This window comes from Apium graveolens, chromosome 9 (genome assembly GCF_009905375.1).
Source record: "Apium graveolens cultivar Ventura chromosome 9, ASM990537v1, whole genome shotgun sequence".
NCBI lineage: Eukaryota > Viridiplantae > Streptophyta > Magnoliopsida > Apiales > Apiaceae > Apium > Apium graveolens.
In genome coordinates, this window is record NC_133655.1 from 49310997 (window position 1) to 49455175 (window position 144179).

The following is a 144179-nucleotide window of genomic DNA, read 5'->3' on the forward strand; positions in this document are numbered from 1 at the left end:
ATTGTTTTAATGATTTGATTATAATCGCGTTCTCACAAATTTATAATTACTGCTTCCGAGTTCATCCATGCCGTGCAAATTAACCATCGATCACGCAACGCCCCAATTTCGTTGATGGAAACACGATTCTTCTCCAATCATCTGGAAGATTCTTTACTTTTTTTTCAATCACCCTCTAACCGCTCGAATCACGAATTTCGTTAAATTTTTAACAATTTCTATGAATAATGTTTTAACATGTTGATGCAATTATTGATATTATTAAACAAAGTTTACTTTCATCTTTCACGAAAAACTTTTCTTCCTGCTGGCGGGTCTACTTGGTCCTTCGAACTAACAATACTGAGTCTATATCCATCCTTCTTTTTAGGTCATTTTCTATTTATAATAATAAGAACATAAATAGTAATTCGACAACCAAATTGTAAAACTCATTTCATGCAAAAATCCTCTGAAAGTTGATTAGGAAAATCTTTTCCGAAATCTCATTTTAAATTATGGAAATCAAATATTTGGTCGTCATTACTATATAAGTTACTTGCTATTTTTATGATTTACCAATGAAATGTATAATTAAAAGAATGCCGATATAAGGGTCTCTTCACTTTGGTACCTCTTCCACTTTTCCTTGGATTCAGCTCGCACTTATTGGTTGACGAAACTTCATTTACCGTAGTATATCATTTTATTCGCAATTCTACCACAACGCTGACATTTAGCACTTCCTTTGACATTCCTGTCATCGTCCTCGATGTTATGCTTTCAACCACGCATGCGATTCAACGTTCGGTCCATAGATAGGGTCGCATCTTCTTGCTAGTCTTACCTATACCTAGTAAGGTAGATATCATTTCTTGTGCGGCTCCCGATAAGTGATAAGAATTTTCTCGCAACGGTGGTACCTTCGAAACATGCAACTTTAGTTCTTCATTAGCTTCCATCAACAGGTTGCCTCCGACGTAGGACTCGTCCTAATACCTAACTCTAAGTTAAATCGTAGCTTCTCTTACACAAATTCTCACAAGAATCGATCGCATTTTCTTCAAAACCACGTGAAAAGTAGGGTATCATACCCAGTTTTTGTCGATCCGTCAATTCCTAATTATTATAGGATCAATAATGTTGCGATATTTTCCTAACACTTCCCTCAACGATCCTGGTTTACCAATTCCATATCGGACCCGCTAACCCTAATTCATACTCAACTCAACTTAACATGAGTATGTCTAGGATCTTTCCTATCCTGTACGACCTATCATCCCTATCTTACTCTCACCTATTCTTATTTCAGTGACCAATAACCTGCAGCTCTGATAACAACTTGTAACAACCCAAATCCGACGTCAAGATTTGGTGTTACGAAACAATCTTTACATAAAATAAAATAATATTCAATTAACCCCTTGAATCCGGATCGTTTACAGGTTATGGTATGAAACAAGAATCTGACCTTCTACAACTTATAATAACTAGAATACAAGTAAAAATATCTTTGTCCTAATGCTTTTGTCATATTCTTCTAACTTCTTCACCCTCTCGCGGCGGACATTTCTCTAAATTCTGTTGTCTATCAAAGCTATTCACTTTTATCCTTAATTGTTTCTGGCAGAAATAAGAATTTACAAAGCAAGAGTGAGCCAAAAATGACTTGCAAGTATATAATTTGAGTTTCAAGCATTAATACCCAAAAGAAAAACTTCTGGACAAAATCTCAAAACAATTTGAAACAATTTTATTTATTTGGGTGAGTGGAGCGAATAAACGTTGGTTGTTACCCAGCCTTCAACTATAAGTCGAAAAGTGACAAGCGTTTCCCAAATTCTTCTCAAGAATCAGGGTTTTGTCCGGTTTTGGAATCATAAAACCTTTCGAGAGAGAATGCCGTTAATGACGATTAACAACAAATTAGACTGGACACTAGTTCGTATCTATATCCTGCTAATCAGTCAGGATACAGTGCAGATCTATACCCACATGTATAGATCCAGTCGGGTCCCCAGGCTCTACGGCCCATCTCAAGGCACCGGTCATGTCCCGGTCCTTAGGATTAAGTAAAATTCAATCCCCAAAATATCACTATCTAGCCCGTGGAGTATTTTGATATAAAATCATTTTGAATTCAAAACATCCCAATTTAGGGTTCGCAAATAACCCGAAAGAATGGGTATTTGCTCAAGAGAGCAATCGAACTATAGGAACAATAATGAAAAGAACATGCATAATAAGAGTAATTGCAGTGAAATATAAAATATTTAACTATTCAGAACTTAGAATAGGAACGAAGAAATAATTGCAGCATTTTAAAAGAAAGTTCAGGAATACTTGCCTCGATAAGCTTTAATCGCTATTATCGGTTGACTTTTGAATTGCCTTGAACATTTCGCTTTATCGTCAAACCACTATCCTATTATGGCTACGATCTCAACACTCAGGTCCTTCGATTTGAAACTTCGCTGAGGTCAACGACTGATCACTATATCATTCTTAGTCCAACGTCACTCCTCGGGTCTTCTGACTGGGACCTACATGGTTGAAATACCGTAATTCAGATAATCGCTTTGCTTAATATCACATCACTATCATATTCTTCCCATACGATTTCATAATCCAACTTATATTTATATGTATTATTAAAATACACATAACAATTAGGGTTCACATCTTCAAAACTCGGTTCGGTATTTATTTTCGGAAAATACGTATACTCGTCATTTTGAAAAACAGGGTAATCGATCATTTATAAATTATTTTGTTTCAATCAAAATTAAGTTTATATAATATAATCGTATATGGTTATTTGACGTCTCCAATAAATATAGGTTACGCTCCCGTATTTTCAGAATTATTTTCCTGAAAATCGGGCAGCGTCTCCCTTGTTTATCGGCCTACCCGTCGAAATCAAATCTGACGTCAATCACAATCAACAACCCAGTCACAACAACAACTAACCAACCACGATTCGAAATCCCAATCAATGAAACAAATCAATTATTAATTATTATTATTATCCGTAGTTTTATGTTTTTATTCGAATTTTTCGTTTCCCAATTAATTTTTACTGAACTAATTTTATTTGATTAATAAATGTAGGACTCAGATAAAAATTAACCCCGTAATACCGAGCCTCCTACATAAATTTCACCGATTAACTATCATTTTTCTCGCACAAAATTTATTATTATCACGAAAATTCATCAAATAATTCCCTGCAGAAAAGAATTAAAATTAATAAAAACACTAAACCAGACAACAACAGGCGAACCAAGCACACCACAGTCGGAGCAAAATGGAACCCGACCGGGTAACCGGCCGGAAACATATAGCACAGAACGAAATCAACAGTTACTATTGCTGCTACCCCCACACGCACACACGCACACACACGCACACGATACACACACACACGAAACATGCACACAAAACACACACACGCACATAAGACATATAGACACCTATGCATATATATATCAGGGAAGGAAACAAGACCGGTGATTGGCCGGAAAAATAGGAAATTAGGCGGCGTTGGAAGCAGAACAGCGGCGGCGGCACAGGGAAAGAAGTCATGGAAGGGGAAAAACAGGGGAATAGAAGGGAGAAGAGAGAAAATTAAAAAGGGAGTCATATCGAGAGAGAGAGAGAGAGAGAGAGAGAGAGAGAGAGAGAGAGAGAGAGAGAGAGAGAGAGAGAGAGAGAGAAGGAATTGATCGGAAAGAGACAGACGAGATCGACGAGAGAGGTGAGGAGGACAAGGCGCGTGAAAGAGACACATGGGAGAGATAAAAGTTATAAAACTGATAAACATAATCGTGTATATCTGATTTATTACGTATCTTACCCAAATCTGACTCTGCACTCGTAATTTAAATGATACGGTTTACGAATAAAATAAATTGAAATAGATTCCAATTAAATCTCAAAATTCCCAAAAATAGTTAGAACTACTATTATACAAAAAATTTATGATTTTTAAATCATTTTTAGACCACACAATTGTCCCGTATTTTGCCCATTAATGAACAGACGTGCGGATGTATTTAATCCGAAATATTTCCGAACTAATTTTAAAATTTTCGAAATATTTCAAACTTAATAAAATATAAGTTTCCTAATTTTTGAAGCATTCCTGAAATTAAATACTGATTTTACAATTAATGGAAATCAGAAAATCATTTAATGATAAATAATAAATAAAATATTGATTTCTACATTTATAAATTCCTAAAAATAATAAATAAAATTATAAATAAATAAAAATAATTTTAGAAACAATTTTAGCATTTGTAAGAATAAATATTCAATAAAAATCACTTTAAAATGAATTAAATTTATACAGCTCGATAATTAATTATAAAAGTAATCTTCGCGTTCAATAAATCACAACCACTTAATAATACAGCAATACATTGCTGACAGAACCATCACATATTTTATTTATTTAATAATTCGATAATTATATTAACATATCAGATCCGAACATAGGTTACTTAGCAGCTAAGTAACTACTTAACGATACAATTTTAATACCCGATTTGGATAATTATCAAAACAGAGCCTCTTATAAAACACTTTATACAAAAATAAGATAATAATGTCTTGCCTTTTGAGAATATGGATTTTTATCGATATATAAAATGATTAGCGTATCGAAATTTTCATGCCGAGACTTGTACAGGTCAAACCGTACCCCGGATCGAAAAAGTCAAAACATGAAAAATGTTCAGAATTATCATATTAGGTTATTAGTAAGGAGTTTTCGGAAGAGTTTTGGGTTGTAAAAACGCAAAAACGGTTGAGGTGGGACGATTTCGGATTCTAAAAAGTAATTTTATAATCATGTAAAATAATCATTATTGATTCTATAAATCCTTATAAAATCACATAACACTCCAAAAATTACCAGAAAATACCAAAACTATCTATATTTTATTCTGGATAATTAAAGATTAAAATATCCTAATTTTATCATAAATAAACACCCAAATATTAATATCAATCATCAGATAATTCACCAAAAATTCACATAAAAATCACATAATAATTATTTATTGATAAAAATAATTACATAATATTTCCCGGACGTTACAATATGTATTTACTTTTTAAGAATTATGCCACATCCTTCAATGAATCACACAAATCCTCAATCATTGACAATATACATTCATTTTCATTAATTAACTTGTTTAGCTTCTGATAACCAATACAAGTCTCAACCAAAATTATCACAATCTGGTGAAGGATCAATTGGTTTTAAAACATTACTTCTTAAAAGATTTCACGGTTGGATTATCATTTCTTTATCTCTTCCCATGACTTTCCATACAGAGCCTCCGTCACTAGATCAGTTTTGAGCGTCAATTTTACAATAACTCATTAACTTGAGTTAGAAAGTCTAACAATTCCTTGAAAAACACACTCGAAATCTGTTTGTAATTAAAAAAATTCGATTCTCATACCTTCGTCACAAGCATTTTCCACATGATTAAGGTATGCTCCATCTTCTCACTTACCAACCGATGGTCCGAGTTATTATTAAGAATTCCTTAGTCTCCTATTGTTGTCCATTTGCCTTGTCTGGTGTATGCAACATTAATTTTTCTTATTTTTATGGTCAATTTACCTAGTCCGGTTTGCTAACAAATCCATTCCACATCAAAATCTTGTAACTTAAAGGGTATCGCATTAATATAATATGGCGTACTGATGAAATCCTCATATCAAGAACAACCATCTGATTTGATATCTTTGTAACAACCATGTTATCTGTGTATAAATTCTCCCTTGCAATCATATCTAAATCCGACATGCAATTCCATATGCTACAGTGACTATTCCACTTCTTTTAAAATCTTCAAAGAATGGACCTTACACGAGAAGATAATTTATGTATACAATTTTGATTAGAAAGTGTTGTAAAGAATAACAGAGCAAAAAAACAAATGGAAGAATTCATAAGTTAATAAATCATAATTGAAGAAGGAAGAATGATAAATGATTTAGATATGAATGAGACAACCATATTTGTAATCAAGATGACCAGTCTTTCGCACTACATGGCAAACAACACATGATTTGGTGGCGTCATACTAGACTCTCATCATTTCAACAAAGCGTCACACCATAACATTGCTCGTCTCAGTTAGAAGAATGTCTTAAAGGAAGAATTATTTTAAAAGGGATTCAACAATTGCTTCTGCATTATTGCCTCGTTAAATGGGTTAACGAAAAAGTTTATACTTATTCAAGGATTAAGAAGAATATATGCTATCGCATTATAGAAAAGAGTGATACCGTTGCTCGCCATCCACGTTTATCATTCCAATAGTTTGACCATGATCGCGTTCTTACAAAATCTATAGTCATAGCTTCTAACTTCATCTATGCCGTGTAGAATAATCATTGATCATGCAATATTTCAACTTCGTCGGTAGAAATGTTATTCTTCTCCAATCATCTGGAAGATCCCTCTGTTTTCTTCAATCATCCTCGGCTTCCTTTGGGTCTACGATCCTTTTTAAATTTTAATAATTTTATAAATTAGATAATAATGTTTCCGCACGTTGATTTAATTATTGACACTATTAAACAAGGTGTGCACTCTTTTTCTAAGAAAATTTCAAACTCCTCAGTATTAACAAATCTATTTGGCCTTTTGAACTAACAATACAAAATCTAGGTCCAATATTCTTGCAGGAAATTTTTTGCTTATAATAACAAAAACTCAAGTAGTAATTTGAAAACCAAATTTTGAAACTCACTTCGTGTGAAAATCCTCTAGAAATCTATTAAGAAAACTCTTTTTTTTAAAAAAAACTTGTTTTAAAATTTTGAAAATCGCACACATGGTTGTCATTACTATATGAGTTGTTTGTTTTTCTCATGATCCACTAATAGGGTACCTAATTAAAGAAATTATTGCATAAGGGTCCCTCCACTTTGGTATATCTTCTATTTCTCCTTTGGTTCTTTTTGCATTTACTACTCAAGAATTCCAGCCATAATCCTAACTCCAATGCCGACATTTAATACTATCTTTAATGTTCTCATGTCATTCTTGATGTCATAATTATCACCAATTAACACAATTAAACGTTCTATCCGTAAATAGGGTCGTGTCTTCTTGTTAATCTTACCTGTACCTAATAAGGCAGATGTCATTCCTTGCACGGCATCCGAAAAGTGATAAGAAACTTCTCGCAACGATGGTTCCTTTGAAACTTGCAACGTTGGCTCTTCATCAGCTTCAATCAACACATTACCTCCAGCCTGGAGCTCGTCCTACTACATAATTATGAGTTATATCATACTGAAACTCACCTATCTTTCCTTATACGAAGTTTTCATGAGAATCAAATACGTTTTCTTTAAAACCATATGAAAAATATGGTAAGTTACCCAGTCTTCGCCGAGCTATCGACTCTTCACAACTATAGGATATGTGAGCTCGATATATCTATAACGCTAATATATTCGACTTACACTTATCTTAACAACATCATATCTTATCAATCCCTATCGGATCCGTTAATCCTAATTTGCACTCGATTCGAACTCAAAATGAGTATACTTAGGGTCTTTCATATGACCTATCACTCCTATCTTACTTCCACCTATTCTTATTTCAGGGACCAATAACTGTAGCTCTGATACCAACTTGTAACATCCCAAATCTGGGGTCAAGATTGGGTGTCACTAAACAATCTTTACATGATATAAAATAATATACAAATGACCCCTAAAATTTCGGATCGTTTACAAGTTATGGTATAAAACAAGAATCTAACCTTCTAAAATCTACAATAACTAAAGTACAAGTTTATTACCTTTGTACTAACTCCCTTGTCTTATTAATTTTAACATCTCCATCCTCTTGCAGCTGAGATCTCTCTAATTTCTGCTGTCTATTAAGAGCTATTCACTTTTATCCTAATTTATTCTGAAAGAAATAAGAATTTACAAAGAAAGAGTGAGCCAAAAATGCCCAGCAAGTACCATAACTAATTTCCAGGTATCAATATCAAAAGAAATCTCCGGACACAATCTTTAAATAATTTATAAACACTTTGATTTATTTGAAGTAGTTGAGCGAATAAAATGTAGGCCTTTATTAGCCCTCAATCATAAATAAAAAGCAACGAGTAATTTTTTGATTCATCTTATTAAATCTAATCTTGGTCCGGTTTTGTGATCATAGAACTTTTCAAGAAGGAATGCCGTTAATGGCGATCAACAATAAATTAGACTGGACACTAGTTCGCACCTATATCCTGCTGATCAGTCAGGATACAGTGCAGATCTATACCTCTATGTATAGATCCAGTCGGGTACCCAGGCTCTATGACCCAATAATCCAAGGGCCCGGTCCATTCCTGGCCCATAGGGTCCAGTCTATCACTGGCCCTCATCGTAACCATCCAGTCCGTAGAGTATTTTGATATCAAATCATTTTGATTTCAAAACATCCTGATTCGGGGTTTGCAAATAACCCAGAATAATAGGTATTTGCTCAAGAGATCAATCGATAATAAAGGAACAATAATGAAGGGTACTTGCATAATTAGTAGTAATTGCAGCAAAATATAAAACATTTAACTATTATGAACTTAAAATATGAAAGAGATATTTGCAGTATATGTAATAACCCCAATTTTTGAGAAATTTTTGAAACCCTTATGAATAGTGTTTTTGCTGAATGAGAAAACTTTTCACGCCACACTATGTAGGGGTTCTGTTATGGATATTCTGGGATATTATTAGTACTCTATGAAGTATATAAGTTTATGTAAATATCGTCAGAATCCAATTCCGAACACTTTGATTTTTCCCGGAAATCCACAAGATACGGAGAGAATTGAGTATAAGGTAACAGGATAAAAAGGATTTAAATTAAAGGATTATGATAGAGGATCATAAAAAGGAATATAATGTATTGAGAAAGGTTAAGGGAACCTAAGTAATAAGATCCCGGGTATGATCCTTCAAACGATAAACGAAAACGAAAGTTAAGCGAACCGTATAACAGATCAGCGGTCATTAGGCAAACAATTAGGAAGTTAAGCAAAGGGATTAGAGGAAGTGATGTCACCCAACCAATGAGAAGAGGACAAGGAAGGGAGGATGACATAGCAATGTGATGTAAGCATGACATAGGGAAGGAGGAGGTGTGGTTGGTTTATAACCACACAAATATAAGGTTATTAAGGTAATTAACCAAAAACAAAACAAAAAACAACCAAGCTAAGCCAAACAAATCAAAAAACACAAAATCATTTCATTCTCATCATCTTGCTCTCGGCTTTTCATCTTTTTCAAGGGCAAGAATTTCAAAAATCAAGTTCCAAGCATTGTTAAATCACAAGGTAATTATCTAAGCTTCCTTGTACATAGATATGGATATGCTATAAGTTTAAGCTCCTAATTCCTTCACAATCTCTTCCAATAAATCAAGGAAGAAGATGGTGAATAGTAACCTTCAAGAAATAACTTTAGTTTTCTTGAATTTTTATGAAAGATTAAGGTTATACAAGCAAGGATCAAGGTTCTTTTAGGCATTCAAAGCTCTTGGGTTGTGTTAGGAAGCTTCAAGGAGGTATAAACAACTTTCACCTTTAACTTATAGTTTGAACTTTGAGTTTTGATGAGTTTATGGATGGATTAATGTATATATAGAAATATCCATGTATGTATAGCAAGATCCATGTATGTTAGATAGTTTGGTTGGATTTGTGGTGATTTTGGATATGAATCTTGGTTAATGGTTAATGAATCTTAAGTTATGGTTAGTAGATCATGTTTGCGGTTGAATAAGTTGGAAAACCTTGAGATTATGGACTGACTTTGCCTTGATATAAGTTGTGTTTGATGTATTGATGATGGTTGGGTGGTTTGTAGTGAATTGGTAAAGAATTGGAGTGGTATAAATATTGGTAATCGCGTAAACATAGCCGTCGTAACGTCCGATTTTCTTTAGACTGTTTTGTGCATAACATTAGGACCCGAGGACCCCCTGCTAGATTATGACCACTTCCATGTTTAGATAGCTCATGTTACGAGCTTCGTTTTGATATGTAGTTCGTTCGATTCCGATGCACGATTTAGGAGAAACGACCGTTTTAAGTAACGGCGTTTCGCGAACGAAACTTTTCCCCTCGCCTTACTTTGAAACATAGGTTAAAGACCAAAAAGGGTTAATTAATGTATGAAACATTTATGGTAAGTGTGTTAGGCAGTTGGTAAGACACTCGCGAAGGAATCGCTTTAAAACTCGTAAAGGTTAAATTATTAAAAATGGTGGAGCCGCGGGTACCCGAGTGACTTAAGCAAATCAGTGAGCGCAAAACAAGCGTTAGAGTCTAAGTTAGTTAAAGTATAGATTTACAAGTGATTTTGGTTTAATTCCAACTTACTTGTTGTTTATAGGTTACCAGACTCGTCCCGAGCCATTCGTAACCCCCAGTCGCTCAGGCAAGTATTCTATCCGTTATACTGTTGTTGTGATGTATATATGTATATGCATTATCTTGCGATAGATGCATGATGTTTATATTAGCAAATGTTGCAATATATTGAAGCATGCTGTTATGGTATATATATGCATGCCTGTTTCATATTCTTGGATTATATATTTGTTGGTTAAAATGCTTATAGTTGCATAATACCTATGCTAGAGGATAGCGGTATCTTGCATATACCCTTAGTATAGGGACTCAAAGGTGAAAATATTTTCTAAACCGGGAGTCGAGGATCCCGAGTATAATATATATATTTATATAAATATATGGTTATAGTTTTCCAAACTATTAATCGAATAAGGTTTATTCGATAACTTTAACTTTATTTATTTATTTGAATATTATTTCGAATATTATTCGAGGGCTTATGACTCTTTTATATTATTATTGAATATTATTTGAATATTCATTCGAGGGCTTATGACTCCTTTTATTTATTTATCTGAATATTAATTGAATATTCATTCGAGGGCTTATGACTCAGTTTATATTATTTAATGAATGTTATTTGAATATTCATTTGAGGATCTATGACTTCGATTATTTGCTGAAATATATTCTTTATTTTATTAAAGAATAAGGTGTTAATAATCAAACTTATTTTCGATTATTCAAATAAAGATAATACTTTCATATAAGTATATCTTTGGTTATTTAATGTTTATTTCAAGTATAAGTTTTAATACTTCTACTTCAATTATTTTTATAAAGATTATTCTTTATGGGAATATTATTTAAATAATAATATTCAGTCATTTTTTAAATATTCTGGGGACTGATTTACTTCATTAAATCAGCTTTACTCCAAACACTCTTTAAAGTGTTTTCGAGTCTTCAAAATGATTTTTAAAGTCAGAGCGGATCCCAAAACTCATTTTTATATTTAAGATCTTCCTTTTTAAGGGGATTTAAATACTCGCTCAAAACCTGGGGAATCCGGCTCTGTGGTGTATTTTATATTCGCAACGAGGTTGCAGTTTTGGTAAATGAATTGATTACTTGCCCAACGTTCGGGAAGTAAGCCCATCTCATTGAGTCGGCATAAGCGACAGGCCGGGGTACGGTCTATTATTGTGTAAGTGGCTGGGTGGCAGTCCATCAACGCGTGAGGGGCCGGGGTACGGTCTAGCGCGAGGTCCTAATGCGGCCAGGGTGATGACCGGTGAGGAATTCATCCATCTACAGTAGAAAAGGTTACTTATTGGTATCTTTGCCTGATCAGCGAGATATCGGGTTTATGCCAAAATTCTTTTCCTTTCCAAAATTCATTGGATGTTTCAAACTCTGTTCATACTTTACATAACAGAGGTTCCAGGAAATGTTTAAAGGGGTATATATATGTGGTTATATATATACCGGGACTAAATAAAGTATCTCGTAACTTTATTTCATTCAATAATATTTCAAAGATTGAATCTATTCAAATCTTGTCTTGTAGTCTCATCTATGTGATGAACTTTTGAAGCTGGTTATAACTTGAACGGTGGTAGTTCAAGTAGTATTGGGAAAGATATAAGTATATTGGGGTATCTTGTAACTTCATCTTTTAAACTTATATCTAGTTAATAATTGTCTTATGAATGACAAAGATTTTCAGAAAAACGTTGAGACAAGGTTAGATATATGAGATCACCTTGCAACGATATTTTTTTTATATATACAGTTATACACTGGGATTTTGTGTATATTATGCATGGAAGAGGACTTCCAATATTTTGAAAAGTATATATGTATATATACTGAATATTTTGCGACTTCATCGCATTAAGATATCAAACTTGGTTCATTTCTTTTGACCAAGACTTTCATGAGTACTATGAGAAGGCTCATATACTAGTAAGTATATACTAGTAATTATCTTACACACGATAAAAGATTCTAGTAAGTATCCATTTAGATACTTATATTATTGTTATCACTATATATTATCTTGCGAGCTGTAAGGCTCACTCTTGCTTTATTTCTTCATCACACAACAACAGTTAGGAAAGATGGCCAGACTCCAGCAGACCCAGCGCAAGCGCGTGGGAAGCGTCCCGCATCTTCCAGATGATGTTGTGGCTGCTATAGCTGCAGAGGTAGATCTATTGGTAGATCAGGCATTCTATTTTTGAGAATCAATTATGTATAATTATAACTTGTGGCAGATAATGGCAATTAACTGTAAATTTATCAAGTAATCATTTTGGGTTGTAATAATTTTAAATTGTGGATTCAAAGACTTGTACTTATTTAAATTTCATCTCTGAGACTATAACGGGTTGTGGTGTGTGTTAGTGTGAGGTCACAGCATAAGGTTATTTATTAATTAAGTGAAGTGATATTGTGGAAAGAAAGACCGTGACGACCCGGATCCCCGACCCCGGATCTGGGGGTGTTACAGAAATGGTATCAGAGCTAAGCGTTATAAACCTCAGAGATGATGGGACGTTAAGATAATAAGTTCACTAAGATAATAAGAACTCTTGCCAAGTTCATAGTCGGGCTACCTAACGTAGTACTGACAGTTAAAACCCTTATGGGAACCCTTATAAATATCGTGATAGGAGCGTAGTTCGTTATCGTATATGGTAGCGGGACTCCGAACCCTGAGGTTGAGGAGCAACATCGCGATGATGTTTTATTAGTTATTGGAGATCAGATTGTGGATCCGATAGAGTGTCCTAATGCAGGACCGGATGATGTTGATATTGAGTATGTTGTCCTAGTAGGGATAGTTGTTGAGAAGGACCCCATGGAGGATCCTGACAGGATTGGATAAAGGACCACTGATGAATTGATGACCATGGTTTGGTCGACTACCAGAGGTAGGATTGGCCGGTCACTACCGGAGGTTCGTTCAAGTTGTAAAGATAGTAGCCCCTTTAACGCGGCTTACTCGTAAGACTGAGAAGTTCGAATGGACAGAGAAATGCGAGAACAGCTTTCAAGAACTGAAGCAGAGGTTGGTGATGGCCCCTATGCTGGCATTGCCGGATGGAAAAAGGAGATTTTGTGATTTGTAAGTGACGCTTCGCGTAAGGAATTAGGGTGCTTCTTAGCACAGCAAGATAATCGCGTCTTGCGTCAAGACAATTAAGGTAATATGAAATTTGATATCACCGCCCATGAGCTTAGGCTCGTGGCAATAGTTTTACCCTAAAGATTGGAGGCACTACTTGTATGGAGAGAAGTGCGAGAATTACCTAAGCCATAAGTGCTCTAGTACATTCTTACGTAGAAAGAGCTCAACATACGCCAGAGGAGGCGGTTAGAGCTAATCAAGAATTATGATTGGCAGATTCTTTATCATTCGGGGTAAGCCAATATGGTGGCTGATGCCCTTAGTAAAAAGGAGAGACTCAAGATGATAATGTCTTTTGGAGAGTTTATAAGAGATTTTGAGAAAATGGAAATAGTAGTGAAGGTAACCGGAGCCGGTACCGAAAAGCTGTTTGAGATAGCAATACAGCCCGAATTATTGGAAAAGATCATATTGTGCCAGAAAAAGTTATGAATGAAGGCAGAGAGCCAACAAATAGATAAGAGGTTAATATCGAGAAAGATGATAAGGGAATAATGAGATATTCCTATAGAATTTGGGTTCCGAAAGTTCAAGAGCGCAAGGATGAGATCTTAGATGAAAGCTAGTTTGAGGAATAAGATTTAGAGCAAACCCTGAATGTGATAGTCAGGGAGGTCGCCATCAAGATAGAAGGAACCCATGACATAATGGAGTGGAAAATGAGGATTTTAAATTAAAAGATGACCCCAATTATGGGGAGTAGGATGAAACATTTCATACTAAGGAAATAGAAAGGCGAGTAAGGAAAGGAGACCCGAGACGGTACTCCTATATGGCAATTCATGGACCTGTCTAAAAAGAACTTAGACTATTATCCCCAACCACCACCTTGAGGAAACAATGCGGTGAGAAATTCTTTCAAGACCTGTAAGTCTCTAAGCTCTCAGAGTTCCAAGGAACAGGTTGACCCAGTCGCGGCAAGAGCCTGGCTAAAGGAAATAGAGGAATCATTTGAGATTCTGAATGATTGACGAATCACAAAAGACTGTTTTTGTCACTTACCCTCCTAAGAGAGAGACCACCCACCGGTGAAAGGCCAAGGAAGGCACGGAGCAAGAGATTATAATAAACTGATTTAAGTTCAGTCAATTGTTTTCGGGAAAGTAATTCCCAAAGATAAGGAGATAGTGTAAAAGCTTTAGAGCCAGAACAAAGGCATACGAGTATGATAAATTATGAATCTAAGTTGTAAAAGTTATCAAGATTCGTTCTGAGGACACGAATCCAGAATGACGGGATGTTTGAAATCAATGCTTATGTTGTGTTGGTTCATGAAATAATGATAAGAGAAAGGAAAATAAAAAGAAATTGAAGTGGAAAGGAATATAACGGCAATAGAGTTTGAGGTATGATAAGGGAGTTGGGTATGAGGAAACCTTAACGACTCGTAGCAATAGAAATAGAAAAGTATGCATTCGTCAGGATGAGGGTGATTCACCATAAGTTAAAATTGATGGTTGAGGGCATAAGAGATACATATAGTTTATCCCCTGTAAGTTGGGAGGATTCGAGGAAACCTTGAGATAATTCGAAGGATAAATAATGAGACGCGGATAGACTAAGGGGATAAGGAAGTAAGAAATTAGGAAAAATTGGATGAAGGAAGTGACCTTCAATAATGTGAAATGTAAGACCGGTGGCTCGATACCCAGAAAGGGAGACGCCAGGTATGAGAGATATCCCAACATTGAGATGACTGTTGAGATAAACAACAAAAGTAAATAAGGAATTATTAAGAAGAAGTTCACGTTGAACATGACCAATATCTTCCAGAACATCCATGTTATCATTACCAAATCAGGAAAGAAAAGCGGATAACAGTTGTTATCTTTTGGAGGCCATATTGATTGACCTCATTTTGAATACAAATGTTATTGTGAAAATTAGGCATATACTATCGAGGTGGGAACGATTGAATAAGACACCCCTATCAGGGATGTATGACTTTATTTATCCATGGAAGGATGCTTGTACCTTTTTAAAGGTGGAATTAAGGATAGAACATCGGTAACTTAAAACGAATCCTAGGGGAATGCATAAAGGTTGGCATTTCACCCTTAATAGGGATAGTATGAGTTTTGACAGTATGAATTGGAAAGGATTAAGGTAATAATAACCTTTAAGGATCAGTGGAGAAATTTTTCAGAAGTAAATAGACAATGGTTCTAGTATCAGTAAATGGTATTTTGATATGCCCTGTATATAGGGAATACAGGAGGAACGATTGAAGGATAACCTTAGAGGTTTTACAAGGAGAAAGGAAATATTCGAAATTCTCAAGAATAAAAATGTTGATAAAGGAAATATGACGTAATTATATTGATGCCAAGTGAGGCACGTGTTAAACCACGAGAAGGTATGGATCGAACCAGTAATGGTCGAAATTGTTCAGGGCAATTAGGACTTAAGATAGAAGATGTTCTAAGTATGATCGAAAGTCAGTCTTGACAGTGATTAACCTCTAAAGACTGAGGCAATAACTTATGGAAAAATGGTGATTTTTTTTTACTCATCAGATTTTAAGGAAAGCATTTTCACATAAGCTGTGATTGAAATAAGGTAGAAATTTATTGGAGGTGGTTAATGTGACATTGACTGTAAGGAAATTTTACTATCAGGAAAGGCCAAAGAGGTGGCCAACACTTTAAAGGTAAGAGGATAATTATAGGCGCTCGTGCGAGAGGAATACAGTGATGATGGTTAAAGCTATGAAGGTTGTATTATGGTTTGGAAGATTGACATTCCTTCTGATGACTGTGCAATACCCGACCGTAATAGTAGTTGGTAAAGGTTTAATTCGCGTAATCGCCATGAACGGGCTATCTATCTTAGGAGGTCCTCTAAACGAACCTTTGAGTTAAGTCTTCAATTGAAGGCATATGATTAAGAATGGTATTAACCTGCTATCGTTGCTTTGAGCGAAACTCTTTTGCAATTTTATCTGCTTCATGTCATGTATGTATGTCAGGATCACGAGTGTTCTTCATGAATCAGGAGTGGTGATTATGTTACCTCCTTAGAATGATTTGATACGACATGTATGGACTCCGTATGGTTAGCTATTAAGACTTCATGGAAAATGAATGACGACAGTAGGTCAGTGGTGGACCATAGTAAGGCAGCAATAATTCTGCGAGTATTGAGCTGATTACAACCGTGAGAGTTGTATTGGAATGGGTGTTGAGATTGAGTACCACTAATCGGGTCGTGGTAGTGTATAAGTTATCATTGATAGACTAATTAAGTAGAGTATCTACCTAGTGAATTATTATTCTTTCTTATCAATAGAGAGTCGTATTATTATACGAGGAAGGTTGCGGTGCAAGCATAGAATTCTAGTAACGATGATGTCTAGAATGAGATCCCAGGTTCGATTTTCGAAATCGAGGGAGTTTCAAAGGTAATTGTGTATAAGCTCGAGGAAGAGCATGGGTCCATAGAATGATGGACGGGATAGCGAGAATATTTAGGCACGTGAAATGCGATGCTATAATACTTGATGCTGATATAAATACGTTTATGTTTTGTTCTCCTATGACAAACCTCTATAATTCAGAGGTAGGTTCCAAGCCAGATATTTTGTGGCAGTATATATATTTTTTTTATATATACAATTCTCTTCAGTTCGTTCTTTTCTCTTCTTTTCATTTCATGTAATCTGAGAAGAACAACCCTTCCAGAAGGGGAGGTATTGCCGAATGACTATCTATCTGTGTGATAAAAGCCTAGTAGGATACCATCTATTGTTTAATTGCTTGTCAAGTACTAAAGGCTGGCCACCTTCTGTACTAACTATGCGATATAACAAGTGTTCATGATCATAGTGATCTCTCAACAAATTCCTTTACTTCTATTTGATTGATCAAATTTTGGAAAATAGAAACAACTGAAAAAGGAGTAATAAAGTGGTGGTAGTATGCGGAATGGGAACACATTCGTGATACTAAGGTTGACGTGGTTATTAAAAGGTTATAGAACGCTAACAAGCAAAAGTATAACCAGTATAATATTAGGAACGGAAGGTAGTAGCGATTACGAACTGGAAAAGAATGGGTACTGAGAAGCAGAAGCTCTAATGTTAAAAGCAATAATGAGAGTCTGTGCAATAGACTTGAAAGAATTTGGAATGATCACTTAATTCGGATTGAGTTATCTTACGACAATAGATCATATGTCATTATCGAGATGTCGCCTTATGAGATCATTGAGGGAAGACAATGTCGATCTCCCTTATGTTAGGATGAAGTTGTAGAGCGCAAGATGCTCGGACCCGCAGTAGTCCAAAGGACCAAGGATATGATAGATCTAATCAGAGGACGGCTGATAGTAGCCCAAGATGGACATGATAAGTTTGTTGATTTGACACGAAAGGATAAAGAGTATGAAATAGGGGACCTAGTAATGTTATAGGTATCCCTTGGAAAGGATTGATGAGGTTCGGAAAGAAAGGAAAGCTAAGTCTACAATTTGTTGGACCCTTGGATATATTAAGACGTTTGGGAAGTTAGCATATGAGCTAGCCCTAACCCCGAACATGTAGCAGGTCGTAACGTGTTTCACGTATCAATGTTAAGAAAATGTAATTCGGATGCCAGATAAATAGGGGCATATGAGCACATAGGCATGCGACCAGGCATACCCTATAGGGAGCAACCAGAAAGGGTTATAGATCGAAAAGGGACAAGTGCTTAGGGGAAGGGTTATTAAACTAGTCAGAGTTTGATGGTAGAACCACAATGTGGGAAAATTGACTTGAGAGTTAGAAAGTGCAATACTAAGAAAGTATCCCTATTTATTTCTATCTGATTCCGAGACGGAATCCTTTTAAGGAGGGGAGACTGTAATAACCCCAATTTTTGAGAAATTTTTGAAACCCTTATGAATAGTGTTTTTGCTGAATGAGAAAACTTTTCACGCCACACTATGTAGGGGTTCTGTTATGGATATTCTGGGATATTATTAGTACTCTATGAAGTATATAAGTGTATGTAAATATCGTCAGAATCCAATTCCGAACACTTTGATTTTTCCCGGAAATCCACAAGATACGGAGAGAATTGAGTATAAGGTAACAGGATAAAAAGGATTTAAATTAAAGGATTATGATAGAGGATCATAAAAAGGAATATAATGTATTGAGAAAGGTTAAGGGAACCTAAGTAATAAGATCCCGGGTATGATCCTTCAAATGATAAACGAAAACGAAAGTTAAGCGAACCGTATAACAGATCAGCGGTCATTAGGCAAACAATTAGGAAGTTAAGCAAAGGGATTAGAGGAAGTGATGTCACCCAACCAATGAGAAGAGGACAAGGAAGGGAGGATGACATAGCAATGTGATGTAAGCATGACATAGGGAAGGAGGAGGTGTGGTTAGTTTATAACCACACAAATATAAGGTTATTAAGGTAATTAACCAAAAATAAAACAAAAAACAACCAAGCTAAGCCAAACAAATCAAAAAACACAAAATCATTTCATTCTCATCATCTTGCTCTCGGCTTTTCATCTTTTTCAAGGGCAAGAATTTCAAAAATCAAGTTCCAAGCATTGTTAAATCACAAGGTAATTATCTAAGCTTCCTTGTACATAGATATGGATATGCTATAAGTTTAAGCTCCTAATTCCTTCACAATCTTTTCCAATAAATCAAGGAAGAAGATGGTGAATAGTAACCTTCAAGAAATAACTTTAGTTTTCTTGAATTTTTATGAAAGATTAAGGTTATACAAGCAAGGATCAAGGTTCTTTTAGGCATTCAAAGCTCTTGGGTTGTGTTAGGAAGCTTCAAGGAGGTATAAACAACTTTCACCTTTAACTTATAGTTTGAACTTTGAGTTTTGATGAGTTTATGGATGGATTAATGTATATATAGAAATATCCATGTATGTATAGCAAGATCCATGTATGTTAGATAGTTTGGTTGGATTTGTGGTGATTTTGGATATGAATCTTGGTTAATGGTTAATGAATCTTAAGTTATGGTTAGTAGATCATGTTTGCGGTTGAATAAGTTGGAAAACCTTGAGATTATGGACTGACTTTGCCTTGATATAAGTTGTGTTTGATGTATTGATGATGGTTGGGTGGTTTGTAGTGAATTGGTAAAGAATTGGAGTGGTATAAATATTGGTAATCGCGTAAACATAGCCGTCGTAACGTCCGATTTTCTTTAGACTGTTTTGTGCATAACATTAGGACCCGAGGACCCCCTGCTAGATTATGACCACTGCCATGTTTAGATAGCTCATGTTACGAGCTTCGTTTTGATATGTAGTTCGTTCGATTCTGATGCACGATTTAGGAGAAACGACCGTTTTAAGTAACGGCGTTTCGCGAACGAAACTTTTCCCCTCGCCTTACTTTGAAACATAGGTTAAAGACCAAAAAGGGTTAATTAATGTATGAAACATTTATGGTAAGTGTGTTAGGCAGTTGGTAAGACACTCGTGAAGGAATCGCTTTAAAACTCGTAAAGGTTAAATTATTAAAAATGGTGGAGCCGCGGGTACCCGAGTGACTTAAGCAAATCAGTGAGCGCAAAACAAGCGTTAGAGTCTAAGTTAGTTAAAGTATAGATTTACAAGTGATTTTGGTTTAATTCCAACTTACTTGTTGTTTATAGGTTACCAGACTCGTCCCGAGCCATTCGTAACCCCCAGTCGCTCAGGCAAGTATTCTATCCGTTATACTGTTGTTGTGATGTATATATGTATATGCATTATCTTGCGATAGATGCATGATGTTTATATTAGCAAATGTTGCAATATATTGAAGCATGCTGTTATGGTATATATATGCATGCCTGTTTCATATTCTTGGATTATATATTTGTTGGTTAAAATGCTTATAGTTGCATAATACCTATGCTAGAGGATAGCGGTATCTTGCATATACCCTTAGTATAGGGACTCAAAGGTGAAAATATTTTCTAAACCGGGAGTCGAGGATCCCGAGTATAATATATATATTTATATAAATATATGATTATAGTTTTCCAAACTATTAATCGAATAAGGTTTATTCGATAACTTTAACTTTATTTATTTATTTGAATATTATTTCGAATATTATTCGAGGGCTTATGACTCTTTTATATTATTATTGAATATTATTTGAATATTCATTCGAGGGCTTATGACTCCTTTTATTTATTTATCTGAATATTAATTGAATATTCATTCGAGGGCTTATGACTCAGTTTATATTATTTAATGAATGTTATTTGAATATTCATTTGAGGATCTATGACTCCGATTATTTGCTGAAATATATTCTTTATTTTATTAAAGAATAAGGTGTTAATAATCAAACTTATTTTCGATTATTCAAATAAAGATAATACTTTCATATAAGTATATCTTTGGTTATTTAATGTTTATTTCAAGTATAAGTTTTAATACTTCTACTTCAATTATTTTTATAAAGATTATTCTTTATGGGAATATTATTTAAATAATAATATTCAGTCATTTTCTAAATATTCTGGGGACTGATTTACTTCATTAAATCAGCTTTACTCCAAACACTCTTTAAAGTGTTTTCGAGTCTTCAAAATGATTTTTAAAGTCAGAGCGGATCCCAAAACTCATTTTTATATTTAAGATCTTCCTTTTTAAGGGGATTTAAATACTCGCTCAAAACCTGGGGAATCCGGCTCTGTGGTGTATTTTATATTCGCAACGAGGTTGCAGTTTTGGTAAATGAATTGATTACTTGCCCAACGTTCGGGAAGTAAGCCCATCTCATTGAGTCGGCATAAGCGACAGGCCGGGGTACGGTCTATTATTGTGTAAGTGGCTGGGTGGCAGTCCATCAACGCGTGAGGGGCCGGGGTACGGTCTAGCGCGAGGTCCTAATGCGGCCAGGGTGATGACCGGTGAGGAATTCATCCATCTACAGTAGAAAAGGTTACTTATTGGTATCTTTGCCTGATCAGCGAGATATCGGGTTTATGCCAAAATTCTTTTCCTTTCCAAAATTCATTGGATGTTTCAAACTCTGTTCATACTTTACATAACAGAGGTTTCAGGAAATGTTTAAAGGGGTATATATATGTGGTTATATATATACCGGGACTAAATAAAGTATCTCGTAACTTTATTTCATTCAATAATATTTCAAAGATTGAATCTATTCAAATCTTGTCTTGTAGTCTCATCTATGTGATGAACTTTTGAAGCTGGTTATAACTTGAACGGTGGTAGTTCAAGTAGTATTAGGAAAGATATAAGTATATTGGGGTATCTTGTAACTTCATCTTTTAAACTTATATCTAGTTAATAATTGTCTTATGAATGACAAAGATTTTCAGAAAAACGTTGAGACAAGGTTAGATATATGAGATCACCTTGCAACGATATTTTTTTTATATATACAGTTATACACTGGGATTTTGTGTATATTATGCATGGAAGAGGACTTCCAATATTTTGAAAAGTATATATGTATATATACTGAATATTTTGTGACTTCATCGCATTAAGATATCAAACTTGGTTCATTTCTTTTGACCAAGACTTTCATGAGTACTATGAGAAGGCTCATATACTAGTACGTATATACTAGTAATTATCTTACACACGATAAAAGATTCTAGTAAGTATCCATTTAGATACTTATATCATTGTTATCACTATATATTATCTTGCGAGCTGTAAGGCTCACTCTTGCTTTATTTCTTCATCACACAACAACAGTTAGGAAAGATGGCCAGACTCCAGCGGACCCAGCGCAAGCGCGTGGGAAGCGTCCCGCGTCTACCAGATGATGTTGTGGCTGCTATAGCTGCAGAGGTAGATCTATTGGTAGATCAGGCATTCTATTTTTGAGAATCAATTATGTATAATTATAACTTGTGGCAGATAATGGCAATTAACTGTAAATTTATCAAGTAATCATTTTGGGTTGTAATAATTTTAAATTGTGGATTCAAAGACTTGTACTTATTTAAATTTCATCTCTGAGACTATAACGGGTTGTGGTGTGTGTTAGTGTGGGGTCACAGCATAAGGTTATTTATTAATTAAGTGAAGTGATATTGTGGAAAGAAAGACCGTGACGACCCGGATCCCCGACCCCGGATCTGGGGTGTTACAGTATATCACAAGAAAGTTCAGGAATACTTGCCTTGATAAGCTTTAATTTCTATTATTGGTTGACTTTAGACCGACTTGGACGTTCGTCTTTATCGTCTAACCACTAACTTATCCTAGATACGATTCCAACACTCAGGTCCTTCGATTGGAACCTAGCTGAGCTTGACGACTAACCACTAGGCTATTCTTAGTCCGATGTCAAACGTCGGGTCTTCCGACTAGAACCTACAGAGTCGAAATACCCTAATTTAGATAATCGTTTATGCTTAACACATCCTTGCTGTCAAATCTACCCATTCGATATGAAATCCTGACTCGTATTTATATGTATTATTGAAATACACATTACAATTAAGGTTCATGTTTTCGAAACTCAGATCGGTATTTATTTTCAGAAAATACGTACAATTATCGCTTCAGAAAATAGGGTTATCGAACATATGTAAAATATTTCATCATGACACACAACCAAATTTTGTATAATGTAATTATATATTCTCGTTCGATGTTTCCGATAATTATAGGTTATGTTCCCGTATTTTCGGAACGATCCTGTATTTTCGGAATTAATTTCCCGGAATTCGGGCTGCGTCTCCTTTGTTTATCGGCCAACCCGTCAAAACATTATCGATGTCAATATCCCAAACCTAATTCAAAATCAATTCAATCACAATCAAATTAAATCTGCAACCCGTACCTCAATACGACTTTTAACTTAATCAATTATTCTATTCTCCGTTTAGAAATTAATTTTACAAAATAATTTTATTTATTTATAATTTATGACTCAGAATTAATCATCATCGTCCACCGTCGGCTCGCTGAGACTCATCGCTGACGGTGGCAAAATTCGCGGGCACCCGATAAATTCAGGTTTCCGACAGGAGTTTTACCGATTAAAATATCCTCGTAAATAATTAATTCCAATAATTTCAGGGATTCACTCGAATTTTACTAAAATAATTGAAATAAATACAATAAGTATTCATTCGAAAATTTCAGAAAAATATTCGAATAATCCAATCAAAAACCCATTCGAACAAAGATAACTAAATTTAGAAAATTCAGAACCAAAACAACATAGCAAAATAACATAAGCCACGCAAAGGACACGCGCTCGGTCACCCTGCCGGGAAATAACCAGGCGGCAACCGAAACAAAAACAAAGTTGGAAAGCAAGCCGGAAACACAGAATACAGCAAAAAGGCAACTCCAATAATACTGCCACCACTGAACCACCTACTACACTCACATATATACGTATATATAGCAGAAAAGAGCAAGTCAGGGTGGAAATTTACCGGAACAAAATAACGGGCGGCACTCGAACAAGGATAGCCGAGAAAAAAACGAGAACACGGAGGGAGAAAGCGGGGAGGAAAACGGAGAGGAGGGAGAAATATTGATAGAGAGAGAAAGGAGGATCGAGAGGGAGAGAAAGAGAGACGACAGAGAGAGATGGGAGAGATAACCCGAGAGAGATTGAGAGGATGAGAGAGATGAGGGTTGTAATTATCTCTCTAGTTGTTTTGTTTTTATTTTCATTTATCTATGTTTTTTATTTATAATTTCTGATTTATTTTCTCATAATTTAACGAAACTGTTGCACGCAAGAATTTGTCGAAAAGTTATAATTTACATAACACAATTCTCAGAATATTCAAAAGTTAGTAAAATAAAATTTTCATGATTTTGAATCATTTTTGGAACACACAATATACCCGCATTTAACGAATTAACGAACAAACGCGCGGGTGGATAAAAGCCTGAAAATTTTCGGAATAATTTTAAAATCCTCGAAATATCCTAAACATAAGAAATATGAGTTTCATAATTATTGACGCATTTTGGAATTTAATATTGAATTTACACTTTAATACCCTCAAAAAATCATTTTGGAATAAATAATTGATAACATATTGTTTTCTAAATTTTATAAACTCTCATAAATAATTATTGAAGTTATAAATCCATAAAAAATAATTTTTAGAAATAATTTCAATATTTATGAAATTAATCTTCAATAAAATCACTTTTAAAAGTGAAAACAAAACAATACAACTCAGCATTTAATAATACAATCGATCCTCGACCATCGCAGAGTCATACCCAGCTAATAATAAATACAACACTCTGCTCACAGAACCATAACATATTTTATTTATTTAATAATTTCATAATTACACTTATACATCGGATCCGAAAAAAATTACTTAGCCGTTAAGTAACTATAAAAACGATACAATTTGATACTAGATTTGGATAATTATCAGAACCGGGCTTCTTATAAACACTTAATACGAAAATAAGGTAATAATATCCCGTCTTTGGAGAAAACAGGTTTTATCGATCTATAAAAATGATTATCGTATCGATAATTTTACGCCGGGACACGTACGAGTCAAACCGTAAACCAGATCAAAAAAGTCAAAACATGGAAAATGTCCGGAATGGTCAGCTTAGGTTAGGAAGGAGTTTTCTGAAGAGTTTCAGGTTGTAAAAACGCAAAAACGGTTGAAGTTAGACGATTTCCGGTTTTATAAAGTAATTTTATAATTACCTAAAAATAATAAATATTAATTCTATAAATCCTTATAAAGTAATATAACAATCCAAAAATTACCAGAAAATTCCAAAATTATCTATATTTTATTCTGGATAATTAAAAATTAAAGTACCCTAATTATATCACGTATAAACATCCAAACATCAATTCAATCCTCAAATAATTCTCCAAAAATTCACATAAAATCACATAATAATTATTTATTAATAAAAAATAATTACACGATATTTATCGGATATTACAACCATCTTTTTAATGTTTGCATATTTACGGACAATGGGAAGAAAAATGTTTCTGGAGAAGGTTAGTTGTAATTTATATAAACTCAAAATTTTCTTTTTAACCAACATTATGTTATTAGGTACTGATGTCCGTAAGACTAAACATTAACCTAATTATAGTGAACGGAACTCAAAATTTAATTATTTTAATAGATCAAATAACATAGAATATAATTTGTATCATAGATTATTCTCACTCGCATAATCTGATGGAAGAATATAATGTTCTATTACTTATATTTTGTACTCTAGCTCCATGAATAACAATATTAGTTGAAAGTGGACAATAATCTCAAGTTATGTATATATGTATATTCAATCTATATGTTAAATAAACTTTATATAATTCTATTTCCTAATAATGCTGAGAGTTTTCATAGGACAAATGCTTTTGCCAAGAACTTTCTACAAAATTTATATTCCGCCTTCTTTGAACTCTAGAATGATTGTAAGTCATATACATATTTGATTAGGAAATCAAATAATTTTACAAATATCATTCAATAGTTTCTCAATTTCTGAATCAAATAATTTTTTTTTGAATTAGAGGTTAGCAATAGAATACTAACTTACAATAATCAAGTTAGTATACAATAATGCTTTCACATAATTTATATGACTTTAGGGTAAACAAATATTGATTTATTATTAAATTTTAATTTTATGATATTAAAATTAAGAAATATTTATATTATTTTTAGAGAAATTGATGCGGGATTCCATCTAAAATCAGTAAATATTCAATTTTCTAGAATGTTTCATACCATTAATGTAAGCAATAAAATATACTAAACTGCAAGAGCATAGTTTTTAATATCTGATTCAGAAAGATGCAGATTGTTGTTTTGCGTGGCACGCCTTCTACTACTCAGAATATCATCTGACATACATACCCAATTGGCATTCCATAAAGGAAGTGGATTTAATACGGAACAATAGGCTAATATGTTGATGAACATTTTACGTAATTGAATGCGAATTCTATACTAATGCTTCATGCCATTGACTGTCAGACTGCAACAGACCGAGTGTTACACATGTTTCTTTAAAACTCTCATAAACATGACCATTAACATTTTCAATATCATCAAATGACAGACAACCCTTCTTCCGTATTAGTAACATACGCAAATATAAAAAATCTCCTGTCCGTGCATGTACCTCAGAAAGCCTTCCAACAACATCACCTCTCTGCCTCTCCTTCCATCAACATTCTTTTGAAAGCCAAGTGAAATGAGTTGGGAATTCAGAATAAGTGTATTGTCTGGCAGAAGGTATATTCTTGTTCGCTAAGAACCAAGCCTCCAACTTAGTCCGCTTTGAAGTAGCACGATCACAGACTTGTTGTAAAGATTTTCCAGTTGTAAAGCTGACATATTTTTGACCCGGCAAATGTACTGGTAATCGGTCAATGGATGGCCAACGTGAATGAAATCTGAAAATTTGCCATGTTGCTTCTGATGCGCATACGTAGCAGCCATCCAGATAGTGCATCACCTCATCGACAGGTTTTTCAGTCATATTTGACATAACTTTGGACGCAGATCCTTTCTTTTTTAGCATTATAGTTGTGTTATCGTGTCCTTTCAAGCAATACTTGATAAGTATTTCAGAGATCTTGAATTGTTGCATATTTCCAGATTTATGTGACATTGAAAGGGAACCAATAAATATCTATTATAAGGTACAACATACTGGTTGTCCAATATAGAACCCTTAATATTAACACGTGCATTAGTCCCGCGTCTTCTATAAACCAGGAATCCAAAATAATCAAAGCAGGTATTGTATTGTACCTATTAAAAGCAATTAAAAGAATAAAAACCAATCGAGGAAAATGTTCTTGGATGTTCTCAACATGGTTGTTATATTAAATATTTAACTTTAATTTTCATTTATTTTGTACTAAAAAAATCTGTAGCTATAAAAGAAGACTATGCACCAAAATAAAACTGATTTTTTATACTACGTTGAGATTAGATTAATGAAGCACTAATATCCATTGGCATCTATAAGAATTTAGGTCTTAGATTATACATTTTTGGCATTAATTGATGTTAATAGAAGAGTTTGAATTATGAATATTTATTGAGTATGTATGGAATAATCATAAGCCCTTATGTGAAAGAGATTTTATTAGGTTTTAAATTTGATTTTATAACCATGTGATTGCAAGATGTTATCACAGTACAAAATAAACAAATGAGTGTTAATACCTCTTCGGGAAATGGTGCATATATTTTCTCTTCACCATGCACGGAGAATAGTTAAAAACTTCGCCACATGGTCCATGTATCATGTAGTTCTTAACAGTAGCATATCCTACAGGATCAGGTGATTTTGGCCGAGACCAAGGCATCTATTTGATCAACATTTTGTTGCCTTTCATTTGGATATAACCATATCAACATGTGACAATGTGGTAGACCTCTCTTTTGAAACTCAATTACGTGTATAACTGCTCAAAAAAAATAGTTACTATAAAATAAGGGAGAGATTTTAATTATACATGTGAGGTCACCAGATTAAAATCATATGGTGAGTCACAGTGTGAGATAAATACGCGTATAATGTGTAGACATAATGAAAAAGTGGAAGTAAGCATAGTCACTTCCAATACATTTCCTAAAATATTTTTTTTCTTTATCAAATCAATCAGTTATTCCAGATTGAGTTTAAACACCCTCGTCAAAATGTCAGGTGCATCACAAACATCAACACCAGGGAGGTGCTTCATCATTTATTTTATTTCATGCCACATGGAATTACATGTCTTGTCAAAAAGGGTTGAATGTACAATAACACGACACAAAGCCAATGAATTTTTAAAATACTGGGACATGTAGCGTTTTGATCCAGTGAAAGATGCTGGTAGAATTATACATTTTCCTAAATGTGAAAAATCATTATCTCCCTTTCGTACTGCATCAGGAACTGAAGTATATAGATCAGACCTAATGGTAGTCTGGTTTTTACTAATCCAATCTAGTATGTATTATTCTACAACACAAAATACATCAACCACATATTGTTGCCACAACCTTTCGCCCAGATGTGGAGTTAGCGCTGCAAAAAGACATTTGAACATATTATCATTAACCAAAAGTGTTGTAACACGTGATGCAGTTAGATATATTTTTGTATTTTAAAAATTTGGGATAGCTGAGTGTCATTATGCTACTATTTAATATATAAAAATTTACCTTCATTAAGACGTATCATTAGCTTAGAGCAATAATATTCCTTCATCGACATAAATTCTCTATGCTTAACTCCTTCGTCATCGTTGTCGTGCTCCACCACAGGCCTTCCTCATTTGCTGACCTTCTCTAATGGTGTTTTGGTAGGAAAACCATCATCTCCTTAGGGAAATAGTAGTGGATACTGAAGTTGCATAAAGAAAAAATCGGTTTCCCGGACTCATTTTAATGATCTCTGACGTGTCTCAATGATTGGATCCCTCAAACCTGGGTTTTCTAAATTTTTGTTCACTAACAAACCACCTACTTCATCTAATAGTCCAATGATATTTGGTCGCTTATTGGCTGCCTTGAAAAAAATTAGAACCAACCTAAATTCATCCAATTCATCATCTTTAGAACGCTCACGTGCTATAAGAAACTGCGCGACTACTTTGTTATGTTCATGAAGCATCTGCATTAGTGCATCCACTATATTTTCATCAGTCTGATCCTTAACTTCACCTATTGCATTCAGCCTATTAGAAAGTTCATTATGCGTTTCATAGATGTAAAGTTGACAAAACTTTGGATTCTCGCCTTCCTGTGGAAGCATGCTTTTGATAAAATGCAAATTCTGACCCTGAATTTTAAAATAATAAGATGCTCTTCCGCTGTTAATCATATGGTCAATTCTTCCACCACTGGAGCACATTGAAAATAGGCAATTATACACCCTAATATTCAGTTGAAAATAAAGAGAATTATGGAGTAGAGATGCTAAAGGCTCTGGACATGGTTGTTCTTTCGGAAGCTCGACTGCTCTATGTTTACAACAAATAGAGAATGTCAGATGACGATTCTTGTTAGACATGTTATTCCGTTCCATATTTCACATGATTGCACCATAAAGGGAACATTGTGCATCAGGAGGTCCTAAATTTAAATAAACTTCCCAAGTATCAATTTCTGACTCCTCTGCAAATTTCATGTGACCTGAAGATAACAATAGTGTTTAGTTAAGTTTTTTTCTTTCCCTCCAAGTTATGGTTCTTTAATTACTAAATGGAGAGGATAAATAGTGAATATTTGCAATCACCTACTTTGATCAAAGTATTCATCTTTGTATTGTTCAGGTTCATCAGCTTCGTTGAAGCTATCAAATAAATTACGCGCTCTAGAAGACGAACCTTCATTGCATCTTTTGTTATTTAAAGTGTTATGTATATATCTATTTTCACCTGTTGTAAAATGACTTGTGGTAAATATTAGGAACTACCTATTTAATCAAAAATGTTCTCATATAAATTTCACAAAAATATATTTACCTGATATGTCAATGTTTGATTGCACGAAAGAGGATATAGGTACATATCTGCTGTTTTCGCTTCCTGTATTAGTTACATAAAAATTAAAATTCACATAATCATATCAAGGGTGTGTTGCAAATATCTTCCACAAACATTATAAATATGATGTACCTTTTTTCTAATATCTGTAGGAATATCATCTAAGATAACTTTATTTATTTATTTATAATCTGGTGACTTTGTTTTGCCATCAGTAGGTATTAGGTGCTTTCCTAGAAAATGTAAGATGAGTGGAATAAATTTTTATCAGGTAATCATCAACTATATAGGGAATCAATATGTTACCAGTTACCTTTATTATCAGAAGTAGAGCGTATGAATTTTGCAATTTCAATATTTGTTCCAATAGTCTGTAAATATGTTCTACCAGGCACTAAAATGACAAATTTATAGTGAGGCAAAATGGTACTTGCTAATTATTGGATCTCTATAAAGTCAAGAAACAAACGAAATAACTTATACCAAAAATTACAATTGAAATTGGATGAAATTGTACTATTTTGGGATCTAAGTACATTGCATTGAGTTGTAACTGCTGAGTCGAGTTATGTTCCAAGCGGCGATCTAAATGTGCCTGAAAAAATGTGTGTGGATATAAGGAAATGCAATAACTATTTATGTATAAATCTAATAAGAAAAATATTTAGTTTACATGTAATTTAATTGGATACCTTTATATTCTGAAATGTTTTCTATATTCCTTTGCAGAATTGTCATAATACTTGGTCCATGACCTCGACGTTTAACATTTGTTTTTCCAGAACCACTCGTTGTATTGTCATCCAGGTATTTTTTTTATGTCTATCCTTAAGACTCCAAGGAGTATTGCTGGTCAAAACACTCACTCCTAGGTAAAAATCATCAAGCCATTTTGTAAAAAATGCAACAATTAGTATTGGTAAAATATTGTATTACTAATAGAGAAAATGCAAAATATAGCGAAAGCATGCTGAGTGATTTATCTTTTTCTCTACCCTTGCTCCTACACGATGATGAAACAGTTGAAGTGGAATATAGTTTATGAATGTTATCCTGAAATCCGAGTATAGTAACACTTCTTGAAACTGGGAACATGAGAATCACTATAGGCATAGACTTGGAGCTATCTGAGATGATATTAATAGCTCTGTAAAATTTTATGTTTGTATATTCCATAACACGACAGTAATATACAGAGGAATATAAAAACTAAAAAGAATAATGTAACCAAAATATGGCATACTGATATATGGCGGACAATTTTCTTTATTTCTTTGCAGGATTGTATTAATACTCAGGCCACGACCTCGACGCGTATTCTTTTTTTGGATAGGAGAAGTGGAATATAACACATTTTTCTCTGCTTACATACAATCAAAAGGTACAAAAAAATAAAGATTAAAACTACAGAAATCATTGTTGTTTATATAGCAATTTGATGAGATTTCTGCTTCGAGTAAACTAAAATGTATATAAAATATACTATATAAAATTCACAATCTGAAAGATTAAAGATAAGTAAAAGTGTGTACACCAATATTTGGTGGGAAATTTTAAAAGTTCTTTCAAGGATTGTATTAATACTCAAACCACGACCTCGCCATTTAACAGATGTTTATAGCGGAGACTGATTTATTTTAATGATCTTTATCTCCTTGCACATTCACCATCCTATTATGCAAGTAAGCATCAAGTGATGGCCCATGTCCACGATGCTTAACCACTATAAGACAGATGTATTAAATTAATAATATTAATCAGGGATAAGAAAAAGAATATTGTGAAACGGGCCAAGCAACAGAATATCTCATTTGCGACCTAACTTTGAATCAGGCATGGAGGATAAACAATCTGCATTATCCATCCTCGCTAGTGATTGATAAAGCTCTATTTTGAAGTTGAACACATGAACATTGTGTTAGTAATGATTGATACTGATAACCTGACACTATGGGCCTTATACAATTTAGTTTTTGAAATTTCTAGGTTCGTATTGTCGATAAGGAATGTAGCAGACAAATTATTAAAGAGGGAATCAAATTGTATAAAAATGTCAAACAACTTACCATATATGGCCTGTTACAACGTATGAAAATAAAATCTCCACCATGTGCCATAAATAAAAATGGGTAAAAGTGTGCGGGTTAACGGGTTGTAGTTGGTTATTTCTTGGTTATTTTTGCTTAAATGGGTCAAAGATGGTTATTTTGAGGACCCTTCACTAGCATTCTTTAAGAATATAAAGATATAGATTTGCAAGATTTCATGTTTGGATCATTAGTGCCTTGATTGAAGGCTTTCATTTGTACCTTTAATTGGTTTATTAGTGCCTTAATTGAAGGTTTTATTTGTACGTTTTATGGATGGCCTTTTGGTGGCATAGTTTTTGGCCTTTTAGAGGAAATTGTGTGCCAATTTGTTTTGGCTTCTTTGTTTCTAACTAAAGTTTTTTCTTTGGTTAATTTTTTTATTTTTTCTTTCTTTTTTTTAATAATTTATCGAATATGATTTGTTAATATTTTTTTCTTTAATTTCACTAATTTTTATTTCAGGATGCTAGAAAGAGTTTTAATGACTATTTATGCTTATCAAACGTTTAAAGCACAATCTTTTATCCAGGAATCACAGATCCGAAGAATTTTCATATTATACTAGTATTTTTCTTAGTGTATGAATAAAATGTAATTTTTATTGGGCACTATTTTTCCCCTTGAGTTTTTTCCCATAGGATTTTACTCTTGCAGGGTTTTAACGAGGCCTTTTGTGGGTTATCTTTTCAGACATTTAAAGGTGATGTTATCTAAGTTTCCTGGAGTACTTGCTTACTCTTCGGTTAGATGATATACTTTTGACGAATCAAATGTGACGCGCCCAAATCTACCCTTTCATAGATTCAGCTCGCCATGATATCAAGCTTCGCACACCTGTATTATTATTATAAACATATCCAAATATATCATTTCTAGTGAACACCATTCCACATTTTTAGGATCGAGTCTCCTTTATAACCTGATTATTACATAAGCCACATGAACCTACTATAAGTCTAGATAGCAACTTAACATTATTATATAATATATAACTATATAGCAATCCCCTAGTGGTTGTCGCCACGAACATCTTCCTTTCCCTTCCTCTACCTTGAATGATCAGATGCTCTGTCCACTTCATTCTTCACTATTTTGATGAATACAAGTACAACAAGAGTGAGCAACCGAGTGCTCAACAAGTAGAAATAACTTAACAAAATTAAGTTGATGGTAATAATAGGTGCCAAGAGTAATAATATTTTAAAGCAAGAAGAGATAATAATACATCATGATATTATCAAAGGATCTCTTATCTGGCACAGTGCCATCGAACTCAAGATTAACTGGTCATTTTTCATAACCGGTACATCGATGATGTGATCAACTATCAAAGTATACCGTCCTCCTGCGAATCTTATGCTCATCCGATCACGGTTCGTCATAAGAACGCCCAACACACACTTACTAACATAAAAGAAGGGTTAACGTCTTAACCCTCGGTTACACTCGAGCCGAATAACATGTCTAGACATCAGACTTGTCACATTACAGATACTATGGTTATTAAATTCCACGTTGAACAGTATAGATGTACACCTCCTGATTTTTACATCGTTTCACATCACATTGTTCAGAATTTCATCACTTAATTTGGTTCGAATAATAAACCAGTTTCACACTTGTAATAATACTTGTCATATCGATATGAATGGTATATCGACGTCTGTATAGTATAAGGGTTATCTTCATTAATGAGACTAACCATGTCAATCGAAGTTCTCGAATGTATTCATCAAGTGAATAGTTCTGAAGAAATAAGTATGTGAACAGAGAGAATAATTAATAATTGATTCACAAGTGTGAGTTTTGGGAAGGGTTCAATGAATTGATAAAAGATGATTCAGATTTAAAGAAAATTTATTAACCAATCTGACTGTCAATCGATGCGGATTCAAGAATAATTTTGACGATTATAAAAATTTTAAGTTTGTTTGAAATGGAAAAGTTAACTGTTCTGAACCATAGAAACAGTAGGGAATCCAGGTAAGGAATTCGTCAATGAAGTTAAGATTTGGAATTATCGGCGAAAGGACATAATCGTAAATGAGGTCTTAAAAGTCAAAATCCACAATATTCAATATTAATGAATAAAAAATATAAGTCATAAATAAAAATAGAGCAGAGAAAACTTGCCTCATATTCGACAATTCGCGTTCAGCAGCAATACCTCCTTCCCGGCTAAAAAAATAATCTCACTTTGGATAATAATTCACATCAGAATTAATTTAGAAACAATATTCGAAAAAATATCTATTCTCGCAAATCATAGCTCGTTTTATTTACTTCTAGGAGTTATTCAAAATAGAATATAACCTAGAGGTTACTATGAGGCAATTAATAATCAATAAAATAATAAAATAATCCTTCTTTTGAGGAAAATACTCCAAATGATCAAATAATATCCACTCATCAAAAATTTAAATCTAATACAACACTATTATAAATAAGCGCAAAAGGGGTAAGAATATTAATTCTCCGATGTACAATCAATTTTTTTATATATTTTTAAATAGCTACTTGCTATTAAGAGACAATATCACGAATTATATATATATATGTATATGTTTCTTTTAATGGATTGTCACTCAAAGTTGGCGTAAACCCACAATTATGCTCTGGTTAAAGTTAGACGTATTATTATTAATCTAAAGTTATTATCTCCTCTTTTATTCCAAAAAGAAGTAAATAGATATGCACCCTTTTTATTCTCTCCCATTTATAAATTTATTAATTCCTTAAATAAATTAGAACCCACAATTTCACTATCTTTTATATTTCTATCCACCATTTTAAGTCAATTAACTTAATCAATATTATTCCATCTATCCTTTTTATTCTATTATTAACCCATTAATCTATTAATACCCTTTTATTTATTACAAAAAATTAATCAATTAATGAATTACCAAACTACATCCCCTTCTTCTTCCTTACCATCACCACTGCCATGGCGAAACCGGTGGTGGCTGCCGCCCGGTAGTTCCAGTGAGTGCCAAAAATTATTTTTTTCCTCCTTCGTATTAATCCTTTTCTCCGGATCTATAATTCTACCCAAACAGTTTTGCAATAATCATCCCGGAGTTGGATTTCCGGCCAAACTCTGATGGTTCTCTCTCTCTCCCTCTCCATTTTTCTCCCTCTCTCTCGGTCTCTCTTCTCTCTCTCACTCTCTTTTTTACTCTCTCTCTTGGCCTCTCTTTCTCTCCCTCCCTCTCGGCTTCTCTCTTTCTCTCCCTCTCTCTCGGCGGCTTCTGCCGACCACCACCACCACCTCCGGTGGTGGTTCCGTCCCCTCACCCTCATAATACAAACTTAATTCCCATATGTTTACTCCATAATTCCAATCCAAACAACAACAGTCAAATCCCAAACTTCGTACTTCTACACAGTTCAATCAAACTCACAATATAATTTACTAACTTTTATTTTGTTAATCTAATTATATATATGAATTTGGTTGTACCCTTTATTAGGCCAACCATCCAAGCCCAAATACCACAAATTTCATAAATCAATTACTAATTATCAATAAATAGATTAAGAAAATTATTAAAAACAATTAATTAGCAAAATCAAAAATATCCAAGATAATCATATTTTCATGGATTCCTAATTCTTTCAATAACATTTAATATACATAGCAATAATTAGGAATACTAATACAAACTCAATTAATCATACAATTTAATTATGAATAAATAAACACCCAAAATAAATAAATAAAAAAATAAGGGTAATAGAATTTCCTTAGTATAAAGAGGGGTTGATCAAGAACTTTTAGAAATCACTTCTTCCCCAAATCAATTCGCTAGATCTTCACTCAATTACTCCTCTTTTACCAAAACTTACACTCTACTTAATAATTAGAATGACAATAATTTAGGGATTTATTTTAGAAGGAGTAGATTGGGTGCAAAGTCTCATATTTATACACAAATTTAACCGTGGTTAACATTAATTAACTACTAACCATAGGGGGGTTAGTAATCTCTAGAATCACCTACTAGATTCTAGAGTTCACTAAAATATTTATATTTTAGAAACTAGTTTCCTAATTACTCATTTAATAGAATAGGAAATTATAAATTAAGAAATTATTAAACCCTCCTTAACAATTTACTTGAGTCCCAAATATTTAAGAAATATTATATGCTAAAATACTTTATTTATAAATTTTGAAAATAAGAATTTTTTTATAAAATTTTGATTAATTCGAATATAAAAAGATAATAAAAAAATTAAAATAATTTAAAAGAAAATTGTTATGGATTAATAACTAAGGTATATTAATCACTATACTTACTACCAGGGTTCGTGAGCTTCGAGGCTCGATTTGACTGCCCTTGTGTCTCGTGAATCGATCTGCCTTAACAAAATGCCTACGTTACATTGCTGATTGTCAAGGATCAAGTCAAAAAATGTAGTTCAGATGGGTGGGGGTGAGACCCCTTATATAGATATTGAAAGTCCTTGAATTGGACTAGTTCTAGGAGACTTGGTGGGCAAGTCTCAGAATTATAGTGGACATTGGAGTCCTAGGAGACAGGAAAACTGATTCCTTATCCCATGAGGTTCCTTGGAGGCCAACCTACAAGAATTTATATCCCCGCTAGGACTCTTCTCAACAGCTCATTTATGCCTTATTGATTAATTACGAAATTAATTAATATTCAGGGTTTTGGCCCTTTCAAATTGGCCTAGATGTCAGCCCAAATCTGATATAATTAATGTGACATTAATTACGCAATCAGGGTTTATTTTATTCCCTTTCATTTGCCCCACAACTTCTGGGAAACCGTAAAAAGATTTCGCAGAAGTTAAGTTCATTCGTTCCCTTACAGGGTTTTTTTTTTGCGTAAAATGTGGAGCGACCTACATATGTACAATGATTTGCTTTTATTCCTATTATTTAGGAGTTATCTTAATTTCAAGGAATTTTCTCGTAATTTATGGTATCACACCCCAACTTTAACAAAAGAAAACTATATGAATAATTACATTAGTTAACAAATGGAAATATATACACCGAAACCAAGATCTTACAGTTTAGGGTTCGGAACAGCCCAATATTATTAACTATTACAACCGGATTTCAATATCGAGTCCTCACACAAAATGATCACTAATCTACCTGAGCTCGAACATACGAATCGGCATCACAAGTCTTACGCGCAGTCTGCTTGAATCTAACGATATCTGCTAGCTGAAATATAAGGGTGAAAGCAAGTAGTGAACCAAATGCTCAACAAGTGCTATAATATACATAAACAAAATAAAATAACAATGGAAATGAAAGATTCAACCATATAGTGACAAGAGATAAACTTTCAGGGTGATGGCATCTTTTATTTGTAACAAAATAGTTAGAAACCATTTCTTTATCAAAACCATTTTATGACGCTACGGATTACAGCCGGTGATCAGCCGCGAAGTAATCCCGAACCTCGCTGGATTCTAGAACATTAATGGGATCCCTAGGCAACCTTTAAGCCTATAATTTAAAAGCGGAAAGGACTTGCGTCTCAGTCCAGATCCACTAACTAAAGAAAACATGTGTCCCCCTTTGGAATTGAAAATCCACTTTTAACTTTTTATTTTAAAAACCGATGCCAAGTGATAGTTAATTTCTTAAACAGTGAACCTCTTTATCAAGGGTTCTAGATCAACTTCGAAGCACATGAAATAGGTTCAATAAATTTTAAGGCCATGATCAATTAGACTGATAACTTATCGAATGAAATTGCAAGGTTTCTATTCACAAGGGATTTGGTATTGCAGTTTAACAGGGTTATTGGATAGTATAAAGGAACTAAGTCAAACTAGGTTCAATGTAGTGGTTCCAGATAAGACATAGATATTTAAAATATAAAGAAGGTGAGTATCAATTCAAAGTATAATAGGGTCTCATGGTTTAAGGATAAGAATGGAGTTATCAAGCATATATGAACAACTTTGAGGAATAACTGACTATTAGGTGTCAAGATAAGGTTACTAAATACAGCTTATACAGGGTTAAACATCACAATTATTTTGGTATACTAGCATGGTATGACTTTTGAATTACTTGCATAGCAATCTCCAAGTAAAGTTAAACTACTTGCAATAGATACTTGAGGGTTCATGGCATTTGCATGCAATACGAAAGATAGATTTGAAACCACTTGGGTCATGTATGCATGTATATCAAGGTGAATTAGAATACTCACATTATATATAAAAGCTAGGTTAACATACACCTGCAGTGTAAACACAAAAGGATAGGTTGAAACACTTGCCTTGAGAAAGGCTTGACTTGACTGAAAGGTGGGAGCAACTGGGAGCTTTACTCGACTTTAATGGAAACTTTACCCTCGTCTCGAGAGCCTAGACAAAATAATAATAACCTCATTATAATATATTCTCACCAACTCAACTATTTATAAACCGAAAGTAAGCACATTGACACTTAGGCCTATATACACATACATGCTTACAATTATCTTATAAGCATACTAGATCACATAGCCACATATGCTCAAATAACACATTTAAATATATAATAATACATCAACACACTATATTGCATTACTAAGATTGGATGATCTCACTCCACTGACTAAAGTCACTTAGTTATGCTAAACTAGTCAAAACTCCTAATATTGACCTCGAAACTGGAAGTGCCTTTTCTAAACCATCAAGTTCCTATTGACGCTGACCTAGGCGCTACACTCTACTGACCTTATAATATCTTAGAACTAAGATTGTCAACCTATGCCTCACTCATAAGTGCTCTAAAACTAAATGTTAAGTGAATGTGCTCATTATAGTGATTACAGAATGACACCAATGGGTTTATGAGAACAATTGACACTCTTACTCCTCAAGTTTACCTCCCAAACTTCTACACTAGAATCTTCTGATCATAAGGTAACTCCCAAACTTGGTGTGACTCAAAGGCCTAGCTTGGGCCTACCTAGGCCTAAGCTTAAAGTCCAATGTTCCCCTATTTTTTGGAAAGAAAAGTGTCCTGATTTGCACTAACTTGTGACACATGATCCTAACTCAATTACTATAAACTATGGCTGGAAAAACACCTCAGACACTACCTCTAACTAGGGACAACCAAGCCCTCGTGAGGGCCTACCCATGACATGGTCAAAACTCCCCACTTCTAGGTTGCGGTAAAACTGTCCCCTGCTGGGCAAATTTAGTGTTTTCACTCGTGCACCTAACCAAACAACCTACAAAACTCTAACAAACACCTAAAATCTGAAGTACCCCTAGTACTAGCTTCTGGTGACTTGGGCCTCAATGTGCATTACAATGACAAGGTCAAATCTCACTCTAAACCTCATGAAACCAAACTGAAATTCTGCAGAATTGAAAGGCATATGTCATAGCCTATTTGTTTATTCGAGGATTTAACTCAACTCAAATAAGAATGTAACAAGAAATAGTGGTTCTATCGTCAAAGAGATCTCTCAAAGTAACATATGTCAAAGGATTGAGTAACATTGTTCATCTACAGACTTGAGGAATTACTTCACTAGAAGAAGTTCAAGAAATTGATCAAGCCTCAGTGATATAAATCAAGATTGTGGATTTAATCAAGTGACAGAGATCTTGTCAGGGTATCAGATAATTACAGGGATTTAATCTGAAGAAAATCATGTTATCAAAGTCAAGACGTGAAGAAATGTCATGGAAGTTAGTAACTCATAAACCAGACAGTACATCGAGTGTCAACATTGAAGTGGTGGAATTGATTCATAATTTTCAGTGATTCTCAGAAGATTGTCTAAAGGGTGGTTGTTGTTCAAGAATCGTATTAATTCTCTATTAATTAATTAAGTCATATAATTTAATTAAGAAAATAAATTATATCTGCAAAGATTAATTTATTGATTAATTGAATTAATTGGTTAATTAATTCTGAATTAATATTATGTTTTTATCAGAATTTATTTTGAATTAATATTCAATATTAATTCAACAAGACAATCATTTGAACTGGTATGACAATCAATTGTCATACTGAAAGTCTTTCTAGTTCATTTAAATTATCATACCGAAAGTCTTTGCAGTTCATTTCATTGTCATACCGAAAGTCTTTGCTGTTCATTCAATAGTCATTCCGATTGTCTTGCTAGATCAATGGATTGTCTCGCCGATTGTTTTGCTAGTACAATCCAATTCTATTGATTGAATTAAATGTCAACAGCAGCATATCATTCAAGATGATCATCACTTATTCAATTAACTCAAGAACATACAGAAGCAGCAGCAGCCAAAGTTTAACTCCCAACTACATTTCAGTTCATTTATTTCTAGTTATTAAAGTTAAATCTAAACCACTAGAAATCATTCTCTTGTTCTTGTGTAATTATCTAGCGGATCAAAATTCCTAGAACTTAATCTCAAATTGCTTTTAGCATTTGATCTTTTTATTGCAAAAATAGAAAAAGTTCATGTCGAATTTATTCTAGATTTGTAATAATTTATTTGAGATTAATTCCTTGTAAACGATACCGTTGTTGTAACACCTTTCAAGTTTAATAAGAGTTTTATTTAACTTGAATTTTGTTTCACTTTTTATTCCACATTAAATTCGATTAAACGGTATAGTTTGTATTCAACCCCCCTTCTACAAACATATTGGGACCTAACAATTGGTATCAAAGCCTTCTGATTAACGAACAAATCAGGATCCTAGACTTTTGTGATTCTTCCACTCCTTGAATTTTTATTTATTCAAAAATTCATAATGACTTCATAAAAAGTTGGAACCGTTAAAATTTCACTGTTCGATAAAGAAAATTATATTATGTGGGAGAAGAAGATGCTCTTGTTCTTACAAGTTGCAAATCCCAAATATCTGGATGTGTTAAAGAAGGGTCCAAAAATTCTGATGGTTATTGAACCAGAGGTTATAGAAAATGATGTTGTAATTACCAAAGCTAGAACCTATGCAAAAGAGCTTGAAGATTTTACTCCTGCTGAAATGGAAGAAGCCTCCTTGGATGCCAGCCTTCAATTAATTTTAGTTGATTCCCTTGATTCCTTGATGAACAGACATGTGATGAAATGTAAAAATTCCAAACACATATGGGAAACTATTGAGGTGATCAATGAAGGCACATAGGAAGTTAGGGAGAATAAGTTAGAGATCCTAACCTCTGAATATGAACATTTCAAATCCAATCCAGGAGAAGGAATTACTGAAATGTTCGAGAGGTACAATACTTTGATCAACAACCTGAACATAAATGGAAAATACTATTCAATCAGGGAGGTCAACAAAAAGTTCCTTTTAACAGTGCCAACTCATCTTGAACACAGAATCACTTCCATAAGAGAAGCAAGAGATCTGAGTGAGATTTCTTTGGAAAGGCTCTATGGTGTGTTAAAAACCTATGACTTGGAGTAGATTTAGCAGAAGAAAGTCTAAGGGAATGGCAGAGTGGTCAGCACGTCTTCTGCTCTAGTAGCTGAAGAACAACAACAACAATAACAATCTCAACAGTCAGAGAGAATGGTACAGTCTTCCAAGGCTGAGGAAAATGTGATAGTAGCAGAATTTGATCCTCCTACTACAAATCAATCAGGAGATGAGTTTTACTCCTTGGAAGAATTGGAGTAATTGGAAGATGAGTCAATGACCCTGATTATCGAGAGATTCTCCAATTTCAGATTCAAGAGGAATCCTAAGTTCAAGTACAAGTCCAACTACAAAAGATTCCAGAAAGGTGGATCTTCATCCTCTAACACCAGCAGTGGTGGATACAAAACAGGGATGGTTGATCGAAGCACCATTCGATGCTTTAACTGTAATGAGTTGGGACACTTTGCCACATAATGCAGGAAGCCAAAGCAAGTAAGGAAGAACTTTTATGATTCTAATCAGAAGAGTAAATCTGAAAGGGCTTACCTGGCAAAGGGAAGAAGCTGGGATGATACTGACAGTGAAGACGAAGAAGTTGGGAATCTTGCTCTTATGGTTATTGATGGAAACACTTCATTGTCAAGAAAAGAGGTAAAATTTACTGATGCTGAATTAGTTTATCATCTAGGAGGCTCCTTAGATTGTGCTCGCCGTGATAATGAAATATTAACTCAACAAATCAAAGACCTTGAGAAAGAGGTCAATGAATTAAGACTTGTGCACATTAATCAAGACAAATTAAAAGAACAAGTATCTTTTCTAGAGAAGAGAGTTGACTGTCATAGACAACTCGAAACTATTCTCAAAGACAAGATCACCGGTCTTGAGACTAAGGTTAAAGCTTACTTTAATTCTTGCTCTAAGGCTAAAGAGTTCTACAATAAGCAAGCTATTAATCAAACATCCGGAGTAGGTTATGATTACAATGTTGCTATTGGAGAATTAGGCATAAACTCCCCTCCTCATGTCTGTGCTAAAGGTAGGGAAGTACCACATGTGCTTAAGGGTGTTGATAAACCCCTCTATAAAGAATCAATTGTTGAACCATTTGATGAGACCTCCTTTATTATTCAAGAAGAAATACGTGCTAAAGATCTTGCTAATGAGAAGGTTGTTTCCAAGCCAAGTGTGTCGAAAGTTCCATTCAAAGTTGTGAAAGAAACTAAGACTAACTCAGACACACCTGAGTTGGATAACAAAAATATCATGCCTACAATATATAATTTGCCTGTTGTTACTTCCTCTCATAAAGTATGTGGAGTTCCTAATTGCATGTCTTATGCTTTTAATTTGATGTATGCTTATTTTAATGGTAAGCATGTTTCTAGTGATAAGACTACTCCTCGTCAGCATGTGAATAATATGAAGCATAATAGGTCTAAGACTGCTAGTCCTCCTAAAGCTAGAAAGGAGACATTTGTGCCTAAGCCTAAACAGAAATTTGTCAAGGCTGTTTACATGGTCAAATGTCCAGTCGTTGAGAAAGTTGAGAACATAAAAGTTAAGAATGTTGTTTTGCCTGATAAAGGCCAATTCTACAAGTATGCCGGACCCAACCAAGTTTAGGTTCCGAAGAAGGTCTAATCCATTTGTATTGCAGGGCATTAAACAGGTGGAACCGGTAGTGTGGATTCTTGACAGCGGATCGTCAAGACATATGACCGCAGATAGAGCCCTGCTATCAAATGTGGTTGAGAAAGCTAGCCCAGTGGTTACCTTTGGAGATAACAGAAAGGTTTAACTGAGGGATATGGCTGTTTGCAAGATGGAAATGTTATCATTGAAAATGTGTATATTGTGCAAGGACTTGAACACAATCTGCTTAGTATCAGTCAGTTCTGTGACAAGGGCTACTATGTTTTATTCGACAAGCTAAAGTGTTAGATCCTGCACAAGAAAAGTGAAAAACCCTCCTTGATGGGAATCCGGAAAGGTAATCTGTTCGTAGCTGACATGAACTCTGAAAGTAGTCCTGAAGTCAACTGTTTCTATGCAAAGGCATCGTCAAATGAGAGTTGGCTATGGCACAAGAGACTTTCCCATCTCAAGTTGAAGGCAATGAATTCTCTTGTTAAGAGAGAATTGGTCAGAGGTCTGCCTCAACTGGAATTCTCCCCAGAAGGACTGTGTGAGGCATGCCAGAAAGGAAAGTCAAAGAAAGCAAGTCACAAAGGCACTGACACATCCTCCATAACTGGTATTCTTCAATTATTGCACATGGATTTGTTTGGACCAGTGAATGTTCTTTCGATGTCAAAGAAGTGTTACTGTCTTGTGATAGTTGATGATTATTCCAAGTATACGTGGGTTTTATTCCTTCACTCTAAGGATAAAACACCACAAGTTGTGATTGATCATATCAAATTGATCGAGTTAGATTCTAATGTCCCTGTTAGAGCAATAAGGTTAGATAATGGAACAGAATTCAAGAATTCACTTCTCAATGGATTTTGTACAGATAAAGGGATTACCAGACAATATTCAGCTCCTAGAACCCCTCAGCAGAATGGAGTGGTAGAAAGGAAGAATCGTACATTGATTGAAGCTGTAAGAACTATGTTAAGTGAATCAAGTCTTCCAATGTACTTTTGGGCTGAAGCTGTCAATACTGCATGTTATACTCAGACTCGAACTCTAATCAACAAGGACCTCATAAAGACTCCTTATGAGATTATAAATGAATAGAAACCTTCTATCAAATACTTTCATGTATTTGATGCCAGATGCTTCGTGCTCAAGGATGGAGATGATCGTCGTGGTAAATTCGAGGCAAAGGCATATGAGGGTATTTTTGTTGGTTATGGAAGAAGATCATACAGGGTGTATATTATTGATCAACACAAAGTGTCAATGTTACATTTGATGACACTAAACTCCCTAGTATCCAAACTGAATATCCTTCTGAGAAACTGAAGTTTGATGATATTTCAGATTCAGAATCAGAAAATGATCAAGAACCTGAGGTTGCTACTGGTGAAGAACCTGTTAATCATAATGATACTCAAGGTAATGGTGATGGAAATATTGGAAACAATGGAGATACCACTGCTACTGACGGAGAATCATCAAGTCAACCTGGCAACAACTCAGGGGGAGATGCTGAAGGATCAACTAGTAGGACAGAACATCCCAATGTATTTCAAGGCGAATCATCAAGATCAAATATTCCAAGATAGACTGTCTGGAATAAAGCTCATCCTTTTGAGTTGATTATTGGTGATCCAGATGTTGGAGTCAAAACTAGACGTGCTACTCAAAATGAATATCTGTTCTCAGGATTTCTTTCAGAGATGGAACCTAAGAAGATTGAGGAAGCACTGACTGATCCAGATTGGGTGATTGCTATGCAAGATGAACTCAATCAGTTTGAACATAAACAAGTCTGGAAATTGGTACCTAGACCTACACACAAGAAAGCTGTTGGTACTCGGTGGGTATTTAGGAATAAACTAGATGAAGATGCTGTGGTTACAAGAAACAAAGCCAGACTGGTAGCTAAAGGGTATTCTCAAGCTTAAGGCATTGATTATGATGAAACATATGCTCCAGTGGCTAGACTTGAGGCCATCAGGATATTTCTGCCATTCATAGCATTCTGGAACTTTAAAGTTTATCAAATGGATGTCAAGAGTGCCTTTTTGAATGGAAGGTTGGATGAAGAGGTATATGTAGAGCAACCTCCTGGCTTTGAAGATCCCGATCATTTGGATTTTGTCTACTTTCTTTTCAAGGCTATCTATGGTCTCAAACAGTCTCCGAGAAAATGGTATGACACTCTTTCTGAATTTCTAATTTAAAATGGCTTTACTAGAGGTGTCATAGACAAAACTCTCTTTTCTAAAAAGCATAAGAATGATACTTTATTAGTCCAAGTCTATATGGATGATATAATATTTGGGTCTACTAATGATAGTCTATGTAAGAGATTTGCTAAGTTAATGCACACAAAATTTGAAATGAGCATGATGGGAGAGCTGAAGTTCTTTCTCGGATTACAAGTAAATCAAAGGTTAGATGGAATATTTATTTGTCAATCCAAGTATCTCAAGGAACTCCTCAAAAAGTACAATCTAGAGGATTCTGCATCAGCAAGGACTCCGTCATCTACAGCTGTCAAGCTTGGACCATGTGAAAACTCCATTAAGGTAGATGTCACAAGCTACAGAGGTATGATTGGCTTATTACTTTATCTTACCGCAAGTAGACCAGATATTATGTATGCTATATGCTTATGTACAAGGTTCCAAGCGGATCCTAGAGATATTCATCTCGTTGTTGTTAAACGAATCTTGAGATATCTTAAGGGAACACCAAATATAGCTATTTGGTACCCTAAAGAATCTGGTTTTAACCTTGTTGGATATAAAGATTCAGATTACGCAGGAAGAGTTGTTGATAGGAAAAGCACCTCAGGGAGTTGTCAATTCCTAGGTAGCAGGCTAGTCTCATGGTACAGCAAGAAACAGCAAACAGTTTCCAACTCAATGGCCGAGGATGAATATATTGTTGCTGGAAGCTGTTGTGCTCAGATCTTGCGGATTAGGAACTAGCTACGGGACTATGGCTCTGTATTGAACAAAATCCCTATTCTATGTGACAATACAAGTGCAATAGCCATCACCAACAACCCTGTGCAGCACACAAGGACCAAGCACATTGACATGAGGTATGATTTTATTAGAGAGCACGTCATGAATGGTACTGTTGAACTATTTTTTGTTCCAACAGAAGAACAAATAGCAGATATTTTCACTAAACCACTTGATGAATCCACATTTACCAGATTAGTTGGTAAATTGGGTATGTTGAATAGTTTTAGTGATTAAACTAGTTAATATCTGAGATCTGTTCTTGAATGAATTTACAAATGAATTTTTCATGAATGAAAAATTGATTTGCAAATTTATTTTATCATGTTTACCATATTTCTTGCTTATTTCTATGTAATTTTTATTATCTTATCTTCTTTATTTATTCAACTTGTTAATTTTAATATCTCAGAATATTTTATTTTTCTCTAAAAATATTTTTCTATGAATTTTATTTGCTAAAATTCAAAAGAAATCTATTTTTGGACTAAATTATAATTATTTCTGAATATTTCAATTTTGTAAATATTTTCTGCACTTTTGCCATATTTATATTAGTCTGTATTTGTCTATTCTGTAATTGTATATATTAGTTAAGTTATTTTTGTTTTTAAAAATCATTTTTATGTTTTTATAAATATATATATAACTGCAATGACAATCAGCAAGACTATTGAAATTGTCCTACTAAAATTCATTCCAGTTTAACTATTTTTTTCATATTATTATTTATTTTATTTATTTTCAGTATAGTTTTATACTAGCAAGACAATCAATTGTCTTGCCAGTTATAAAACTTAAATTTTTTTATTTCTATTGTCAGTTTGTACTAGAATGACAATCAGTATGACTATCGATTGTCTTTCCAGTTTATTCGTTTTAAATTTTCTTTTTCTCATGGTATGACAATCGGTATGACAATCGGTAAGAAAATCCCGATTTGTCAAACCAATTGTACTACATAGGCAGTTGTGTTGTTTTTTTTGTTTTATTGTCTGTTTTTCTCTATTTTCCTCATTTCAATCATCATGTTCGTCTTCTCAAAACCAACCAGATCGTCATTTTCTCTCTCTGCTTTGCTCGAGTTTTTACTCAGCACACTCTCTTAATCGTTATTCCTATTATATACATACACTTGTATACATACAGGAGTGCTGCCCAATTTTTATTTTCTTATTTTCAATCTGATTTTGTTTTTGTGTCCTGTGTTTTTTGAACTTCAAAATTATTTTGTGTCATGTGTTTGCATATCTGAGTTTGTGGGTTAAAAATCAACAAGATACATTTCTTTCTAATTTTTTTGGATATAATTGAAGTAATTCAAATTATTATTTTTTTTAATTTTAATTCGAATTTTCTTAATTTAATTATTAAAATTCTGAAAGTGTGTGTTTTATTGAATTTTTTTATGGCTCTCAATTTCCAGATTGTCTCGCATAATCAGGTTGGTTATTTTAATCCGGAAAATTGTAGTGTCGAAAAATTTAAGCCGTGGATTATATTTTTAAATGTTCATTCGATTGTTAGCTCTGCTATTAAATCAAATGTTCTATTAAATGTCGACTTGCTTCGACTGATTTGCACAACTTCTACTGTGGCCGCTGATTCAAAATCTTTTTCATTCACCGTGGCAAACACATAGTATGTAGTTGATGAAACAGTCATCAATAGAGCTTTAAATTTTCTAATGGGCAATTTCTGTAATTTACCTTCTAATAATGAGATTTCAAACTTTTTCCATGCCATTCACTATCAGGGAGTGATTAATTTGACTAAGCTGTCTAAATCCAATTTGGTTTCTGAATGGGATATTTTCTTCGATACACTTTCCAAAGTGTTTGCCAACTACACTAAATCTAATTTTCATAACATCACTTCCACTCTGCAGTATATTGGTCTTGCGGTTGTTTTCAATCAAAGGATCAATTTTGGCAAATTACTTTTACCCATTCTTCTGAGACGTCTCACTGCAGCTTTGCGTGATCATTCTACGAATCGTAGGGTTTCTTGCTACTACGCTCATTTTCTTATGCTTATAGCAGAACATCTTCTCACACCTGAGCATAAGGCTCTTTTTACTAACTCATCAGTAGCTGTACCACCTTCGGTAAGCAAAAAGATCTACACACGCCAAGACACAACCTTTAAATTCATGCAAGTTCCAGTACTTGTATCTGCTTTTATGGCCACCTTCATTCCTTTACCAATTTTTAATCTTCCCGGTCATGAACAGCAAACTCAACCTCCAATGGTTCAAGCCACCAAGGCACAAACATCAGATGCTCTTCCACTGCAGGTAATAATTCCTCACTCTCAACCTATTTCTACTTCTGTTGTAAGACCCCCAGTGGTTGATAGGGCTGACCATGAAGTTGTAGAACCACAACTTCAATCCCAGGTCATAGAGCCATGGCATCTTGTACTGAGTCAAGCACACTTCTATTACTCACAATGGAAGCATACATACCAATAGATGACACTCAGGACACAGAGAGAGAAGTGCACATTGAGTCGGTTACAGTGCCTGCCATAGTTACGGCAGAAGAGCAGTCACATGCTTCAGAGGGAAAATCTGACTCTCAGCCACCTCTAATAGAGTCATTTTCTCCCCTCCCAGATCCAAGACCTCTAGCTCCCTCATGGGATTCTCCACTCGCAGATTTATCTGGAGAAAGTGGAGGGCAACTCGGTCAATCTATCCCTGAAGTAATTCAGACATCTATTTCACATGAAAAGATAGATTTGACTGAGGATCGGGACTCGTGAATTCCCATTGCACCACCATTGACCTCTTTTGAAGAGGCTAGGGTGATTTCAATTGCAGGTACAGAAGACCACCAATAGGATGGCTCCTCACGAGCAATTATATTGAGAGAAACACATGCACGTGAGATTAGTGAACCAGAAACGAGAGTTATTCAGGTGAGCGCACACACAGACACAAACACTGAAAACCTGTTAGCTCAAATTGCTACTCTGAAAGAACAACTGGCTAAAAGTCAAGCTGAGGCTCAAACATTCGAAGCACAAGTGGTTGAACGGTCTTCTTCTTCCACCTCTATCAACAATCAGCTGGCATTCATCAGGAATGATATCTCAGATTTGAAGACCACTGTGATACCGAAGCTTAACTCCATTCAGGAATCTCCAACTTTATCAGCCGAAGACATTTCAAACCTCTACTCTATCCATACAAGAATGAACTCTCTTGAAGATCTGATTGAATTAAACCATTCACTGGACTCCTCCAGATTCCTAAAGATAGAAAAGGGCATGGAACATCTCAATGAAGGGATGAAGCACTTGTATTTTATGATTAAAAATTCTCATTGCCCTAATGACGAGCAAATGACCTTCTTTGAAGGGCCGTCTCGTGGAGGCTCAGGCTCTAGAGGTAATGGAGGTCATGAAGGGTCTAAAGAGAAATCTGTAGAGGATTACTCAACTAAGGGGGAGAAGCAGGGGATAAGTATGAAAGGAAAAGAAAAAGATTCTTCTGCTGGAGAGACAAGGAAGGCTGATGATGTCTACTATAGTGGAGAACAAGATGATTTCGATATTCTTGATGTTCCCACTGAACCAGTCTTGGAAGATAAAGCTGGTTTCTTTGAAGCTGAGGAGAAAAGTAATTTTGAAGAATGAGAATAGGAAGCTCAAGTGGATCCTGTTATTGAGAAAGAGTTCCATCAGCAGTCAGAGTTGAAGAGAAAAGAAGTTGAACTTAAAAAGATATCTCAGATCATTGATATGAGGAAAGAAATCCAAAGAACAGAAAGTCTTGAAAAGCAACATCTTCATGACATTAAAGCTGAAGCAAGAAGAAGAGATGTCAATCTGAAGATTGGTGTAAAATGGGATGAAGCAAGAAGAGTTATTGATATACCTCAACTGAGTACAAACAATGATAGGGAGTTTCTTCATCTTCTCGACAGGCTGGAAATTTCTAATCCAAACAATGACGTGTACATGAATGCTATCAAGACTGAAATCTCAAGGATCTCAGCTGCTTTTGATAGATCATTAAATGAAATGAGCATATTTGTATATTGTCAGAGTGAAGGATCTTTCAAGGTATCACTTCATCTGTTTGAGAATCATTCTTTATCAGAGATTTGGGTTCTTCTCAACAAAGTCAAAAGAAGCTCAGAATTGAATGAAGTCCTTCGTGAAAGGCTAAAAGAGTTTGCTAATAGGGCTAGTCCTCAAGTGGTCAACTTATCCTTTCAAGTAAGATTCTTTAAGTCTGACTGTCTTCAAATCTACCATCTCGATTCACAATCTCTTAAAGACTACTCTGCTAAGCATCTTGTCTGGATGGAACATCACATAAGAACTGCTCCATACTCTTCTGAGTTGAAAACTAAAGCTGCTGATCTGATTCAAGCTTATTGCGAAAAGAACATTAAAAGGTACAATCAGTTGAAGAATAAGCTAAAGTCAGTTGGAGTTCAACCAGTTAGACCAGTCAGTTTCACTTCAGAAAAGGATCGTGTCTATGACAAGGAGTTGCTGCAAGATTTGGAAGAAGCTGAATTCTGAAGAGAAGACAACTGAATTCAAATAGCTCAACACTTAATGTAATATGCTTAGAGCTTAATGAATCAAGATAGACAAATGTATTCATATGTTCAGACTATAGGAACATCTATCTTGTATTCACTTGTAAATTTCTTTTGGAATCTGGAAAATGTTAAATATAATCCAGAACATTCCTGCTATTTACTTTGCATTACTGTTTATATCTTTTTCTTATTTGTTAGTTGAGTTATCTTCTAGGTATTTGTTGTTATTGTCTAACAAACAAATAGGGGAAGATTGAAAGGCATATGTCATAGTCTATTTGTTTATTCGAGGATTTAACTCAACTCAAATAAGAATGTAACAAGTAAATAGTGGTTCTATCGTCAAAAAGATCTCTCAAAGTAACATATGTCAAAGCATTGAGTAACATTGTTCATCTACAGACTTGAGGAATTACTTCACTGGAAGAAGTTCAAGAAATTGATCAAGCCTCAGTGATATAAATCAAGATTGTGGATTTAATCAAGTGACAAAGATCTTGTCAGGGTATCAGATAATTACAGGGATTTAATCTGAAGAAAATCATGTTATCAAAGTCAAGACATGAAGAAACGTCATGGAAGTTAGTCACTCATGAACCAAACAGTACATCGAGTGTCAACATTGAAGTGGTGGAATTGATTCATAATTTTCAGTGATTCTCAGAAGATTGTCAGAAGAGTGGTTCCTGTTCAAGAATAGTATTAATTCTCTATTAATTAATTAAGCCATATAATTTAATTAAGAAAATAAATTATATCTGCAAAGATTAATTTATTGATTAATTGAATTAATTGGTTAATTAATTCTGAATTAATATTATGTTTTTATCAGAATTTATTTTGAATTAATATTCAATATTAATTCAGCAAGACAATCATTTGAACTGGTATGATAATCAGTTGTCATACCGAAAGTCTTTCCAGTTCATTTAAATTATCATACCGAAAGTCTTTGCAGTTCATTTCATTGTCATACCGAAAGTCTTTGCAGTACATTCAATAGTCATGCCGATTGTCTTGCTAGATTAACGGATTGTCTCACCGATTGTCTTGCCAATACAATCCAATTCTATTGATTGAATTAAATGTCAACAGCAGTAGATCATTCTAGACGATCATCCCTTATTCAATTAACTCAAGAACAGACAGAAGCAGCAGCAGCCAAAGTTTAACTCTCAACTGTATTTCAGTTCATTTATTTCTAGTTATTAAAGTTAAATCTAAACCACTAGAAATCATTCTCTTGTTCCTGTGTAATTATCTAGCGGATCAAAATCCCTAGAACTTAATCTCAAATTGCTTTTAGCATTTGATCTTTTTATTGCAAAAATAGAAAAAGTTCATGTCGAATTTATTCTAGATTTGTAATAATTTATTTGAGATTAATTCCTTGTAAACGATACCATTGTTGTAACACCTTTCAAGTTTAATAAGAGTTTTATTTAACTTAAATTTTTTTCACTTTTTATTCCACATTAAATTCGATTAAACGGTATAGTTTGTATTCAACCCCCCATTCTACAAACATATTGGGACCTAACAAGAATCTAATGTATCCCTTTACACCATGTTTCCCACTTGACAAGCCAAACCAAACATCAATCAAAACCCAACCCAAACCTTAACCAAGGAAACCTACTGAACTAACACTCCCACACACAATATTGGCTTAGTGGAGATCATCCTTACCTAGAGTGCAATATAGAAAAATAAGAGTCTTGGCTGAATGGATTAGGGTGAAAACAACATTTGCATGAGTGTGACACGCTCATGTCTAGCCATTATCAAACCTATGATAATATATCTCATGGTGAAAGCCTTAGATTCACAAGAATCAAGGGTGTTCACTTTGAGTTTAACAAAACACTACCATGCAAGATCAAAACATAGATTTTTCTCCCTAAACTCTTTGGATTATTAAAGAACAAGATATGGGAAGTAAGATTACTTTAATGGAAGATGGATTTTTGAATGAGAAATGAAGAAAATAAGGGGGTGGGGGCTTCGGCCGAGAGTGAAGGCCGAGAGAGAGAGAGGGCCGAGAGAGGGAGAGGGAGAAGAGAGGTGAGGGTGGAGTGGAGTGAAGTGAGTGTGATTATGCCAACTTGTACTTGATTTTTATGGTTTTGATTTCACTAGAAAGTGAGTGGAAGTGAGAGTTGACAAGAGTAACCCTCAAGCAAGCTTGTGTTATTTTGCATGCAAGGATAAAGTAGTAATTTGGCTAGTAAAATAGTATTTAGTGGGGTTGGAATTTCCAAGTTTGCCCTTAACTTGTGTTTGGGAGCAAAATGCATGCATGGGCAACTAAGTAAATTGCAAATTAAAAATCAACTAATTTATATAAAACAATTGCTATAAAAATAAATACACTTCCATAAATCATAAAATAAATATTATAAAATAGCTTATGATTTTAGAAATTTAATGATATAAAATTTGAAAATTTGTTGTTAAAAGATTTTAAAAATCGATTTTTCATATAGAATGAAATACTTTTGATTATCATTTAAAAATACTAAATAATAAGATTTTCCTTTCAAATTTTTTTATATAAACTAATACAATAAACACTTAATTTATAGGCACTCAACATATAGATCATCCATATTTATAATTCAACATAATTTAAATCTCAATTATAAACACGTAATTATATATAGATAAGTTTTAGAACTACCGGTCGTAACATCCTCTCCCCTTTAAAGGATTTTGTGCTCACAATCTAGGAGAATAAATGAGGATACCGGTTACGCATATCTGACTCTAGTTCCCACGTTGACTCTTCAATATTGGGATTTCTCCAAAGTACTCTTACCAACTTGACCAACTTATTTCTAAGACTCTTCTCTTGCCAGTCAAGTATTTTGACAGGTTGCTCCACAAATGACAGGTCTGTCTAAATCTCTATAGGTTCATACTCTATCACATGGTTGGCATTAGGATTATACTTCTTAAGCAATGACACATGAAACACATTATGCACATGTTGATACTGAGGTGGCAAAGCTAATTCATAGGCCACCTTCCCTACTTGACTCAAAATTTCAAAAGGACCAATATATCTAGGTGTTAACTTCCCTTTATTGCCAAATCTAGACAATCCTTTCCTCGGTGATACCTTCAGTATTACGGCTTCACCTACTTGGAATCTGATGTCCTTATGAGCAGGGTCTGCATACTTTCTTTGCCTATCTTGAGCAGCAAGTAATCTCTTCTGAATCAATTTGACTGTCTCATGCATTTGTTGTACTAATTTCGGGCCTAGAATCTTTCCTTCTCCCACTTCATCCCAATTGGTTGGTGATCTGCACTTCCATCTGTATAAGGCTTCGTATGGTGGCATGCCAATACTGGAGTGATAGTTGTTGTTATAGGAGAACTCTACCAATGGCAAGTGGTCATCCCCTGTAACACCCCCAAATCCGGGGTCGGGGATCCGGGTTGTCACGAGTTCCATTTCCCTTAATAACACTCAATCTTAATAAATAATCAACTACTCTGTACTGTGACCCCACAATAAACACACACACGACGAGTTATAGTCTCAGAGATGAACACTCAAAAAAATAACACAAGTCCTTATATTCCACAATTATAAACCGTTACACCTTAAAAAGGTTCTGAATAAATTTACATATTCCTTGCCATTATTACAATTCATATTATACATAAGTCTGGTTCATCAATAGTTGAAAACCTAGCCTATTGGTAGCTCCTACCTCAGCTACGGCGGCATCAACGCTTCCAGAAGACTGCGGAACATTTTCTACCCGCTTGCGAATCGGGAGCTTGGTCCCGTTCATCTTTTCTATCTGTTGTTGTGTGATGAAAGAAGAAAGCAAGGGTGAGCAGCAAGCCCACCAAAATAATATGTATAATGATTTACAATATGCGAGCCTTCTCATAGTACTCATGAAAGTCTTGGTCAAAAGAAATGAACCAAGTTGATATCTTAATGCGATGAAGTCGCAAAATATTCAGTATATATATACATATATACTTTTCACAATCCTTGAAATCCTCTGACATGTATAATATACACAGAGTTCCAGTTTATAACTGTATAAAAATATCGTTGCAAGGTGATCTCATATATCTAACCTTGTCTCAACGTTTTTCTGAAAGTCTTTGACATGCACCAGATAATCATTTAATAGATATAAGTTTAAAAGATGAAGTTACAAGATACTCCAATATACTTATATCTTTTCCAAATACTGCTTGAACTACCACCGTTCAAGTTATAATTAGTTCAAAAGTTCATCACATTGATGAGACTACACGATAATACTTGAATAGATTCAATCTTTAAAATATCATCAAAATAAAATGAAGTTATGAGATACTTCATTTGATGCAAACATCATTTTGAAAACTTCACCCTGCCAACACTCAACAATCGCCCAACCGTAGCCTTTCTATTGAAGTGCTCTGGGTAGTGTTGCAGAAATATCCAATTGGATGATGAACTCATTACGGGAGTTTGCCGCGCCAGGAAGACCACTTACGATGATCAGTCGTAGTAGTACAACCCCACCATTTTCTATATATAGAGGAGAACCTGTCGGATTTACTTGTCAACCGAACACTGAACTCCTAAGGAATGGACCGTCTTAGCGAAACTTCCAGACCATTTTGGGCCAATATAATAAGGCTGGGCCGGCGCCACTCGACCACTTACGCCACTCCTTGTTCAGATGAAATTCATGACTCTGAAACGTAAAGCTCGTCCCCCCTTTCCCCAAGTAGAAACTTATTGATACGGCTCCACCAAGAAGTCGTATCTAATTGGAAAGGAAAACTCACCGATATTTCCCAGGCGATGCCTGTTAATGGATTAACTTGTTCCAAGAATTTTACTTCCCGAGTGTTGGGTAAGTAATCAAAATTCTTTTATCAAGACAGCAACCATGTTGCGAATATAAAACACACCACAGAGCCGGATCCCTCAGGTTTTGAGCGAGTATTTAAATCCCCTTCGAAAGGAGGATCTTAAATATAAAAATGTGTTTCGGGATCCGCTCTAACTTTTAAAAATCATTTTGAAGACTCGCAAAACATTTTTAAGAATGTTCGGAGTGATGTTGATTTAATAAAATAAATCAGTCCCAATATATGAAGAAATATCTGAATATTATTATTTAAATAATATTCTCATAAAGAATAATCTTTATAAAAATAATTGAAGTAGAAGTTTTAAAACTTATACTTGCAATGAATATTAAATAACCAAAGATATACTTATACGAAAGTACTATCTTTATTTGAATAATCAAAAATGAGTTTGATCATCGACACATTATTCCTTAATAAAATAAAGAATAATAATTAGTAATTAATCGGAGTCATAAGTCCTCGAATGAATATTCAAAATAATATTCATTAATAAAATAAACGGGGTCATAAGCCCTCGAATGAATATTCAAAATAATATTCAATAATAAAATAAACGGAGTCATAAGTCCTCGAATGAATATTCAAAATGATATTCATTAATAAAATAAACGGAGTCATAAGCCCTCGAATGAATATTCAAAATAATATTCATTAATAAAATAAACGGGGTCATAAGCCCTCGAATGAATATTCAAAATAATATTCATTAATAAAATAAACGGGGTCATAAGCCCTCGAATTAATATTCAAAATAATATTCATTAATAAAATAAACGGGGTCATAAGCCCTCGAATGAATATTCAAAATAATATTCATTAATAAAATAAACGGGGTCATAAGCCCTCGAATGAATATTCAAAATAATATTCATTAATAAAATAAAGTTATCGAATAAACCTTATCCGAATAATAGTTTTGAAAACTATTCATATATATATATATAAATATATATATATATATTATACTCGGGAACATCGACTCCCGGTTTTAGAAAAATGTTTACCTTTGGGTCCCCTATACTAAGGGTATATGCAAATTACCGCTTATCTCTAGCATATGTATTATCAACTGAATCAACAGATATATGTATCAAGAATACGAAACAGGCATGCATATATACCATATCACATGCTACAATATATCGCAAGAATTTTCTAATTAACCATCATGCATCTATCACAAGATAATGCATATACATATGTATACATCACAACAACAGTATAACGGGTAGAAAACTTGCCTGAGTGCTCCCGGATAGACTTAAGCTTAGAGTGGGTCCGATAACCTATGAACAACAACATAAGTCGGAATTAAACCCCGGTCGCTTAAGAAACTAGACTTTAACCATTTAGAGTCCTAACGTTCGCTTTCGCGCTTAACGATTCACTTAAGTCGCTCGAGTACTCTCGGCTCCACCATTTTTAATAAATTAACCATTAAGGGTTTTAAGGCGATTCTTTCGCGAGTGTCTTACCAACTGTCTAACATACTTAACATAATTGTTTCATACTTCAATTAGTCCTTTAAGGTCTTTAACCTATGTTTCGAAGTAAGGCGAGGCGTAATGATTTGTTCGCGAAACGTCGTTACTTAAAACGGCCATTTCTACTAAACCGTACATCGGAATCAAACGAACCACATATCAAAACGAAGCTCGTAACATGAACTATCTAAACATGGAAATGGTCAAAACCTAGCAGGGAGTTCTCGGGTCCTAATGTTATGAAAAAAAGCAGTCTAAAGTAAATCGGACATTACGACGGCTATGTTTACGCGATTTCCCAATTTTATACCATTCCAATTCAACCACCAATCAATCCCAATTCATTCATACAATCAACATTCATCCAAAACACACTACAACAGTCCCAACACCTCAAGTTCTTCCAATTTATGTTATTCTCATCATGAACTTAAACTATACTTAATTCCTTTAACAAATCAACAAGATTCAACATTCATACCACTACCACTCCAACCCAAACTCTAAACAAACAAGCTTCATGCTTCACATATACTATATTACTCATAACCATTCCTAAATACTCAAAACTAAAGCTAGGGTTTGGAGTTTATACCTTCTTGAAGCTTCTTAATCAATGAAAGATCCTTGGAATGCCCATGGAAGCCTTGATCTATGCTTAAGCTACCTTGGACTTTCATAAAAATCAAGAAAACCAAAGTTATTTCTTGAAGGTTACTATTCACCATCTTCTTCCTTAATTTATTGGAAGAGATTGTGAAGGAATTAGAAGTTTAAACTTATAGGATATCCATATCTATGTACAAGGAACCTTAGATAATTACCTTGTGATTTAACAATGCTTGGAACTTGATTTTTGATTTTTCTTCCTTTGAAAAAGAAGAAAAGCCGAGAGCAAGATGATGAGAATGAAATGATTTTGTGTTTTTTGATTTGTTTGGCTTAGCTTGGTTGTTTTTTGTTTTGTTTTTGGTTAATTACCTTAATAACCTTATATTTGTGTGGTTATAAACCAACCACACCTCCTCCTTCCCTATGTCATGCTTGCATCACCTTATTATGTCATCATCTCTTACTTGCCCTCTTCTCATTGGTTGGATGACCTCATCATCCCTAACCTCCTTGATTAACCTCCTAATTGTTTGCCTAATGACCGCTGATCTGTTATACGGTTCGCTTAACTTTCGTTGTCATTTATCGTTTGAGGGATCATACCCGGGATCTTATTACTTGGGTTTCCTTAACCTTTCTCAATACATTATAATCCTTTTATGATCCTCTCTTATAATCCTTTAATTTAAATCCTTTTTATCCTGTTACCTTATACTCAATTCTTTCCGTATCTAGTGGATTTCCGGGAAAAATTAAAGTGTTCGGAATTGGATTCTGACCATATTTACATACACTTATATACCATATAGAGTACTAATAAAATCTCAGAATATCCATAACAGAATCCCTACATAGTGTGGCATGAAAAGTTTTCTCATTCAGCATAATCTGCAAAATCACTATTCATAAGGGTTTCAAAAATTTCCAAAAAAAAAATTGGGGTTATTACAGTCTCCTCTCATTAAAAGGATTCCGTCCCGGAATCAGATAGAAAATGAATAAGGATACTCTCTTAGCATTGCACTTTCTAAATCTTGAGTAAATTTTCCCACATTGTGGTCCTATCACCAAACTCTGCCTAGTTTGATAACCCTTCTCCTAAGCACTTGTTCCTTTTCACTCTATAACCCTTCCTGGTTGCTCCATATAGGTTACGTCGGGTTGCATGTCTATGCGCTCATATGCCCCTATTTATCTGGCATCCGAATTACACTTCCTTAACATTGATATGTGGAACACGTTATGACTTGCTACATGTTCAGGGGTAGGGCTAGCTCATATGCTTACTTCCCAAAAACGTCTTAATATATCTAAGGGTCCAAAAAATTGTAGACTTAGCTTTCCTTTCTTTCCTAACCTCATCAATCATTTCCAAGGGATACCTATAACATTACTAGGTCCCCTATTTCATACTCTTTTTCCTTTTGAGTCAAATCAGCATACCTCTTATGTCCATCTTGGGTTACTACCAGCCGTCCTCTGATTCGATCTATTATATCCCTGGTCCTTTGGACTACTGCGGGTCCGAGCATCTTGCGCTCTACAACTTCATCCTAACATAAGGGAGATCGACATTATCTTCCCTCAAGGATCTCATAAGGCGACATCTCGATAATGACATATGATCTATTGTCGTAAGAAAACTCAATCCGTGTTAAGTGATCATTCCAATTTCTTTCAAGTCTATTGCACAGACTCTCATTATAGCTTTTAGCATTAGAGCTTTTGCTTCTCAATACCCATTCTTTTCCAGTTCGTAATCGCTACTACCTTCCGTTCCTAATATTATACTGGTTATACTTCTGCTCGTTAGCGTTCTATAACCTTTTAATAACCACGTCAACCTTAGTATCACGAATGTGTTTCCATTCCGAATACCACCACAACTTTACTACTCCTTTTTCAGCTATTTCTATTTTTGAAAGCTTGATCCATCATATAGAAGTAAAAGAATTCATTGAGAGATCACTATGATCATGAACACTTGTTACATTGCATAGTTAGTACAGAAGGTGGCCAGCCTTTAGTACTTGACAAGCAATTAAACAATAGCTGGTATCCTACTCGGCTTCTATCACACAGATAGATAGTCATTCGGCAATACCTCCCCTTCTGGAAGGGTTGTTCTTCTCAGTTTATATGAAATGAAAAGAAGAGAAAAGAAAAGAACGAATTGAAGAGAATTGTATATATGAAAAAAAATATATACTGCCACAAACTATCTAGCTTGGAACCTACCTCTGAATTATAGAGGTTTGTCATAGGAGAACAAAACATATGTGTATATATCAACATCAAGTATTATAGCATCGTATTTCACATGCCTAAATATTTTTGCTATTCCGTCCATCATTCTATGGACCCATGCTCTTCCTCGAGCTTATACACAATCACCTTTGAAACTCCCTCGATATCGAAAATCGAATCTGGGATCTCATTCTAGACATCATCGTTACTAGAATTCTATGCTTGCACCGCAACCTTCCTCATATAGTAATATGACTCTCTTTTCATAAGAAGGAATAAATATTCAATAGGTAGATACTCTACTTAATTAGTCTATCAATGATAACTTATACATTACCACGACCCGATTAGTGGTACTCAATCTCAACATCCATTTCAATACAACTCTCATGGTTGTAATCAGCTCATTACTCGCAGAATCATTGCTGCATTACTATGGTCCACCACTGACCTACTGTCGTCATTCACTTTCCATGAAATCTTAATATCTAACCATACGGAGTCCATACATGTCGTATCAAATCCTTCTAAGGAGGTAACATAATCACCATTCATGATTCATGAAGAAAACTCCTGATCTTGCCATACATACATGACATGAAGCAGATAAAATTGCAGAAGAGTTTCAATCAAAGCAACGATAGCAGGTTAATACCATTCTTAATCATATGCCTTCGATAGAAGACTTAACTCAAAGGTTCGTTTAGTCCTTTTGAAACATGGTCCAGGCTCATTCTCAAGATAGTACCTTCTAAGATAGATAGCCCGCTCATGGCGATTACACAAATTAAACCTTTACCAACTACTATTACGGTTGGGTATTGCACAGTCATCAGAAGGAATGTCAATCTTCCAAACCATACTACAACCTTCAGCTTTAACCATCATCACTGTATTCCTTTGGCACGAGTGCCTATAATTATCCTCTTACCTTTAAAGTGTCGGCCACCTCTTTGGCCCTTCCTGATAGTAAAATTTCCTTACAGTCAATGTCATTTTAACCACCTCCAAATAAATTTTCTACCTCATTTCAATCACAGCTTATGTGAAGATGTTTTCCTTAAAATCTGATGAGTAAAAAAAAATCACCATTTTTTTCCATAAGTTATTGCCTCAGTCTTTAGAGGTTAATCACTGTCACGACTGACTCTCAATCATACTTAGAACATCTTTAATCTTAGGTCCTAATTGCCTGGAACAAATTCGACTTTTACTGGTTCGATCCATACTTTCTCGTGGTTTAACACGTGCCCCACTTGGCATCATTATAATTACGTCATATTTCCTTTATCAATATTTTTATTCTTGAGAATTTTGAATATTACCTTTCTCCTTGTAAAACCTCTAAGGTTATCCTCGAATCGTTCCTCCTGTATTCCCTAGATACAGGGCATATCAAGATACCATTTATTAATACCAGAATCATTGTCTATATACTTCTGAAAAATTTCTCCACTGATTCTTAAAGGTTGTTATTACCTTAATCCTTTCCAATTCATACTGTCAAACTCATGCTATCCCTATTAAGGGTGAAATTCCAACCTTTATGCATTCCCCTAGGATTCATTTTAAGTCACCGATATTCTATCCTTAATTCCACCTTTAAAAGGTACCTGCATCCTTCCAGGGACAAGTCATATATCCCTGATAAGGGTGTCATTTTCAATCATTCCCACCTCGATAGTATATGTCTAATTTCACAATAACATCTGTATTCAAAATGGGGTCAATAAATATGGCCTCCAAAAGATAACAACGGTTATCCGCTTGTCTTGCCTAATTTGGTAACGATAACAAGGATGTTCTGGAAGATATTGGTCGTGTTCAACGTGAACCTCTTCTTAATAATTCCTTATTTACTTTTGTTGTTTATCTCAACAGTCACCTCAATGTTGGGATATCTTTCATACATAGCGTCTCCCTTTCTGGGTATCAAGCCACCGGTCTTACACTTCACATTCTTGAAGGTCACTTCCTTCATCCAATTTTTCCTAATTTCTTACTTTCTTGTCTCCTCAGTCTATCCTCGTCTCATTATTTATCCTTCGAACTATCTCAAGGTTTCCTCGAATCCTCCCAACTTACAGGGGATAAAATATATGTTTCTCTTATGCCTTCAACCATCAATTTTAACTCATGGTGAATCACCCTCATCCTGACGAATGCATACTTTTCTATATCTATTGCTACGAGTCTTTAGGGTTTCCTCATACCCAACTCCCTTATCATTCCTCAAACTCTATTGCCTTTATATTCCTTTCCACTTCAGTTTCTTTTTATTTTCCTTTCTCTTATCATTATTTCATGAACCCACTAATCATTGACTTCAAGCATCACATCGTTCTGGGATTCTTGTCATCAGAACGAATCTTGACAACTTTTACAACTTAGCTTCATATTTCATCATACTCGTCCGCCTTTGTTCTGACTCTAAAGCTTTTACACTATCTCCATAACCTTGGGAATTACTTTCCCGAAAACAATTGACTGAACTTTAATCAGTTTATTTTAACCTCTGGCTCCGTGCCTTTCTTGGTCTTTCACCAGCGGGTGGCCTCTCTCTTAGGAGGGTAAGTGACAAAACAGTCTTTTGTGATTCGTCCATCATTTAGAATCTCAAATGATTCCTATATTTCCTTTAGCGAGGTTCTTGCCTCGACTGGTTCAGCTTGTTCCTTCGAACTCTAAGGGCTTAGCAACTTAAAGGCCCTGAAAGAATTTCTCACCGCATTGTTTCCTCAAGGTGGTGGTTGGGGATAATAGTCTAAGTTCTGTCTAGAAAGGTCTATAAATTTTTGTATAGGAGTACCGTCTCGGGTCTCCTTTCCTTACTCGACTTCTGCTTCCTTAGTCTGAACATTTCCTCCTCCTCCCCATAATCGGGGTCCTCCTACATATTTTAAATCCTCATTTTCCACTTCATCATGTTATGGGTTCCTTCGATCGTGATGGCGACCTCCCTGACTATCAGGTTCAGGGTTTACTCTAAATCTTATTCCTGAAACTAGCTTTCATCTAAGATTTCATCTTTAGGCTCTTGAATATTTGGAACCCAAATTCTGTAGGAATACCTTATTATTCCTTTATCATCTTTCTCGGTATTAATCTCTTATCTATTTGTTGGCTCTCTACCTTCATTCATCACTTTTTCTGGCACAATCTGTTCTTTTCCAATAATTTGAACTGTATTGCAATCTCAAACAGCTTTTCGGTACCGGCTCCGGTTACCTTCACTTCTATTTCCATTTTCTCATAATCTCTTATAAACTCTCCAAAAGACATTATCATCTTGAGTCTCTCCTTTTTACTAAGGGCATCAGCCACCACATTGGCTTTCCCCGAATGATAAAGAATCTCCCAATCATAATTCTTGATTAGCTCTAACCGCCTCCTCTGGCGTATGTTGAGCTCTTTCTACGTAAAAATGTACTAGAGCTCCTATGGTTTGTGAATCTCGCACTTCTCTCCATACAAGTAGTGCCTCAAATCTTTAGGGCAAAACTATTGCCATGAGCCCAAGCTCATGGGTGGGGATATCGAATTTTAAATTCCCTTAATTGTCTTGACGCGTACGCAATTACCTTGTTGTGCTGTATAAGAAGCACCCTAATTCCTTATGCGAAGCGTCAATACAAATCACAAAATCTCCTTTTTCCATCCGACAATGCCAACATAGGGGCCGTCACCAACCTTTGCTTCAGTTGTTAAAAGCTTTTCTCGTATTTCTCTGTCCATTCAAACTTCTCAGTCTTACGAGTAAGCCGCATTAAAGGGGCTACTATCTTTACAAACTTGAACGAACCTCTGGTAGTGACCGGCCAATCCTACCTCTGGGAGTTTCCCTAATCATGGTCATCAATTCCTCAATGGTCCTTTATTCATTCTTGTTAGGATCTTCCACGATATCCTCCTCAGCAATAATCCCATCTAGGACAACATCCTCAACCATTACATCCTCAATATGAACATCATCCGGTCCTGCGTTAGGACGCTCTATCGGATCCACAATCTGATCTCCAATTAGTAATAAAACATCATCGCGCTGTCACTTCTCACCCTCAGGGTTCGGAGTCCTGCTACCATATACGATAACGAACTACGCTACTATCACGATATTTATAAGGGTTCCCATAAGGGTTTTAACTGTCAGTACTACGTTAGGTCGTCCGACTATGAACTTGGAAAGAGTTCTTATTATCTTAGTGAACTTATTATCTTAATGTCACATCATCTCTGAGGTTTATAACGCTTAGCTCTGATACCACTTCTGTAACACCCCCAAATCCGGGGTCGGGGATCCGGGTTGTCACGAGTTCCATTTCCCTTAATAACACCCAATCTTAATAAATAATCAACTACGAACCCTTTCCCCAAGTAGAAACTTGTTGATACGGCTCCACCAAGAAGTCGTATCTAGTTGGAAAGGAAAACTCACCGATATTTCCCAGGCGATGCCTGTTAATGAATTAACTTGTTCCAAGAATTTTACTTCCCGAGTGTTGGGTAAGTAATCAAAATTCTTTTATCAAGACAACAACCTTGTTGCGAATATAAAACACACCACAGAGCCGGATCCCTCAGGTTTTGAGCGAGTATTTAAATCCCCTTCGAAAGGAGGATCTTAAATATAAAAATGAGTTTTGGGATCCGCTCTAACTTTTAAAAATCATTTTGAAGACTCGCAAAACATTTTTAAGAATGTTCGGAGTGATGCTGATTTAATAAAATAAATCAGTCCCAATATATTAAGAAATATCTGAATATAATTATTTAAATAATATTCTCATAAAGAATAATCTTTATAAAAATAATTGAAGTAGAAGTTTTAAAACTTATACTTGCAATGAATATTAAATAACCAAAGATATACTTATACGAAAGTACTATCTTTATTGAATAATCAAAAGTGAGTTTGATCATCGACACATTATTCCTTAATAAAATAAAGAATAATAATTAGTAATTAATCGGAGTCATAAGTCCTCGAATGAATATTCAAAATAATATTCATTAAAAAAATAAACGGGGTCATAAGCCCTCGAATGAATATTCAAAATAATATTCAATAATAAAATAAACGAAGTCATAAGTCCTCGAATGAATATTCAAAATGATATTCATTAATAAAATAAACGGAGTCATAAGCCCTCGAATGAATATTCAAAATAATATTCATTAATAAAATAAACGGGGTCATAAGCCCTCGAATGAATATTCAAAATAATATTCATTAATAAAATAAACGGGGTCATAAGCCCTCGAATGAATATTCAAAATAATATTCATTAATAAAATAAACGGGGTCATAAGCCCTCGAATGAATATTCAAAATAATATTCATTAATAAAATAAACGGGGTCATAAGCCCTCGAATGAATATTCAAAATAATATTCATTAATAAAATAAAGTTATCGAATAAACCTTATCCGAATAATAGTTTTGAAAACTATTCATATATATATATATATATATAAATATATATATTATACTCGGGAACATCGACTCCCGGTTTTAGAAAAATGTTCACCTTTGGGTCCCCTATACTAAGGGTATATGCAAATTACCGCTTATCTCTAGCATATGTATTATCAACTGAATCAACAGATATATGTATCAAGAATACGAAACAGGCATGCATATATACCATATCACATGCTACAATATATCGCAAGAATTTTCTAATTAACCATCATGCATCTATCACAAGATAATGCATATACATATGTATACATCACAACAACAGTATAACGGGTAGAAAACTTGCCTGAGTGCTCCCGGATAGACTTAAGCTTAGAGTAGGTCCGATAACCTATGAACAACAACATAAGTCGGAATTAAACCCCGGTCGCTTAAGAAACTAGACTTTAACCATTTAGAGTCCTAACGTTCGCTTTCGCGCTTAACGATTCACTTACGTCGCTCGAGTACTCTCGGCTCCACCATTTTTAATAAATTAACCATTAAGGGTTTTGTTACGACCGGCATTTTATGTAATATTATTTGTGAATTTGGTATAATATTATTAAGTCAAATGAAAATATATTCAATGATTGTACGTTTGTGTGAGTGAAAATTTCTGTATTATAAATTTGCTTTGGGTAGTATATGATTTTTCAAAGCAAGAGTTTATTTAATTTCTTTATTTTGATTTATAAGGAATATTCTAAGCTTTGGAAAAATCTTCTTTTAAAAGGCATTTTGATCACAAATTTTGAAAATGATTTTATAAAGTCTCTAAAAATACAAGTTATTTTATGGTATAAATTTTATAATTTTTGAACTTGTATTTTATTTTATAAAAATAAATCTTTACAAATTTTATTTGTTATAATTATCAAATTACATGAATAACCTTGCATGCAAACTCTCTTTCTATTCTCTCAAAGGGCAAATAAGACTTTTCCAACCCCACTAACTCATTTGATTATTACCAAATTACTACCTTAGCCTTGCATGCAAAATGGCCTAACTTTAGCCAAGGGACATTTTTGTAAGTTCTCACTTCCACTCATTACTTGTCAACCAAATAGCATAAAACAAACAAATCAAAGTGGAGAGAAGTCATTCATCATTTCACACTCCAACACACCACAAAAATTTCTCTCTTCCCCTCCCTCCCTTTTGCTCTCGGCCGAACCCCATTTCCCCCACTCCCTTCCATTTTTCATTCCATTTCTCATCTTCCCTAGTGTAATTCTTTCACCTACATTTATTTTATATACTTCCCAAGAGTTTTGTGATTTGGAAGATGAAGTTTCATGGTTGCATGTGTAGTTTTGTGTGATCTCCAAAGAGAAACTCTTGATTCTTGTGAATTCAAAAGCTCTCTATGAGATATATTATGTATATGTGCTAACTAAGTGTTTTATGGAGATATCATGCTTTAAAATCCTTTGCATGCTACTGAAATCTCATTATAAATTTATGTTTAGCCATGCATGCTAGTTTTAAGACATTAAAATGATGATCAACCATGTTTTGCATGCTATTCTTTTCGAAATCATGTTGTTATCTATAAAATTCGAAATAGATGTGCTTAAATAGATTGTTTCCATGATGAATTTCTTATTAATACTTAAAAGGAGTTATATTTCATAATTATTAAGGATAAGTATTAGGTGCAAGTCGATTTTGCAAGCATTTACAACTTTATGCCTAGCCGAAATCTTGTTATGTGCTTTCCATGAGTTGCATGTTGTTGTTTTTAGGTATGGATGATCTCACCCAATGTTATTTTGAGAATAAAGGAGTTAGTTCAGTAGATTACCATGTATAAGTCTTGGTTTAAGTATTGAGTTTTTGAGTTGTCAAGTCAAAACCTTGGAAAAATGAGAGTTATAGTTTCTGCAGAAAAATCAGTTTAATACCCTGAGGTTTAGAGTGAGTTTTGACCATGTCATTGATGTGCACTTTGAGGCCCAAGCTACCAGAAGTTAGTATGGGGAGTATATAATAGGTTTTAGGAGTTGGTTGGAGGTTTGCATGTCATTTGGTTAGGTGCACAAGTAGAATAACAAAATCTGTCCAGCAGGGGACAGTTTTGTTGCAACTTAGAAATAGGGAGATTTGGCCATGTCATGGGTAGGCCCTCATTAGGCCCAATTGGGCCTTAGTTAGAGGGTATGTCAGAGAAGTTTTTCCAACCATAGTTCATAGGATATGAGCTAGAACCATGTGTCACAAGTTAATTCAAGTCAGGGCATTTTCTGCCCAGAAAAACAGGGGAACCTTGGACTTTTAGCTTAGGCCCAAGAAGGCCCAAGCCAGGCCTTTGAGCCACATCAAGCTTGTGAGATGCCCTTAGGTCAGGAGAGTCTTGTGTAAAAATTTTGAAGAAAAACTTGTAGTTTAAGAGTGTCTAATGCACTCAAGAAACCTTAGTTACCATTCTGAAATTTGCACCAGTGAGCACTTTCACTTATCACATAGTTTTAGAACACTTAGAAGTGAGTATTAGGTCAACCACCATAGTTGTAAGATAGTATAAGGTCAGTAGAGAAAAAGGCACAAGTGAGGGTCAATAGGTTTTGGATAATTTAGGAAAGGCACATTGAGTTAGGAAGCCCAAATTTGAAGACTTTGTTTAGTTAGCGACCAAGTGACTTAAGTGGTGAGTCGAGATCATCCAAGCCTAGTGTGGCATTATGGTGTATATGATGTTATTTGGTATTAATATACGATATGTGATTATGTGGCTACGTGTGTGCATTTGAAAATATAATGGTGGATATGAATTAAGTGCGTATAGGCCTAAGTGCCATCCATGTTTAATTTCGGGTTGTAAATAGGTTAAGATGGTAAGAATATATTATAATGAGGATTATTATTATTTATGTAGGATCTCGAGACGAGGGAAAACTTGCCATAAAAGTCGAGTGAAGCTCCAGTTGTTGCTCCTACCAGTCAGACCAGACCAGTCTATCTCAAGGCAAGTGATTCAACTTGACCTTCGTATTCACTGTAAACAGTTCATATATATATCGATGCAATTATCCTGAGTCATTTTGATATATTTAAATCAAGCGTATCTTTTGTTTATCTTTTAGTTACATAGAGATGCCATGAACCCTCGAGTACGTATTGCAAGTAGTTCAAAAGTCTTTCATGATAGTTTAATGCCATGATAAAATAGAGATTTGTTATAATACCTTATTGATCCTTTTGATTATCATGCTATTGATCCCTGAGAAATCTTGATATTGCACCCTGATGCTTTGATTCAACTCTTGAAATAACCTCGATAGAAACTTTATCTTGATACCTAAAAGCCAATCATTTCTTAAATTCATTCATGATTGTTTGATAACCCTATCCTTACCCTAAAAGCTTGATACCCTGTTATATCTTGAGCTGATGATCACTTTCTTTATATTTTAACACCTCTATCCTATTGGAACCAGTGATGCTTATCTTCTTGATGTTCTAATACCTATACCTTGTCTACAACCATTGCTTTAAGCCTAGTTTGGCATTACTCTTTCATATTATCCAATAGCCTTGCTCAATTTCCTTGTCAAAGTTCTTGTTTATGGAAACCTCTCAATTACCCTAATATAGTAAAGTCTAGTGGATCATGGCCCTGAGATTTAGTGTCATATTTCCAGTGTTTCAAGTTGATCTATAATCCCTTGATAAAAATGATTACAGTTGAAAGAGATTTTGTCATAAATCGGCATCAGTTTTTAAAATGATTAAAATGTGGATTTTTCAGTCCCAAAGGGGGATAAATGTTTTCTTTGAATGGTGGATCTGGACTGAGACGCGAGTCCTTTCCACACTTATATTAGGCTTAAAAGTTGCCTAGGGATTCCCAATAATGTTTTAGAACCCAGCGAGGTTCGGGATTACTTCGCGGCTGATCACCGGCTGTAATCCGTAGCGTCATAAAATGATTTTGATTAAGAATGATTTTTAAAATTTGTTTTGATGCAAGCAAAATGATGCCAACTCACATAAGTTTTATCTCTCATTATCATTGATAATGTCTTTCCATTGTCATTCCTAAAGGTATATCTCGATTTATGTTTTGTGTTGTACTATTAGCACTTGTTGAGCTTTTGGCTCACTTCTTGCTTTACCCTTATATTACAGCTAGCAGCTATGGTTAGATTCAAGCAGACTGCCCGTAAGACCTGTGATGCTGATGCTTATGTTCGAGCTCAGGTAGAATAAGTAATAATAGTTGTGTGAGGACTCGGTATTTGTAATCAGATGTAATAGTTGGTAGTGTTGGGCTGTTCCAAACCCTAAACTGTAAGATCTTGGATTTTGTTTGTGTATTCTTCATTAAAAAGATGTAATAGCTATATTTATTTCGCTATTTAAGTTGGGGGTGTGACAGGTTTTAAGGTGATTCTTTCGCGAGTGTCTTACCAACTGTCTAACATGCTTAACATAATTGTTTCATACTTCAATTAGTCCTTTAAGGTCTTTAACCTATGTTTCGAAGTAAGGCGAGGGGTAATGATTCGTTCGCGAAACGTCGTTACTTAAAACGGCCGTTTCTCCTAAACCGTACATCGGAATCAAACGAACCACATATCAAAACGAAGCTCGTAACATGAACTATCTAAACATGGAAATGGTGAAAACCTAGCAGGGAGTTCTCGGGTCCTAATGTTATGAACAAAAGAAGTCTAAAGTAAATCGGACATTACGACGGCTATGTTTACGCGATTTCCCAATTTTATACCATTACAATTCAACCCCCAATCAATCCCAATTCATTCATACAATCAACATTCTTCCAAAACACACTACAACAGTCCCAACACCTCAAGTTCTTCCAATTTATGTTATTCTCATCATGAACTTAAACTATACTTAATTCCTTTAACAAATCAACAAGATTCAACATTCATACCACTACCAATCCAACCCAAACTCTAAACAAACAAGCTTCATGCTTCACATATACTATATTACTTATAACCATTCCTAAATACTCAAAACTAAAGCTAGGGTTTGGAGTTTATACCTTCTTGAAGCTTCTTAATCAATGAAAGATCCTTGGAATGCCCATGGAAGCCTTGATCTATGCTTAAGCTGCCTTGAACTTTCATAAAAATCAAGAAAACCAAAGTTATTTCTTGAAGGTTACTATTCACCATCTTCTTCCTTAATTTATTGGAAGAGATTGTGAAGGAATTAGAAGTTTAAACTTATAGGATATCCATATCTATGTACAAGGAACCTTAGATAATTACCTTGTGATTTAACAATGCTTGGAACTTGATTTTTGATTTTTCTTCCTTTAAAAAGAAGAAAAGCCGAGAGCAAGATGATGAGAATGAAATGATTTTGTGTTTTTTGATTTGTTTGGCTTAGCTTGGTTGTTTTTTGTTTTGTTTTTATTTAATTACCTTAATAACCTTATATTTGTGTGGTTATAAACCAACCACACCTCCTCCTTCCCTATGTCATGCTTGCATCACCTTATTGTGTCATCATCTCTTACTTGCCCTCTTCTCATTGGTTGGATGACCTCATCATCCCTAACCTCCTTGATTAACCTCCTAATCTAATGACCGCTGATCTGTTATACGGTTCGCTTAACTTTCGTTGTCGTTTATCGTTTGAGGGATCATACCCGGGATCTTATTACTTGGGTTTCCTTAACCTTTCTCAATACATTATAATCCTTTTATGATCCTCTCTTATAATCCTTTAATTTAAATCCATTTTATCATGTTACCTTATACTCAATTATTTCCGTATCCTCGCCAACTCTTTCATTTCTGTTGGTGTCATTCTATAAGGTGCCTTCAAAACTAGTTCCGTGTCTGGAGCAAAGTTGATCTCAAACTCAATTTATTGATCGGGCGGTAAACCTGGTAGTTCATCTGGAAACACATCTGGAAATTCGTTGACTATGGGAATATCTTCCATGCTGAGGCTCTCTCTTTCTGAATATATTACATAGTCTAGGAACGATTCACAACCTTTCCTAAGCAGTTTCTTAGCCTGGACGATTGTAAGAAACAGTCGCTCTTGCCTCTGACCCTTAAATATTACTTTCTCTCTATTCTCCATCTTTAAATACACTTTCTTGGATTTACAATTTATCTTAGCGTTATTCTCTCCTAACCAATCCATGCCTAAGATTATATCAAACTCCCCTAACTTGAAAAGTATCAAGTCTGCTGAAAATTTATGCCCCGAAATATCTATCTCACACTTAGGACATAATTGACTCACATGAATCTTCTCTTGGTTCACAATTACCACATATATTACCTCGTTCAAGGTCATTTTATCACATTTAAGTTTATCAACAAAAGTTTCTGATATAAAAGATCTAGTAGCTCCAAAATCAATCAATACCTTAGCTTCAACATTATTCATTAAAAGTTTACCTGCTATCACCTCAGAATTCTGAACAGCGTCCTTCATCTTTGTTATTCCTAGTGGACTAACAATGAGATTTACAGAAGGGGGGTTGAATGTAAATCTCAAAACTTTTTCAAGTTTTGAGCAGTTTTAAAGGCTTTGTGTTCAAGATAAACAAGTGTGTGAATTGCTTTAAGCTAATACAGACAGATATATATTCAAGCACTAATGTAAAGAACACAACAGACCTTAAAAACTTTTCTGGTTGATTGTTGTTCCACCAGAGATGGTATTTCAGAAAATCTGTGATTCAAGATGTTGATCACAGCTGCATCCTAGTACAAACTAGATAATTTTTCTCTCAAGATTTTTCTAAACAGCACTGGAAAAATTCCTATCTAATTACTAGCTGCTACTTGGTTTATATATCACCAAGTGTACAAGTGAAGACAAAGATAAAAATACAATATTAAAATAAGTTCTCCACTTGTTTCTTCTCCATATCACTCAAGTACTTTGTTGACTATTGCCTCTTTGTACTAGAGTAGAACGGCTGCTTTTTCTGATGTTCCTGAAATTAGGCTTCCATATTTCAGTTATCTCTGTCAACCCATGTGCCTCTGTCTGCTGTTACAACTACCACTTATCAACTGATATTTAACAGAACATCCGTTGAAGCCTTCATCCGTTGATGGCTTTATCCGTTGATGTGTTAGCAGTTGAAGCTCTATCCGTTTAAGCTTTAGAGACATCCGTTGAAGCTTTGTTTCTCATCCGTTGAAGGTCTTTAAGATATCCGTTGATACCACTTCATTTATACAAAATTACAAGGCATGAAATATTTACAATTGGCCTTCCTATTTGCATATCTTCTAGTAGTCAACATGACTTATATTTTCTCTAAACTTCTAAGAATTATATCTTAAATACAGAGACTGAAATGTGCTACAACACTAGACTTATTTCTAAGTAAAGCTGCACCATCAACGGATAGCCAAAGTGGTCTTATCCGTTGAGGCTACAAACACTAAACTTCTACTTAAGTGTTTTGTTAAACATATCATCAAACTAATGCACATATATTCCTAACAATCTTTAAATCAAATGTCCTTGCTGTTTCTTGTTGAGTTGTTGTTATAGATGGTGGAGGTAATGCCAATACCTCAGCTGGCACGTGTGCACTAGTACTTGCCACATTCATCAAAGCCTTGACTGGTCCAGTTGACTTGCATTCCCTAGCTATATGTCCAGCCTTTCCACACTTATAGCATCTAACTCCCGGCTTCGATACCTTACACTCATTAGCCAAGTGTCCCTTCTGGTTGCATCTATAACATGACATGTTCAGCTTATTACACACTCCTGGGTGTCTTTTTCCATAGTGCTTGCACTCTGGTCTCTGAAATCTATTTTCTCCAACTTGTCCTTGGCTTGACTAGTTGTTCCCCTTAGGATCTTGTCTCTTATTCAAATTTCCCTTCTTTTGAAAATTTCCACCTTTGTGGAATCCAATCCTTTTCGCACTCCTTTCTTGTGAGCTTCTGGCTTCTGACTTCTCTCCATAAAATGGAACCTTTCTCTTCTTGTTATCCTTTTATTTCCTTGACTGCATCCCGTTACTCTCAATCAGAGCAGCTTTCTGTACTACTCCAGCATAAGTATCAAGCTCAAACATGGCCACTCTATCTCTGATCCAAGGCTCTAATCCTTGTTGGAAACTCTTTGCTTTTTCCTCCTCGGTGTTCACATACTTCGTCACAAACCTTGACAACTCCATAAACTTCTTCTCATACTCCAATACAGACATACTTCCTTGCTTCAATTCAAGAAATTTAAGCTCCATCTGATTCTGCATGTACTTAGGGTAATACTTTTCCAGAAATAACTTCTTAAACCTTCCCCAAGAAACTGGTTGATTTGCCTCCATAGCTTTCACTGAATCCCACCAATAGATGACTTCACCTTTTAGAAAGTAAGTAGCATATGGCATCTTCTGATCTTTTCCTAGCTAAACCAATTCAAAAGCTATTTCCATTTCCTTAATCCATATGTTAGCTATTACTGGATCAGTGGTATCATGAAATGTAGGTGGATTCACATTCTGAAAAGCTTTGAAAGTGACAAGTTGTCGAGGTGGTACTGGTGGATCGGGTGGTTGGTGTGGTTCACGGTTATCTTGGTTTTCAAATTGTTGTTGAAGAGTTCTTTGTTGTTGAGCTATAACATTTGTTTGCTGTTATAAGGTTTCCAACAATCAAAGAATATTAGGATATGTGGTAGAAGTTGTTGTCGGGTTCTTCTTTTTAGGTGGCATGATCCTGAAATGAAAGTTATATCAAAACAGGTATGAACAATGCAGATAATTCAAGGTTAGGGTGTCACAAGTCATTATATTCACGTATACGATCGGGGTTCAGATTAAACAATAAGGGTGATGCATATAAGGCATAAGAACAATTGAAAGCAAATAGAACGTGTTAGATATATTTGATAATGTCATGTCTAATATGATTTATATTTAGTTTTCAGATCTTGTTTAAACAGGACAAATCAGTAGTTAACTGAAATCAGCACTTATACTGAAGTCAGAACTTAAGTGATCAGTAATTAAGGTTCAGGAGATATTTATTAGGAGATAATATCAGGACTTAAAGGAAACTTTCAGATAAGGAAGGCGGCTGATTGAAAGGAAAGAAGATCAAGACACGTAAGAAGAGATATGACTGAAGAATGGAATACTTGGAAGAAAAGATAACTGATTGATATATGTTAGGAAGCAGAATTATATTCTATATCAATTAGCGATTATCTTGTAACTGTGTGATATATAAACACAGACATAGGAAGCAGAAACTCCAACCAAGCCCACCAAAACTGAAGAACCACCAAAGACTCAAATCCATAGTCGATATGAGGCTATTAGATTTCCCATACTGAAGCCATTCGAATATCCCATATGGAAGGTGAGGATGACTATGTTTCTGGAAGCTACTGATCCATAATATCTTGACAGAATCCATGAAGGACCTCACAAGCCAACAAAACTCGATGTTGTAGTTGCAGGTGAAGCAGAAAAGTCTGTACCAAAGGAGAAGAGTGATTACACTGCTGAAGATATCGCATCAATTGCTAAGGATGCTAAGGTACGACACTTGCTGCATAGTTCCATTGATAATGTAATGTCAAATGGGGTAATTAAGTGCAAGACTACAAAGGAGATATGGGATGCCTTGGAGATAAGGTGCCAGGGAACTGATTCAATTAAGAAGAACAGGAAGACAATACTCACTCAAGAGTACGAACACTTTGACTCAAAGCCTAATGAGTCATTGACTGATTTATATGACAGATTTGTCAAACTCTTGAATGATTTGTCACTGGTTGATAAGGAGTATGATCTTGAAGATTCAAACCTTAAATTCCTGTTAGCTCTTCCTAAAAGTTGGGATTTGAAGGCAACAATTATAAGAGACAGCTATAATCTTGAAGAAACAACTCTTGATGAAATTTATGGAATGCTCAAGACTCGTGAACTTGAGATGGAACAAAGAAGCAAGAGGAAAGGAGGAAAGTCAAGGACAGTTGCTCTTAAGGCTGAAGAAGAATCCCCCAAAGCAGCTACCTCAAGGAAAGGGAAGGGAAAAGCGCTCTTCACAAAGTCTGATACTGAGTCATCAAGTTTTGATAGTGATGATGACTCAGAAATGTGAAAGCTTGCCTGAGATCGATGCTGATGAAGAGATGATCAAGCTGTGTGCTCTTATGGTGAAAAGAATCACAATGATTGCATACAGAAAGTTCAGGAAGGGAAAGAGGTTTTCCAGGAAAGATGCAAGTTCTGATAAGAAGAATTTCAGAAAATCTGAAGGCAAAGGAGGGAAGTCTGATAGAGGAGATTACACAAATGTCAAATGCTACAACTGTGGTGAGAAAGGCCACATATCTCCTGATTGTAAGAAAGTGAAAAGTGACAAAGGCAAGGCTCTTATCACAAAGAAGAAAAGCTGGACAAACATTTCAGATTCTGAAAGTGAGGATAACTATGCCTTGATGGCAAATGCTGATATGGCAAATGGTGATAGCAGACCTGAAGCTGCTGAGTTAAAGGTACCTCAAACTACTTATGCCTTTCATACTGATGATATTAATGAGTTGAGAAGATATCTTAAAACCATGTTCCTTAGTTATAGAGATCAAACTTTAACATGTGAAAGATTAACTTCTGAAAATCTTGCTTGTAAAAAGAGGAATGATTATTTAGAAAAAGAGTTAGTCATGTTCCATCAAACTCAGAAAGATAGAGATGATGCTTTCTACGTTAGGGATAAAGTACTTAAAATGAATGAATCTCTAAAAACTGAGCTAGAAAAGGAAAGAGAGATTATCAGGACTTGGACTAACTCTGGCAGAACAACTCAGAATTTGTTAATTAGTGGAAACTGGAAAGAGGGCTTAGGTTATGGAGATGATAAGAATGATAAAGGAACTGTAGATATTAAGCCTATAGTTGTTAAACAAAAGCCAAAGTTAAAACCTGTTAAGTTTGTAGCTGTAAAGTCTGAAACTGAGAAATCAGAAGTTAAAGAGAAATTAACTTCTGACAAACTGAAACAGGAAAAGACAACTGAAGTAAACGTAGGCTTAATGATAAAGAAGCAGCTTAAGCATAAGCCGAAAGATGTAAAGAATATAAACAAGGTAAAGTCTCCTAGAAAAAATAGGAATGGAAGGAAGGTATAAATAAAAGCAATGATTATAAGCCTGTTCCTAATGCTCCTAGAAAAATATGTCATAATTGTGGAAGTTCTAACCATCTGGCTTTTTTTTACAGGAAGAATAAGAACATAAACTCCTTACCTTCAAAGAAAGGAGTTAAGAGTCAGTATGTTAGATATAGGCCACAAAATCCTTGTTATCATTGTGGTATTTTATGGCATTCCATTTATACTTGTAAGGAATATCATAGTTTGTACTATGATTATTATCAAATAAAACCTTCTTTAAAGAAAGTTAGCATTGTTCCTTCTAGTGTAAGTTCCGATACAAAGTCTGATAGTATAAATGCTGATAAGAAAAATGTTAACATAAACTCTGATGCTAAATCCGCTGCAAATGTTAACAAACTTAATAAGGCCACAGGATCCAAGCAAGTCTGGGTCCTTAAAACTAATCATTAGTGGTCTTTATGATTGCAGGGCAACAGGAAAAACATCCTAGTTCTGGACAGTGGATGCTCAGGACATATGACTGGAAATAAAGCCTTGCTATCAGACTTTGTGGAGAAGGCTAGCCCAAGTGTTTCTTATGGAGATGGAAACATTGGAAAAACATTGGGATATGGCAATATCAATCTTGGGAATGTCATCATTAAAGAAGTAGCTCTGTTCTCAGGACTTAAACACAATCTGCTAAGTGTTAGTCAAATCTGTGACTGAGGTTATCATGTGGATTTCTTTGAAGAACACTGTGAAATTGTAAGCAAATCTACAGGAAAAGTTGTTCTGAAAGTATACAGGCATGGTAACATTTATGAAGCCAAGCTTTCAACAAGTACTGATGGGTCTGCAATCTGTCTGGTGAGTAGAGCATCAATTGAAGAAAGCTGGAATTGGAACAAGAAACTCTCTCATTTAAATTTCAACAATATAAATGAACTGGTCAAGAAAGATCTTGTGAGAGGACTGCCAAAATCAGTATTTGCTCCTGATGGCCTTTGTGATTCATGTTAGAAGGCTAAACAAAGAAAATCTTCATTCAAGAGCAAGACTGAATCATCAATTCTTGAGCCTTATCACCTACTTCATGTAGATCTATTTGGTCCAGTGAATGTCATGTCTATTGCAAAGAAGAAATATGCTATGGTCATAGTGGATGAGTTCACCAGATACACATGGGTGTATTTCTTCCACACAAAAAGTGAAACTGCATCTATCTTGATTGATCATGTCAAGCAACTGGATAAATTGGTCAAAGATTCTGTGAAGATCATAAGAAGTGATAATGGCACTGAGTTCAAGAATTTGACAATGGAAGAGTTCAGCAAAGACCATGGAATCAAGCAGGAATTTTTTGCTCCTGGAACTCCACAGCAAAATAGAGTTGTTGAAAGAAAGAATAGAACTCTTATTGAAGCTGCACGAACTATGCTTGATGAAGCAAAGCTACCAACCTATTTTTGGGCTGAAGCTGTGCAGACTGCTTGTTTTACTCAGAATGCAACACTCATTAACAAGCATGAAAAGACACCATATGAGATTGTGAAGAAAAAGAAACCAAAAGGTGAAGTATTTTCATGTATTTGAATGCAAGTGTTTTGTTCTTAAGACTCATCCTGAACAGCTATCCAAATTTGACTTTAAAGCTGATGAAGGAATTTTTGTTAGATATCCACTTTCCACGAAAGCCTTCAGAGTCTACAATTTAAGAACAAGAGTTGTCATGGAATCTATCAATGTCTCCTTTGATGATAAGAAGATTACTGGACTTGAAGATTTCAATGATCATGATCAGCTGAGATTTGAAAATGAAGACTTAAATTCTGATACTGAAAATCCTGACAGTCTAAATCCTGATACTGCAAACTTTGATGGATTAAATTCTGATGTTATTGAAACTGTGGCGACTACGTCAAGGGAAGATACACCTGTGCAGGGGGAGCATACTGAAGATACAACCACATCTCAAGACGCATCAGAACATACAACTGGCTCTTCAAATTTTGATTCATCAAGTTCTGATAAGCCAAGTTCTGATAGTTCTGAAAACTTAAATCCTGAAGTATCCAACTCAGAGAGCATAGTTTCAGAGGAGCATCAGAAAATGTTGATGAAAATAGCATGGATCATGGGGGAGCATCCAGTTCTAGAGAAAACCTTCCATCTGCAAGGAAGTGGACTAAATCACATACACCTGACTTAATTATTGGAAATCCTGATGCAGGTGTCAGAACTAGAACAGCTACTTCAAGTGAATGTCTCTATAATTATTTTCTTTCTCAGACTGAACCAAAGAAAGTGGAAGAAGCTCTTCAAGATGCTGATTGGATGCAAGCAATGCAGGAAGAGTTAAATGAATTTGAAAGGAACAAAGTCTGGACCCTAGTGCCAAGACCAAAGAACAGATCTGTTGTTGGTACAAAGTGAATGTTCAAAAACAAAACTGATAGTGATGGCATAATTACAAGGAATAAATCAAGGTTGGTTGCAAAAGGATATTCTCAACAGGAGGGAATTGATTATGATGAAACATTTGCACCAGTTGCTAGACTGGAAGCCATAAGGATATTTTTGGCTTATGCTGCTCACAAAAAGTTTACTGTCTTTCAAATGGATGTGAAAAGTGCTTTTCTCAATGGAGAATTGGAAGAAGAAGTATATGTTGAACAACCTCCAGGCTTTATAGATCCCAAATATCCAAATCATGTCTACAGGCTTGATAAAGCACTTTATGGCCTTAAGCAAGCTCCAAGAGCATGGTATGAGACTTTAGCTCAGTTTCTTCTGGAAAGTGGATTTAACAGAGGAACTATAGACAAAACACTGTTCTACCTCAACCATGGAAAGGACTTACTTTTGGTTCAGATATATGTTGATGATATCATCTTTGGTTCTACAAATGACAGACTGTGCAAGAAGTTTTCCAAACTGATGCAGTCAAGATATCAAATGAGTATGATGTGGGAACTTAGCTATTTTCTGGGCCTTCAAGTCAAGCAGAATGAAGAAGGCACTTTTATTTGTCAAACCTAGTACACCAGAAATTTGCTGAAGAAATTTGGAATGCAAGATTGTTCAAGTGCATCCACTCACATGGCCACTACAACAAAATTGGATAAGGATACTGGTAAAATCAGTAGATATTACTTATTATAGAGGTATGATTGGCTCTCTACTCTATCTAACTGCTAGTAGACCTGATATCATGTATGCTACCTGTCTTTGTGCAAGATTTCAAGCATATCCAAGAGAACCTCACTTAACAGCTGTGAAAAGAATTTTCAAGTATCTTAAGGGAACAGCTGATCTGGGATTATGGCATCCTAGAGAATCAGACTTTAAACTAATAGGTTACTCAGATGCAGATTTTTCAGGTTGCAAAATTGACAGAAAAATCACAAGTGGAAGTTGCCAATTTCTTGGAGGCAGATTGGTTTCTTGGTTTAGCAAGAAACAAAAGTCAATTTCCACATCAACTGCAGAAGCAGAGTACATTTTTTAGGAATATGTGTATTAGTTTGATGATAAGTTCAACAAAACACTTAAGTAGAAATCTGGTATTTGTAGCCTCAACGGATAAGACCATTCTGGCTATCCGTTGAAGGAGTAGCTTTACTTAGAAATAAGTTTAGTATTGTAGCACATTTCATTCTCTGTATTTAAGTTGTAATTCTTAGATGTTGTGGGAAATTATAAGTCATGTTGACTACTAGTGGATATGCAAATAGGAGGGCTAATTGTAAATATTTCATGCCTTGTAATTTTGTATAAGTGAAGTAGTATCAACCGATATTAAAGGCCTTCAACGGATGAGAAACAAAGCTTCAACGGATGTCTATAAAGCATCAACGGATAACATCCATCAACGGATGAGTGCTTCAACGGATAAAGCTTCAACTGTTAATGCATCAATGGATAAAGCTTCAACGGATAAAGCTTCAACGGATGAAAGCTTCAACGGATGCTAAGTTCAATAGCAGTTGATAGTGACAATTCATAAGCTGACAGAGGCACATGGGTTGACAGAGACAAATTGGAATGTGGCAGCCTCTAGGAGGAATCAAGAAAAAGCAGCATTTCCATTCTGGTGCAAACAAGGAAGTATTCAAAGATTCACAGCTAAACCTAAATTGCATTGGATAGAGAAATGAAGAAGAAACATGTGAAGAATCTTTTAATTGTATTCTACAGTTTTGTCTTCACTTATAAACTTGGTGTTATATAAACCAAGTAGCAGCTAGTAATTAGGTGGTGAATTTTCAAGAGCTGTTTAGAAAAATCCAGAGAGAAAATCATCTAGTTTGTACTAGGACGCAGCTGTGATCAATTCTTTGATTCACAGATTTCTGAAATAACACATCTCTGATGGAACAACATATCCACCAGAAAAGTTTTTAAGTTCTTTGTGTTCTTTACATTTGTGCTTGAATATATATCTGTATGTATTAGCTTAAAGCAATTCACACACATTTGTTCATCAAAACACTTAGTCTTAGAAACTGCTCAAAACTTCAAAAAGTTTTGAGATTTACATTCAACCCCCTTCTGTAAATCTCATTATTAGTCCACTGGCAATAACAATTGGTATCAGAGCAAGCTCTTAACATACAAAGAGTTTAAAGATCTATTCTGCTAACATCATGAGTAAGAAGGATATTGGTGTAAAGATTCCAATCCTGGAAAGAGATAACTATCATCACTGGAAAGTAAAGATGCATTTACATCTTCTCTCTCAAGATGAAAGCTACATCAACTGCATTGAAAATGTTCCTCACATCCCTCACAAAGTGTCCACAGCTGCTACTGCAATAGTTGCTGTTGGACAGTCTATTCCCAAGCCAAAAGCAGAATGGACTGTTGAAGATATTGAAGAGGTTCACAAGGACACGAAAGCCATGAACATTCTGTTTAATGGACTAGGTCAAGATATGTTTGACAATGTCATTAACAGCCAAACTGCTAAGAAAATTTGGGATACTATACAACTTATCTGTGAAGGTACTGAGCAAGTTAGAGAAAACAAAATGCAGCTTCTCATTCAACAGTATGAATATTTTCATTTTAAAGAAGGAGAATCATTGAATGATATCTTCAATAGATTTCAGAAATTGTTGAATGGATTGAAGCTGTATGGCAGAGTGTACCAAGTCAAGGACTTCAATTTAAAATTTTTGAGGTCTCTACCAAAGGAATGGAAGCCTATGACTATTTCTCTAAGAAATTCTCAAGATTATAAGGACTTCACACTTGAAAGATTATATGGAATTTTGAAGACCTATGAACTTGAGATGGAGCAAGATGAGCTGTTGGAAAAGGGAAAAAGGAAAGGTGGATCAGTTGCACTTGTAGCTGATAATGAGAAGATTGAAGCCAGGAATGAAGAAAAGACAATGCCAAGTCTCAAAATTGGCACAAGCAAATCAGAATCAAGCAAGGGAAAGGAGCAAGTAGCTGAGGTTGAAGACAATTCCAGTCAAGATGACTCTGATGATGTTGATGAACATCTGGCTTTTCTATCCAGGAGGTTTGCAAAGATGAAATTCAGGAAAAATGCAAAATTCACTAAGTCAAACAAAAACATGGTGGACAAATCTAAGTTCAAATGTTATAACTGTGGCATAAGTGGACACTTCGCAAATGAGTGCAGAAAGCCATCCTCTGATAAGAAGAAATTTGAGCAAGTTGATTACAAAAAGAAATATTTCGATTTGCTCAAACAAAAGGAAAGAGCTTTTCTGACTCAAGATGATTGGGCAGCAGATGGAGCCAATGAAGATGATGATATGGAATATGTCAACCTAGCCCTGATGGCTAATTCTGATGAAAATGAAACTAGTTCATCAAGCAACCAGGTAATTACTACTGACCTCTCTCAGTTTTCTAATATTGAATACAATGAAGCCATAAATGATATGTCCAATGAATTATATCATTTGCGTGTTTCCCTTAAATCACTAGCTAAAGAAAACACAAGAATCAAAGAGAATAATGTGTTTTTAAGTGATAGGAATGCTGTGTTAGAGGGTAAGGTAATTAAGCTTGAAAAGATTAAAATCAAATGCTTGACTGTTGAAAGTGAACTAGAAGAATTTGTTAAGAAAGTAGAAATTCTTTCTAAACAATTAGAACGTAAGCAAGAGGTAATCAAGGCCTGGAAAACATCTAGGGATGTTAGTGCTCAAATTGTCAAGGTTCAGGGAATTGAATCACTCTGTGAGAATGCCTAGAAGAAAACCAAAAAGGAAGTTGAATTAATTGATGGATTGTCAACGGACGTGGAATCAACGGATGATGAAAGTTATCCGTTGAAGGAAGAAAAAGAGCATCCGTTGAAGGCTCATCAATTAAAACAGGCAATTAATTTTAAAAAGAACAATTTGAAAAATCTCAATAAGAAGTTTGGTTCAACTTCCAAGAACTTTGTCAAGGAAGAAGCTAGCACATCCAAAAATGCCAGTAAGGTGAATATAGGACACATGACTTTAGATCAGTTGAAAAATAGGCTTAAGTTGGTTGAGGATAAAAAGGAAACTAAAAGAAAATCTAATAGAAATGGGAAGGTAGGGATTAAAAAACACAACAATTACACACCTGATAAGTATGCTCCTAGAAAATGCTATGTGCATTGTAAAAGTATTAATCATCTATCTGATAACTGCAAATCTGTTAAGAATGCTCCCATGCCTTTAACTCCTTCCATGCCTAACATGTTTATGTCACCTCTACATGCTATGCCTGTTATGTCTCATCAGAATCCTCATGCACATTTTGCAAACATGTCATATGTTAATAACCCTTATTTTACTGCATTCAGTATGCCTCAAATGCCATACAATATACCTATGTGGAATAATATGTTTGCACAATCTATGCCTTATCAAATTCAACCAAATGTGTTAAATGATTCTGTGACTAACCCTACACTTCAACCAACTGCATCTGAGATCAAGGTTGACCCAAAGTTGCCTAAGTCAAAAGATGCAGGAGGAATGAAGTCTAGGAAAAAGACTAACAAGGCTGGACCCAAGGAAACTTGGGTACCAAAATCAACTTGATTCATTTTGTTGTGTGCAGGGAAAAAGAAGGAATCTATGGTACTTGGACAGTGGTTGTTCAAGGCACATGACAGGAGATTTCACCCTGCTCACAGAGTTCAAGGAGAGAGTTGGCCCTAGCATAACCTTTGGAGATGACAGCAAAGGGTTCACTATGGGATATGGCTTGATTTCAAAGGAAAATGTCATCATTGATGAAGTTGCATTAGTTGATGGTCTCAAACACAATCTATTGAGCATCAGTCAACTATGTGACAGAGGGAATACTGTTTCCTTCAATTCTGAAGCCTGTGTTGTCACAAATAAGAAGGACAACAAAGTGGTTCTAACTGGAGTTAGAAAAGGGAATGTGTACTTGGATGACTTCAACTCTACAGATGCAGAATCAATTACCTGTCTTTTCAGCAAAGCAAGTCCAGTTGAAAGTTGGCTATGGCACAAGAAGCTGTCCCATTTGAATTTCAAGACAATGAATGATCTAGTCAAAAAGGACTTAGTTAGAGGAATGCCTCTAGTGGAATTCACAAGGGATGGACTGTGTGATGCTTGTCAGAAAGGAAAGCAAAAGAAAGTATCATTCAGTAAGAAGCTTGAATCAGCAATTGATGAACCATTACAACTGCTACACATGGATCTTTTTGGACCATTCAATGTATTGTCAATTTCAAGGAAAAGACATTGCCTAGTGATTGAAGATGATTTCTCAAAGTTTTCATGGACTTATTTTCTTGGATCAAAGGATGAAGCTAGTGAAATCATTATCAATCATATCAAGCAAGTCAACAATCATCCAGATTTCAAAGTAAGGAATATCAGGAGTGACAATGGAACTGAGTTCAAGAATTCAACCATGAAGTTGTTCTGTGAAGAAAATGGGATCATGCATAAGTTCTCAGCTCCAAGGAATCCACAATAGAATGGTGTGGTGGAAAGGAAGAACAGGTCACTAATTGAAGCTGCAAGAACAATGCTTGAAGAGTCAAAACTCCCAACATACTTTTGGGCTGAGGCTGTTGACTGTGCATGTTACACTCAGAATATTTCTCTAATCAATCAAGCAAAAGGCATGAATCCCTATCAATTGTTCAAGAGAAGAAAACCAACCCTAAACTTTCTTCATGTCTTTGGTTGCAAATGCTACATTCTAAGGGATCAACCATATCACAAAGGAAAGTTTGATGCAAAAGCTGATGAAGGAATATTTGTTGGTTATTCTGCTGGAAAATCATATAGGGTCTACAATCTAAGAACCAACATTGTCATGGAATCTGTGCATGTTGTGTTTGATGATAAAAAGATTGATGGACTAACAGATGAGGGACATCATGAAGGACTCAAATTTGACAATATTGAGATATATTGTGATGACAGTGAAGATGAGAATGATGGAGAAGGCACCTCGAAAAGAATTCAAAATCTGCCTTTGGACAATGCACAGAATGCTGCATCCGTTGAAAGTCATAATTCAGCTTCCGTTGATAGAAGCAATGCAGCATCCGTTGAAAGACAAAGTGCATCATCCGTTGAAGTTCATAATGAAGCATCCGTTGATCACAGTCTATTAACGGATAATCATTTCACTTCACCAAGTAATAGAACTCCCAATTCCTTTCAAAGGATCAGCAACTCAGGGGGAGTTTCAACCAATCAACATTCGATCTCACATCATGACAATACCGAGGCAACCTCATCTAGAGCTAATCTACCACCTCAAAGGAAATGGACCAAGAATCACCCTTTTGAATTGATCATTGGTGATACTACATCTAAAGTGCAAACTAGAAGGGCTACTCAAGATGAATGTCTATATAGTAGTTTTCTATCACAAGAGGAACCTAAGAGAGTGGAAGAAGCCCTATTAGATCCAGATTGGATTTTAGCAATGCAAGAAGAGCTAAACCAATTTGAGAGGAATAAAGTATGGAAGCTGGTACCCAAGCCAAAGAACAAGAGTTCTATTGACACAAAATGGGTGTTCAGAAACAAGATGGATGAAAATGGCATTGTCATAAGGAATAAAGCCAGATTGGTTGCTAAAGGCTATTCTCAACAAGAGGGAATAAATTTTGATGAAACATTTGCTCCAGTTGCCAGACTTGAAGCCATCGGAATCTTTCTTGCCTATGCAGCCCATGCCAATTTCAAAGTCTATCAAATGGATGTCAAGAGTGCATTTCTGAATGGAGAATTGGAGGAAGAAGTTTATGTAAGCCAACCTCCAGGATTTGAAGATCCAAATTTTCCAGACTATGTGTATTATCTGTTGAAAGCACTCTATGGACTAAAGCAAGCCCCTAGAGCCTGGTATGAGACTTTGTCAAAATTTCTACTAGATAATTACTTCACAAGAGGTACTGTTGACAAAACTATTTTCTTTAGAAATGTTAATGGCTCTACAATACTTGTTCAAATTTATGTAGATGATATTATATTTGGTTCTACAGATGATAAGCTTTGCAAAAAGTTTGCTAAGTTAATGCAAAGTAAATATGAAATGAGCATGATGGGAGAACTAACTTATTTTCTTGGTTTAGAAGTTAAACAAGTTAGTGGTGGAATTTTCATTAGTCAAACTAAATATATTTATGATCTTTTAAAGAAGTTTGACTTAATGGATTGTTCATCTGCAAAAACTCCCATGGCCACTGCCACCAAGCTTGAATTAAACAAGGCTGAAAAGTCTGTGGATATTTCAAGTTATAGAGGCATGGTTGGCTCACTCTTATATTTAACTGCTAGTAGACCTGATATAATGTTTTCTACATGTCTCTGTGCTAGATTTCAAGCTGACCCTAAAGAGTCTCACTTAGTGGCTATTAAAAGAATTTTCAGATATCTCAAAGGGACTCCAAATCTAGGAATTGGGTACCCTAGAGAGTCTGGTTTTGATCTAATTGGCTACTCAGATGCAGATTATGCATGTTGCAAAATAGACAGGAAAAGCACAACTGGCACCTGTCAATTTCTAGGGAATAATCTTGTGTCATGGTTCAGCAAGAAGCAAAATTATATTTCTACATCAACAGCTGAAGCTGAGTACATTGTTGTTGGTAGTTGCTGTGCACAGATATTGTGGATGAGGAATCAACTATTTGACTATGGGCTAACTGTTGATAAAATTCCTATATTCTGTGACAATACAAGTGCCATTGCCATTACTAAAAATCCAGTGCAGCACTCAAGAACCAAACACATTGACATCAAGTACCACTTCATAAGGGAACATGTGATGAAAGGTACAGTGGAACTTCATTTTGTTCCAAGTGAAAAGCAGATTGCAGACATATTTACCAAGCCACTTGATGAATCAACTTTCACAAGATTAGTAAGTGAGCTAGGTATGCTTAATTATTCATAATTTCATGGTCCTATTGCAATTTGTATTGTAGCCTGAAATGAATTTGTTGCAAGAACAAAGTGTCACATCTGTCATTTTACGTGAGTCACAGCCATTGATTCTTTTACTTAACCATCGATACATATATATACAGTTGTATTTATTTGTATTAAAGGCAGTTTTGAGAATTTCTACCATTTATTTTATTCTCAAACGGCTGTAATTTACTTAAAAGATCTATTTAATTCAAGAAAGTATAAAAGCCCCTTGAATTCTTATTTTCACTTTACGCTTTCTTGCAATTTTTCAAAAGCTTTTATTCTCTTTCTCTCCCAAAACTCTCAATCTTTCTCTGCAACCTCTACTCACAACAATGGCACCAGTAGTCAAGATTATGTCTCAGTCTGGATTTGTTTATGAAAAGAACAATTTCGTAGCCTTGGTGGAAAAGAATGAAGCCCACTCAGATTATCACAAGATGATGGACTTCATCAAAAACTGCAAACTAAGCTATGCAATGTTGGAAGCCCCAACTATCTACTGTGAGGTAATTGAGGAAATTTGGACAACAGCATAGTTCAACTCCACAGACATGACCATTGCTTTCTCTCTCAAAGGTAAGGATTACTGTATTAACTGTGATGATATACAGTCTTGCTTTAAGGTACCTAAGAATAATGCCATGACACCACACACTGAAGCCACACATTCACCTATCAAAGCCTTTTCAAGAAGAAAGAAGGCTAAAACCCTAGTTTCAACACAGGGGGCACACACTGCACAAATACATCCACCTGTATCTTTGCCTTCTCAAATTCAGCTTGATGTGGCTCCAGCAAATGTGGAGTCACGGCCCCATTCTCTCATAAGAGACACACATCAATCACCAAATTCTCCATCACCATCTCTGGATGTGGATATGATATTCACATCAGTTCCTGATTCTCCCTCTTTAAAACTCAGGGAGGAGCCCCACTTAAATCCTGGTGATCATCATCTTTTAGATGATTTGTTGGATCATCAGCCAATTCTTTCAGACTTAGTTGAAGAATCTGTGTCACCTCACTTAAAATCAATCCACACAGATTCAACAATCATGTCACTTTCAATATCTACTTCTTTTCCTTCTTCAACGGATATCGCTCATCCGTTGACAAGTGATTGTTCTTCAACGGATAAGCTTAACAGCAGTTATCCGTTGATGTCATCAGTTTCTACTTCAACGGATACTCCCTATCCGTTGATAGTCTCTACACATATTGTAACGCCCCCAAATCCGGGGTCAAGGGATTTGGTCGTCACTATGAAACCTCAATCCAAATCAGCCTGTTAAATTAATAAATAAATGCCAGCGGAAGATATTTAACATAAATGACCCCAAACTAATCCAAGATCTTTTAAGGTTACAGTTCTAGAAACAAGAAATCCAAATTCCATAAATAAATTTTTCTCACTTTCTTTTAAATCTCTTTTCAATAAATTCCAACTCAAAACTAAACCCACTAGTATAACTTCGAAATGAAGTATACTAGGCCCAAATAAAATACAAAACTATAATATAATATAATATAAATAACTTTACACAATAAAACTTACACTAGTCCGCAAACCCTGGACCAACCACCTTCCAAGAGCTTCTTCTTTGCTTCCTCGAATTTCGCAGCTAAGTAGCGCAAGCTAATCCTCACTGGAGGTTAAATTTAAAAACAGGCAAGTATGAGCGGAAGAAATGCTCAGCAAGATCATTATAGCATATATAGGGTCTTTTGATATAAAACCGATATCTGTATTAGAGCAGAACATTTAAAATCATAATTGCTGAATTATAAACTCTTTTTGATATTTTCAAGCGAAAGGCTTCAGCAATACTTTGAATCTTGACGAGAATAAAACTCGTAAAACAGTGTTTACGGAAATATCGTAAACCATAATAACATGAAACAATGATCATGGATTGAATCATAAACTTTACTCAAAACTCAACTCTTAATATTAATACTTATTTTGCTGTCATATCAAATTAGATATCACTACGAACTTTGATGCTCACAACATTTCATACTGAAGTCAACATCATTCATCTATATTAATACCACATTTGATATTTAACAACAACGTAAGTATCAGCATAAATCAAAATCTGAATCAAAACCGCACTTTACCATTATTCCAAAACAGAAACAGTTGATAAATCATTCCTTATAAGATTATCAAAAGCAATATAATAATATCGATTGGAACCAAATTATGCACTATGTTGTTCCTGATGATCAGTCATGAAACAACACCGGTATCCCGCAGCCATACCGTTAATATAGGTACTACCCGTATCCCGAAGACATACGGTACCTATAGGGCGCCAGAAAAAGGCATAACTAGCCTTGTAAGATATTACACTTCTGTATTGCACTTCCGTATAATAGCTCACGCTGGACCGGTGCCTCGGCCTCTTACGCTACCAGTAACCAACATATCTCAAAACCTTTTATTGAAAAGGGGTCATAATACTCGACACCCAAAATAATTTTATTCCCCCATTAACTTGGGTAGGAATATTCACAACCAAATCACTTTTCTCAAAATCCAAAACATTTATAAATTCGATAATTGGATAAGTAAAATCACTTGACTATTCTGAATATAGAATAGCAGATGAGTATTTGCATAAACAGAATTATTTAATTCAGCGATATGTAAAATATTTATCTATTCTAAACTGAGAATAGGGAAAGCAATACTTGCATCAAAAGATTTAAAATAAATATCATTTGAACAATAAGTGATGATAGGGATACTTGCATAATATGATTCGAAATAAACGTCACTTGAACAATAAGTGAAGTTAGGGTACTTGCCTTTGGGTTTTTAGCAGTTAGTCACACTCGCAAACACGCATCTATTCTGACATTCTGTCTTAAGACATCACCGTCCTTCTATTCAACACTTGATTGATATGCTGCTTCTGCGATTGCTAGAAGCCAGATACCCAATACCATTCCATCTCATTCCTTATCCAACGTCTTGTCCCGATCAACTCGAGAGATCCGCATCTATAATTAAAAGATATAGCTTTAATTGTCTAAACGATAATCACTCGACGAACTATGCGTCAAAATCCTATCGTCTACCCATACGATAACCCACACATAAATATAACAGACAATCACCGGACCCTTGATCCACATACACACATTATTCATATAACACGTAATCACATAACTCACGTATCATATAATTCATATAACACATGAGTCGTTACGTTTAAAACTGAAATTGGGTCAAAATACGATTTATCGATCAATAATCGACTTAGAATAACTTGTAAAACAAGCGAACTTTCGAAACAAAATGATTTGGGTCTCGAAAGTATTTTTATTGAAAGCGGAATATTTTTCTGAGTCTGTACGCGTTCGTTTCGTATTAAACGGACAAACGGTTTATTTAATATGAATTTTTGAACATTTTTCGGAATTAAAACAGGTCTCTGAATCATTTATAACTAAATAATAGTGCTCGAACACTCGAAATAATTTTATAAGAATTATTGAGCCTATAAAATAATTTAAAATAATATTTTCTTGGAAATCGGACAGCACCTCCTCTATTTCTCGGACTGCCAGTCGATATCATATCGACACAACCAACAACAATCAACACAATAATTTATATTTACGCATATAAACACTCCAGAAATGAATAACACGGCCACCTGAACCAAAACTCGGACCAAAAGTGACTTCTCCAACAATTTCTAAAAATTATGAAATAAATATATAAACACTAACATGCTATAATATACACAAGTACGAAGGCGGAATTTCGGAATCGTTACCCAAAATAAATTCTGGTCAACCCGAAGAGAAAATCTGATGTCCGGAAAATATCTCCAGAAAAATCCGAAATTAATGGTCATAGACATATACACGCTGAGATACCATGTGGAGTAATCACCACCTCCAAACTCTTTTTCTACGCCCCGAAAATAAATTAAAACGGAAATATAACGGAAATATGCCCCGCAATTTTTCTTCTCAAAACCTTGCAATATATATACCTATGCGTAGGTATCGAAGCGCTGATCGTTTATATATATAACAATTGAAATTTGGATGAACGGTTTGTAAGATATGAATTTTTGAAAAATTGAAAAGTATATAAATATATGAGACGGTGGAGAAACAGAGAGAGAAGGAAGCAGAGGCTGGGTAAAGAAATTGGGGGGTACGCGGGTGAACAAATAAAAAGGGGGGTTGGTTTGCCAGGTGGGGTGGGGGGTGTGTACACGTTTTCTATATTTTTTTTTCTTTTTCTTTTAACCACTGTACTATTTCCAGTACTTATCAACATACAAGCCTAATTTTGTCCCGAAATTTAAAATTTAACGAGTAGACTTATGGGTACAATTAACCCGAAAATTACCAAATAAATTTTAAAATTCTCGGAATAATTAAAAACTAATACAATAAAATTTTCATAATTTTTAAAGTATTTTTGACTTGCGCGCTATACTCGCATTATACGATTTAACGAACCGAGCTGCACTTGAAACAAATTCAGAAAATCACGAAAATAGTCTTAAAATGTTATAAATATCCCGAAGTTTATAAAAACATAAATTTCGAAATTTTAAAATAATTTTTGAAATGCAATTTATACCCGCTTTTAGCAATTAAACGAATCAATGCGCCGGTGAAATTAATCCCAAAAATTTCCAAAATAATTTTAAAATTCTTAGAATATTCCAAACTTAAATAAATATGAGTTTCATAATTTTTGAAGGATTATAGAATTAAATACAGATTTTATAAATAAATGAAATCAGAAAATCATACAGGGCTAAATAATTGATGAAATATTGATTTCTAAATTTTATAAAATCCCAAAAATAATTATTGTAATTATAAAGTCATAAAAATATTTTTGAAAGATAATTTAAATATTTATGAAATTAGATTTTCAATAAAATCACTTTTAAAGACAAAAACAAAACGATACGACTCAGTATTTAATAATACAAATAATCCTCAATCACAACTAAGTCACACACAATTAATATTACATACAACACATAGCAGACATAATATCCATCCAATCCCTAATATTACTAAACGAACTCAATTTACCGATATCAATAAATGATCGGGTTTCAAATAAACTTTTGAAATTAATACATTTAAGGAAATATTTTCAGATATTAACAAGGACCGATATAACACTCAACAATTAGCACATTACCAATTAATAACACAAACTCGTCAAATAGGAATAAAATATCCACCATTTTATTCCTTCTAAATCAGAAAATCACATAAACATATTCAAATATTAATAATAATAATTCTGAAAATACGGGATATCACAATCTACCCTCCTTATAAGGATTCCGTCCTCGGAATCAGCAGAAGACAACACTTAGGGTTTTCTAACCAACTTTCCATTTCCAAATAACCTCAATTTTCCATAATCTTAAACAAATATTGTATTCCTGGTATAATAAAACTTTTACAGGAGCTTCACTGTGTACCACTGTTCCGTCTACATCCTTTGATCAATTCCTCAATAGAATCACTTTTTACTGATCGCGAGAAAGAAAAATAGAAAGAAAGATAGAGGGAAGAAAAGAAAGAGAAAGATAGAGAAATAAAGAAACAGAATGACTTCGCTATACACCCCTGATATTTTAATCGCATTGCAATCCACTGTTGCTCTTGATAATCCCATCACATAACCCTGCTTTGACTTGACCAGGATAACTCAGCTTAACTTGATTGGCATACCTTCGAATGTTTGAGATGATAAAATCATAGAATTTCAAAAAGAAAAGAATTTGATACCATAACGGGACCAAGATCTGAATTTGAGAAAAAGTATTGTTGAAATAAGAGAATAACTGAGAGATCAATATGATCAAATGAACTTGGTATTGCGTGCCCAAATTAAGACACTACTAAAGGTTGTTAACCTTCATGTATTCACAATACACACAAGTGATGGCGTCCCATCCAACTCCTATCACACAGACAGGGATACCTTGTGTCCCTTATAGTTAAGGTTGTTCATCTCAGTCAGAATAAAAGAATATAAAATGAATTCAAAATCAAATGAATAGAACTGATAAGATTTCGAAGATGATATTTCTGAAGGAAATGAAGTCCAGAGAACAAAATTCTGGCACAAAATGAATAAACGGGTGTTAAGGAATATCCTCTAACAATTATTTCTTTTTAAAAGATGACAAAAGAAATTATAGAAAGAGAAGGTATTGCCAAAGTCTTAATATTTATCTTGAATTTGAACTCTTCTGTTGACTCGTCATCCGATTCTAGATACTTCTTCATATTCTAAGGATATCGATAATATCCATCGTCGTCGAATCGTAGTCTCGGAAGATTCCACAATAGAAATTTGCAGCTTCCCGGAGTTCCATCCAGTTCAGCACAATCATCTCAAACGAATGCGCCTATCTTAACTTATTCGTTGGTACTATATTCAATAGTCCAACAGGAACTCGATATGAGCTCAAACGTCCTCACATAGCTATACACACTCCTACACACTCTCGTTTCTAGTTTACTATAACCTCAGCTCTGATACCAACCTGTAACGCCCCCAAATCCGGGGTCAAGGGATTTGGTCGTCACTATGAAACCTCAATCCAAATCAGCCTGTTAAATTAATAAATAAATGCCAGCGGAAGATATTTAACATAAATGACCCCAAACTAATCCAAGATCTTTTAAGGTTACAGTTCTAGAAATAAGAAATCCAAATTCCACAAATAAATTTTTCTCACTTTCTTTTAAATCTCTTTTCAATAAATTCTAACTCAAAACTAAACCCACTAGTATAACTTCGAAATGAAGTATACTAGGCCCAAATAAAATACAAAACTATAATATAATATAATATAAATAACTTTACACAATAAAACTTACACTAGTCCGCAAACCCTGGACCAACCACCTTCCAAGAGCTTCTTCTTTGCTTCCTCGAATTTCGCAGCTAAGTAGCGCAAGCTAATCCTCACTGGAGGTTAAATTTAAAAACAGGCAAGTATGAGCGGAAGAAATGCTCAGCAAGATCATTATAGCATATATAGGGTCTTTTGATATAAAACCGATATCTGCATTAGAGCAGAACATTTAAAATCATAATTGCTGAATTATAAACTCTTTTTGATATTTTCAAGCGAAAGGCTTCAGCAATACTTTGAATCTTGACGAGAATAAAACTCGTAAAACAGTGTTTACAGAAATATCGTAAACCACAATAACATGAAACAATGATCATGGATTGAATCATAAACTTTACTCAAAACTCAACTCTTAATATTAATACTTATTTTGCTGTCATATCAAATTAGATATCACTACGAACTTTGATGCTCACAACATTCCATACTGAAGTCAACATCATTCATCTATATTAATACCACATTTGATATTTAACAACAATGTAAGTATCAGCATAAATCAAAATCTGAATCAAAACCGCACTTTACCATTATTCCAAAACAGAAACAGTTGATAAATCATTCCTTATAAGATTATCAAAAGCAATATAATAATATCGATTGGAACCAAATTATGCACTATGTTGTTCCTGATGATCAGTCATGAAACAACACCGGTATCCCGCAGCCATACCGTTAATATAGGTACTACCCGTATCCCGAAGACATACGGTACCTATAGGGCGCCAGAAAAAGGCATAACTAGCCTTGTAAGATATTACACTTCTGTATTGCACTTCCGTATAATAGCTCACGCTGGACCGGTGCCTCGGCCTCTTACGCTACCAATAACCAACATATCTCAAAACCTTTTATTGAAAAGGGGTCATAATACTCGACACCCGAAATAATTTTATTCCCCCATTAACTTGGGTAGGAATATTCACAACCAAATCACTTTTCTCAAAATCCAAAACATTTATAAATCCGATAATTGGATAAGTAAAATCACTTGACTATTCTGAATATAGAATAGCAGATGAGTATTTGCATAAACAGAATTATTTAATTCAGCGATATGTAAAATATTTATCTATTCTAAACTGAGAATAGGGAAAGCAATACTTGCATCAAAAGATTTAAAATAAATATCATTTGAACAATAAGTGATGATAGGGATACTTGCATAATATGATTCGAAATAAACGTCACTTGAACAATAAGTGAAGTTAGGGTACTTGCCTTTGGGTTTTTAGCAGTTAGTCACACTCGCAAACACGCATCTATTCTGACATTCTGTCTTAAGACATCACCGTCCTTCTATTCAACACTTGATTGATATGCTGCTTCTGCGATTGCTAGAAGCCAGATACCCAATACCATTCCATCTCATTCCTTATCCAACGTCTTGTCCCGATCAACTCGAGAGATCCGCATCTATAATTAAAAGATATAGCTTTAATTGTCTAAACGATAATCACTCGATGAACTATGCGTCAAAATCCTATCGTCTACCCATACGATAACCCACACATAAATATAACAGACAATCACCGGACCCTTGATCCACATACACACATAATTCATATAACACGTAATCACATAACTCACGTATCACATAATTCATATAACACATGAGTCGTTACGTTTAAAACTGAAATTGGGTCAAAATACGATTTATCGATCAATAATCGACTTAGAATAACTTATAAAACAAGCGAACTTTCGAAACAAAATGATTTGGGTCTCGAAAGTATTTTTATTGAAAGCGGAATATTTTTCTGAGTCTGTACGCGTTCGTTTCGTATTAAACGGATAAACGGTTTATTTAATATGAATTTTTGAACATTTTTCGGAATTAAAACAGGTCTCTGAATCATTTATAACTAAATAATAGTGCTCGAACACTCGAAATAATTTTATAAGAATTATTGAGCCTATAAAATAATTTAAAATAATATTTTCTTGGAAATCGGACAGCACCTCCTCTATTTCTCGGACTGCCAGTCGATATCATATCGACACAACCAACAACAATCAACACAATAATTTATATTTACGCATATAAACACTCCAGAAATGAATAACACGACCACCTGAACCAAAACTCGGACCAAAAGTGACTTCTCCAACAATTTCTAAAAATTATGAAATAAATATATAAACACTAACATGCTATAATATACACAAGTACGAAGGCGGAATTTCGGAATCGTTACCCAAAATAAATTCTGGTCAACCCGAAGAGAAAATCTGATGTCCGGAAAATATCTCCAGAAAAATCCGAAATTAATGGTCATAGACATATACACGCTGAGATACCATGTGGAGTAATCACCACCTCCAAACTCTTTTTCTACGCCCCGAAAATAAATTAAAACGGAAATATAACGGAAATATGCCCCGCAATTTTTCTTCTCAAAACCTTGCAATATATATACCTATGCGTAGGTATCGAAGCGCTGATCGTTTATATATATAACAATTGAAATTTGGATGAACGGTTTGTAAGATATGAATTTTTGAAAATTGAAAAGTATATAAATATATGAGACGGTGGAGAAACAGAGAGAGAAGGAAGCAGAGGCTGGGTAAAGAAATTGGGGGGTACGCGGGTGAACAAATAAAAAGGGGGGTTGGTTTGCCAGGTGGGGTGGGGGGGTGTGTACATGTTTTCTATATTTTTTTTTTCTTTTTTTTTCTTTTTCTTTTAACCACTGTACTATTTCCAGTACTTATCAACATACAAGCCTAATTTTGTCCCGAAATTTAAAATTTAACGAGTAGACTTATGGGTACAATTAACCCGAAAATTACCAAATAAATTTTAAAATTCTCGGAATAATTAAAAACTAATACAATAAAATTTTCATAATTTTTAAAGTATTTTTGACTTGCGCGCTATACTCGCATTATACGATTTAACGAACCGAGCTGCACTTGAAACAAATTCAGAAAATCACGAAAATAGTCTTAAAATGTTATAAATATCCCGAAGTTTATAAAAACATAAATTTCGAAGTTTTAAAATAATTTTTGAAATGCAATTTATACCCGCTTTTAGCAATTAAACGAATCAATGCGCCGGTGAAATTAATCCCAAAAATTTCCAAAATAATTTTAAAATTCTTAGAATATTCCAAACTTAAATAAATATGAGTTTCATAATTTTTGAAGGATTATAGAATTAAATACAGATTTTATAAATAAATGAAATCAGAAAATCATACAGGGCTAAATAATTGATGAAATATTGATTTCTAAATTTTATAAAATCCCAAAAATAATTATTGTAATTATAAAGTCATAAAAATATTTTTGAAAGATAATTAAAATATTTATGAAATTAGATTTTCAATAAAATCACTTTTAAAGACAAAAACAAAACGATACGACTCAGTATTTAATAATACAAATAATCCTCAATCACAACTAAGTCACACACAATTAATATTACATACAACACATAGCAGACATAATATCCATCCAATCCCTAATATTACTAAACGAACTCAATTTACCGATATCAATAAATGATCGGGTTTCAAATAAACTTTTGAAATTAATACATTTAAGGAAATATTTTCAGATATTAACAAGGACCGATATAACACTCAACAATTAGCACATTACCAATTAATAACACAAACTCGTCAAATAGGAATAAAATATCCACCATTTTATTCCTTCTAAATCAGAAAATCACATAAACATATTCAAATATTAATAATAATAATTCTGAAAATACGGGATATCACACATATATCTGGATCAATTCCAAGTGTAGAAGACATGGTTACTGTACAATCACTTCTAGGATTGAGGGAAGGGAGTGATAATTTGAGTGAGAGGCTGGGTTGCTCCCAGGCAAAAGGAGAGGTTGAGAGTCAAAATATGCATGCTATTTCTTCCAGCATGGCAAAAGTGAGTGACAGGAGTGCCACCTTAGTAGGTGAGGGTGAGGGTGTGAGGGTGTGTGTGAGCCATGGGGAGCCCCTGATGCAAGAATATAGAGAAAATGAGAGAAAAGCAGGTACAGAAGCTATAAGGGTGGATCCAGCCATTGCTAGTGAGTCAATGATTGTGGATGGCCCTGAAAAGGGAAGACAATTTCAGCAACATTACAAAGCTGAAATTGATACCATTTCCTTGGATGCTGACACTTTTACTCATCCTGTTTCAGCCTATCAACTGTTGGCTGCTCAGGGCAATGTGGAGGCAGAGCAGACTTTGAACATAGTGCACACTTCAGAATCTCTTCAAAGAGATAAAGCTACTGTTAATAGGATGCCTTCTCAAGCTGGTGAGCCATCTGAAGATTTTGAAGTAAATTCTAATGATGATGACTCTGTGTCTTTGGATGGAAGCATGAACTTAGGGGGAGATGAAGGCCCAAGTTCTATTCCAAATTTACCTGAATGGACGTGGACAAAGAAATCTACACCAGGACAGTTTGGTGTATCTTTGGTCAAGCAGGTTATGGCTATTCAAAAGGCCCTTCAGGAAACTTCAGATGCTGGTACCAAGGCTATTCTTCAAGCTCATCTAGACTCTCTGCATCTCCTGCAGTTGCAGCATATCAGACAGAATTTGAGTGTGGATGAACTCAAAAAGGATATTGCTGACTTGAAATCCTACAATTCTGAGAAGTTGGATTCAGTCATGCCTTATGGTACAATGCAAAATTTGTTGCTGAGATTGAGGAGAGAATCTGATGCTGACAAGAGGCTGGCCAAGTTGGAAAACAGAGTTCAAGTCATTGAAAACTCTGTAGTCACCATTCTTCAAAATCAACAATCTCAGATAAGTCTACTATTGCAGCTGGAAAAAGCACAAGGCTTGACCCCTATCCTTGATGATAACAAAAAGGGGGAGAATAAAGGGGAAAGGGAAGGAGAGCCATCAATAAAAGTTCAAATATCTAAAGTGCTAGTTCCTGCCATCACCACTTCTCCAACACCTCAAATCAAAGGAAAGCTTGATGGAATTGATCTAATCCAGATAGCAGCAGCTGAGATGAAAGTCAAAGAGCAAAGGAGGAGAATTGATGAAAGGATGCAACAAGTGTTTGGCTCTACAACCTCAAAATCACAATCTGTGAAGCATAGCACAAAGGTGGAGCCAATCATTATGGAGCTCAAGCCAGTAAGGAGGAATAAGTTGGAGAGACTTCTTCAAAGAATCTGAAACCTATGGTTCTCAAGCCCAACAACAGATCCAACAAGGACTCTACAAAGAACCCTCTAAGCCTTGCTCAGTTGAAAGGAGTGGAATTTCCTCTTCCAAATCCTGATGAAGACAAGGTTTTAGGTGGTAATATTATAAAGCACAAGGAGACCAAGGATGTGGTTGAAAGAATGAACATGGCTATTATCTTCAGAGAGGGAAAGAGTATCTGTGTGATACAAGGACATCCCAAATTCTCAATAGCCAAGAGGGAAGAAACCAGAAGGTTGAAGGAAGAAGCTGAAAAGCTAAAGGCTGACAAAAGAGCACAAGCAAAGTTTGAAAAACAGCTAAAGTCAAGTCAAGCTGAAGAAAAGAAAGAAATTGAAGACAAGGGTGAAGATGTAGGTATGGGGACATGTTTAGTGATGATGTGGAAGAAAGAAGTGAGGAAAGAAAGGAATGGCAGAAAGAGAACAGAAAGAAGGCAAATGCAAAAAGGAAGATTGTAGATGACACTGAGGAAACCAAATCAAAATCCAAACCACTACCTTGTATTCCTGAACCCATTGTGCCTGATCCCTACATAAATATCCATGGTGAAACAATCACTCCTAAGGAGGAAACAATTAATTAGAACACTATCAAATTACCCACCTTCCTAACCACTTCTCCACCACCAAAGAAACAGAAAAGAAAAACCAAATCAACTCCTCCCATAACCTCAAGCAAATTCACTCAGAAGCCTAAGCCTAAGCCACAAGCCTCAAAGGATGATTATGTTCACATTTGTGACATAAAGGAGTTTACAGACATTGAACTCTATCTGGATGAGCTGGAGGAAGTAAGGGGAATAAATGCCTACAGACAGCTACTAGAAAGACTAGTGTTCAAATACAAAGAAAGTGGGGAAAAGACTTGGCCCCTTTACAGAATTCTGGATGAAGGTTATTCTACCTTGGTTAGAGTCTACTCAGCTATCAAAAGGGATTCTGGATTTACCAGGACTGCCAAAACTGAGATTCTCAACAAGATTGTCAGCATAAGGAAAACTTGGTGGGAGCCCAATGCCTTGCCTAGAACATTACTCATCCCAGAGCATGGAGTTACAGTTCATAAATCACCTCATTGGTTGATGGAGTTCAGAGACAATAAAGGAGTAAGAAGATTTTTCAGACTTGAAGATCAGCTCAAGATTGCCAGTAATGAAACTCTCAAGGATATGCAATCTAAGTTGGACATCAATGAAGAAGATGAAGCTGAATTCTACAGACAACTCCAACTCCAAATAGAGGAGAATGACAGGAGGCTAGGGAAGAGAACAAGGGATCAAAGGAAAAGGAATTAATCTACTCAGGCTAATGGAGCACCCTTGGAAACAATGTAATTCTTCAATTCTATCTCAGTATACACACTTTTGCAGCACTTTTGAATTTCTACTTTATTTCAGTTCATATATTTAATAAGTGTTTTGTTATCATCAAGTTAAACCCAAATTTATGCCTACAGTTCTAGTAGACATAAATAGGGGGAGATTGTTAGGAATATATGTATTAGTTTGATGATAGGTTCAACAAAACACTTAAGTAGAAATCTGGTGTTCGTAGCCTCAACGGATAAGACCATTCTGGCTATCCGTTGAAGGAGTAGCTTTACTTAGAAATAAGTTTAGTATTGTAGCACATTTCATTCTCTGTATTTAAGTTGTAATTCTTAGATGTTGTGGGAAATTATAAGTCATGTTTACTACTAGTGGATATGCAAATAGGAGGGCTAATTGTAAATATTTCATGCCTTGTAATTTTGTATAATTGAAGTAGTATCAACCGATATTAAAGGCCTTCAACGGATGAGAAACAAAGCTTCAACGGATATCTCTAAAGCTTCAACGGATAACATCCATCAACGGATGAGTGCTTTAACGGATAAAGCTTCAACTGCTAATGCATCAACGGATAAAACTTCAACGGATAAAGCTTCAACGGATAAAGCCATCAATAGATGAAAGCTTCAATGGATGGTAAGTTCAATAGAAGTTGATAGTGACAATTCATAAGCTGACAGAGGCACATGGGTTGACAGAGACAAACTGGAATGTGGCAGCCTCTAGGAGGAATCAAGAAAAAGCAGCATTTCCATTCTGATGCAAACAAGGAAGTATTCAAAGATTCACAGCTAAACCTAAATTGTATTGGATAGAGAAATGAAGAAGAAACATGTGAAGAATTTTTTAATTGTATTCTATAGTTTTGTCTTCACTTGTAAACTTGGTGGTATATAAACCAAGTAGCAGCTAGTAATTAGGTGGTGAATTTTCCAGAGCTGTTTAGAAATATCCAGAGAGAAAATCATCTAGTTTGTACTAGGACGTAGCTGTGATCAATTCTTTTGATTCACAGATTTTCTGAAATAACACATCTCTGGTGGAACAACATATCCACCAGAAAAGTTTTTAAGTTCTTTGTGTTCTTTACATTTGTGCTGGAATATATATCTGTCTGTATTAGCTTAAAGCAATTCACACACATTTGTTTATCAAAACACTTAGTCTTAGAAACTGCTCAAAACTTGAAAAAGTTTTGAGATTTACATTCAACCCCCTTCTGTAAATCTCATTGTTAGTCCACTGGGAATAACAACACTGCTGCAGGAAGTTGTTGTGCACAGATTCTTTGGATGAAGAATCAGTTACTAGATTATGGTTTAACATATTTTAAAATCCCTATTTACTGTGATAATCAAAGTGCTATTGCTATGACAGGTAATCCAGTTCAACACTCAATGACAAAGCACATCGGCATAAGGTACCACTTCATAAGGGAACATGTGGATGAAGGTACAGTGGAATTGCACTTTGTTCCAACAGATCAACAACTAGCAGATATCTTCACCAAACCACCGTGTGAAGCTACTTTTATAAAATTGGTAAATGAACTTGGAATGGTTTCAGGTTCTTTCTCTAAATCTGCTTAGCTTTTGTTCTGATACATCAGACTTTATGATCAGTATTTGCAGATATTACTATCTTTGTGTATACTGTGCCTAATTGAAAATTGCTTAAGTACTGATTGTTGTCTGATGTGAATTTCTAAACTCTGATAGTGATATGAATGTTTATGTGATTATTCAATCCAATAAGGATAAATATGCTAGATGCTGACCTAGTAGTCTTTAATATACTAACAAATCCCATGTTTGAAGTAATTATTTATGTGGAAATCTATTGACACAAGCAAATTCTGATATTGAGCTTAGTTAAGTTTACTTTATCTATCTTATTACTAAGTCAACAACTAGAATAGTGCTTCTCATCTGTTAAGTTCTGATGTTAGTAAATCTGGTGAATGTACTAAGGTCTGGGACTTTCAAGGCTTCTTTGGTGAAACGATCCAGGTAGTCCCTCAATGACTCTTTTGCTCCCTGCACAATGCTCATGAGGGATGCTGAACTTTTCTCATGCACTCTCCCGCTGATGAATTGCTTAATAAAAGCCTGACTTAATACTCTGAAGGACCCAATAGAGTTCGAGGGCAAACGACTATACCATCTTTGAGCCATTCCCGACAGGGTTTCAGGAAAGGCCTGACACTTAATAGCGTCATTCACGGGCTGCAACAACAGTGCATTAGAGAATGTCCTGACATGATTAGCGGGATCTCCAGTGCCATCATAAGCTTTGATGGTGGGCATCTTGAAGCTCCTTGAAATATGGGCACTCATTATCTCTTCAGTGAATGATGCAGTAGAATCATCAAGATCTCCAAGGGGAAGAATATTGCTTGGATCAGCCCTGGGGACAACAGTCCTTTTCTGTATTGGACCATCCAGGTCTATGATTGGAGGGGGATTTCTCCCCCTTGGAGGTAGTGGGGGTCTGGTGGTCTGGTGCGCCTCCAAGTCGCGCTTCAGCCTTTGAATCTCAGCCTCGTAAGCCTTGATTCTCTCCTGCACTTCTTGGGGATTCATCCCTCGGGTGATCCTAGGACGCTGGTTACCTTCAGGCATCGGCTCTTTTCCAGTACACCTCCTTCTTGGGTCACATCATCATCCGAAGATTCGGAGTCTCTCTCAGTATATGGACCAAAAAATTCATGATCCTCAGGGATAGGAGCCAAACCACGTATATATTGGGGAGTCTGCTTTTGTGCTTCACTCCTTTTAGCATGTCCATTTCCTCCAACCTCGGGGTAAAGGGGCATCCTATAAGGGGGGTTAGTGGTCACAACAGTTGAATACTCATACCCAACAGGTCGAGAATTCACAGGTGTATGTAGCTGTTGAAGTTGAGAATTCGTCCCTTGAAGAGACGGTGGAATCATCCCTTGTGGCTGAGGTTCAGTTGCCCCTACTTGGGCTCCTCCTTGGGTGGCGGCATAGGTTGAATGCGTAGGTATCTCCACCATTGATGAAATTGTTTGAGTCATCTCCGCTGGTGTTCCTCCTTCAGAGGCGTTGTTTCCTTTCCGTGTTCTCTCCATGGTTGTTGTAGTGCTTCCCACAGACGGTGCCAAATATTATGGATTAAAAACTAAGATATATTAATTGTTGTACTTACTACCAGGGTTCGTGAGCTTCGAGACTCGATTTGACTGCTCTTGTGTCTCGTGACTCGATCTGCCTTAACAAGATGCCTATGTACCTTGCTGATTGCCAAGGATCAAGTCAAAAAACATAGTTCTGATGGGTGGGGGTGAGACCCCTTATATAGATATTGAAAGCCCTTGAATTGGACTAGATCTAGGAGACTTGGTGGGTAATTCTCAGAATTATAGTGGACATTGGAGTCCTAGGAGGTAGGAAAACTGATTCCTTATCCCATGAGGTTCCTTGGAGGCCAATCTACAAGGATTTATATCCCCACCAGGACTCTTCTCAATAGATCATTTATCCCTTACTGATTAATTACGAAATTAATTAAAATTCAGGGTTTTGGGCCCTTTCAAATGGGCCTAGCTGTCAGCCTAATTCTGATATAATTAATGCGACATTAATTACGCAACCAGGGTTTATTTTATTCCCTATCAAAAACGATGACAAGGGTTGCATATATATGAATGTGAAAATAATTCCTCCTTTATTCTTTTTCTTAAAAGAAATATAAAAATGCATCACCAACTTTTTTTTACATAAATTACTAATTTAGGGAACATTCAAATTAATAAAATTGAATAAAAATATACACCCTTTATTATACAAAAGTTAAAATTAGAAAAATTAGCATACTAATTCGATTTATTAAATAGCACGAGTTAATTATCAAATTAGCATTAAGGATTAAATATTTAGTTGAGTTCCTAAATAACCAATAATAAAGCTAAAATAAAAAAATATGGATTCTCGACCAATTAAATATAAATACAAGGCATCGTTATTTATTTATAGATTGCAATAGTAACTCAAAGTAGCTAAGGGTTAAACGATCCATTGTCTAACATAATAGGATTTACTAATAATATTTTATTCCTAGAATTTCTCGAGCATTACAGTCTCCCCCTTAAAGGATTTCGTCCTCGAAATCAGCGTTGCTTGAAAATAATGAGGGGTATTTCCTACGCATTTCTTCCTCGAGTTCCCAAGTAGCTTCTTCTATGGAATGATTTCTCCAAATTATCTTTACCAACTTGATTTCCTTATTTCTCAGCTTTTGAACCTTTTTATCCACAATTTGAATCGGTTGTTCTTCATATGTCAAGTCCGGTTGGACTTCTATTGGCTCGTAAGAAAGTATGTGACGATTATTAGGACGATAAGCCTTCAGAACGGATATGTGAAAAACATCATAGATAAACTGAAGATCTGCGGGTAATGCCAACTGGTAAAATACAGTGCCTACTTTCTTCAAAATCTCAAATGGACCAATGTATCTAGTACTTAATTTTCCTTTCTTTCCGAATCTCATGACTCCTTTCCATGACGATACCTTTAGCAATACTTTATCTCCAACCTCAAACTCTTTATGTTTTCATCCTAAATCGGCGTATTTTCTTTATCTATCATGGGGGCTATTAACCTTTTCTTAATAATTCCAATAGATTGAGTCATCTGTTGAACTAATTCAAGTCCATATATCTTTCTTTCTCCTACTTCTTCCTAACATATTGGTGATCTGTATTTCCTACGACAGAGTGTCTCAAATGGAGCTATTCCTATGCTTGAGTGGTAACTATTATTGTAAGCAAATTCTACCAACGCCAGATGATCATCCTAATTTCCTTTGAAATCTAAGACACAAGCTCTTAACATATCTTCTATTGTCTGTATAGTCCTTTCACTCTGTCCATCTATTTGGGGATGATATGTCGTACTCATTTTTAATTTCATGCCTAGGCATGGAAACTTCTACAGAATCTTGATGTAAACCTCGCATCTCTATCTAACACATTTGACACTAGTAATCCATGTCTAACCACGACTTCCTTCAAATATAAGTTGGCCAATTTTTCTATAGTGTATCTTTTATTTATTGGAAGAAAATGTGCAGATTTGGTGAGTCGGTCTACTATAACCCAAATGGTGTCATGGTGGGTCTTAGTTCTTGGCAAACCGACTATAAAATCCATGGTGATATGTTCCCATTTCCATTCAGGAATCTCTAAAGGTTGTAACAGGCCACTGGGCCTCTGATGTTCAGTTTTTATCTTCTGACATGTTAAACACTTACCTACCCATTCAGCAATTTCTCTTTTCATGTTGGGCCACCAGAAATTTTTCTTTATGTGTTGGTACATCTTTGTGCTTCCAGGGTGGATAGAGTATCTAGAATTATGGGCATCGTTCATAATTTCTTCCTTTAATTCTGACACATCGGGAATCCAAATCCTTGATGCAACTCTTCGAACTCCTTGGTTATCTTTTACACTTAGAATCACTTCTCCTGTCAGTTTGGCCTTATTAGTTTCCATGATCAGTTCTTGACAACGTCGAACCTTTTCCATTATTTGTGGTTGTACTCGTATCTCATAATTCCTTTCATCGTTCATAATTTCTTCCTTTAATTCTGACACATCGGGAATCCAAATCCTTGATGCAACTCTTCGAACTCCTTAATTTTCTTTTACACTTAGAATCACTTCTCCTGTCAGTTTGGCCTTATTAGTTTCCATGATCAGTTCTTGACAACTTCGAACCTTTTCCATTATTTGTGGTTGTACTCGTATCTCATAATTCCTTTCATTCCTTTCATAATTCCTTTCAGTTCTAGCCATCTCATCTGCCTCATATTTAATTCTTTCTGGGTAAATATGTAAAGAGAAAGTCTGATAAAAATAAGAACAAGAAACCATTTTTGAAAAGAGAGGGTTCCAGTTCAAGCGAATGAAAGGAATTATGAGATATGAGTACAAGCACAAATAATGGAAAATATTCGATGTTGTCAAGAACTGATCATGGAAACTAATAAGGCCAAACTGACAGGAGAAGTGATTCTAAGTGTAAAAGATAACCAAGGAGTTCGAAGAGTTGCATCAAGGATTTGGATTCCCGATGTGTCAGAATTAAAGGAAGAAATTATGAACGATGCCCATAATTCCAGATACTCTATCCACCCTGGAAGCATAAAGATGTACCAAGACATAAAGAAAAATTTTTGTGGTCCAACATGAAAAGAGAAATTGCTGAATGGGTAGGTAAGTGTTTAATGTGTCAGAAGATAAAAGTTGAACATCAGAGGCCCTGTGGCATGTTACAACCTTTAGAGATTCCCGAATAGAAATGGGAACATATCAACATGGATTTTACAGTCGGTTTTCCAAGAACTAAGACCCACCATGACACCATTTGGGTTATAGTCGACCGACTCACCAAATCTGCACATTTTCTTCCAATAAATGAAAGATACACTATAGAAAAATTGGTCAACTTATATTTGAAGAATGTCGTGGTTAGACATGGAGTGCCAGTGTCAATTGTGTCAGATAGAGACGCGAGGTTTACATCAATATTCTGGAGAAGTTTCTAGGAATGCTTAGGCACGAAATTAAAAATGAGTACGACATATCATCCCCAAACAGATGGACAGAGTGAAAGGACTATACAGGCAATAGAAGATATGTTAAGAGCTTGTGTCTTAGACTTCAAAGGAAATTCGGATGATCATCTGGCGTTGGTAGAATTTGCTTACAACAATAGTTTACTCAAGAATAGGAATGGCTCCATTTGAGGCACTCTGTCGTAGGAAATGCAGATCACCAATATGTTGGGAAGAAGTAGGAGAAAGAAAGATTTATGGACCTGAATTAGTTCAACAGATGACTCAATCTATTGGAATTATTTAGAAAAGGTTAATAGCCCCTAGGATAGACAAAGAAAATACGCCGATTTAGGTTGAAAACATAAAGAGTTTGAGGTTGGAGATAAAGTATTGCTAAAGGTATCGCCTTGGAAAGGAGTCATGAGATTCAGAAAGAAAGAAAAATTAAGTCTTAGATACATTGGACCATTTGAGATTTTGAAAAAAGTAGGCAGTGTATCTTACCAGTTAGCATTACCCCCAGATCTTCAGTTTATCCATGATGTTTTTTCACATATCCGTTATGAAGTCTTATTGTCCTGATAATCATCATATAATTTCTTACGAGCCAATATAAGTCCAACCAGACTTGACATACGAAGAACAACCGGTTCAAATTGTGGATAAAAAGGTTCAAAAGCTGAGAAATAAGGAAATTAAGTTGGTCAAGACAATTTGGAGAAATCATTCCGTAGAAGAAGCTACTTGGGAACTCGAGGAAGAAATGCGTAGGAAATACCCCTCATTATTTTCAAGCGACGCTGATTCCCAGGACGGAATCCTTTAAGGGGGAGACTGTAACGCCCGAGAAATTATAGGAATAAAATATTTTTAATATATCCTATTATGTTAAACAAGGGATCGTTTAACCCTTAGCTACTTTGTGTTACTATTGTAATCGATTAGTAAATAACAATGCCTTCAATTTCTATTTAATTGGTCAAGAATCCATATTTTTTTTCTTTTAGCTTTATTATTAGTTATTTAGGTACTCGAATAAATATTTAATCCTTAAAGTTAATTTGATAATTAACTCATCTTATTTAATAAATCGAATTAGTATGCTAATTGTTCTAATTTTTAAGTTTTGTATAATAAAGGGTGTATATTTTTATTCAAATTAATTAATTTGAATTTCCCTCAATTAGTAACTTATTTAAAAAAAAAATTGGTGCTGCATTTTATTATTTCTTTTAAGAAAAAAAATAGAGGAATTATTTTGGCATTCATATATATGCAACCCTTGTCATCATTTTCTTTTAAATTATTTTATTTTTTTATTATCTTTTTATATTCGAATTATTTGATTTTTTTATAAAAAATTCTAATTTTCAAAATTTATAAATAAAGTATTTTAGCATATAATATTTCTTAAATATTTTGGGACTCAAGTAAATTTTTAAGGTGTGTTCAATAATTTCTCAATTAAAAATTTCCTATTCTATTAAATGAGTAATTAGGAAACTAGTTTCTAAAATATAAATATTTTTTTTATTTGTTTATATTGGGTGTTTATTTTTTTCTAAATAAATTGTATGATTAATTGAGTTTGTATTAGTGTTCCTAATCATTGCTATGTATATTAAATGTTATTGAAAGAATTAGGAATCCATGAGGATATGATTATCTGGGATATTTTTGGTTTTTCTAATTAATTGTTTTTAGTAATTTTATTAATCTATTTATTGCTAATTAGTAATTGATTTATGAATTTAGAGGTATTTGGGCTTGGATGGTTGGCCCAATAAAGGGTACAACCCAATTCATGTATATATAATTAGATTAACAAAATAAAAGTTAGTAATTTTGTGAGTTTGATTGAATTGTGTAGAAGTACGAAGTTTGGGATTTGAATGTTATTGTTTGGATTGGAATTATGGAGTACACATAGGGGTGTTCAGTTTGTTATTATGAGGGTGAGGAGGCGGAACCACAACCGGAGGTGGTGGTGGACGGCAAAAGTCGAGAGAGAGGAGAGGAAGAGGGAAGAGAAAGGAGAGAAAGAGAGAAAGAGAGAAGAGAAAAGAGAAAAGAGAGATAGAGAGAGAGAGGCAGAAGTATATATATATAGAGAGAGAGAGAGAAGCCAAGAGAGAGGGAGAGAAAGAGAGAAGCTGAGAGAGAGAGAGGGAAAGAAAGAGAGGCCAAGAGAGAGAGGAGAAAAGAGAGAGAGGAAGAAAGAGAGAAATAGAGTGAGAGAGAGAAGAGAGACCGAGAGAGAGAGAAAGAGAAAAACGGAGAGAGAGAGAGAGCCACCGAAGTTTGGCCGGAAAACCAACTCCGGGATGGTTATTGCAAAACTGTTTGGGTAGAATTATAGATCCGGGGAAAAGGATTAAAATGAAGGAGGAAAAAATTAATTTTTGGCAGTCACCGGAAACCACCGGCCGGCCACCGGGCAGCAGACACCGTCGGTGCCTCCATGGCAGTGGTGATGGCGAGGAAGAAGAAGGGGAGGAGGTAGTTTGGTAATGCATTAATTGGTTAATGTTTTTATAATAAATAAAAGGGTATTAGTAGATTAATGGGTTAATAATAGAATAAAAAGGATAGATTGAATAATATTGATTAAGTTAATTGACTTAAAATGGTGGATATAAATATAAAAGATAGTGAAATTGTGGGTTCTAATTTATTTAAAGAATTAATAAATTCATAAATGGGAGAGAATAAAAAGGGTGCGTATCTATTTTATTCTTTTTGGAATAAAAGAGGAGATAATAACTTTAGATTAATAATAATACGTCAAACTTTAACTAGAGCATAAATGTGGGTTTACGCCAACTTTGAGTGACAATCCATTAAAAAGATATATATATATATATATATAATCCGTGATATTGTCACTTCATAGCAAGTAGTTATTTAAAAATATAAAAAATTTAATTTTACAACGAAAAATTAATATTCTTACCCCTTTTGCGCTTATTTAAAATAGCGTTGTATTAGATTTAAATTTTTGATGAGTGAATATTATTTGATCATTTGGAGTATTTTCCTCAAAAGAAGGATTATTTTATTATTTTATTGATGATTAATTGTCACATAATAACCTCTAGGTTATATTCTATTCTGAATAACTCCTAGAAGTAAATAAAATGAGCTATGATTTGCGAGAATAGATATTTTTTTCGAATATTGTTTCTAAATTAATTATGGTGTGAATTATTATTATTTTAGAGCGATATCCAAAGTGAGATTATTTTTTTAGCCGGTAAGGAGGTATTGTTGCTGAACGCGAATTATCGAATACGAGGCAAGTTTTCTCTGCTCTATTCTTATTTATAAATTTTATGTCTTATTCATTAATATTGAATATTGTGGATTTAAACTTTTAAGACCTCATTTACAATTATTTTCTTTCGCCGATAATTCCAAATCTTAACTCCATTGACGAATTCCTTACCTAGATTCATGAATGTTTCTATCATTCAGAACAGTTAACTTTTCCATATCAGACGAACTTATAATTTTTATAATCATCAAAATCATTCTTGAATCCGCATCGATTGACAGTCAGATTGGTTAATAAATTTTCTTTAAATCTGAATTATCTTTTATCAATTCATTGAACCCTTCCCAAAACTCACAACTTGTGAATCAATTATTTAATTATTCTCTCTGTTCGTATACTTATTTCTTCAGAACTATTCACTTGATAAAGAAATTCGAGAACTTCGATTGACATGGTTAGTCTCATTAATCGAGATAACCCTTATACTATACAGAAGTCGGTATACCATTCATATCGATGTGACAAATGATATTACAAGTGTGAAACTGGTTTATTATTCAAACCATATTAAGTGATGAAATTCTGAACAGTGTGATGTGAAGCGATGTGAAAATCAGGAGGTGTACATCTATATTGGTCAACGTGGAATTTAATAAACACGGTATATATAATATGACAAGCCCGATGTGTGGACATGTTATTCGGCTCGAGTGTATCCGAGGGTTAAGACGTTAACCCTTCTTTTATGATAGCAAGTGTGTGTTGGGCATTCTTACGATGAGCCGTGATCGGGTGAGCGTAAGATTCACAGGACTGTATACTGTGATAGTTGATCGCATCATCGGTGTATCGGGGATGGAAAATGACCAGTTAATCTTGAATTCGATGGCATTGTTCCAGATAAGAGCTCATTTGATAATACCGTGATGTGTTGTTATCTCTTCTTGCTTTAAAATATTATTACTCTTGGCACCTATTATTACCATCAACTTAATTTTGTTAAGTCATTTCTACTTGTTGAGCACTCGGTTGCTCACTCTTGCTATACTTGTACTCATCAAAACAGTGAAGAATGAAGTGGACAGAGCATCTGATCATTCAAGGCAGAGGAAGGGAAAGGAACATGTTCGTGGCAACAGCCTCTATGGGATTGCTATATAGTTCTGTATTATGTAATAATGTTAAGTTTCTAGCCATACATGTAGTAGGTTCCTGTGGCTTATGTAATAATCAGTTTGTGAAGGAGACTCGATCCTAGAACTGTGGAATGGTGTTAACTAGAAATGACATATTTGGCTATGTTTGTAATAATAATACTAGTGTGCGAAGCTTGATATCGTGGCGACCCGAATCTACGAAAGGGTGGATTTGGGGGCGTTACATGAAAGAAACTCTATTCCTTCGGAGTGGTAACTTTAAGCCTCCGGTTTGTATTCTTGATATTTAGATCAATTGAATTTTTTTTGACAAAAAAGAGAATGGGGTATAATTTGGTTCAATGGTTATCCCCTAATATTGTTATTAAAGAAAATAAATAATATTATATATCTGCTAAACTACTAGATATATTTTACTTATACTACTAAACTACAACCACAATGTATCCTATTATTAAAAAATAAATAAATAATATCATATATCCGCTAAACTACTAAATTGTTAAACCACTAGACATAGTCTACTTATTCTACTAAAGTTATTCTATTATTTTTATCATAAATTTATAATTATTATATATTTACAAAAATATTTTAAAAATTAAAATATGATGGGATAAATAAACTTTTTAAATATTAATGGGAACTCGTACATCGTACGTGATTTAAGCTAGTTCTGTTTAATTCCAAAATTCATTTTAATTCAAAATTTTAATTTGGTTAATTATTTTTAAATAATTAACTGAATTAATTTAAGTCCAGAAAAATATTTTCTCTTATTATTTTCAAAGATCATAATTTGATTTAATTATTTATAATTTATTTTAATTAATTAATCATAATTTATTAATTGATTAATTTATTTAATCAAATAATTTTATCTATAAATATTTAAATAAAATGTAATTATTTATGATTAAGCCAAATAATATTCTATGAATATTTTGATCTTTTAAAAATATATAAAGGCATTGAAAATTTAATTAATATTATTATTAATTAAATTATTCTTATTTTATTCGTAATAAATTAATCATTTGTCTGTTTAATACGAAACGAATGCTTCTAATAAAAATACTTCTGAGGCATAAATTCTTTTTTTTCAAAATTTTTCTTGTTTTTTAATCATTTCCAAGTCGCTTGTTTATCAAAAAATCGTATTTCAACTCATTTTCAGTTTTAAACATAGAGAGTCGAATGATGTGACGATCTGAGTCGTGTGTTATATGAATTATGTGATACTTAAATTATCTAATTATGTGCTATATGAGTTATTTGTCTACGTGATTCAAGATTTCTAGTGTTTAACTGTGGTAATAATGTGTGAGTTATCATTCAGGTGGACGATAGAGTGTTGACACGCAGTTCGTCGAGTAATTATCATTTAAGCGATTAAAGTGGTATCTTGCAATTTTAGATATGGATCATTCGAGATGATCGGAACCAGACGTTGGATAAAGAGTGAAATGAAATGATATTGGATATCTGGCTTCTAGCAATCGCAGGAGCAATATATTAGTGAATTGTTGAAATAGAAAGACAACAAGGTCATGTGTTGTCAGACTGAGATAGTCGTGTTATTGCGAGTGTGCTTAACTGCTAAAAACCAAAAGCAAGTTTCTCTATACCATTCTAATTTCAGAATAGTTAAATGTTTTACATATCAAAAATTAAATGCTTATTATACAAGTACTCTTTTGCTATTTTATGTTCATAATAGTTAAGTATTTTTACTTATCCAAATACTGGATTTTTAAATGTTTTATACTTTGAGGAAAATGATTTTTTTGTGAGTATTCCTGACTATTTGATATGAGGGAATGATATTGTTAAGGGTGTCGATTGATTCAGCTACTTTCTTAAATTACTTTAAGATTAGATATTTACAGGTTACAGCGTAAGTGGCCGAGACACCGGTTCAGCGCGAGTTAATATATGAAAGTGTAATATCTTGCAAGGCGAATATATGCCTTTTAGGATATTTTATATTTACGGTATGGCTGCGGGATACCGGTGATACAATATTGCTGAGGGATACCGGTGATGTTTCGTGACTGATCATCAGGAACAACATACTGTATAATTGGTTCCAATCTAACTTGATAAATTGTTTTAATAATCATATAATAAATGATTAACCAAGTGTTTCTGTTTTGGATAAAATATGAGGAACATTTCTGATTTAGTTTCTGATTGATGTTGATATTTAATTTGCTTTTAATATAAAAAAACTAGTATTAATATATATGATTGATGTTGATCTCAATATTAGGAAAAAAGCCAAAGCTGACCTAACGCATGGTAAAATATGGATCTTTGGTCACTAGAAAGGATATAGAAGATATTCTTTCCAAATTAATAGTTAGGGCTATTTATTTGATAAAAATAGTGGGTGATATATATTATGAATATATATGAATAATCCCTTGAACATAATTTTATGATCATCTGTAGACTAATTCATTTTATGCACTTTATTGTTCAGCACATGTTTCATTCTCAGCTAGAATAAATAAGGGAGAAGTTTGAGTGACAGCCATCTGAGGACAATCCTCAAGTTCCCATATCATTCGAGGAAATTATTTCATGTCATCTTGTCCTTCTCAAGGACTATTACATTAAAAAGTTATTTATGTTATTTGTCATTTGATATCTATAATATTACTGATATTTCATATCTCATGCTTGCAATAATGAGTGCTGAGTTTTAGAAGCAAAAAGATCATATTGATGTTAATGATGTGATTGAGCACCTTCAAAAAACGTTTGAAGGATAAGATGTCAAGAAATATTTGACAAGAATAAGAACTATAAATTTGCATAAATGGAAGAATGAGATCCAGTTGGACCAAATGTTCTAAAGATGATATGTATGTGTACCTTGATATTTTGGGTTTCAAGATTGGTCTAAAGACTTGGCATGATTTGATTAAACAATCTTTGAACAACTTCTATTTTTAGTTTGTTATGAACAAAATGAATGAAATAGACAAAACACCCCTTAAAAACAACACGGTAAAGGCATGAACTACGTCCATATTGATGGTGAACACATGAAATGTAAATGGGAAAGAAAAATGGACATGCAAGGTTAATATTTGATTTTATTCACTGCCAAACCAGAGTCCAATCCCAAGGGGGCTTTTGAAGCCTATTAGTGGTGTTACTAAAGAAGTTTGTGATCACTTCTATGATAATAACCGGATGATTGGAAGTTAAAGTGTCGCACTTATTTGGAAGATCTAAAGAAGAAAACCATCAATGGTCAATCTACATATATCAGGTTAGAATTGGAGCAAAAGTTTTACTCTAGTTGAAGTAACTCGGTACCTAATTTTACCCATAAGGTGAAGTTGAGAACTTAGTAAATTGTTAATACGTGACAGCCTTTAGCGTAGACATTATATCAATATTTTGTCACAACAAGAAATTTTTTTCATTTAATTTAAATAAATAACAATTGTTTATTTTATTTAAATGATAAGGCTTATAATGTTACACAATTAGTTAACAATTTATATGTTCTAAGATACTCAAATCAAACATTACCTCTAGCATTGTCGTTAAGCCATATTATGAGAAATTCATTTCTGAGTTACATATAGATGGATACTTGGATAGGTTTGATTTTAAATTATACAAAAGATACGAACCTTTTCTCACTAGCAAAAGGACTAAATCTTCTTTTACCTAATAAGGTGAAAGGGCCACCGAACGATTAAGACTTATAGATTTTGTTGTATATGGTCGAATACGTACGATGGTAAGGGATGGCTTTTACTACTTCATAACATTTACTGATGACTTTAATATATATGGATGTATATCTTATGAAGAATAAATCTAATTCTCTTGAAATGTTCAAAGAATATAAGGCCGAAGTAGAAAAACAAACAGAGGAAATTAGAAAAATTTAACGATCAGATCATGGAAGAGAATACTTAAGCCTCAAATTAAAGAGTTTCTTTAAGGAGTTTGATATTGTATCAAAACTTAATCATTCTGGAACACCTCAATGGAATAGAGATTCTAAGAAGAAAAATTGTACCTTGTTGGAGATGGTGTGATTAATGATGAGTCAAGCGGATCTTCCAATCAGTTTCTAGGGTTATGCTCTAGAACCGGCTGCATATACACTTAACCGAGTTCTGACTAAAGCGGTTTAAAAGACTTCTTATGAGATATGGGCTGAGAAACATCATAGCATGTTATTTATGAAATTTTGGGGATGTAAAGCGTTTGTGAAACATTTAGCCCCTGATAAGCTTGGACCAAAATTAGATAGATGCTATTTTGTGGGATACCCGAGTGAGACTAAAGGTTATAGTTTTTTATAATCCTTCCGAGAATAAAGTATTTGCTGCACGGACCGCTGTATTTCTTGACGGGGAACTACTTTCTAAGAAAACCAGTGGGAAAATAATAAATCTCGATGAAGATCGATAACCACATGATAACATTGATCCAGAGTTGGAACAAGATCACGATGTACATCAAAATGTTAAAAGTAATCTTGTTCAGGAAACACAGGTTGTTCGTAGATCTAGTAGGATTCACCATGAGCCCGAGAGAAATTATGGATTTCTCTTGACTTAAGATGGTGATATGATGCTTATGGATAATGATAAGCTACCAAGATGCTATAAACAGTCCAGACTCCGAGAGATGGCTGGAGGCCATGAAATATGAGATGGAATCCATGTATCAAAATAAAGTGTTGACTTTAGTTGATCTACCCGAAAGGGAAAACCTATAGCGTGCAAGTGGGTTTTCAAGAAGAAAATCGACATGGATGGTAAAGTACAGACCTATAAGGCGCGACTAGTGGGAAAAGGTTTTAAACAAATTCATGGTATATAATATGATGAGACTTTTTCACCAGTTCTTTTAGTCAAGTCCATCATGATTTTGCTAGCAGTAGCTGCTTACTTTGACTATTAGATTTGGCAAACGGATGTCAAAACCACTTTCTAATATGGGAGCCTTGAAGAGGATGTATATATGACACAACCTGAGAGTTTTGTCGATCCAAAGTTTGCTAAGATGGTCTGTAAGTTGGTTCTATCTATTTATAGATTGAACCAAGCCTCAAGGAGATGGAATATTCATTTTGATGAAACAGTTAAAGAGTTTGGCTTTATTCAAAATGAAGATGAACCATGTGTCTACAGAAAGGTTAGTGGGAGTCATGTGACATTCCTAGTATAATATGTAGATGACATATAACAAATAGGGAATGACATACCTTCTCTACATGCTGTTAAGACTGCTAGTGTTTGTGCCCTAGAGACAATACTATGATGTTTTAGTTTAAGACATTAGGATTATTAATACTTATGTTCTATCGATTATTCCCTTTATAATTTATTAATTCTTAATTTACTGCGATATAAATGTTAGATTAATAAATGTCCTTGGAATATGATATGCAATTCTATATCTCTAAGTACGTGACTTAGAAATGAGATTATGAGAATAGTATCAATATTCCTAAAGGTCCCTGGTCGAGTATTATTATTAAGGGACAATAATAATGTATTAAGACTGGTGTGTTTGTTGACTGATGATCACATCTCATTGATCATAGGTATAATGATACTAAAGTTAAAGACACAGGCATATGTATATGTACATGATACTGGACAGACCCGGTGTGAGATTCTACATGTATGTTGTGTCATAAGTAATTCTCACAGTGATAATGATGTAATGGTCCTTAGACCTGAAGTCATTATATTTCTATACGAGAATTAATATACATTGATTCCATTAAAAGTTATTCTTGAACGGGTAATGATAAAAGTGGACATTGGGTATATTATGAATCGTATGAGAAATATGAATGATCTAGATGGGATTTAGCCCTCCTATTTTAGGAGTGATATTATTGGCCTCTTGTGTGAGCTAGACTATGAAATGCGTGGCCACGCTCAAATGTTGATTTGATATGATAGTCTACTCATTGATCAAGGAAACTTGGATTAAACTATGATAAGAATGACACATTACATGCCTCTAGTTTAATCTATAATATTTGGTTAAAGGGATTATATTACATTGTACATTATTCACGAAATGTTTAATCGATCATCGATTCAATTATTATTACATGGATAGCAATGATGTATTACTAGATGCCGCTCATTGTTTACGATTTTAAATTCGTTGCCAACGTAATAATAACCTATAGGGTCACACACTAAGAATGCTTGAAGGATTATTTGATTTAAATTGGATTTAAATTATATTAAAATAATTTGAATTATTTATAATATTAATTAAGTATGACTTAATTAATTAGATAAAAATTGATATTCAAATTTACTAATATTAATTATGAAAATTATTTGTTAAATAATTAAGTAAGACTTAATTATAATACAAATAGGAATTTCGAATTAATAATAACTCCTAAATAGTTAAGAGTTATAATTCATCTTGCTACTCTCTATATAATATCTCTTGTGTGGCTGATTTTTTTGGTGTGCAAGACTTTTACTAAAACCCTAGCCACCAAGAGAAAAGATGGAGAGAGCAAGAAGAAACGGTGTTTGTGCTAGTACACAACCAATCCTTGAGTTCAAGCATTCGTGTGGATACCGATAGAGCGTAGATCGCGAGAGCGGGATGCGTGGTGATTGAACAAGCTTTGGATCTCCATTAGTCAACCAATTGGTAAAGCTTCTTAAGGTAAAAAAATATGATCTACGAATTAAATATATGTTTTTCGCATGGATCCTGCGGTGGGTTTCGAAAACTCTGATTTTTCACATTTTAATTACTATTTCCATTGCGTTTATGTGCTCGAAACCCAACAAAGACTTGGTTGAGATTCAGTTTCTCGATGAAAGACTTAGGCGATGATACCTATATATTAGGGATCAAGATCTATAAAGATAGATTGAGTAGATTAATCGACCTAGTCAAAGTGTTAGGGATTCGAGTATAAAAATGCAACGGAAAAAACAAAAAAAACCTTTGAATCCCTACCGCGGGATCTATGTATAATGAATGGATAATTATGGAGAATAGATGTTTACCTTAATAAAGCTTTCCTTCTGAATATGATGAATGTTCTGATCTTGATGAACAAACACAGCAACCGTCCTTTCGAAGATCTGCTCTCCAAGGTATCCACACGAACGTCTAATCGTCCAACAATCACCGGAACCCGTACTAGCCGATTTGGTTGCCTCCCTCTCTCTCTAGCTTCTTTAAGAAGTAGAGATACTAGGGTTTTTCTCTAAAAACGTGATTAACTTCTTAACCCTAAAAATATACATCTTAATGTATATATTTGGAGAGAGGAGATTCGGGCATAACCCTAATCATAATGGGCTTCTAAAAGGACCCATTCTGATTTTCGGTTTATATTATTATTAAATTTGAATTCTAATATATATACAATTAATCAAGTCTCACTTAATTAATTTAATATTTAAATTTGAATTAACAATAATAAAATATTTAAATTCATAATTTAAATAACACTTTGTTTTAAACATTCTTTGTGTGTGACCCTTTAGGTTATTATTACGTTGGCAATAATTTTATTTTCTAATAATAAAATTATTAAAAATGAGAGGCATCTAGTAATACATCATTGCTCCCCAAGTAATAATAATAATTGGTGATTCAATTAAACCTTTCATGAATAATGTACAATGTAATATAATCCCTTTAGTCTTATATTATAGATCAACCTCGAGGCATGCATTGTGTCATCCTTTGTTAACGTTTAATCCTTATTTCCCTGATCAATGAGTAAACTATTTAAACAAATCAATATTTGAGCACGACCATGCATTTTATAGTCTTACTCGATCAAGAATCATATTTCCTATTTATTTTATTCCTGTTTTAAAATTATTCAAAAATCATATTTCCTATTTATTTTTATTATAAAAATTCGATTTTAATTTCTGAAAATTCCAAAAATTATTATTTTAATTCTAAAAATTATTTTTAATTCAAAAATAAATCTGAATTAGTTAGTTAATTAATTTCAGTTAATTTTTAATTGATTAATTGGTCAATTAATTCGGAAATTAATTGATTAATTGATTTTAGTTATTTATTTAATTGGATTTAATTATTTAAAAATGATTTAAAAATTCCGAAAAATAGTTTCGAACTTTAAAATATTATTTTAAATTGTTTCCAAGGCTCGATAATTATTATAAAATTGTTTCAAAGCCAGAATTGGCCAATCGAACCCTGCTTATTATTCCGAAATTGATCCAACGACCCGTTTTAGTTCCGAAAAATATTTTAAAAATCATTTTAAATACCAGAAAGCTTGTTTATGACCCGAGACTTATTTATAAATGATATATTATTGATTATGTGACGTGCTATATGTTATATGTGACTTGTTGGTTGATTGTCGGTCTGTATATTCGATATTTACTTGTTTATTGCGTAACTTTCAATCCATTTGGGTGAAACGGAGGGTAAATAGAAGTATGTGTTGAATAGAATCGTACGAGTTAAATATTGATAGATGCTTATGATATGTGAGCAGAAGAGGTAAGACGTAGGAAAGGGAAACAGGTAGTTGAGGAATAAGACGGTTGTGATTGGAAGCGAGTGCAGTGTAGTAAGCTAGTACCAGGCAAGTGTTCTGAACTTTCTCGAGATATTATATTGATTGATATTGTGGTTTTACATTGTGAGTGCTTTGAAGCACTGAAGCGTAAACCTTGATTCCAGTTATTGATCTTGAGCTGTAAACCTGATTCTTTATAGACCATTGATTGTTGTATACCCAAATACGAACCTCAAATTTACGATACTACTCCACAAATACATACAAACTAAATATTAAACACTGAACCAAATTGCTTACACATTCAAACCATTGTATCTTATGCTTTGAAAGAATAAACCCTTGGAAACCTGAAATGTTGATTCCTTTGTTATCCAATTCTTTTACTACCTAACAGCCAAGCTTTGGAAATGCCATATTGATCCTTATACAGATTGGAACCATTTTCATTATTGAACGTCCACTGTTGTTAATGATCCGGTTCATGGTTTATTACTGCTTATTCCGTTATTATGGTAGAATTGGATTGTTTTTATAAAATTGTGGACCAGATTTGTGGTCAGACCATATAATGGTTAAGTTAGGCCAATGTGTGCCTTGGATCCAGTTGTTAGAGCAGTGTTGTATGCTTTGCTCGGGGTTAGTGCATGACTGATCAGCAGCCTAACCTTGGTTTTTAAAATAAAAATATAATATCCAATTCTAAATCATAATCCATTGTTCACTTGATATCATAACCATATTTACCTGATGATCATTATTCTCAATTTTGTCATTGTGACTTGCTGAGCTAGTCAGCTCATTTGTGCGATGTTGTTTATATTCTTTCCAGTTAAAAAGGAACCGGTTGGTACGGAGGATCCCCAGTCCAGCGCGAGAGCTAGGGGTTCCGGTTGATCGAGCTAAGCTAGTAGGCTTCTTTTGGAATAATTTAAGTTTGTAAAAGTTTGTAATAATGTTTATACTCAGTTCTGAGTTTGGAATAGTTGGGATTTGAACGTTTGTAATATAAGTAGGTGTGTTTGGCTTGTGTGCATACTTTAACCTGTTGCGGTCCGTGGTAGTTGGTAAGTAGGGTCATTGCATATTATTATTATTTTTATCATTGGCATAAGCAGGTTATTAATAAGGTGTGTGTGTGTGGACCCCAAACTTCTGACCCGGGTTTGGAGGGCGCCACAGGTTTGGTATCAGAGCTACAGGTTATAAGTCACTGACACAAGCCTAGGTTCACGGGAATGGGTAGAGGGTTAGGATTAGAAGTAAGGAATAGAAATATAGAACGTCGAGAGGTTGAGTACTTCGGTATAACAGGTATTAGTATGATTAGCATCGTAGTTCGAGATTCTTATATTGTGATACGATTTCAGATAACAGCGATGGCCGACTCTTTTATCCCCGTATCCGCTGATCACTTAGAGCCTTCAGTTGGAGGACCGTCTTCGGATCCACGTCCTGTTGTTCCACCAGTGTTGTCTATACTACCTCCACCTGTGTTGTAGCCCGTACCATTGCAGGCTATTCCACCCCCAGGCATGAGGCCACCAATCAGAGGACCCCCACCTGCTGATTCAGGCTTTACCAGTCACTCAGTTACAGAAGTACCTTTCCAGTTCTCTTCCTATCCTATTCCATATCATCAGTTTGAGGCTTGCCTTATGGAGCAGCGATTCCTACAGGGTCAGATTCAGGAGTTACTACATATTATGCGTACCAGAGAGGTTGGGAGTGGTGAGAGGCGACTCAGAGAGGCTCCAGGCATTTCGTAGAGTAGCTGCAGTGAGGATTGCTGAGGCTACACATGAGGACATCACCCCTGATTTCCTAGTGGAGTGGACTAAGTGGGTTCTAGAGGAGCTTGAGGAGATTGGAGGTCCAGACTTGCCATGAGTTAGAGATCCAGAAATGCTGGGCAGTATTGTGATGGTTATGTAGTATGTACAGTAGTGTGTAGTATGTATTAGTAGACTTTTGAGTTGTATTTATAGACTAGCTATGCTGACTAGTGAGTAGGTTGTTGTACCCTTTTTGCTTTTACTTTCAAAGTGTCTTTATGCTTGTACTACCCAAAACTTTTGATCTATATATATCAGCACATTTCCTTTCCAGTATTGTCATTTATTTTACTGCACCTGTTTTACTTTACCTTATTTATTGCACCAGTTATACCCCTGTGATACCATGTACCCTGTTTTCCATAACTATTTATATTCTGTAAAGAAGCATGCAATTTACTTAGTTATAACTGTTTTCAAAAAGGAGATATTTCTGTATTACAAAACTTTTCTTTTCTACAAAGAATTTGATTTAAAAGCTAAAAAGTTGTTTGATTCTTTACAGAAAATGACTCCCAGAAGAAATACTTGCACCAACACCCAGAATAAAGAAACCAACAACAACAACAATAAAAACCAAGATGATACAAACCAAAATGCAAACCCAGGACCCATAGACCCAACAATAGCCCAGATTCTTCAAATCTTGGCCCAACAAACAGTTCACTTGGCACAAAAACAACAAAGACAGACCAATCCCCAGGTAACTTTCAAAATTTTTCAGGCAGTAAACCACCAGAATTCAAGGGTTCCTTAGAGCCGATTGAAGCAAATGTTTGGTTAAAGGAGATAGAGAAGGCATTTGCCTTAGTGAAAGTAAAGGAAGAACGGAAGGTTGAGTTTGCAAGTTACTATTTGAAGAATGAGGCCACCTATTGGTGGGAGATGGTGAAGACATTAGAAGGTACAGATGTTATTACTTGGGAAAGGTTTAAGGAATTGTTTTTAGAAAAGTATTTCCCTCAGTTTGTCCAGGATCAGATGGAGTTGAAGTTTCTAGAACTAAAGCAAGGAAACATGTCGGTGACAGATTATGAGAGCAAGTTTGAGGAATTGTCAAGGTATGTGCCATCGTATGTGGATACTGACAGAAAAAGGCTAAAAGATTCCAGCACGGTTTGAAACCATGGATCAGAGGGAAGGTAGCCATTTTTGAATTAGATACTTACGCAGGAGTTGTACAGAAGGCTATGATCGCAGAGACAGAGAGTGAGATATCACAGAAGGAGAAAGAAAGCAAGAAAAGGAAATTTGATGGGAATGAAGGTCAGTCACAACCAGGGAAGTTTCCAAATTTTAAGAAGGGCAAGTTTCAGCCAGGGAGGAATTTTAATTTCAGGAGACAAAATGCAAGCGACAGAAGCCAGGGCAACCGTCCAGTTAATGCGAATCAGCCAAATCAGTTGAGATTAACTTTTCCAGATTGTCAAGTATGTGGGAAGAAGCATGGGGGAGTTTGTAATAAGTTGAATGTAATTTGTTTCAAGTACAATCAGAAAGGGCACTATTCAAATCAGCCAGCAAGAGAGCCAGCAAATAAGGATCAGCCTATCCAGAATCCAGCAGTGAAGGTTCCAGCCATTGGATTTATGTGCTTTAAATGTGGAAAGCCCGGACATATAGCCAGGGATTGCAAGACACCAGCCTCAGTCAGTAATGCATTGAGGATTATGGGATCTACCCCAGCAGTAAATGAGACTCCGAGGGCTAGAGTTTTTGACATGTCTGTGAAGGATGCTATCCAGGATGCGGATGTCGTGGCAGGTACGCTTAATGTGAATTTTTTATGTGCCAAAGTGTTAATAGATTCGGGAGCAACTCGATCGTTTGTTTCACAAGATTTTGTTAGTAAGTTAAATTGCCCAGTTGAATATTTAAATGAAATAATGACTGTGGAACAAGTTTGTGGGAGTTATGAGATTGAGATTTCTGGTAGTAAATTTTGTGTAGATTTGATACCGTTTAAGTTAGGAGAATTTGACTTTATATTAGGAATGGATTGGTTATCTAAGCACGATGCCCAGATAGATTGTCGAAATAAGAAGGTAATGGTGAAAATGCTCGACGAAAGAATAGTAACGTTCAAGGGTCTGAAACAAGTAAAGAAGTTCTTAACGATGATTCAAGCTAAGAAGTTATTACGACAAGGATGCGAGCATTTCGTGGCATATGTGATTGATAGGAGTTAGGAGCCAGCGAAACTTGAATATATTCCAGTAGTGAATGAATTTCCAGACGTGTTTCCCGACGAGTTACCAGGACTTCCTCCAGATAGAGAAATTGAGTTTGTAATCGACTTAGCACCTGGAACGGAACCAGTATCCAAGGCCCCGTATAGAATGGCACCCGTTGAGATGAAAGAGCTAGCGAAGCAATTGCAAGAGCTGTTAGAGAAAGGAGTAATCAGACCCAGTGTGTCCCCGTGGGGTGCACCGATATTATTTGTTAAGAAGAAAGATGGAAGCATGAGACTGTTCATTGAATATAGGGAACTCAACAAGCTTACAATCAAGAACAAGTATCCGTTACCCAGAATTGATGATTTGTTTGATCAACTGAAGGGAGCCAAGTACTTCTCCAAGATTGATTTAAGATCGGGATATCATCAACTGAAGATTAAGCCAGAAGATATACCGAAGACAGCTTTCAGAACAAGGTATGGACATTACAAATTTTTAGTGATGTCTTTTGGATTGACCAATGCCCCGACAGTGTTTATAGACCTGATGAATAGAATTTTCAAGGAGTATCTGGACAAGTTTGTTATTGTGTTTATAGACGATATTTTAATTTATTCAAAAACGGAAGAGGATCATGCGGAACATTTAAGAACAGCTTTGGAGATTTTAAGGAAAAAGAAATTATATGCTAAATTCTCGAAGTGTGAGTTTTGGTTACAGGAGGTTCAGTTCTTAGGACACATAGTTAGTAACGAAGGGATCAAAGTGGACCCAGCAAAGATCGAGGAAATTACAAATTGGGAAAGACCAAGAACACCCACCGAGGTAAGAAGTTTCTTGGGATTAGCCGGATATTATCGTCGATTCGTTCAAAAAATTTCAAGGATTGCAACACCATTGACAAAGCTTACACGGAAGAGTGAAAAGTTTATATGGAATGACAAGTCGAAGAAAGTTTTCAGAAACTAAAGCAACGATTAATCACCGCACTCATTTTGTCACTTCCAGACGATCAAGGGAATTTCGTAATTTATAGCAATGCTTCTCAGAAAGGACTAGGATGTGTTCTAATGCAGCACGATAAGGTGATTGCGTATGCGTCAAGGCAATTGAAACCACACGAACAGAAATATCCTACTCATGATTTGGAGCTATCAGCCATAGTTTTCGCTTTGAAAATTTGGAGACATTATCTGTATGGAGAAAAGTGCGAGATTTACACAGATCACAAAAGTTTGAAATATATATTCACACAAAAGAAACTTAATATGAGGCAAAGGAGATGGTTAGAATTGATCAAGGATTACGACTGCTCGATTAATTATCATCCCGGTAAAGCGAACGTGGTAGCAGACGCGTTAAGTTGGAAGGAAAAGTTAAATGTGTTATCAATACCTGAAGAAATATATAAGGAATTTCAAAAACGGGAATTGGAGATTAAAGTTTGCAAGCTTGATGAAGCAAAAATGTACAGTATGACTTTCCAGCCGGAGTTGTTAGAGAAAATAAAGAAGTGTCAAGAAAATGTAATGGATCAAGATATAAATCGTTTGATAGGTGAAGAATTGTGCACGCAAAAGGACGATCAAGGTATTCTTAGGTTTTCTTCAAGAATTTGGATTCCACCAGTGACGGAGCTGAAGAATGAAATTTTACAGGAAGCTCATAATTCAAGGTATTCAATCCATCCAGGAAGTACCAAGATGTACAGAGATTTAAAAGAGAATTATTGGTGGCCAGACATGAAGAGGGAAATTGTGGAATGGGTTAGCAGATGTTATACATGTCAGAGAGTTAAAGCCGAACATCAAAGACCAAGTGGATTGCTACAGCCATTGGAAATTCCAGAGTGGAAGTGGGAACATATTGCCATGGATTTCATAGTTGCTCATTTTCTGCCTATAAATGAAAGATTTTCGCTCGACAAGTTGGTCCATATGTACCTAAAGGAAATTGTAGTTCATCATGGAGTTCCTGTGTCTATCGTATCTGATCGAGATCCAAGATTTAATTCAAGATTTTGGAAAAGTTTTCAAGAATGTTTGGGAACGAGATTGAATATGAGTACGGCTTATCACCCCCAGACGGACAGCCAAAGTGAAAGAACGATTCAAACAATCGAGGACATGTTACGTGTTTGTGCTATTGATTTCAAAGGAAGTTGGGATGAGCATTTACCTCTCGTTGAGTTTGCTTATAACAACAGTTATCACGCCAGTATTGGGATGCCACCCTATGAAGCCCTTTATGGACGCAAATGTAGATCTCCGGTATATTGGGACGAGGTAGGAGAACGTAAAATACTTGGACCTGAATTGGTACAGCAGACAAAGGAAGTTGTTGAAGTAATCCAAAAAAGATTGATAGCAGCACAAAATCATCAAAGGAAATATTCCGACCAGTCAAGGAAAGACACGGAACTCGAAGAAGGAAGCTTGGTATTACTGAAAGTATCACCGTGGAAGGGACTAACGAGGTTTGGAAAGAAAGGAAAGCTGAGCCCAATATATGTTGGACCTTTTGAGATTTTAAAGCGCGTTGGCAAAGTAGCTTACGAATTGGTGTTACCTCCATACATGGAGCACATTCACAATGTTTTTCATGTATCGATGCTTAAGAAGTATAATCCAGACTCCAGGCATGTAATAGAATATGAGCCAATAGAGCTTCAGGCAGATTTGTCATATGTAGAGAGTCTGATAGAGATTTTAGAGAAAAGAGAGAAGGTATTGAGAAATAAAGTGGTAAAGTTAGTAAGAGTGTTATGGAAAAACCCAAAGATTGAAGAGTCAACCTGGGAATTGGAAAGTGATATGAGACAAAAGTACCCTCATTTGTTTTCTTAAGAGATTCTGAGGACAGAATCCTTTTAAGGGGGAAGGATGTATGTTAGGTCACACACACACTGTAGAGGGGGTGAATACAGTGTATAGTACACTCAAATCGAACTTTAAGAACTTAAGTAACAGAAAACAAACTTTATTGAAACAATAAACTCTGTTACAGTATGGAACTGTTACCTCTTAGTGATGAACAAATATCACGAGAGCTGCTAGGGTTACAATGAATAATCTTCTCTAATAATGATAACACTTATAGTGTAAACCCTATGTCTGTGTTTATATACTACACAGTTACAAGATAATCGCTAATTGATATGGAATATAATTCTGCTTCCTAAAATATATCAATCAGATATCTTTTCTTCCAAGTATTCCATTCTTCACGGAATTCCTTCTTCATGCATATCTCTTCTTATGATTATCCTTCAGCACTTAAGTTCTGATATCTATCTTCTGATGATTATATCCTGATAACATACGTACTGATATCCTTAAGTCCTCACTTCCAGTATAAGTACTGATCAACAGTTAAGTACTGATTTATCCTGTTCAGTAAGATCTGAAAGCTAAACATAAAACATATTAGCCATGATATTATCAAATATATCTAACAATCTCCCCCAACTTGTAAATTAACATAATATACAAGTTTAACAGATATTTGATGATGTCAAAAACATTAAGTACAAATGCATGAGAATTAGACTAGATAACTACAACTTACAGTCCTTAAAGTTTTTACCAATTTCAACTTCTGATAACAACTTCAGTCTGTATAAATATCAGAATTTAAGCAGTTGTAGATCTTCAACTTGGCTTCTTCATTTTCTGATCTCTCTGATGTCAGGAGTTGTTCTGAGATAGTTCTTCAACAAACATTTCTCAGCATATCTTAGTTCATCAATCATTCTCCTTTTAACATCTTTAAGCTCTGCAGTATCTTCACCAGTTTGAAAGATTGCAGCTCTGAGATCATTGATCTTTGCTTTTCTCAACTCCTGATCTAGTCTTATAACATAAGCTTTGTCAGACTCTAGATTGAATTCAAGTCCCTTAATACTAAGATACGTTCTGATATGTGCAGTATTAGGCTTCATATCAACAATATCACCATTGTAATCTCTGTACTTTGGAACATATATGCTGTCAGACTTAACAGAATAAAGCCTTTTCTGTCTCTGAATCTGTTCTTTTAAGTAGTTTGCAGCAGTCCCTGTTATTCTGTCATCCACTTGAAGTAAGAAAAGTACATGCTCCAATTCTTCAAAATACTTCAATGGAATGGCATTTTGTCTTATATGATAAACCCTACCATCTGTCATGAAATACAACATGATATATTCTTTCAAGTAGGTAAGGTAAACCATCTGTATAGATTCCAGTTGATTCAATCTCTCAGGAGTTGCTCCAATACCTGGTTCACTCAAGGAAGTTGGATCATTGGTAGTGTTGTGTACTCTTCTTTCATCAGCACTTCCCAATCCAGTTTTATGTCTAGCTTCCTTTCCAGTAACTACTCTTGCTTCAAAACCACTTGCAGTAGTCTTCAAAGATTGAGTCTGTTTTGCTTTAGTGAATCCTGGTAGGAGTGTCTTTGATCTATTTTCTGATATCAAGTTAACTTGAGCTCTGTTAGAGGTTACTTGCTTCTTCTGAATATCAGAACTTACAATTTCTTGACTCTGAACAACTTGAGCCATGTCAGAGGTTGTTTTAAGAACTTTTCTTGAAGTCAGAGCAAGATCATCCTTTTTATCAGTAATTTCTTCTTCCTCAGGAGGTACATAAGCCTTGATAGGTTCACCAACCTTTTCTTTACCCTTGGATCTTGGATCTATCTATGGTTGTGATCTAGCCAATGTTTCTTCAGTATGTGTCCTTTCTTTGATCACAATGCCTTTGAGTTTTGGAAGTGACTTTTTACCAGAAGCTTCAGATTTAGATGTGACTTTCTCTGATTTAAGTCTGGCTTCTTCTTCCTTTAAACTTTCCAAGTCCATTCCTGGATTTTCTTGAAGAAATAACTGTCTTGACATTTCTTCATCAAGATCTAGGAGTTCATCAGAACTTATCCTTTTACCAGCAGCAGAACTTATTCTTTTCCCAGTATCAGAACTTGTCCTGTGACTAGCTTGTCTTGATGTAAACCTTCTACCTTGACTATGACCGCTACCCATTCCAGAGTATCCTTGATCATTATTTCCATCATCCTTTCCTTGCAGTGTCTTGTTAGTTTTGCATTTGGACTTAATTACATTCTCCCCCTTTTTGGCATCAGCAGGTAGTAAAAGAGAGATAAGTAATTCCACTGAGGATTGGATTTCAGTAAGTTGAAATTGCTGAGAAGCTTGATTTGTCAGAATGTCATCAATCTGAGCTTGTTGTTTCTCTTGAGTTTTCTCAATATAAGCAATCCTGTCAATGGTAGGTTGAAAGAACTTTTTCTTATCAATTTTCTAAACTTTTTCTTGTTTGATAAAGTTCTCCTGAATCTTGTGTAGCTCTGCATGAGTAGTTGATGAAGACCTTGTAGATGTTTAGTACTCAATGCAGTGACTCTAAGCTGGGTTTTAAAATCATCAGAATTTAACATTTCATCAGCTTTAGTCAAGTGCTCAGCAAGATGTAATGCATTTGGAACACATGAAACTGAGTTCCATTCCTTAGTCCACTCCTGACCTGCAAGAGTTTCACTCCAAGGTACTGGTGCATCCCTGATAACAAACTTCTTTACCAGTTCAGACTTAGGAAGAGTCGGTTGAGGAGTATGTCCTGAAGGACCTGCTTCATCAGCATCTACAGTTGGAGCAGCTTCACCAGTATCTCCAGTATTTGCAGCATCAGAACTTAAAGAATCAGTATCTTCGGATAAGACAACAGTGTGAGTAGCAATGGAGGCTTCAGCATCCTCTAATTGCTTATCTGATACTAAGTTCTGATCAACAGCCAAATCCTGATGCTCACCTAAAGTCTGATCATCAGCATCTTGATGCAAAGAAGGTGTTGTTGATAACTCTGGAGTTTGAACAGCATCAGTAACAGGTGTTGTGAAAGGATTATTTGTTGTTGGAGATTCTAAGAAAAGTATTTCAGGCACAACCAGGTTCTGAATATCAATTTCAACACCTGTGCCTGGGTCAACAAGAGACACAGATGGTGAGTTAGCCTTGTCAGATACAGCTTCCTGAGATGGAGTTAATGGAGAAGAAGTGACTGGAGCAAATTCCTTGTCTTGTGAGATCAAAGATTCCTGATCCCCTTCCTTAGCTGCTTCCTCTTCATCATCTGAAACTGGCCTTTGTGCCCTCTGTTTCTTGTGCTTCCTTGTTGATTTGGATTCCTTGGGAGTTTCAGGAACTATCATTCGTCTAAGCCTCTTGAGAAGGCTAGAACCCCCAATTTCAGAATCCTTCTGAGAAACCTCTTTCTCAGCTTCAGTTACAACAGGTTCTCTAGCAGGAACCGGTTCCTCATAATCGAGTCATCTCTCAAGGCAATCCTCCTTCTCTTTTGAGGTGTTTGAGGAACATTCTTTGTCCTCTTTGGCTTGGAAGATGAAGGCTGAGCAGTCTGTGAAGTGGAGAGATAGGATTTGAGATATGTTCTGAGGGTAGGTTGAGTAGAATGAGATGTAGGTACTGAGGTTGATGGATTTTGGGTGTTTGGAGTTGGTTGGACATCAGAGTAAACAGATCTATAAGTATCAGGATCAGCACTTACCAGGATCTGTTTTACAGACTTAGGAATCTGTAATGGTCTAAGCACTTTTTTCTTAGTATCAGCATTTACCAGGTCATTAAAGTATCGTTTTGCAACCTTAAAAGGTGGAGTTTGGGTGCTGACTAACTGAGGTTCATCAGTACAATAAGTGTAAATAAGTTGACAGAATCTAGCAAAATAAACAACATCTCGATCCTCTGTCATCCTATCCCCAATAAAACCAATTAAAGCAGTTGCAAAATCAAAATGAGTTTGATTGATAATTGCATACCCGATGTGCTGACTCATAATGGGAATAGCATCAAAATTCGAATATTTGTTTCCAAAAGCTTTGGTGATGCAATCAAAGAAGAAACTCCATTCTCTTCTGATATTAGCCCGTTTCAACTGTCCAAGTTTCGTCAGACTCTTTTCATATCCCAATTCAGCCATTAACTCCCGAAGGGCTGAGTCCTCTGGAATTGAGAAAGTACAATCTTCTGGAAGATGTAAAGCCCTGCGTACTGTACCAGGAGTGACTACAAAGGATGAATCACCCACTTGGAAGATAATACTGGGAGTTCCACGTTGACCACCATCATCAAAAAGTCCAGTCCTCCAAAACCTCAGAACTTGTTGGCTTATAAGAATTCAGGCTGTGTTAATGCATACCCAACCTCACTATGTGCAAGAAGATCTTGCACAAAGTGCAATTCAGATGGAGCTTCAGTGTGATCAAGAACTGCAGCATAGTTGTTAGGGATAAACTTAGCTCCATCAATGATTAAATCCTTTGGTGCCATGTGAAAAAAATAGGATTCAAGTATGCCTGTTAGGTGTTTGAGATAATGTCTGTATGAAAAACCAACGTGAGAAAGAAGGAGAAAGAGAGTAAAAGTAAGGAGAGAGATAAAATATAAAGAAAATAAAAGATTAAAGAAATCTTCTCTCTATTGTACTTATACTCTGAACAAAAATGTTACCGTTGGACACCTGTCAGACATGCAGTAATAACGGACAGTTACTGGGCTCGAGAAAACAGGAATCATTACTTACCCAGTTGCCTAGTTTCAAGGAAAAACCGTTCCATTTATCAAGAGAAACAGTTTTAATTCAAAATTTAAACTGTTAGCACTGATTGAATTATTTTTCACTGCATCATTGATATTCTGAAAATACATCTCATGAAAATGACCAAGATAAATTAGATAAGTAAGTGCTGAAAATGAATCAGAACTTAATATAAAACAAAAGTTATATGGTCATCAGAATATCAATCAGGATTTATCAACACAAGACAAAATAACTCAGAGACAAAATCTTGAAGTAAAAACAACTTTCATTAATATATCAAGACAATACATTTATGAAATGGAAATTACATTAATACTTATACAAGATTTTCCCTAAGCTTCTAATCCTAACATCAACGGCCTTAGTCCTAGCTAAGAAGCCTGACAAAGCTGATGATGAAGAAAAACAGGAAGAAGACGAGATTAAGTCATCTTCTTCTTCCTACTCTCGACAAACAAAATGGCGAGTCGGATGATTCGCTCTTGCTGGCGGAGAGCTTCCAGCCTTTCCTCCTCCAATCACTCCAGATGGCGATGGTAATCCATATAGAAGAACATGAGGCGTGTCAGTACCTCCTGTGGGACAGAGTCCCATATCTCCTCAGGAATGGCTGTGACATGCCATTCCTGCTGCCACTCGGCACAACTTAGCTCCATATTGAAGGTTTGGTAGTTCAAAAACATGTTGTATCTGACCATTGTGTTTTTGAAAGAAAAAGGAGGATAAGTGTGTGAGAAGAATGTGATGGAAAGACTAATGTGAAGTGGTTGCTTATATAGACAAGAGAATGCCAGGAGACGCAAAGAAATTGAATGCTGACAGGTAGAATTAATTCTACCTCGTCTCCCTAGACTTTGAAAAAGAATAACATTCATTGGAAAGAGGAATCATGGTTTAGACCGTACAAGACACAAGAAACAGTGGACTGTTCAAGTACGAATACCATTAATCCTAATCATAGTGACTATTAATCTTCCACTTCAACATATTCAATTATTAACTGAGACTGTTATTAAATTTTATTCACAGATAAGTCAAGTAAAATATTAGACTGTAATATCAGAACTTAGACTTATATCAGAACTTAACAGTCATCAGAACATAATTTCTTAACTCGAAAAAGGAATGCCCATCTTAGTAAATACTCATACAAGTTCTGAGTTATAGACTTCAGAACTTAATCATCAAAACGTGTAACTAGAACTTGTCCTCAGAATTTGTGCAATAATGACACAATGACTGTTTATCTAAAATAACATAGACCACCACAGAAATTTTCATCATTCAGATGGAGTGATAAGTGTGTGCATTAAGCTAAATAACAGACAAAGAGTAAAGTCTGATTCACTTCAGTACATCTTAGAAATAAGGCATAATTAAAATTTTGCTAAGGAGCTGTCATTGTCCTGAAACCTACTGATGAATGAGTTTATGCTTGAGTCCACCTCAACTGTTTTGTGCTAATTTTATGCATCTTTTGCAATTCTATTTTACAGTGGCTTCTCAGTGTAAGTGAGTCATGACTGTTTATCAGAATTTATGCTATTATCAGAGTATTTCTCCAGTAATCATAGAGTGTGAAAAGTCACCAAGAAAATATTTTGCTTTTCTAATGCATATTTACTTAATACCAGCAATGCACTTGGGTCGTCCCTTCCATATTTTTACTCTAGATCTCAAAGGAGTACCTGATTTTATTCTTTGATCTTTTTGCTTTTTCTTTTGATAAGTGAGGTTTATCAGCACGTAGTACATTCAGCAGTTTTACTAGTATCAGAACTTAACAGATGAGTAGCATTATTCTAATTTGTGACTTAGTAATAAGATATACAAAGTAAACTTAACTAAGCTCAATTATCAGAATTTGCTAGTGTCATAAGATGTCCACTGAAATAATTACTTCTTACATGGAATCATTTGTTTATTGAAGACTACTAGGTCAGTATCTAGCACAGTTATCCTCATAGGATTGAATAGGTACTAGAACAGACATATCACTTATCAGAGTTTAGAAACATATATCAGACAACAATCAGTACTTAAAGACATTTATCAATTAAGCACAGAATATACAATGAGATTAATTCTGTAAATACTGAGCATAAAGTCTGATAACACAGAACAAATCTAAGCAGATTTAGAGAAAGAACATGAAACCATTCCAAGTTCATTTACCAATCTTGTAAAAGTCGCTTCACATAGTGGTTTTGTGAAGATATCTGCCAGTTGTTGATCTGTGGGAACAAAATGCAATTCCACTGTACCTTCATCCACATGTTCCCTGATGAAGTGGTACCTGATGCTGATGTGCTTTGTCATAGAGTGTTGAACTGGATTACCTGTCATAGCAATAGCACTTTGATTATCACAGTAAATAGGGATTTTGAAATATGTTAACCCATAATTCAGTAACTGATTCTTCATCCAAAGAATCTGTGCACAACAGCTTCCTGCAGCAATATACTCTGCTTCTGCAGTTGATGTGGAAATTGACTTTTGTTTCTTGCTGTACCAAGAAACCAATCTGCCTCCAAGAAATTGGCAGCTTCTACTTGTGCTTTTCCTGTCAATTTTGCACCCTGCAAAATCTGCATCTGAGTAACCTATTAGTTTAAAATCTGATTCTCTAGGATACCATAATCCCAGAGCAGATGTTCCTTTAAGATACTTAAAGATTCTTTTTACAGCTGTTAAGTGAGGTTCTCTTGGATCTGCTTGAAATCTTGCACAAAGACAGGTAGCATACATGATATCAGGTCTACTAGCAGTTAGATAGAGTAGAGAGCCAATCATACCTCTGTAGTCAGTAATATCTACTGATTTACCGGTATCCTTATCCAGTTTTGTAGTAGTGGCCATTGGAGTGGATGCACTTGAACAATCTTGCATTCCAAATTTCTTCAGCAAGTTTCTGGTGTACTTGGTTTGACAAATAAAAGTGCCTTCCTCATTCTGCTTGACTTGAAGGCCCAGAAAATAGCTAAGTTCCCCCATCATACTCATCTGATATCTTGATTGCATTAGTTTGGCAAACTTCTTGCAAAGTTTGTCATTTTTAGATCCAAAAATGATATCATCAACATAAATCTGGACCAGAAGTAAGTCCTTTCATTGGTTGAGGTAGAACAGTGTTTTGTCTATTGTCCCTCTGTTGAATCCACTTTCCAGAAGAAACTGAGCTAAAGTCTCATACCATGCTCTAGGAGCTTGCTTAAGTCCATAAAGTGCTTTATCAAGCCTGTAGACATAATCTAGATGTTTGGTATCTACAAAACCTGGAGGTTGTTCAACATATACCTCTTCCTCCAATTCTCCATTGAGAAAAGCACTTTTCACATCCATTTGAAAGACAGTAAACTTTTTGTGAGCAGCATAAGCCAAAAATATCCTTATGGCTTCTAACCTAGCAACTGGTGCAAATGTTTCATCATAATCAATTCCCTCCTGTTGAGAATATCCTTTTGTAACCAGCCTTGCCTTATTCCTTGTAATTATGCCATCACTGTCAGTTTTGTTCTTGAATACCCACTTTGTACCAACAACAGATCTATTCTTTGGTCTTGGCACTAGGGTCCAGACTTTGTTTCTTTCAAATTCATTCAACTCTTCCTGCATTGCTTGCACCCAATCAGCATCTTGAAGAGCTTCTTCCACTTTCTTTGGCTCAGTCTGAGAGAGAAAAGAATTGTAAAGATATTCATTTGAAGTACCTGTTCTAGTTCTGACACCTGCATCAGTATTTCCAATTATCAAATCAGGTGTATGTGATTTTGTCCACTTCCTTGCAGATGGAAGGTTTTCTCTAGAACTGGATGCTCCCCCATGATCCATGCTATCTTCATTTTCATTTTCTGATGCTCCCCCTGAAACTATGCTCTCTGAGTTGGATTCTTCAGTATTTAGATTTTCAGCACTATCAGAACTTGGCTTATCAGAACTTGACGAATCAAAACTTGAAGAGCCAGAAGCAAGTTCTGATGTTTCTTGAGATGTGGTAGGATCTTGAGTATGCTCCCCCTGCATAGGTGCATCTTCCTTTGACGTAGTCACCACAATTTCAATAACATCAGAGTTTAATCCATCAGAGTTTACAGTATCAGAACTTAGACTGTCAGGATTTTCAGTATCAGAATTTGAGTCTTTATTTTCAAATCTCAGCTGATCATGGTCAATGAAATCTTCAAGACCAGTAATCTTCTTGTCATCAAAAAAGACATTGATAGATTCCATGACCACTTTTGTTCTCAAATTATAGACTCTGAAGGCTTTTGTGGAAAGTGGATATCCAACAAAGATTCCTTCATCAGCTTTTAGATCAAACTTTGATAGCTGTTCAGGATGAGTCTTGAGAACAAAACACTTGCATCCAAATACATGAAAATATTTCAGATTTGGCTTCTTTTTCTTCACCATCTCATATGGTGTTTTTCCATGCTTGTTAATGAGTGTTGCATTTTGAGTAAAACAAGCAGTCTGCACAGCTTCAGCCCAGAAATAGGTTGGAAGCTTTGCTTCTTCAAGCATTGTACGTGCAGCTTCAATGAGAGTTCTATTCTTCCTTTCAACAACTCCATTTTGCTGTCGAGTTCCAGGAGCAGAAAATTCCTGCTTTATTCCATGGCTTTTGCAGAACTCTTCCATTATCAAATTCTTGAACTCAGTGCCATTATCACTCCTTAAAATTTTCACAGAATCTTTGACCATTTTATCCAGCTGTTTGACATGATCAATCAAGATAGATGCAATTTCACTTTTTGTGTGCAAGAAATACACCCATGTGTATCTGGTGAACTCATCCACTATGACCAACGCATACTTCTTCTTTGCAATAGACATGACATTTACTGGACCAAAAAGATCAACATGTATTAGATGATAAGGCTCAAGAATTGATGATTCAGTCTTGCTCTTGAATGAAGATTTTCTTTTTTTGGCTTTCTGACATGAATCACAAAGACCATCAGGAGCAAATACTGTGTTTGGCAATCCTCTCACAAGATCTTTCTTGACCAGTTCATTTATATTGTTGAAATTTAAATGAGAGAGTTTCTTATGCCAATTCCAGCTTTCTTCAATTGATGCTCTACTCATCAGACAGATTGTAGAACCATCAGTACTTGTTGAAAGCTTAGCTTCATAAATGTTACCACGCCTGTATCCTTTCAGAACAACTTTGCCTTTAGATTTACTCACAATTTCACAGTGTTCTTCAAAGAAATCAACATGATAACCTCTGTCACAGATTTGACTTATACTCAGTAGGTTGTGTTTAAGTCTTGAGACCAGAGCTACTTGTTTAATTATGACATTTCCAAGATTGATATTGCCATATCCCAATGTTTTTCCAATGTTGCCATCTCCATAAGAAACACTTGGGCCAGCTTTCTCCACAAAGTCTGATAGCAGGGCCTTATTTCCAGTCATATATCTTGAACATCCACTGTCCAGAACTAGAATATTTTTCCTGTTGCCCTGCAATCACAAAGACCACTAATTATTAGTTTTAAGGACCCAGACTTGCTTGGATCCTTTGGCCTTATTAAGTTTATTAACATTTGCAGCGGATTTAGCATCAGAGTTTATGTTAACATTTTTCTTATCAGAACTTACACTATCAGACTTTGAATCAGAATTTACACTTGAAGGAATAATGGAAACTTTCTTCAAAGAAGGTTTTATTTGATAATAATCATAGTACAAACTATGATATTCCTTACAAGTATAAATGGAATGCCATAAACTACCACAATGAAAACAAGGATTTTGTGGTTTGTATCTAACAGACTGACTCTTAACTCCTGATTTTGAAGGTAAGGAGTTAATATTCTTATTCTTCCTGCAAAAAGAAGCCAGATGGTTAGAACTTCCACAGTTATGACATGTTTTCCTAGGAGCATCAGGAAGAGGTTTATAATCATTGCTTTTATTCACACCTTCCTTTCCATTCCTATTTTTCCTAGGTGATTTTACCTTGTTTGCATTCTTAACATCTTTCAGCTTATGTTTAAGCTGCTTCTTCGTCATTAAGCCTATGTTCACTTCAGCTGTCTTTTCCTGTTTTAGTTTGTCAGAAGTTGATTCCTTTGTAACTTCTGATTTTTCATTTTCATACTTTACAGTTACAAACTTAACAGGTTTTAACTTTGGCTTTTGCTTATCAACAGACTTAATTTCTTCAGTTCCTTTATCTTTCTTATCTTCTCCATAACCTAAGCCCTCTTTCCAGTTTCCACTACTTAGCAAATTTTGAGTTGTTTTGCCAGAGTTAGTTCGAGTCCTGATAATCTCTCTTTCCTTTTCTAACTCAGTTTTTAGAGATTCATTTAATTTTAGCACTTCATTCCTAACATAAAAAGCATCATCTCTATCCTTCTAAGTTTGATGGAACATGACTAACTCTTTTTCTAAGAAATCATTCCTTTTCTTAAATGCAAGATTTTCATAAGTTAATCTTTCACATGTTAAAGTTTGATCTCTATAGCTGACAAACATGGTTTTAAGATATCTTCTCAACTCATTAATATCATCAGTATGAAAAGCATAAGTAGTCTGAGGTACCTTTGTTTCAGCAGCTTCAGAACTGCTCTCAGCACTTTCTTTATCAGCATTTGCCATCAATGCATAGTTCTCCTCACTTTCAGAGTCTGAGGTGTCTGTCCAGCTTTTCTGCTTTGTGACAAGAGCCTTGCCTTTGTCACCCTTTACCTTCTTGCAGTCAGGAGATATGTGGCCTTTCTCACCACAGTTATAACATTTAACATTGGTGTAATCTCCTCTGTCAGATTTTCCTCCTCTGCCTTCAGATCTTCTGAAATTCTTCTTATCAGAACTTATGCCTTTCCTGGAAAACTTCTTTCCCTTCCTGAACTTCCTGTATGCAATCTTTGTGATTCCTTTCACCATAAGAGCACACAGCTTCATCATCTCCTCATCAGCATCAGTCTCAGGCAAGCTTTCAGAATCTGAGTCATCATTACTCTCAGAACTTGATGACTCAGTATCAGACTTTATGAAAAGAGCTTTACCCTTGTCTTTCTTTGAGGAAGCTGCTTTGGGGAATTCTTCTTCAGCCTTAAGAGCAACTGTCTTTGACTTTCCTCCTTTCCTCTTGCTTCTTTGTTCCATCTCTAGCTCATGAGTCTTGAGCATTCCATAGATTTCGTCAAGAGTTGTTTCATCAAGATTGTAGTTGTCTCTTATTGTCGTTGCCTTCAAATCCCAGCATTCAGGAAGAGCTAACAGGAACTTAAGGTTTGAATCTTCAAGATCATACTCTTTATCAACCAATGACAAATCATTCAAAAGTTTGACAAATCTATCATATAAATCATTCAATGACTCATTAGCCTTTGAGTCAAAGTGTTCATACTCTTGAGTGAGTATTGTCTTCCTGTTCTTCTTAATTGTGTCAGTTCCCTGACACCTTGTTTCCAGAGCATCCCATATCTCCTTAGCAGTCTTGCAGTTGATTACCCTGTTTGACATTACATTATCAATGGCACTATGCAGCAAGTGTCGTACCTTAGCATCCTTAGCAATTGATGCTATGTCTTCAGCAGTATAATCACTCTTCTCCTTTGGACGGTCTTTGCTGCTTCACCTGCAACTGCAACTGCGAGCTTGGTTGGTTTGTGAGGGCCTTCCTTGATTCTATCAAGGTATTCTGGATCTGTTGCTTCCAGGAACATGGTCATCCTTACCTTCCATATGGGATATTCAGATGGTCTCAGTATGGGAACTCTGATGGTCTCATACCGACTCTGAATTTGTGTCTTTGGTGGTTCCTCAGTTTTGGTAGGCTTAGTTGGAGTTTCTGTGTCCGACATGATTGTGTTTGGATCTTTAACTGTATGTATGTTAACAGATAGGCTCTGATACCAATTGTTAGGTCACACACACACTGTAGAGGGGGTGAATACAGTGTATAGTACACTCAAATCGAACTTTCAGAACTTAAGTAACAGAAAACAAACTTTATTGAAACAATAAACTCTGTTACAGTATGGAACTGTTACCTCTCAGTGATGAACAAATATCACGAGAGCTGCTAGGGTTACAATGAATAATCTTCTCTAATAATGATAACACTTATAGTGTAAACCCTATGTCTGTGTTTATATACTACACAGTTACAAGATAATCACTAATTGATATGGAATATAATTCTGCTTCCTAAAATATATCAATCAGATATCTTTTCTTCCAAGTATTCCATTCTTCACGGAATTCCTTCTTCATGCATATCTCTTCTTATGTTTATCTCAATCTTCTTTCCTTTAATCAGCTATTGTCCTTATCTGATTATCCTTCAGCACTTAAGTTCTGATATCTATCTTCTGATGATTATCTCCTGATAACATACGTACTGATATCCTTAAGTCCTGACTTCCAGTATAAGTATTGATTTATCCTATTCAGTAAGATCTGAAAGATAAACATAAAACATATTAGCCATGACATTATCAAATATATCTAACAATGTAATATCTGGAATATATCGTGTAATTATTTTTGCTTAATATATGTGTTCAGTATATATTCTATGAACTAATTGTTAAGTGTTAAATGCGTTTGGATGTTTAAAAATATAATTAATTGAGTATTTTAACTTTTATATGTCCAAAATAAAATATAGATAATTGTCATATCTTCCTAATTATTTTTATGTTAATTCATGGATTTATAAGGATCATATGAAATTTATAAAATCTTTTTCCGGGTATTTAAAATCTATTTTATAAAACCGGGAACCAACCGGCGTCATCCGTTGTTACGTTTTTGGAACCCAAAACTCTTCCGAGAACTCCTTCCTAACCTAATTATAATATTCCGAGCATATTCCATTTTTTGACTTTTTCGATCCGGTGTACGGTTTGTCCTGCGTGGGTCCCGGCGCAACATTTTCGATACAATATTCGTTTCGATAAATCAATAAAACTCATATTTTCGATAAACGAGAGCTTTTTATTAAACTATCCCAATTATCACCTCGTAGTATGTGTAACAGGCGCTGAGACCAAGACCGCAGTACAAATTGTACTGATCTGGATAACTGTCCCGAAAACCGATACCGTTTGAATCAGTTTTTACAAATAAACGTACCGTTTTATATCCGGAATAATCCAACGGGATACTAATTTTCCGTAATTATAAATAGCCTTTCCCCATATTTTATTTCGTATCAAAATTATTTGCAGACAGTTAATTATATAATTTTCCAGAGAAAAATCCTATATTCATATAATCTTCCAAGAATCAAACAGCAAAATGAAGGTGTTATTGATCTCTGTTTTCAAAGCTCGAGTACTCAATCCAAAGGTCTTGAGGTGTTTTATCAGGTTCTGTGTTCTAAATCACTGTAGAAATCAAGGTTTATTTTCTGAAAAATTATCTATTTTCGAATTAATTTTATTAAAAATATGAATTTTTGTTCGGATGATTGTTTGTATGATTTGATGCTTGAATGTTGTAGAGCTTGTTTTCCTGATGATTTTGATATGTCATACGTCTAATTTGGAGTTCAATAACATGTTCAAAATTGAGTTTGATTTTCGAATTTTGAAATTAGGGTTTATAACCCGTATGAATGTTTTCAATTGAAATTTGGGGCTTTTTGATTTAGGGGTTATTAGCTGTTGATTGATAGTGGATTATGTTACTTACGAAATTTGCAATCGATTGGTATATAGCTCGTTAACAGAGGATGCTTGAATCGGAGGGAGTTGTCTTTTTAAGTTTTCGATGTTTCGCCGGAAACCGGCGATGTTCTTGGCTAATTTTCGGCCAAGTCTGGGGTTATTGATATGTTTTGATTGCATGAATCGATTCCTGGTTGTCTGTAGATGTTATCTGGAGCTTGTGGTGGGGTGAGGATGCCGGGAACTCATTCTCCAGCCATCCCCGAAGTTTTTCCGGCGACCCGTGTTAAAATTGCAGTTTAGTACCTCATCTTTTGAAAACGATGAAGTTCAGTCCCTGAACTTTCCAGAGTTTTCAGAAATAGGATTCCTGTTTTAAAATTATTCAAAAATCATATTTCCTATTTATTTTTATTATAAAAATTCGATTTTAATTTCTGAAAATTCCAAAAATTATTATTTTAATTCTAAAAATTATTTTTAATTCAAAAATAAATCTGAATTAGTTAGTTAATTAATTTCAGTTAAATTTTAATTGATTAATTGGTCAATTAATTCAGAAATTAATTGATTAATTGATTTAATTAATTATTAATTGATTTTAATTAATTATTTAATTGGATTTAATTATTTAAAAATGATTTAAAAATTCCGAAAAATAGTTTCAAGCTTTAAAATATTATTTTAAATTGTTTCCAAGGCTCGATAATTATTATAAAATTGTTTCAAAGCCAGAATTGGCCAACCGAACCCTGTTTATTATTCTGAAATTGATCCAACGACCCGTTTTAGTTCCGAAAAACGTTTTAAAAATCATTTTAAATACTAGAAAGCTTATTTATGACCCGAGACTTATTTATAAATTATATATTATTGATTATGTGACGTGCTATATGTTATATGTGACTTGTTGATTGACTGTCGGTCTGTATATTCGATATTTACTTGTTTATTGCGTAACTTTCAATCCATTAATCGGATTTGGGTGAAACGAAGGGTAAATAGAAGTATGTGTTGAATAGAATCGTATGAGTTAAATATTGATAGATGCTTATGATATGTGAGCAGAAGAGGCAAGACGTAGGAAAGGGAAACAGGTAGTTGAGGAATAAGACAGTTGTGATTGGAAGCGAGTGCAGTGTAGTAAGCTAGTATCAGGCAAGTGTTCTGAACTTTCTCGAGATATTATATTAATTGATATTGTGGTTTTACATTGCGAGTGCTTTGAAGCACTGAACCCTAAACCTTGATTTCGGTTATTGATCTTGAGCCGTAAACCTGATTCTTTCTAGACCATTGATTGTTGCATACCCAAATACGAACCTCAAATTTACGATACTACTCCACAAATACATACAAACTAAATATTAAACACTGAACCAAATTGCTTACATATTCAAACCATTGTATCTTATGCTTTGAAAGACCAAATCCTTGGAACCCTGAAATATTGATTCCTTTGTTATCCAATTCTTTTACTACCTAACAGCCAAGCTTTGGAAATGCCATATTGATCCTTATACAGATTGGAACCATTTTCATTATTGAACTTTCACTGTTGTTAATGATCCTGTTCTTGGTTTATTACTGCTTATTCCATTATTATGGTAGAATTGGATTGTTTTTATAAAATTATGGACCAGATTCGTGGTCAGACCATATAATGGTCAAGTTAGGCCAATGTGTGCCTTGGATCCAGTTGTTAGAGCAGTAATGTGTGCTTTGCTCGGGGTTAGTGCTTGACTGATCAGCAGCCTAACCTTGGTTTTTAAAATAAAAATATAATATCCAATTCTAAATCATAATCCATTGTTCACTTGATATCATAACCATATTAACCTGATGATCATTATTCTCAGTTTTGTCATTGTGACTTGCTGAGCTAGTTAGCTCATTTGTGCGATGTTGTTTATGTTCTTTCCAGTTAAAAAGGAACCGGTTGGTACCGAGGATCCCCAGTCCAGCGTGAGAGCTAGGGGTTCAGGTTGATCGAGCTAAGCTAGTAGGCTTCTTTTGGAATAATTTAAGTTTGTAAAAGTTTGTAATAATGTTTAATACTCAGTTCTGAGTTTGGAATAGTCGGGATTTGAACATTTGTAATATAAGTAGGTGTGTTTGGCTTGTGTGCATACTTTAACCTATTGCGGTCCGTGGTAGTTGGTAAGTAGGGTCACTGCATATTATTATTATTTTTATCATTGGCATAAGCAGGTTATTAATAAGGTGTGTGTGTGGACCCCAAACTTCTGACTCGGGTTTGGAGGGCGCCACAATAGTGATCTCAAAGGATAATTACCCCATAAATTATTAGATGATAATGGTGGTTTGAGAAAGTTCCATATGCTTTTGCAATTGGATCTATAATGCGTATGATTTGTGCATGATAAGAAGATACTAGTGTAATCCAGGTGAGGGTCACTCGATAGTTATCAAAAATATTCTCAAGTACTTAAAGAGGACTAAAGATTTATTTTTGGTGTATGGAGAAAATAGGGAACTAGTTGTAAAAGGGTTATACTAATGCTAGTTTCTGATCCTAATTTATGGACAGACAAGGATGATTATTTGTCTATGCCTGATTTGTATTTTGTCTAAATATAAGTGATGTTAGCTGGAATAGTTCACAACTAGAACATTGATGATTCTAGAATGGAAGCTAAATATATTGATGTTTTCGAAATAGCTAAGAAGACTGTTTGAGCATGTCCCTAGGCAATATGAACTTACTAATGAGATTAATGATCAAGGAGATATATATAAAATGAATATAAATGATAATGTTATAGACCCACTGACTAAGGCTTTGTCACAACAAAATCACAAAGATCATACTAGTTTCATGAGTATTAAATACATGGGTGATTTTCTCTAGTGCAAGTGGGAAATTGTTAGTGTTTGTGCCCTAGAGACAAGACTTTAATGTTTTAGTCTAAGACATTTAGATTATTAATGTTT